This window comes from Amborella trichopoda, chromosome 10 (assembly GCF_054954075.1).
Source record: "Amborella trichopoda isolate Santa Cruz 75 chromosome 10, AtrichopodaSantaCruz75HAP2 v2.0, whole genome shotgun sequence".
NCBI lineage: Eukaryota > Viridiplantae > Streptophyta > Magnoliopsida > Amborellales > Amborellaceae > Amborella > Amborella trichopoda.
This window is the reverse complement of record NC_142345.1, coordinates 9,605,288-9,727,630: the sequence shown is the minus strand read 5'-3', so window position 1 is coordinate 9,727,630 and position 122,343 is coordinate 9,605,288. Positions and strand designations below refer to the sequence as shown.

The 122,343-nt window shown below is 38.0% G+C and overlaps 1 protein-coding gene and 1 pseudogene across 1 annotated transcript; both read right to left on the bottom strand.

The window, feature by feature from the left end:
- Window positions 1-32,520: 32,520 nt before the first annotated feature.
- Window positions 32,521-58,543, bottom strand: LOC105421586 (cytochrome P450 CYP749A22-like; annotated as a pseudogene).
- A 28,868-nt stretch (window positions 58,544-87,411) lies between these two features.
- On the bottom strand, window positions 87,412-100,459 carry LOC148780048 (uncharacterized). The gene is made up of 3 exons (XM_088849712.1): window positions 100,276-100,459; window positions 87,976-88,149; window positions 87,412-87,845 (listed from the first exon to the last, which is right to left on the bottom strand). The coding sequence occupies exons 1-3, from the start codon at window positions 100,457-100,459 to the stop codon at window positions 87,412-87,414; spliced, it is 792 nt and encodes a 263-aa protein (XP_088705838.1).
- Between the last annotated feature and the right edge of the window lie 21,884 nt (window positions 100,460-122,343).

The window sequence follows — 122,343 nt, the reverse complement described above, 5'->3', positions numbered from 1 at the left end:
ATAGACAAAAGAAAACATGGTAATAGGTGAGTCGGCTGACTTATCAATACCCTATCCTTAAATATATTTTATGTTTTAAAATTATTATAATTGTTGTTATTATTATTTTTTTTCTTTATGACAATCTAGTCGCAATTGATTTTGATTGAGTTAGACACCTCGACTATTAGGTGGTCCATTCGATGATAATAACATTGGAACTACCTCCTCAACTAAGCCAATAACCTCAAACAATGAAAAAGAAAGGAGACAAACAAATAACTAATGCAAATCTTCATGCCCCTATATAAAAATTAATATCATTGAATAGAAACTCTCCATTTTTTGATGTCGCTAGATTTAAGTATTTAGGGACTCAAATTCTGTTTTCTTTGTAAGTCTAACGTGTATCCTAGAATTTCATATCAAAAAATTGTTCTTATGTTCTATGCCCATTGGAGTAATTTCATAGTATGCTCCAACAAATGCAGTCCAATAATTAAACCCTCTTTTATTTTAATTTTTTAATAATTATTAATCATTAATATCATTAGAGGATTTTCCAACTAAGTAGGGTCGGCTTTATGAATCTTGGTTCGCAATTCTATTTTATTAAAGGCTATACCGTCAGTGAGGCTATAAGTTCATATATCTTTTCTCACTACGTCTAACCATGTTTTAACTTTTGCCCTTTTGTAGCCTTCCACTTGAACTAACATGCAATTTCTAACATGTGTTGTATACATGGCCAGTCCATCTAAATGTATTTTCTCTCATCTTATCACTTATTGGTGCATACCTAAATTCTCTCGAATGCATTCATTTCGAGTTCTCTCCCTTCCTATCTTGTTATCCATCTCAACATCACCATCTCATCGACACTTATTCTATGGGTATGTTGTCTCTTAACCGCCAAACATTCCGCCTTATAAAACATAGCTGGTCTCACAGATGTCATGTAGAACTTTCTCTTCAGTTTCGTTGGTATGTGGTGATCATATAAAACTCCAGATGGACGTCTCCACTTCGTGCACTTCATATGAGGCAGCATCCTTAGACAATTAAAATAAGACACACATTCTAACATTAATGGATCTAGTTTTGGTGTTGAAAATCCTTATGATTACCTAAAAATCTATTTCAATCGCTAGTTATTAAATTTAAATGTCCAAAAATAATTCAGGTCAAGCAAATCTATAAAAAACTTGAAATCTTGAAAATTGATGGTCCAAATAATTTGTTACAAGATGCATTATTTTTAAAACATAAAATCATGTTTTAGTTCTTTCTTAAGAAAAAAGTTTATATATGGTTGCAAACTTAAAATTTAGAATTAAAGATGCACCTAAAAAATCCGTGATAGAATATTGTTTGGATATTGAAAACCCTCCAATTGATCTTCTCGACATCAAGATGTATGAATCTGAAAAAAAAAAAAGGTTTCGAATCCACAAAGTAGTGTTTATTGCACCACATTCTCTAGATTCATTTTCAAGATTTTCATGTGTTTATAGATCTACTTGATTTGATCCATTTTTTAAATTTAAAATTTTATAATTTTTAAATTTTTTAATTAGAGATGAAAATAGATTCTCCAGCCATCCTAAGAATTTTTTATATCAAAATTAGATTTACAATAAAATTTATAGGTAAGCCTTGGTTTGATTGTTTAAGGTTGTAACATTAAACCACACCATTTTCATAATATATAATAATCTTTTTTAATAGGTTTTTCTTTGGTGTGCCTTACTTTTAATAACTCTTTTTTGGTGTGCCTTACTTTTAATAACCTTTTTTGATGTGCCTTACTTTTATAGTAAAAGTTGATTTCTTAGTAAAAGTTGATTGGGATTTTCTTAGACCCTTTTCAGAATGACCGATTTCTTCTAGAGGCATTAAAGTTTTGAAGGGGTAAAGAGTAACTTATTTTTACTCTGAAGAGCTTTAATAATGTGGATCCAATCTTTAATAGAGCTATGTTTTAAAATTAGGGCTAGTTAGCTGGGGAACTGTTGAGCTGGCTTGTAAGAGGGTGCAAGGTTCTAGTTTAAAGAACTTTCTATTCTACTATTTTTCTTTTTCACAACAAAAAAAGAAAAAAAATTGAGAAAATGGTTAAAGTGTATTTTCTAGAAACCATATTAGTTTTTATGTTATTTTATTATAAGTGATGTAGTGAGGATGCACTTGTAAGTTTGTGTAGTAGGAAGTTCAAACTACTAGGCGGTTAGTAGTTGTTGTTGCAAGTAGGTAGTTTTTGTAGTAAATATGGTTGTAAAAAACCTTTATTTAAAGAGAGGTGTGTAGTGAGAAAATTAGATCACATGTATTAAGGTTAATCTTAAGATTGTAATGTGTACACCTAGGCTATATGATTTAAGGTTAATCTTGGATGTCAAGATTGTATTGCCTTAGTATACTACATTTTCATATTATCTGAATGAAAGAAAATTAGATCACATGTTTTAGAGCTAATTTTGGGTGTCAAGATTGTAATACCTTTGTGTACTCTATTTTTGTAATGTTCGAATGAAAGAAAACTGGGCCACATGTATCAAGGTTAATCTTGAGTGTCAAGAGTGTAATGTCTATGTATCTATTTTGATCTTTGAATGAATGTTTTTCTTCCACCTCATTTTTGTTGTTCTTCTTATTTATATTTAGTTGTGAGTCCTGGGCTAGTGTGACATTGTTACACTAATTGAGAAGCGAATTGTTCTGGTGTTGTGGCGTCTGTCTTTCTCTACATGGAATCAGAGCCACAAGGGCTGTGATGATATTGTCTTGACTCATTTGATGAAGAAGATCAATTGTCACTTTGAAGATGAATTTGGGTGGAAAGTTGAACAGCTTTATTGTCGAATGTGAAACTCAACTCCAGGAGATGCTTCTATTTCCCAATTCTTCTTAAAAATCAATAATATTTGTTTGGAGATCTCTCGTTGATCTGGAGGAATCTATTTCGACAGTACGAATGAAGCGATGTATCATTTGTGAGTTAAAGAGGGAGAATATTCTCAATGTTACCTCTATTCAAGGGTGAGAGCTATACAACTCTCCTTGGCAGAATTTGGGAGTCTCTTTAGTGGCCTACTAAATGGAGATGATCGTGTATGCATGGTCTCCTTTCAAGACAATATCTTTAAGATGGAGTATTAAAATTGTTAAAGTGTATGTTCTAGAAACCATATTAGTTTTTATGTTATTTTATTATGAGTGACGTACTAAGGTTGCACTTGTAAGTTTGGGTAGTAGGAAGTTAGGAAACTACTAAATGGTTAGTAGTTATTGTTGCAAGCATAGTTACCATGTCGGGGACTTTCAATAAATCGGCTCAAATTTTTTTATTTTAAAAAGTTGGATAAAAAAAATCATGTGAAAAATACGGATCGGCAAAAATACTTCATATAAAGATATCGCTAATATATCGGATTAGGCTAAAAAAATCAAAGTAAAAAAATCGGATAAATTTATAATATTAAAAATTTTGAAATTCAAAAAAATAAAAATTTTGTCAAAGCCATCAATAACTAATTCAACCATAAAAACTTTATGAGACTAATATAATTAAATCAATTAATTTAGATGCCTAGCGACTCTCGAACAATCTTCCAATATTAAATTCAAAATTAACTTCTATATACCAAAAAAATGTACCATATAAACCTACCCATTAAATATTTTAAGAAAGATCACACCTACTTATTGCATACCAAAAATAAATATACTATATAAATTTATTCATTAAATTCTTTAACTACGATATAGTGACAAATATACTATAAAAATTTCTTCATTAAATACTTAACCATCGTACTAAAAAACAAGACACGATTTTTGTTTTTAACTATAGTAAGGTGATTATGTTCACTCCATAACTATGATTAAAGTCTTATAAATTTCATTAATTGAAAAGAGGTTCATACAAATTTGGGTCTCACACCTGTGGTTACGATTTAGAGAGAGAATGAAGAGAAGAAAATTAGGTTGGGCTCATTGCCATAGGGTTTACGGTTTAGAGAGAGAAGAAGGAAGAGAAGAAAATATGGCTGGACTCATAGCTAGTAGGGTTTATAGAGAGAAGAAGGAAGAGAAGAAAATATGGCTGGACTCATAGCTATTAGGGTTTATAGAGAGAAGAAAGAAGAGGTTATCTGCTTCACACTTTTAGAGAGAAAAAAGGAAGATGGGATGCGGATTTGGGATAGTTTGAAAGAGGTTTTTCTCTCTTATTTGGGATGTTGTTTGAGAGAATGCCCTAACTATATTGATTTTTGAAGAGGCCCTAACTGATTTTTAGAGGAAGAAAAGGAAGAGGGTTTTTCATTTTCTTGGGAAAATAGCAAGCACAACTGAAGGTTTAAATTTGGGGAACTAATCCTATATTTAACCTCCTGCAAGTTTACTGTTTACACAATATTGTTTGTCTTTGTTATCACATAATCAAAAACAAAATATTGATTACTTGGTCCTGAAGTCACACTCTATGCTTCTCACTCATCAGTAAAAGACTATGTTTTGCGCTGTAACTTGTGCCATAAACAATATTTTCATATAAATAATTATCATAAATAAACACAGAAATATGCATGTATACGATTTTCTTTATTTAATGATTTACTTTACAAAATGATTTGCTATGAACAATATTTCATTTACACAATGATTTTCCATAATAACAACTAAAAGCAGCAACTATTTGTTTAAGTTTCATTAAAAAAAGGGAAAAAGAATTCATATCTTCAATATGCAACTGTGGCTTTGAAAAACATAGTGGGGATAAAAATTTCTATTTTAGGTTTCTTTTTAAAATAATTTTTTTCTTTTCAAAAGCATGAAAGTAGCAATGGCTACAATACACAAAACAGGAAAAAAAATAATAATAAAAAAAATGAAATAAAAATAAAAACTCTTTAAAAAACTATAGGTAAAAAAAGATACGTTTTTTTGGTATAATTTAAATCGTATTATGAAAAAAGCGTGTTTTAAACGTTTTTATGAAAACTATGTGATTTTTCCTGACCTTTTAAAAAGTCTCCATTTAAAACTGTTTCCATAAAAACACTGATTGTTTGAAAAGATCGTCGATTAAATGGCAATTTGCAAACTATGGTTGCAAGTGGGGTAGTTTTTGTAGTAAATATAGTTGTAAACAACCTCTATTTAAAGAGAGGTGTGTCGCGAGAAAATTAGATCACATGTATTAAGGTTAATCTTGGGTGCCAAGATTGTAATGCCTTTGTGTACGCCATTTTTATCTTTGAACAAAAGTTTTTCTTCCACCCCATTTTGATTGTTCTTATTCTTGGTTATGAGTGTTGGGCTAGTGTGACTTGTTACATAAATTGAGAAGTAGATTGTTCCAGTGTTGTGGCAGCCCTCTTTTTCTACAAAAATTCTGCAGTGAACCAGTGAGGTCCAATCTAATAGCGCTTTGGACATGTATCGTTTTACTTTAGTTTTTGTCTAATGACCAAATATCTCTATACCCTCCCATATTTATGTCACACTTTCCTTTATATTAATGTCATAATGTAAATAGAGTGAGATTCCATAAGGTTTTGCCTCCTTGTACAGTAGAATTAAGACGCACCTCTAAAATTTATTTATAGATGCCCTTTCTCATAAACCTCATGATAGCATGAAAATCTATTTTCATACTTGGTTATAACATTTAATTTTTTAAAAAGTACAGATTGAATAGATCAATAAACACTGGAAAACCTTGAAAATAGACGGTCTAGATTACTTGTTACAAGATTCACTATTTTTTTGACTTGGAATTCTTTTTGCCTTCATATTCATGCATCTAAAAGCCGAGATGATCAATTGGAGGATTTCAGTATTAGAACATTCTTTTTTGGAAAAATTTCATATAGAACCTTAATTCCTCATATTATTTCATAATAGACCCTCCTTCTGTTTTTCTTTCAAGCAGCATAAGAAAACCCCTAAAGAGCACCCCCTCATCTCTTATCTTCCTTTATTTTTTACCATAAAAATTAGCCCCAATAAATCTTTTTATACCATATTAACTCAAAAACGTTTTTAACCCTCTTTTCCCCTTTCCACCCAATTAAAAAAAGTTTTTGGATGGAAATGATATAAAAATATTTTTTGGGGTTAATTTTTATGATCAAAAGTCAATAAAAGATGGAGATAAGAGATAAAGGGGTATGGTAAAATATGCCGCTTGAAAGAAAAACGGAAGGAGTGTCTACCTTCAAATAATATGAGGAATTAGGGTTCTATACGAAATTTTCTCTCATTTTTTTATCAGAGTCCTCCTAGTTATAAAATTTAAATTTTTAAAACAAGTCAATATACACCTAAAAACCTTGAAGACAAATGTTCTAGATTATTTGTTATAAGATATACTATCTTGATTTAAAATTCTTTTTTCTTTTGTGTCCCTGCATCTCAAAATCTAGTAGGTCAAATTTTTTTTTTATAAATTTTTAAGGTGCACCTTACTTCAACATTATAAATTTTTAACCTTATACAAAACTTTTCTTTACATAAAGAACAACACTACAAAATGCATATAGGTGAAGTTCTATAGTACTTCACCTACGGCTTTATCACCGTTCAAAGTTTATCATACAGTCACAGATGTTTGATAGTGTTTGAATTTTAATATTTGTTTTACAAATAATAATGATCTGAAATATTGTAGGTGTGTGTGATTTATTGCGATGCACATGAATAAAATATAAAACAAATAATTTGAATGATTAAAATTATGTAAAATACCCTTATAAAGTCTCAGGGGTAATTTCATCTTTTTTTCTTTATTATTTTTTAATATTTTATTTTGGTGCGACTTGATCATATGTACACACGCCTCAAATTTTAGAGAAATATAATTAGTACAATAATTATAAAAATTCAAATACTACTAGATAACTATGACCATGTAGTAAACTTTAGACAGTGATACAAATAAAATATGGTATGGGCGTTTTGTCGAGGCTTCCTTACAACTGAGAGTAGTCGGTGTCCGGGGTTCCGAGAAGTAAGACAGTTGAGGTGCAGTAAAGAATAAATCCAAGGCAAATTTCAATTTTCAAGAACCTAACACTTTGTACACCGAGGATGAGGCCAAAAGAGTAAGACAATCTAGGTCCATTAAGAATGATACATGGGGGACTAACAAAGGAACCTATTATTGAGCCCATATAACTAAGCCATGTGCTAAATCGTTGACTTTTGTCTTTGTTGCAACTCACACTTCATTTAATTCTAATACTTTTTTGGCGTGGAATTTATTCTCAAATCTCTATATAATTGCATTATTATAAAAAAAATTTATTGATTTCTCTCTCTCTTAGTTATAAAAAAATTTATTGATTTCTCTCTCTCTTAGTTTCATATCTATGGTGTCCATTATCTCACATTAGTTTGAAGCTTGGGTTTCTGTAAGATTCTGTATATATTTGACTATTCTGATTTAAAATCTTTTGTTCTCGTTTATCTCGTTCATTTGCTTCACTTTAGCTAGGGTTCATTAAGGCTTTCTAAATGATTAAACTTGGGTATCTTTGAGGGATTTCTCGCTGATGGGGCAGAGGGAGAAAGAGCAAATTTCATAATGCTATTTTTGTAATAATTTTATCTATCTTTTATGCAATTTTTTAACTGATTTACCGTCCTTTGGAAATCATCACTGGAGAGCAAATATAAGTTGATTTGAAATTTAGAAATATAGCAGTCAGCATCCACCATGAAGGAGTCCTATCCATCATGAAGAGAGAACAGTATCTTACTATTAGAATTTGAGTTTTCTTCTAGATTGGACAGTGCTAAAAAAATCAAGACAAAAATACTCGGAAACATACCTTTATTTATTTAGCTCTAGTATGCAAGTGCGGGGGCCCCTAAACAAGATGTCGAGCCCCCAATTAATGCCCATTCCAAAGGTTTGCTTTTGTTAAATAAAATAGGAGAGATTTATTTTTAGCAAAAATTTCGTATAGAATTCTAGTTCTTCATATTATTTCATCGCGGACTCTCTTTCTATTTTTTTGTGAAGCGGCATAAAGAAATCTCTAAAGATTTCACCGTACCCCCTCATCTCCTATTTCTCTTTTTTATTGACTTTTGACCATAAAAATTAGTCCCAACAAATTATACTATTTCTCCCAAAATTTTTTTTAACCTTATTTTTCTCTTTCGCCCATTAAAAACATTTTTGGGTTGAAATGGTATAAAAAAGATTTGTTGGGGCTAACTTTTATGATCAAAAGTCAATAAAAGAGGGAGATAAGAAGTGAGGGGGTATTGTGAAATATTTAGGGATTTTTTATGCCACTTGGAAAAAAAACAAAAAGAAGGTCTACAATGAAATATTATCAAGAATTAGGGTTCTATACAAAAATTTCCCTTATTTTTAATAGAAAAACATAGATCAAGGCTTTGAATTGAAGATGTGTGGTTGCAGCGACATTTATAATAGCCAAAAAGCCTCCAAGACACTAAGTGAATAAGGTAACGAATAACAATATATATAGAATATCAGTATAGGGCACTTGGCCTCGCCCATAGGCTGAGGCAGAGTAACTTGGCCGAGTCTAGAAACGCTAAGATCGACTTTGAAATGTATGAAGCTGGTTGGACTGATGGCTAAAAAGGAATCAATCCAAAAGAAAGTAGACTTCCAGGAGCTTCAGCCTAAGAAAGAAATTGAAACCATCCCACTTAGGCGAAGTAAGACAATAAAGAGACCACCTACCTTTTTAACTTACCATGGGGAGGACTATGAGAGGATTAGTGAAGAACCCGATGATGAACCTTATTCTTACCTACATGTTTTGTCTTGTTCGGATAATAAGTTATGGTAGGAAGCCATGCAAGATGAGATAAATTCAATCATAAAGAACCATGTATGGGAGTTAGTCCGATTACCACCTAACCTTAGATCCATTAGATGTAAGTGGATATTGAAAAAGAAACTTAACTCCGAATGGCGTATTGAAAAATACAAGGCAAGACTTGTACCAAAAGGTTTGACTCAAAAGGAAGGGGTAGATTATTTTGACACTTACTCACCTGTTGCGAAAATGCCTTTCATTAGGATGATCATATCCATAACAGCCTACCTTGACCTGGAATTGCATCAAATGGATGTGAAAACTGCTTTCTTAAATGGTGACGTAGAAGAGAATACATACATGAACCAACCCGAGGGTATTGTTGTGAAAGGAAAGGAAACGTTCATGTACAAACTTAACAAATTATTTTATGGTCTCAAACAAGTTTCAAGAAGATGGTTCATCAAGTTCCACTAAACAACCCTGATTAGATATGGATTCAAACTAAATGAGGATGACCATTGTGTATACCATAAGATCAATGGGACTGACATTACTTTCATGACTTTATATGTGGATGACTTCTAATAGCTAGTGGCACCCTAGACCATATAAGGGATACAAAGGCAATGCTATCAAGTAATTTTGATATGAAAGATATGGGAGAGGCTTCATATGTGTTAGGGATTCATATTGTAAGAGATAGAGCGGCCCGTACTATTCAATTATCTCAATCTACATATTGCAAGAAAGTTCTTGAGAGATTTGGTACGAGTGAATCCAAGCCTATAGATACACCTGTGGAAAGGAGAGGAAAATTAAATGTCAATATGAAACCAAACAATGATATTGAGAGAAATGAGATGGAAATGATCCCGTATCAGAGTGTCGTAGGATTACTAATATATTTAACCATGGGAACTAGACTCGATCTAGCTTTTGCTCAAAGCTTGATTGGTCGATTTCAAAGTAATCCTGGATTAGAACATTGGAAAGCCGTGAAAAGAATCATGAGGTATTTGAAAGGAACAGTTGATTATGGATTAACCTACGGCAATGTGAGTGAGCTTAAAGTTTTGGGGTACACAGACTCCGACTATCAAGGAGACCCGGATGACTCGAGATCCATTTCAGGTTATCTATTTCTTTATGGGGTGGTGCTATTTCTTGGTGCACCAAGAAGCAAGACACTGTAGCCCTATCTACCATGAAAGCCAAGTATATGGCTTTAAGTTCCGCAACTTTAGAAGCCATTTGAATTAAGAAGTTCTTGAATCATCTTAACTTCAACCCTCTAAAACTTGGAACTATTAGAATCATGTGTGACAATCAAGCTGCAATAGCAGTGGTAGTTGAACCAATGTTCCACAGCAAGTCAAGACACGTTAAAGCTCAATATCATATAGTAAGAGAAGAGATAACAGCTGGGGAAGTAGAAGTTGGTTACATTCCATCTGAGGCTATGCATGCATGTCCATTAACCAAAGGTTTGGGGGCAAATGATTTTAGGAGGCATGTGCATGGGATGGGTTTAAGGAGCTTGACATAGTTGTTATTACTTTGTCTATTGCTTATGAATGATAAATCGATGGATAAGTTTGCATGCTTTGATTTATATGAACGATAATGAGAGAGAGATATATATATGAATTAAGGCCTCAAAGGTCAAGTGGGAGAATATTGGAAATATGGCCTATCAAGGCCTAAATTCTAGTAGTCTCTCATTCAGTGGGAGCGATTGAGAGATTGAAATCTTGACATCTAATAGTCTCTCATTCTAGTAGTCTCTCATTCAGTGGGAGTAAACTCTTGATAGATTGCAGATATTGATATACAATGAAGCCTATGATGCACGTCGGATAATTATCTTAACGCATGGTCGATAAGACACGAGCATGATTCTTGATGATACCTACTCAGATATACCCCATGATATGATTAGGATTGATCATATGAAGGCCTCAATAAGCCTTCGGATTCTTGACCCATTAGTTAGTCCTTAGATGTTCTAAGTTATGACCGATAAAGATATGAGTCCAATAGGTCTCCACCTAAGCATGTTCAAGGTTAAGCCATCTAGTTTTGAGACAAGGTCTAGGATGCATATATTCCTAAAGACTGATATGCCTGTCCATGTGATATATGGAGGAACTAGATACGGTTTAATTTTATGATATCAACTGCTAGTTACACATGAGTGTGACAACTCACGAGCATTGATAAGATATCAGAGGAACACTTCTATTAGAGATGGAACTTTTGAATGCATATAATTCATGGCACATGGATGCCTTACAACTGGATATTGGAGGAGTTTTAGGTGAGATGTTATATGACTCTTTTTATCTCGTCAGTTAAGAATATGGGATTTTGACATAAAGAGCATAAGGAAAACCTTGCCATATATTGATGTATTGAGGTAAATCCCTAAAGATATATATGTTAAGGCCTTCTATGCCTTAAAGTCCAGGAATGATATAATTTGGGAAATATTTGGACTTGGCTTAACCCATGTCAATATTAACTACCAATTAAGATATGTCTGTACTGACGCCTTAGAACTTCATATTTTGGAATTGAGCCTAGATTCTCAAGGCATTATATCCCACACCCTGAACTTTTATATCAATTAGAGGTGGCTTTGTTAGAAATATGGTCTATCAAGGACTAAATTCTAGTAGTCTCTCATTCAGAGGGAGCAATTGAGATATTGAAATCTTGGCGTCCAGCGAAATAGAGCCCAGATTCTTTTACCCCGAGTAGCATGGGGCATCGAGAGTTCACGTATTAAGAAAGAAATTTCTCAAGGAGGTGTGAGGGTCACCCCCTAGTCAGGATTTTATAGGTTAGCCTCATATTTAGTTGCAATCGGCCAGGGCTTGGAGAATCCAAATGAGAAAAATATAACTCGAGTACTTATTGAGTATTCGCCTTGTATGGAATGGTCAAGACTTATAGGACATAAGTTCGTATTCTGACACAAGACCATTGCATGGTATGTGCATTTTCATTTCATACGGGAAACCACTCTTACAAATGCATTATCCGAGTTTGGAAGAGCTAGTGCACACATGCTTTGAGAGGACCTCTGTAATTGAGTTAGATCATGTCCTGCAGGGGTCCACCTGTAATCCATTAAGAGTCAAATGATCGATAGTTCTGGCTCAATGGTTTTGATATGACCAATTATGTGCCTCTGCTTTAGACTGTGGAACATAGGTCTATTTGGTCAATCTGAGACTCGACGGAACATCAATCGGGACTAGCCCAATGGAGTACTCCTATACCCATAGTTATTAGCCTGAAATCTCACTATACCTTTTGTCCGATTTTATAATGATGAGAAAAACCTAATAATTTCTCAAAAATACTTTAAATATTTATTGTACGCATGAGGCATCGAGACTTCATGTGTTGAGAAAGAAATTTCTCAAGGAGGTGTGAGGGTCACTTCCTAGTCAGGATTTTATAGGTTAGGCTCATTTAGCTGCAATCGGCCAGGGCTTGGAGAATCCAAATGAGAAAAATAGAATCCGAGTACTTATTGAGTATTCGCCCAGTATGGAATGATCAAGACTTATGGGACATAAGTCCGTATCCTGACACGAGACCATTGCATGGTACGTGCATTTTCATTTCGTACGGGAAGCCACTCTTCCAAATGCATTATTCGAGTTTGGAAGAGTCAGTGCACATATGCTTTGAGAGGACCCCTGTAATTGAGTTGGATCATGTCCCACAAGGGTACACTTGTAATCCATTGAGAGCCGAATGATCGAAAGATCTAGCTCAACGGCTTTGATATGACTAATTATGTGTCCCTTCTTTAGGTTGTGGAACATAAGTCTATTGAGCCGATCTGCGACTCGACGGAACATCATTCAAGACTAGCCCAATGGAGTACTCTAATACCTATAGTTATTAACCTACGATCTCACTATACCTTTTGTCCGCTTTTATAATAATGAGAAAAACCTAATAACTGCTAAAAAATATTTTAAATATTTATTATGAATTTTATAAAATTTTTTGAAATTTTATTTGATAAAAAAAATGAGGGTTTCCATATTGTTTATTTCAAATTCCACTTTAGTCTTGACCTGGTAGTGCCATGTGGCATCCTAGTGGCCATAACGCTGCCACATGGCACCCCACACCTCACTCTTGGATCACTGCCCAGCTGGGCACTGATCCTTAAGTGGGGGATTAGATTGGCATTTGGTTGCTTGTTTTGTAAGGGCTAATGTTATAGTGTCTTGTTATATATTGTTATATAATGTTATAAATTAAGGCCCCCTTTTTATCACATGTCTTAATTAACTCACACATGAGTCATGCATGGCATGTGCGAAGTTTAATTTATCTATTTATTTGATATTAAGGAGAAAATTCATCTTCAAATTTGAGTTGAAAAATATCTTCACACACATGTGTGAAGAGCACATTATCTTTAAATTGATTGGTTTGAAATTTTAGATCTATAAAGTGATTGGCTTTTATATAGTAGAATATCTACACATGTGTGAGCTTTACCAAGTACTTCTTTGCCCTTTAGCCTTTGTGGTTATCTACTCAAATACATTATTAAAAAAAACTAAAGGTACTTTTGTAAGGCCATATTGGATACAATTGGAACAAAAACATGGGCCAAGGACAAAATGGTAAAGTGTCATAACTTAGGGTTAGGTTGAGTGATAATGGTGTGAAATCCCATTCCTTTATCCTAGTGGTTGGATGGGGATGGGTGGCTAGGTACATTAATCTCTCATGTCCCTTTGGACTAGTGCATCAAGCGTGTTGATTGAACACCCATGTTATAAAAGCACATCATGCGATCTCAAACCCTAACTATCTTAACTCTTGAACCATTTTGGAAAATTGTTGCTCCTCTCCTTCTTCCAAGGTTTTGTGTGAGTAAATTGAAGAGAGAGAGCTTTTAGAGTTCCATTAATGGTGATCTTGATGGTGGTACTCATTTTTTATGCTTAAGTCCATTGTGTGCATTTATCAAGGTAAACTCCATTGAATTTTTTTTTCTCATAAGATCATATCCTTGGCATCTATAGTTGCTGTAGTTTTCAATTTAAAAAAATTTCATTGATCTTAGAATCTCCATTCGATCATCCTTTTCATCATGCTTATTCATAGTGTGGTTCTTCATGAGTTATAGTACATATGCATGGGAATCCATGATCATGCATAGTATCCATTAATTACTTTGTTTCAAACCCATCAAATAATTTAGTCTCAGAGTGTCACTCTATTTTCAGAACTTTTTCATCATGTTTTTACCTATGGGGGTTCATAATCTTTCCCTAAATACTGTTTTGGTGGTCTGAGGGACCACCGTGTGTAGTTTGATCCTAACGCTCTTGTTCTTTATCCGATTCGATTCAAACATTTGCCATTCTATTTTGGATGGTAATGCCAGTGTGTTGAGATCTTAAGAAGTGATTTTAAGGTGTGTAACTTCTTCCCATTTGGATTAGACACTCTTGTGAGATTGAACTACTTTTGTACAATTCGAAGGGACAAAATTATGTCCTTATAGGGCCCGATTGCGTGGCCCCGGTACAAGTGGTTCGAAACATGGCTTCCCTATTTTAATTTGGCATTCTAATTATTTTTTTAGTTGATTTTATTCTTTATAATTTTTTTTAGATTATTTGCATGATGTATTTAAGCTTTCAGACATAGTTTATGTAATTTGTGCTATGAAAGTGTAATTCATAAGTAAGTCTTGCTTTATATGTAATTGCCCCAAAAGGGATTGGTATTTGAGTTTATTTACAATGGTTATACAAGGTTAGAAATGATTGTAATTGTTATGTAAAAGGATTGTAACTTATTCACTTAGCTTAGTTTTTAGCAAGTGGCTTGTTGAAGGTGTCTATTTTGCCTTGTCTTTCGGCTTGGAAATTTTCTCTAGTCTTTGTATCCACTTTCAATTGGTATCAGAGCTAGGCTCATTTACAGCCTCTTTTAGGGTCTTTAGAGGGATTATAGATTGCCAACTAGGAACCCATCACAATCGTTCAATACTCACCGAATTGCTTAACGAGGAGAGGTTCAATGAAACCAACTTCTCCGAATGGAGAAGGAAAATTGGTTGTGTTTCATGAAGATGGTTGATTGCCATTATTGACTTCTAAACCACATAATCTTCCTACAATCAATGCTCCTCAAGTTGCTAAGGATGCATATGAAACATGGCATAACAAAAACTAAAGTGCTATGAATATTATTTTTGCAACCATGAGTGATTCTGTTGTTGAGGAGTATGAGAATTCTATATGTGTTAAAGATATTATGGAGAGCATGAAAAAGAAATACGACACACCGAATGAAGCTCAAATGATCATTAAACTGAGGAATCGCATGCGTTTCAAAATGGATGATCACACAAAAATGGGTGATAATCTAAGAGAGTTCAAGAGTTGTATAGGAGAGAGTGAAAGAGGTTGTCACTCATATGATGAGGTGACACAAAAGACGATGTTTGTGCTTTCAATCTCTCCCTCACGGGAGACCTTTGTGGCCAATTTGATGGCCAAAGATGCGCCTACAACACTGGAAGATATTGCATTTTTCATGGAAAGGGAAGAGCAAAGAAGGATGGCAATGGATGGACCATCTTCCATGGTCCATATGGTAAAATCTCACCAACTCTCATCTTCTTCTACTGCCTTACTCCTTACTCCTATCTCTTCTTCTCTTCCTAACTCTTCTATGGTGAATATATGTAATGTGGGAGTAAGTGGGAGTGATAATGCTAAGAACACGAAAAGAAAGGGAAAAGGTAAATGGAAAGGCCAGGGGAAGCAAACGGGAAAATCTTACTCGCCTTATCCATTTAGCGCTGACCCTCTTAAAACTCATGCCTACCCACCAAATCATGCTAGCCCCATGCCTTTTAGACCTAAACCACTACCCACACCCATGATGGTTGGTGGGAGGTTGGTTTGACCTTCAAGCTTAGATTATTCGAAGGTGTTTTGCTTTAGATGCAAGAAATATGGCATACCCAAAAGTTTTGTAGGTATCATCCTCATCTACAAAACCCTCATTTTGCTCCTAAGCCCAATACCGGTAAGCCTCAAACTAATATCGGTGGAGGACCAAGGAGAAAGAGGGTTTGCGTGGTCCATGAGACTTTGATTGCCAATGAAGAGGCGGATGTGTGGGTTCTTGACTCGAGAGCCACTATCTATGAGACAAATTCTATGAAGGACTTTAGAAGGTTTTATAATGTCAAACCCGGTACCCATAATCTTTATATGGGTGGAAATCAAATGGAAAGGAAAAAATGGACTATGTATTAGAGCTCACTAATGGTGAGACTTTCATGCTCAATGACACCCTCTATGCACCCGGGATGAGGAAGAATCTCATCACGGTTTCCATGATGTGTAAAGCCGAGTTTGTGCTCTTGTTCTAGAAGGAAAAGGTCTATGTGCATGATGGCTCTATTAATGGAGTCCTTGTTTTTGTATCCCACTTAGTCCAAGGGCTTTATGAAATAAAAATGAAAAACGAGTTTGTTTACATAGTTGATGATTTACAAAATTTTACTTTATGACATTTAAGGTTAGATCACATTAATCCATCTAGAATGCATATTATGATGAAAGAATGATTGCTTGATAAAATGAATATTGATTCTCATAATAGATGTGAGGCTTTCCTTAAAGGAAACATGCTAAAGAAGTCGCACCAAAAGGTTGAAAGGGTCTCTAGTATTTTAGAACTAATCCACTAGGATGTGTGTGGACCTATGAGTGTGCCTACGAGTGTGCCTACCTTGGGGCACATGAGGTACTTGATAACATTCCTTGATGACCATTCCCGTTTTGGTCACACCTATCTCATGAGAAACAAAAGTGAGGCTATAACCAAATTCCAACAATATAAAGTGGAAGTTGAAAACCAATTAGGTCGAACCATCAAAAACCTTAAATCAGATAGGGGTGGGGAATATACCTCCCAAGCCTTCCAAGATCTTTGTGTCCAATATGGGATTGTCCACCAGACCACCATGCCTGACTAACCCGAACAAAATAGGGTTGCCGAGAGATGGAATAGGACCTTAGTTGAGATGGTGCGAAATATGATGAGTACTGCTAATCTTAAAGTAGAGTTTTGGGGGGAGGCGATTCTAACTGCCCCATATGTCCTTAATCGGACACCCACCAAAGCAATTCAATCAACTCCTTACAAACTCTTTATGGGCTGACCTCCCTCATTAAAGTACCTCAAGGTTTGGAAATGTTCCGCCGATGTTCTCATACCATCCCAAAATAAGTCCAAACTTGATCCTAAAACTTTAAAATGTGTTTTCATGGGATACCCAAGTCATGTTAAGGGTTTTAGTTTTTATAACATCTTGAATGGTAATGTGATTGAAAGCCTTGATGCCCATTTCCTTGAAGATGAATTCCTTGAAAGATAATCAACTCAAAGGAGAGTAGACTTCCAGGAGCTTTAGCCTAACAAAGAAATTGAAACCATCCCACTTAGGCGAAGTAAGAGAATACTACCTTCTTCACTTACCTTGGGGAGGACTATGAGAGGATTAGTGAAGAACCCGATGATGAACCTTATTCTTACCTACATGTTGTCCAGATATTAAGTTATGGTAGGAAGCCATGCAAGATGAGATAAATTCAATCATAAAGAACTATTTATGGGAGTTAGTCCGAGTACCACCTAACCTTAGATCCATTGGATGTAAGTGGATATTCAACAAGAAAGTTAACTCCGAAGGGCGTATTGAAAAATACAAGGCAAGAATTGTACCAAAAGGTTTTACTCAAAAGGAAGGGGTAGATTATTTTGACACCTACTCATTTGTTGCCAAAATGCCTTCCATTAGGATGATCATTCTATAGCAGCCTACCTTGACCTGGAATTGCCTCAAATGGATGTGAAAACTGCCTTCTTAAATGGTGATCTAGAAGAGGATATATACATGAACCAACCCAAGGGTTTTGTTGTGAAAGGGAAAGAAAAGTTCATGTACAAAATTAATAAATCACTTTATGATCTCAAACAAGCTTCAAGAAGGTGGTTCCTCAAGTTCCACCAAACCTTGATTAGATATGGATTCAAACCAAATGAGGATGACCATTGTGTATACCATAAGATCAATGGGACGGACATTACCTTCATGACTTTATATGGGGATGAGATTCTAATAGCTAGTAGCACCTTAGACCCTGTAAGGGACACAAAGACAATGCTATCAAGTAATTTTGATGTGAAAGATATGAGAGAGGCTTCATATGTGTTAGTTATTCATATTATAAGAGATAGAGCAACCTACACAATTCAATTATCTCAATCTACTATTCAAATTTGTGTAGAGAAGAAGATAAGTACAAAGATCAGCTCGTGGATTCAAATACGAATTCATATAAGAAATCAATACAGAAGTCAAGATGAGGATTGACATTTTGAAGGAGATCAACGATGCAGATTGAAAGGACCAATGCCTTATTGTTTTCAATTGAAGATTAAAGCTTATCACTTCGTGAAGGTTATATCAACCTTGTTGATAATTAAAGGAGGGGTTCACACCTTTTTATTTGGTTTCCATTCCTTTTGGAACATATATCTTGTTAGCACACTCTTAAGTGTTTTACCATTATTAGTGTGAGTGAGATACAAGAGAATAATGATTGTAATACATAAAAGAGAGAGAGAGATCTGTTCGGTGCTCCAAGTACTCACTTGAGGCCCGTTCTCTAAAGAAGAAGCAGACACATGAGTAACATCCATGCCTTAGATCAGGTATACGGTTGTTGTCCCTTTGATGTTATTTCCCTTTATTTTAATATGTCTATATGGCTTTCTTCTTAAAACTGGATGTATAGGTCTCAAGGCTAGAATCAAGGGTAGTTGACCTTATTCCCTTTTATTTGGTCAACAGAGGATTAAACCTCTGGAACTATTCCATTCTCAGTAATATATTTAAAAAACCCTATATTTTTATTATATGGAAATGAGTGGACGAATTTGCCCGTATCAAAAGATGAATCCGATTATTGAAATAACTTGAGAAAACTAACATATATAGATAGAAAATTCAGCCTTAAGAGGGGGTGGACAGAGAGCCAACGTAGGTGCCACTGTCGTTGGTGATGGTGGCAACCTCGTCATGCATAAGCCCTAGTGAATAGATTCCAGGGGTCTAGGAATAACGAAGTCGACATTGTCATTACCACCAGTCACACTAGTGTCAATTTTGGCTCTTCCAAACCCAGAACAAGGACCAGAAAAGGCTCTGATCGGCGGCCGATATGTTTGGGTTCTTAGAGGGACAACAACGTTGACATTCGTGCCAATGCAATTGTCAAACTCATTTTTCACAGGGACCCTGATACTTAGAAAATCAATGAAAAAAAGAGACGAGCAAGGGGGGTGGAACCAAGAAGCTCCACAGATATCTGTGTTTACACATTTTGCTGTACCGTCAGCCTATTCCAGGCCACGAAAACCACAAAAAGATGGGTGGAATCAAGCAAATGTTACTAGAACATGTGTTAACGTATTTTCTTGTATCGTTTGCCTGTTTCATGCCCTTAGACTAGTGAAAAGGGGCCCGAAATGAGCCGGAACGGACTTCGGGTGAATGGTGGCTCTTTAGGACGTAGTTTATAGGGTCATTTCAATAATTCAAATATATTAGAAGCTTGACGAGCCCCCATGTTGGGGCCAGAATGTTTATATTAAAAACGTTATGTAGGGAACGCGGTCCCGACCTCGTTTTCGAGCAATAAATTGTCAAAGGAGTTGGTAGAGAAAATGTCCTGTCAAAATACTATTTAGGTAAGAGTTAAGCCACAAGAACATCTTCCGCGCGAATGGCCGATAAAGCTGGCTTCCAATATGTTTGAATTTGAAGTCCAAAAGTGGTTTTTGAATTCAGGTTTAAGGAAGGAAAGGTCTCTAAAGAGTTTCCTGAAATAAGGAAAGTCTAGAAAAGAGAAAATAAAGAAAAGAGACAAAACAAAAATATACATTAGGCCATCGGCACCTGGAGTCGTTGTCGGTTCAAAGCCGATAGTCTGATGATTACTCTCAGTCCTTCATGGTTTTGCTAAGCAAGATGAAAATAAGTGAAAGGGAGTCTGAAGAGTCAGATTATTCAAAGTTTCTTTGCTTGGGGAAAGCAAATTCTAGGTCCTAAGACCTGGGATTTGGCCACCAAACAGCATGCCACGTACTCTGCCTCCATGGTGGACAAATTCTACCACATTCTGTTTCTTTGATTTCCATGAAATTGTACCCTCTCCAAGCATGAACACATATCCAAATGTAGACTTCCCATCATCTAGATCTGTGAGATAGCTTACATCTTTATATCTTAATATCCAAGCAGCTAAAAGAAACATGAGACTGTAGCAACTCCCACTCAATTATTGCACATATAACATAAGCATTCTCAACAATATTATGTAATAAGTAATTGAATACCCGTTGGTTTCACAAAATGCAAAACCTTCATGAACCACAAAGGTTCAACCATACTAGTCATCCTGGTAGTATATCCATACAAATCAAGTTTTCTAATCTGTACAACATGTGCCAAGGATGCTTAGCACGATGGCCTTCCTACAACATTCCCTATGGTTCAAGGTTTTAGTTAATCGAGGATTCTAAATAATTAAAAACATTAGTCAAGCCATATTGGTATTTAAAAATCAATGCAAGATAGTTTTTGTCCCATCTTTATAAATACCTTCAAGACACAATGCTTTTCTCTTTAATAAAAAAAAAAAAAACTATTGACTTGGTATATATATATATATGCAATAGTTAGATAATAGTATTACGGTTTAAAATGATTTTCATAAAGACTTAGTGGACCTTGCCAGGCTCTATGGTTTTCTCAAAACTAAATTCATTGACTTAGGTTTTCTCCAAATCATCCAACTTAATTTTAAAATACATGCTTAGCCTTCATAAATCATTTTACGGCATTCACCTTTAATTTCCTACCAAGTCAAATTCATGGCCAAAAAAACAAATCATATATACCATCTTATAATTTTATCCAAACTAAAGCATTACTAAAGAATTGTTATTAAAGCTTTGACGAAAGACTTCTTTTTTGACAAATACGGAGAATTTATCAAGAGATCATTATCACATGCAACATATCATATTATAGACATTATTAGGAGCATGGTCACTAAGATCGAGTTCCATCAGAATACTCTTTTGTACTTACATATTTGAATGAGCTACACCCATCTCTCGTGTTTCATCTTTAGGGCCTAAAGCCTTTGATCAAATCACTTCTCCATGTGTATTACTATCTTAGGTAGTTCATACTCTAGTACAATGAGGCACTAAAACACAGGGTATTCATAAATCGGGTCTGTCAAATTTGTTAGCACCCATCACTTAATGTTCATACACTCTATACATATTTATAAAACAATTAGCTAAAATATAATCAAAGCATATTAAACATAATATAAAAATTTATTGAATCGTGTTTCATTATATAACCTTACCATGTAATGTGTGATAGATTTCATACCTCAAAACCATATAGTGTGGTACCTGGGCCTTCGTGATTCATCGCTTTTACTTGTTTGACAAGCTTTTCTGATATTGGAAGAGCATACAACTGATGAAAAATATATTGGTCATCGGTTTCACATGTCATGAAGTGTCCATCTCTTTTTTTGTAAAAAATATAAAATAGTGCTCAGTTCCATACCATTTAGTGAGTCTTTCTTTTAGTAACATTTACATCATAATACAATTTTCTCAGCAGAAAATAAGTTGAGTATCTCTCAATAAAAAATTCGTTTCTCTCAATCCTCAAAGAATTTCTTCTTGAAATATTTTGTGTTGAAAACTAGACTTAAAACCAAATCATAACATTATAGTGTGAATCCCAAATAATACTTTTCTTCAGAAACTAAATAAGTGACATTGAAGACACAAAATAAATCATACTGCAGAATTCTACACTATTTAGTAAAATTGTCTTTTCTCTCTACCATCATGGAGTTTCCCTATCAAACTTATTTTGTTTGAAAGTAAACACATAATAGCAACATATTTGTCTCCACAAGCACTATATCACTCTGTTAAGTAGGCTTGATAAATATAGTAATTCATGTTTCAATGAAGAACATATCAAATTGTAAAAAATTCAAGATAACCACTCTTTAATCCAAAATTTTTATTTCTATCTTTCTATTGATATTTCTCTCTCAAATAAATTTTATTAGAAAATAGGCTTAGAATGGAAGTCAAAAACCATAGTGTGGACCATAAAACATTATGTTATGGAAATAAAATCATGACTTCCAAGTTATTGAAATAATTTTCGTTGCAGAAAACAATACTTGCTCACCCTTCAATAAATAGACCATATATTTCAAACCACAAGGAATTTTTGATAAAACTAGTTTTGTTTTTTTAAAATAGACTCAATTTGATGAATTTTGGCAAACTTTGCGCTACAAATAAGGTCATATGATTGGTGGAAAAAATCACGGGACTCAATTAACAATTCCTAAATTTTGCATAGTCCGAACTGACACCCTTCATTTATAAGTCTATTACTCTTAATTCACCTCCTACTGAAATTTTGTTGGTAGACTCTACTTTCAATAAAAAAATATATCATTATTTTATTTATGTCACTACTCCAAAATAGCCCAGAATACCCATTCTGTAGAGTGCATTTTCCGGTGTTGAAATATTCCAATAATTCTTAACCGTGGGTGTATTATGTGACCACAAAGTTCATTAACTTTCTTATATCTCATTTTCAAGCTAAACCTAGTCTCAATAAAGATAAAAAACAACTAATGACATCAAGTATCAATAACACTGATACCAATGAAAGAAAGACTAATGCGATCTTGCCGAGGGACATATATTTTTTATTTTTCTTCTTTTCACCACATTTCTTCTTTTTTTATTTTCTTTTGGCAAAGATCACTTACAAGTAGTCTTATTACAATCATTCTTCTTCAAAGAAAATAAAACTAACAAATCCAAGATCTTAAAAACCTTAATGCCATTACGTCAATTTTCTTTAAACAAAGAAAATATCAAATATTATTATACTTGATAATATAAAGACAATATAATTAAATATGATAAGAAACAAAAAGAGAGTGTCGGAGATTACATCAACCGAGCTTGTTATACCCCACACCGAGTCACCACCATATGATGGTGTGGGATCAACGATCAACCTTCAATCTCAACTAGAAAAACAAGTTTAGGCCAAGACCATTAATAGAACTATGAACTCATTTATCACAAATCTCAAACTCTTAGGTGAATTCCCTTAAAACCTAGTATGAGAGAAATACTTCTCTTTTCTACCATAACCCTATAGTCTAAAACCCTAATGAGAGATGAGAGATCATGAGAGGGTTGAGAGAACCACCATGAGAGAGATATCAAATATGAGAGAGTAGGGTGTGCCCCTTTGGGTGTCTTGAGGGAGAGAGAGAGAAGCTTTCTTAAGAGAGAGAGAGAGATATATTCTTAGTGGGGTGTGCCCGCTTTGTGAAATATGAGAGATATATGAGAATTAGGTGTAAGAGATAAGGTGTATAGATTGTGGATAATGACAATACTTTTTTATAGGCTTTGAGTAAGATTAGAGGTTTTTAGGGTTTTTCTTGGCTTGCCTCTTCTTGTGAAATTGAATATGAACCATTGATCCATTGATCTTGGATGACTTGTGGGGTGAGAGATTTGAACCATCCATTCCATAGATGAGCCATCAACATTATGGAAGGTGTTAAAACCTTTATCGCCTATTCCTAAACCATTTTTCCTATCAATAGAAATTAAGTAAAATAATTTCATTCATAATATAGTGCTTACCAAAATTATGCACAAGCTTTTTCATGCTGTCCATAAATCCTTTGAAAGCTTTCCTCAAGGAAAAATCTTTCCAAAACACTTCAAAGCATTCTCTTCAAGCCAAAGCTTAAACTAACACAAGGAAAGTTTCATTAGGCTGGGTTTGCCAACCTAGATGGTACTTCATGACCCCCACCCACATGCAATGGTGGGACCATTAACTTATTGGGCCTCCCATGCAAAATTAAAATTAATTATATGATTTTTAAAAATTCATAAAATCAAATTTGAATATTTAAATCAATCTAAATTTGATAAATAAAATATCCAAAGATTTAGAAAAATTCAAATAATAATTCTAAAATTAATATATCATTAAAACCAACATAATTAAATTCATTAGATGGGAAAATGATCCATATGATTTAGGAATTAAATAAATAAAAGTTGGGGCACTCCTCCTTCAATTATGGACTACGGTCCAAACTTGCTTTATCAAATCGATGTAGTGTTCCCCATGACCCACGGTCCATGCATGGGCTCATTAGTGGGTCACCAAAGTCTGGTCCATGAGCCAAGGTATCATATTCTTAGTTTGTAGACTTCAGGTTCTTCCATAGAGACGTACCAAGGTCACCTAGACCTGATGCGACCAGAGCTCTATGGCGCAAAAGGGTATCTCTCGCGCATGCATAAGCTCCACCCTATAAGGTGGTTTGTTTTCCTAAAACGGCTATCATTATGCATGCCATGTGATGGTTCGCAGATGTGGCTTTGGCTCCTATCTCTGAAAGCCACCATTACGCACAAGGGTCACATAATCCCTCGACTCACTCATTCGGGCATGCTTTGACCTCATCAAGGGATAACCGATTAGAAACCTTATCAGATAGTTTTCTATACACAGGTACTTTTCGTCTCTTTGCTAAAATCTCTAGAAATTATTCTCTTCTCAAGTTAGAATAGCGTTAGAAAGCAAAATAAATTGAAGGCATTAGTCCATGTAATCTTGAAAATCTGAACTTCAAAAGATTGGTAGTACAAGATCAGAAATGGAAGTCCAAGGATATTATGGGCATTTTGTGGCAACATCCCATATTATCGAAGATACTGGTTTGTTTGGAAGACAAGAAATATTCTCCCCTGAATTGTGGCATAAGAGGCAAGATTGGAAGATGACGAAGTACTTTGTGATTCATTGTCCTAAAAGGCCCAAATAGAGACTCGGCAAGCTCATGTTGAAAAACAAATTGAGAAAAATGAAAGGAAAAATAAATAAAAAAGAAGAAAAGAAAAAAATAAAAAAGAAGAGAGAGCTCCATGGTAAACTACTTAACAAACTTGTTTTTTAAAATTTCTCATCCATCTTCAAAATTTCTCCTATATGTTTCTTGACTTTTCAAACGCCTTAATTTCTTTTGTTTAAGTGTAGCGCTATGCTCTGTTTCTGTTTTAAAATTCAATCGATCTTCAAAACCTTCTAAAATGCTTTCAAAAAATGTCTTGGAGGCTTGGATATGATGTGTCTGCCGCCACCAAATCTTAATTTGCCATGCTTGTAAACCCATAGAAAAATTGAGACCAACCCATAGGTTCCCATACCAAAAAGCCTAAACTTGTGGACCCTAAGAATTAGAATCGAAGGCGAACAAGAAATTCAATTAGAAAAAAATTCATCTCATCATTTCTTCAAAATTTCAAAATCAAAATCCCATTTGATTGGAGAAACAGACCCCACGAAAAAGTTCTAAAGTCGAAGATGACTACCCTGACTACTTCCCAAGTAGCATTGCAGTGACGACAACAAAGTGTGTCATTGGCTCAAAGATAGCACGGTTCCTGTCGACTGTCACTTTATATCCTGATTATTGGAAAATTTTCAACCGCACCGATTCAAATATAGCATTGTTAGTTTGATGTCTTACGGATCAAAAAAATGCATCAGTGTACCGCCTACCCAAACGGTACTAGTCATTCAAAATAATGATCCTTTCAAAAAAAAAAATTTCCTTCCCACCATGTCTCAGGTGTCTACTTTTCTTCCATTCACCTAGTGCCCCAAGTGAATGCTTAAGAGGGGCAACTATAGATACCCTCTTGGAATTCGAGCTAGGGGAAATCCTAAAAACCTTGATTTTGAACCTAAAGGACCAACAAAACACCTAGACCTAATATAATTGCCCCAAAATTACCCAAAACATATCCCATGTTGAAGTCGAGCCTGAGAGCTTTCTAACAGTCTAAGAATCACCTGAATCAGACCTAAGGATAAAATATCCAACAAATGATAATTTAGTCTTTGTGAGACCCAAATATCGGGCCGAGGGCAGGGCCGTGAAGCGGTACGACAGGCCCAGGCATGGCCTAATAATGCAGTAAAGGCATATGATGATGCAATAAAGACATTTTATGATGCAATAAAAATGTTTTCGTTAATCAAATAAGGCAAAAACTTCAAGATAAATCCAAAAAATTCCAAAAAAATTCCAAAAAAAATCAAGAAAAAAGAATCAACTGAGTTGTATAAATACCCCATCCAAAACCCAAAAACGGACCAAGAAAAGAGATCAAGAAAACCTTAGAAATTCTTGAAATTAGAAAAATAGCCCAAAAATAGAAAAAACCCATAGAAAATTTCTAAATAATTAGAAAAAATCCCCAATTATTCTAAAAAATCACAGAAGATATCAGAATTCATATTCAACCTTTAAAAATCCCAAAACCCTAAGAAAACTAAGAAATGTCTTTTTCAATCCCAAGAAATCTTAAGAAAAGCTTTGGTAGATCCTACCTAAAAATCGTAATTTTTCCCAATGCCTTAGAAACCCTAGATCAAGGTCAAATAATCTTATATCTACCAATTCCAGGAAGCAAAGATATTAAAAAAAAAAAAAAAAAAAAGAGTTGGTGGCACAAATCGGAAAAGGCTGTTGTAGAATATTATTTTTTAGGTGAAGCTATCATGGCAGCAACATACATATTAGGTTGAGTCCCCTTTGAATCGATTAATGTAACACCTTTTGTGTTATGGTTTGGAAGAAAAACTACTTTAGATTATATTCGAGTATGGGGCTCTTGAGCACATGTTCATATTCCTCATGAAAATAGAGAGAAATTGGGACCTAAAAGTGTCAAGTGTATATATTTTAGGTACTTTGTTGATTCAAAGGGAGATAGATTTTAAATGATGAAATTAAAGATATCATAGAGAATAGAGAAGCCCATTTCTTTGAAGACTTTCAAATACCGATATATAAGCAAGCTAAATTTTTAGAAGAAAGTAACCAAGAGGAATCACTAGATCCTAGGACAACTGATGTAAGAAGCTCTTCTAGAGTTGATCCGACCCCTAAGTTGTACGATAGTAAAAGGAGTAGTAGGAAAATTAAAAAAGCCTAGATATTTAGATGATTACATTTATTATAATGAATTGAATGAAGTACCCTATAATTTTAAAGATGCAATTAGCTCCGATGAAGATAATAGTTCGCTAGAAGCTATGAAGGATGAATATGAGTCCCTAATGAGCAATAAAACATGGGCCATAGTAGATTTGCCTTCAAATAGCAAGGCAATTGGTTGTAAATTGGTGTACTCAAAGAAATTTAATTCTGATGATAATATTGAAAGATATAAAGCTAAATTAGTGGCTAAGGGGTTTAGCTAAAAGGAATGAATTGATTTTCAAGAGACTTTTTCACTTGTAGCAAGAAAAGTTTCAATAAGAATAATATTTGCAATAGCGAATCATTATGATTTTGAGGTTCATCAAATAGATGTAAAGTCTGCATTTTTAAATGCTGAACTAGATGATGACATCTACATGAGTCAATCAAAAGGTTTTGAATCTCAAGGTCAAGAAGATAAAGTATGTAAATTAATTAAATTACTTTATGGTCTAAAGCAGACATCAAGGCAGTGGTATTTAATGTTCACTCAAGCTCTTAGAGAATTTGGGTCAATAATACTACTGCTGATTACTTTGTATATACCTGATATAGTAGGGGTATGCATTTGATTTTGGTCTTTTATATGGATGATATAATTTTACCTAGGAGTGATGTAAAACACATTCATGATTCTAAAGAGCGGTTATCCTCTAAATTTGAGAAGAAAAATGGGACAAGTTGATAATATCTTACGAATCAAAGTGACGAGATATAGAAATAAAATATTGTTATTTCTTAATTAAGATCAATATACTCTTAAGATATTAAAGATATTTAATATGGTGGACTCCAAACCTATGGCCACCTCAATTGACAAAAATTGAAAGGTATGTAAGGAAATGTGTCCTAAAAGGGACAAAGAGAAGGCCATTATGAAGAAATACCCTTATGCACAAGTTGTTGGTTCTCTTAACTATTTGATGAATTGTGTTAGACCAAATATAACTTATGCAATAGGGGTTGCTAGCCGATATATGACTAATCCTGGAATTGAATATTGGATATTGGTAAAGAGGATGTTTAGATATCTCAAGGAGATACATAATTATGGTCTATATTATGGGACTAAGTATCTGATCTTAGAAGGCTATTATGATGCAAATCTAGAAGGAGACATTGATGATTATAAATCTACATCAAGACGGGTGCTTACATTTGGTGAGGCATGGATATCTTGGGGTAGTAAAAAACAAAACTGTATATCACATTCCACTACAGAAGCATAATATATTGCTTTATATTATGCTTCAAAAGAAACGATATTCTTAAGGCACTTTCTTAGTGAGATGCCACTAGTCAAGTTTGATCATGCACCCATAATAATTTATTATGATAATCAAGCAGCGATAGCAATTTCTAAACATCCAATGTATCATAGCAAGTCAAACATATTAAAAAAAATACCACTCTGTAAGGGAATATGTGAAAAATAAGGAGGTAAAAATTAGTTATCTTCCTACTCACTTTATCATTGCCGATCCATTCACAAAGGGTACTCATGCGAACCCTTTTGTAAGAAGTGTACTTACCATGAGACTCAGACGCATAGATGAGTCACAGTAATATTAAACTTTATGGTATATTGATGTTTGATAAAATATTGAAACCTTAGTGGTTGTTCTATAGTGTCATGGATAGCCTTTGTAGCTCCATGAACGACTATAACGATCATGTGATTTCCTACCTTTGTGGAATTTTGAGTTTTATCTTGATGATGCCTACATGTCATGATCTTCTTAGTGATGCAATGGTATCTTAGTGATACAATGGCTTCTTTGCGATGCACTATTAATGATATGGTGGTTTTTTTGTGATCCACTAGCCTATGTGGCTGATGCTCTTAGCATTTATGGGTGATTGAACCTTCATGGTTTGCCGTTGTGATTTGCAAGTAGGTATCTTTCGGTAGTTGAGGATCACTTAGTGACATGAATCTCACTGCAACAACAAGACTATTAAAATTGGGCACATGTATGGCATCAATAGTGCTGGTGTCCGACACATTATGTTGTTAGGTGCGTAATGAGAGATGATACAGAAGCCTATTCCTGAAGTTTATAGGATGGTTTATTGCCACACAATATGTCACCACGTGTAATAAGCGTGGGAAAGTGAGTGGTTGATGCCATCGAGTGAATGGAAAGTATATGTGGATGGACTATTGATTACTTGAGGAAGCACAACTCAAGTGATCATAATCGAACACATCATTTCAATGGGTGGATGATGTCATTAAAAAATATCGAAACAGTGGGAGAATGTTAGCGTGAAGTTTTTATTTTTTTTATTTCTTAAAACACTTTATTTTCTTTTGACCAAAATGGCCTTGGCCATATTATAATATATTTTGCCTGTGTACCTTTTGCCGAGTGTTAAGCAGGAAAAAAAACCTCATTCCCCAAAAATCCACCTGTTGGAATGTTGACGGTTTAAGAGAGATGGGTTATGAGAGAAATCCATGGTGTTCTTGTCTCTCATTTACTACCCAAAGTTCCTCTTTCTCTCTCTATAAATTTCTGAAGTGCGTTGGTCATAAGGGAGCATCCAAAGCCTTGCAAGGTCACCCTGAGAGAAGCCACTATTGAGCTTAATCTCATGAATCATTGTCTTTAAATTTCTCTTTCTACATTGGTACTAACCTCTTGATGTTCAAGAATTTCGGACAACATATTGGGGTATTTTTTTTGTACTTTTGAGTTATAGATTTGGTTATTCTTTACATGTCCTAGCTGAAGCATTTTGTGAGTTCGTTCTATACCTCATATTTGCTCATTTGTTATGATTAATAGCATGAATAAACTATGATTAGATGATAACTATTTGCGGATTTATTTTGAGGAGATCCTAATTACCGGTTATTGCTTATGTTTCTTATGTGCTTGAAATATATGCACATGAAGTGTTTGTTATTAAGTGAATTTTAAAGAGAGGCATTGATTTGATTTTTCTTTAATACATAGTAATAGCCATTCCAAATCGATCCTAGCAGCTAACCTACCCCCAACCATGTAAACCTAGCCCAATGAACCTAGCTTACCATCAACCATGCCTGCCTAGACCAAAGAACCTGGACTACCACCAACTAAATCCTCCTAGCCGAACAAACCTATCCTACCTCCAACCAAACCCTCATAGCCCAACAAACCTAACCTACCACAACAAAATCCACATAGCCCAAAAAGCCTAGCCTACACTAACCAAATCCATTTAACCCACACAAACTCACCTATCTCAACCGAGCTCAACGAGTCTACCCCACGCCTTAACCAAACCACACAAACCGAGTCCATACCCAACCAAGCCAGTATTCAAACCTTTTTCCAAACCAAATGACAAGCCAAGGAGTCTGTAGGGCCCGAACAATTACGTGAGCACGATTCAAACGAGGGAACCGAGCCGATTAAAGAGCAAGGGGGTTCAATCCAAACCATGTTGATCAACGATTGGGGGGCTTTCTGTGGGCATGTCCGAGCGCCGGGAACTAAGAAAGTGATTCACCTAGCTGCATCCAACCCCTTCACCCCAAGGCAAGACTTACCTCACTTTTATTTATATTAGTTGGTTTTGTACCGCACCAACCACCCTTATCCTCACGGGCACACACCGGGGTCACCCACGTGCACACGGAAGACACACAAGTGCGGGAAAAAAGGGCCGACCAATGAAAATTTAAAGTAGTTTAGGTGAGGGGCAGACTAGAAACAGTCGCTGGTTGATACAAAGAGTTCTAAACAAAAAGAAAGTATACTTGAGTATGAAAAGCAAGAAAGTGGGTGACGGAACATAAAAGAAACTGAGCCCAAATTCTCTAGAGTAGGACTCAAGAAACAATTAGGGTGCCATACTAGATTAGCTGGAGATCTGAGCCTGGGAGACTGCAGCGATGTGCCATGCATCAGTGAGCTTTTCTGTCTTAGGGATAAATGTATAAAGTTCCCTGGGAGCTTTTGTTCTGGCTGTGTATTGAATCCTTGGTTTTCAGGTGTCTAGAAACAATCCCGAGGCAATAACCCCAATATTATATTTGGACTGATTTTATACAAGAAAAGTTTGACCGGCCCCACATAAAGTGCCAAACTATTTACACGTGAAATCTAGACCAAACATACTACTTGTAGTCAATTCCATCCGAGTCTATGCACAATCTCGTTAATTTAGATTTGTTTTAGCGATGGGTCTCATCAAATTCCAATCTGTGAGAAATTGATCTAGGAGATATTTCTTTCTCACGAACCATTGGCCAGTAGCAACCCGAAATTTTGTAAAACGAAAAGGAAATTTTAGCAAATAGTAGGGAAAACATGAGAGCAAGTATTGAAAGAGATTGTAATATACAAAAAATAAATAAGAATGAACATAAAGAAAAAAAGTACTTGGAAGCCCGACATCCCAGAGTTACAAACTAGATTAGATGGGAAGGGTAAGTCTTTGTGGTCCGTGGAAGCTTTAAAACCCTTTTGTTGTGCTCTGATACCACTTGTTATATGCGCGGAAACAATAAACCCGATTGGTTGAGTTTTGGAAAATAACGTACAATAAATAAAATATGAAATATACACCATAAGAACACAAAGATTTAAGTAGTTCACCCAAGAGGGCTACATTCACAAGCATGGCAAACTGAAATCCACTATACCAATGAAAGTTCTATCAATGATTTTGGAACAAACCTCGACAAACTCATAATCAAGCAAACCCTTTAAACCACTCTCCCTTCCTTCTTTTTACTTATGACAACCATTATCAACAACCCAGATAGAGATGCAAGAGCAACGAGAAATTTACTTTCTCTTTAACTAAGAGGGGAACAACTCAAAATCTCTATGGGAACCGCTTCTCTACAAGAAACAAACAAGCTTCTTAATCTTCAGAAGTCCAAAAGAGGCTAAAAGAGGCATCATCATAATGTTTCTGTCCGAATGAAGCTTTCTTCTCTCTTAGAGGAAATTACATCTTATGCATAAGAGGCTCTAGCTCCCTCTCTCTCCAAAGGTACCACCATTCCCATATGGTGTCCCAAATAGGGTACACGAATGCTCTGCACTTTCATCCCATACATATAAGATTAGGAATCCATTCTAAATAGGAAACTTCCTATAAATATCACATATATCTCAAAAGATTAAGAGATATATCCGAGAGTCCTAATCCTTTTTGGATTTCTATTTCCTTTAGAAAAGTTATCAATATCAATCTCAATCCCACATAATATGGGAATATCTCAATCCTACAAAATATGGGATTTCGGTGATTTTGGATAGCACCAAATCCAACAGTCTTTGCTACTTTTTGTTCTACAAGATTTGTTGAACTGGAAGTTGATGTCAAACTTTGGGGAGAGAATTTCCTAGGAATGTTCGTCTAGGCTTACAGTTTGAGGGGATGTTCTTCTCTTGGGTTTAATTGATTTTGGTTATGGGCTGCAAAGGATTTTGAGTTTTGATGATCGTAGGGTTTTGCCTGAGATTACTGGACTGAATTGGGGTTTTTGTTCCCCCATAACTGAACCAAAGGAGTCTTTTATGGCTAAAGACTCAGTTATGGTAGCATCATAGTATGCATTGCTGAGAGGTCTAAAGCTCTGTTAATGCAAATTTGGTGGGGCTCGTTATTTTGAAAAGTTTTTCAATTTTTTACGAGATCCTGTTAGCAAAGTGTTAGATATTACCCAATTTATGGGTGATATTTTTATGAAATTATAAATTAGGATATTTTGGGAATATTTGGTGGTTGGATTATAGTCTGTGCGCGGATTACAGTTTAATGGTCTTTTGGTTTATGAGGTCGTGTGGTCCCTAGGATGTTAGAACCCAAATGTAATTCCAAATTGGGAGAAGAACGCATTCCATAGAGGCTTTTGCAGTCTTTCAATTTGCCCCTTCTCCTTCACTTGGTGAGCGCTAACCACCCAAAGAAAACAATAGCTAACATCAACTGTGCAAATTGTTCCCCCAGAAATAAGGATGTTTTCAATGAAGTAGATGACTAAGATTCGAAATCGTATCTTCCCATACACAAACTTTTACAGGGAATGGATGATTATTTGAGCTCCTTGTTGAGGAACCAATGTGATCCTACTCACAGGAGCATGCTGGTAAGATAGAGAGAGTGTGAAAGTATAGCGCCTGAGGATCATAGAGAGAGCCAATTTTGCCTCTAGTGTGGCAAAGTTCAAGCCTGCACATATGCGAGGCCCATGGCCAAACGGTATAAATGACACTTGGGTTGATGCAGCACTCGTCACCCCATGTGCAAAACGGTCAGGTTTGAAAAGGCTCACATCTTCTCTCCATTGTGATGGATCATGGTGTACTGCTAATATTGGCACCACTAGCTCCATTCCTGAGGGGATGGTAAATTTCCCCACTCTTAACTTCCTTGTAGATATCCTGTTTAGTAGTTGACCTGGTGGGTATAGTCTCAAAGACTCGTTGATTATCATATTCATCTACATGAATAAAAACATTAAAATATTAAATGGTGGTCGTAGTCTAAGAGTTTACTTTTCCATGTAAAACAAAAATACATTTATATAAAAAAATTTGGGGGCTTTAAAACCATATTACCGATAAAAAAAAACGTTTAATTTCTTGAAGATTGGATTAAGGAAGAAAAAAAAGATTCAAAATGTGATTGGAAAAAAATATAATTGATTTTCAAAATTTTAAAAGGAATTATATACTATGAGACCATTAACTAATGGTAAAAAGAAATCACAACTGCTTATATCCATACAATGAGAAATTTGATAGCATACGTATGTCATAAAGTTCAAGAAAAAGTTTTGGAAGTCTTGAGCTTGGTCAATGCAATAAATATAGCAACCCAATTTCGCATCCAATTGTGAAGATTAATTGTGACCACCTTGTACCAAAGATAAATCATATCATTACAAACTTTTTCATTTTAAGATGCTCGCCTATATTTTATATTTTACATTTATCTCCCATTTTTTATAATGAATATTATATTATAATTTTATTTCTTTCCTTATACATCGGATTAAGCTCAAATTTTAGTAGTATATACTTCTTATTGTCTCACTTTTAAAAAATTTACCAAAACATATTTTAAAATTAAATCATATAACCAAAATACTCTTATACAGGTAATTTGGTTATTTTTATTTAAATTAGTTATAATTATTTTTATTTTTTACAAGCATGATGAGAAATGGATGCTCAAATTTTGAACTTATCGTATACATAGAAAAAAAATAAAAATAAAATACCTGTTCAATATAAAAAACTGGGACTTAGATGGAAAATATAAATATATGATGATATTCTTCAACTTTGAAAACAACAATGGATTTTTCCTTTAATCTATGAAATTATTTTTTAAAATGGCGAATTCGTCCCACCATGGGATGATTTTGAAGCCCTAGCTTTATATGACTTTGAAAAATAAATGAAAAACTCTAATAAAGTCACATAAGAAACCTACCTTATCACGATGGATTTTTCAAGGGCAAATATTTTTTAAAATGGGAAATTGGTCCCACATTGGTTTGAAGCCCTATCATTATAAAATTTTGAAAAATAAATGAAGAATTCAAATAACGTTACGTAAGAAACCTATCTTACATGAATGGCCTCAAGCCTAGGGTGTTAGAATGGCGGGATGCCACAATGTGACGTTTCAGTTCTATTTTTACCATAGGTAAGTAAACCGTTCCCCATTGATTTGCCACCAAAAAAAAATAAAAAAAATAAAAGGAAACAAAAAGAAGGACAAGAAAGTAACAAAAGAAGCCTATCTTACTATTTTAAGTTGGGCAAGGCCATCAAAAGAAGGTGTATCCGAGCCAAGAACTTGTATAACTTCTTTCCTTGCCCTCTCTTGCCACTCTGGGTGCATGGCCAAGAGAACAACGGTCCACGTGAGCAGTGCACTGGAGGACACATGACCAGCAAAATAGAAGGTCTTGCATTCATCCACTATGTCTTGCAATGATATATTGGAATTCACTGGTGATTGTAGCAACATTCCAAAAAAGTCAACACCGTAACCATTTGCATCTCCATTTCTCACTCTTTCCTCTCTTGCTTCAATCATTTTCCTAATTGACCTCGTGATTTGTTGGTCTAGCATTTTGGCTTCAATTTCATCCTTGGATTGAAAAAGTCTTCATCCAAAATGAAAAATTCCCATATTTTGTTAGTATACTCAAAACTGCCCCGTGACATGCTTACTCATTTAAACACATTGTGAGATGCATTCTTTCGGGTCAATTTTGATACATTGCAAGAATGTACATATTTAGTTTAGACCAAACTATCTCTATACAAATATACAATAACAACATAGGACAAATAAAATACATACAAAAAGTTATACATTTTATTTATTACCTATACTACACATTATTACCTTCCTCCTGATTTGGACATGAGTAAAGCATTAGTTTGTCTATAGAAAAATCATGGTGCTTTTGAGTAACCGATTTGGTAAAAATATGAGCTTTTTTACAGTTAGCATAACGGCAATCCACATTAATATGCTTTATTCGCTCATGGACGACTCAATTAGATGCAATTTTAATTGCGCTTTTGATTATCAGCATATAAAGGTGTGGGATTTGAAATAAAGATACCGAAGTTATTGAGAAGAGCACAAACCAAAACAATCTCACTAGTGACAGAGGCCATAGCATGATATTCAGCTTTAATTCCTGACTTAGATATAATGTCTTGTTTCTTGCTCTTCCATGATATTAAAGATGACCCAAAAAATACACAAAATCTTGTAGTTGAAGAACAATTGTCTGAATCACCGACACAATCTGCATCTGCATATGCACTGAAATCTAAAGAGGACGTGGAGGCAAAGAATTATCACCGATTGGAAATACGTCAAACATAGCGCAAAATTTGATGAATTGCTGATAGATGTGGTCGTTAAGGATTTGAAACAAACTGGTTCACAACATGGACATCATATGCAATATCTCAGCGTATCATAGTGATATAGATGTGTGAGCCTACGAGTTTGCGACACATTGTAGGCTTAGGAAGCAGATGTCCAACATATGCAAAATGTTTAGCATTGAGCTCCATAGGCGTATCATGTTGATGGATACAATACCATGTTTAAAACGAGTGATCTCAAGGTCAAGGAAGCATGATACTTCCCTGAGCTCCTTCATTTGAATTCTTCTTGCAATCGTAGCTTCACATCTTTGATGAAAGTGAAATCATCTCCAGATATGATAATATCATCAACATATAATAAAATTATGCAAATGTACGAATAAACATGGAATGATGTTGTTTACTTTGAATGAAATCAGATGCAAGAATGATAGCCTAACAACTCTCACACCATACACAAAGAGCTTGTTTAAGACCATAAATTGCCTTAAGAAGTTGACAGACCAGTAATGTATCTTGAGCTACAAACCCAAGTGGCTGGCACATATAAACTTCCTCTTGATTCTCTCCATTAAGGAAAATATTTTTGACATTCATCTACCATATAAGCTAGTCACGAATTGAAGCTAGTGTAAGAGGAGTACAAAGTGTAGTCATCTTAGCAAACATGAACAAATGTTTATTCATAATCAATGCCATATTCTTGGGCATAACCTTGTGCAATTAATTATGCTTTGTGCCAGTCAAGGGTGCCATCAGGTCGTAATGTAACCTCGTAAAGCCATTTACTCCCAAATGCATGCTTGTCAAGGGGAACATGATCTAAATCCCAAATGTGGCACACCTCTGAAGCTGCGTTTTCCTCATTTAGAGCCATGCACCACTATTGGAGTTAAGATGCCGAAGAATAAGAGGATGACCCATGAAAGAAAGGGTTAGTAGTTGTTGTTGAAAAATGTGTATGGGATTAGCTGACCGCTAATAAGTTAAGACAATTAGGAGCCATAGACTTACGAAGAAATCATTGAAGTGCTAAGGGACAATAGAAAAATCAACAACTAGAGGTGGTATATGATCATCACTAGGAAGAGTTGGCTCATTAAAGTTACAACCTTGAGAAGTAGTAATGTTGAATCTAGAGAGTATTGAAAAATTGGGTGAATGTATGGGTGTAGGGTGCAAACAGTTTTGATGAAAAGGCATATTTTTAAAAAAAGGTGTGACGAGATACTCACATGATTAATAGTTGGATCAAAGCAGCAACACACCTTTAGATTGCTTGCATAACCCACAAATATGCACTTGACATACTTAGTGAGAGTTTATCTTGTGCAAGAGATGGAATGAACCAAACAAGTGTACCGAAACACACATAAGTGTGAGTAAGGGGATTTTTTAAAAAGCTAATGAAAAGGTAAAACGTCTTACAGAACAAAAGTAGGAAGAAGATTAACAAGATGCATAACAGTGGAAATTGCTTCAGCCCACACATTCTTTAGAGAATAAGAGCTTATAAGAAAAGAGCGAGCAATTTCAAGGATACGCTAATGTTTTCTTTCGATAACTCCATTCTATTTAGGGGTATGAGGGTATGAACATTGATGAATAATGCCATTTGGATAAATATATGCCTGAAATTCATCGGATATGTCTTGCCCCTTAAGTCTAACCTAAAGACTTTAATATTTGTCCCAAATTGATTGTTAATCATACTGTGGAAGTCTTTAAAGACACTAAACACACTTGATTCTTGTTTGAGAAAATAAACCCCAATGTACATAAAAAAATCATCAATAACTATCACATAATAAAAAAAAAAAATTAAGCAAAGGAACAGGAGCAGCCCCTATACATTAGAATGCACTAAACAAATAGGGTTGATACTTTTATTATTACTATGGCGAAAAGATAGATCCAAAAGTTTGCTAACTTACAATTCTCACACAAAATGTCTTTATCAACTTTTTTATAGGAAAAGACATGAGGTAAAAGTCCAGAGTACAAAAAGGATAACATATTTTTAGAGTGTTAATGACTTAACCAACAATGCCAAACATACTAGAAAGAATTTGATTGGTTTATTTTATGAGAAGAAGGTGGCACATAAATATGTTAGGGAATCTTCTTAAAATATTATTACTACATATCAAATAAATAAACATGAGGACTAACATAATCTGGGCCAAATTCACCCGTAAATTTTATACAATGAAAACAGAAAGCCTTTCCCATATACACAAGGGGCGTAAGGAGTTCCAGGAACTTACAAATCCTATTATAGTTTACATCAACCCACCACGCAAGGTTGAGCACCATTAATTTGGGCCTTGAAGCTAATATATTCACAGATCTAAAAGGAAAACATACATACAAGTGGAGAGCATCAATAACAAGGGTATGATGCCCGTAAAGCTGATTATGCGCAGGGGTATTAGCCATGGGTCTGCTCTTTCTCAAATGAGGCTTCAAGTGAATCGAGAATCAACAACTTTTCCCTCTTTCTTAATGAGTTCGACACCATAGGATAGAAGATGGCACTATCAGGGACCTATATGTTGACTACTAGTGAAATGAGCATAGACGCTCTCTTGTCTCTCTTGATATCAGGCACACATGGGAGATATGTGTGTATCAATTCGTCCCCTGGCTACTTGTCATTGAGAACTGGGTTCAAATAAACCTTCTGAAGTGATACAGATAAGAATTGATGAAGTATATTCAAATGAAAAGATAAGCTCATATCCTTGTTTGAATTTCAAAGCACCTACAGATGGCTTTAATGATAACTACGTCCTCGTTTGATCTTGATCTTGTCCTGATGTTTGAATTCGAGCCCACAACCGCCAAGATTCATATTGATATTCCATCAAAAACTCAAGGAAAGTGATATTTCTTATTCATTGTCGGCCATTCTACATAATAGTTTTGACATGTCTGAGTATTTCCACTACCGCGCTTTGATAACAAATCCATTCACCATGTTATTTTGAGAAATGATAGATGACTCAAAGTCGAACACAATGGTTCAAAGCTCACCTCAAATGTGATCACAGATGAAAGAGATGTAACTGGTTGATGTGAACGCATTTCTATTCCAGATTATGACAATAGATCGAAGGATTGAAGATGCAACTGTTTCCACCACAGAGAGTTATAGACCCTAGGAGAATGATAATTTGGTGAAGGGAACTATGACACACATCTTTACAAAATTTGCACTCAAGACTCTCCATATCTTTGGAGAAATCATCCATCGATGGTTAAACTCTTACTCATCTTTCATGATTACTATTGCAAAGCTTTCCATTTTCTCATAAGAGAATGATATGACGCCGCACTTATATGGTTGTTAGGACATCAAGTCAAAAACTCAACGCCAGGTCCAATGAGAAAACTCCTTATAGATTGAGAGCTTCAAATTTATTGATCGGAGGTCATCCTCGCTATCTGCCTGGCAGACGATGCTTTAGGATTTAACTACCGACGAATATGGGTGATGGGTTATGCCATCTCCAAATGAACTGAAACTTTAGGATGGAGGATATGATGCCTCAAATGTGATTTCCCAAAAGTTTCAGACCAATCCCATAATTTCATGTTTTTGGTAGACAACGAATTCAACGATGTATCGTACCACATCAAACAATTCCAATATTGTGTGGAGATACATATTGTGGCCTTGGGAGTATATGTCCCAAAGCTTGCCTAATTTGAGATGGTTTGATAGTCTTTTATGATTGGTCGCTAACCAAGATGTACATATTGACCGAGAACGGGTTCCAAGTTGTCTTGTACTATATCCAAATTCTTCTGAAATTGTGTGGAGAGGCCTATTGTGGGGATATATATATCCTCAAGATCCACATATTTGATCGGTCACAGGTTCAAAGCTCATACTATATCCAAACTTCACCATTTTATGATCGAGCATTTGCCAAGATATACATATTTGAACGACGACATATTTGAAAGTGTATTGTACCATATCCAAATGTCTTCTGATATTATGTGGATTGGCATATTATGTCCTTGAGGATACATTTCCCAGAGTATGCCTCGAATTAAGATGGCTTGATACCTTTCCAATCTTTGGTTGCTAGTTAGGGTTATGATTTAGCCAACGATTAGGAAGCTTAAAGCATATAAGGGCTTTTACATGACGTGGAGTGAGACTAAATCTATTTGTTGACCTTCACAAAGAATATCATGATTTGTAAGGTGCAACTGATGAATTAGTTAATAAGTTGCACAAGCAATGGCTCTAATACCATGATAGATTTTAAGGAAGTATAGATAGTTGAGGGAGAAATAGTGAGGAATGGAGTCTGTCGTAAATTTGCTTTGCAAGAAGAAACACTAAAAGGGCTTATATGCAATACATATTTAGTTTAGACTAAACTATCCCTACATATATATACAAAGATAATAAAGGACAAATGAAATACATGCAAGAAATTATGCATTTTCTTTATTACATACACATTATTAAGTGTCAGACACACATTGATTTGGTTGCAGTCTTGGATTTTAGCTCCAAAAGAGAAGTAAAATGAATTCAACAATTTTAATATGTTTCTAAAGTTTTCGAACCCTGATTGATTTTAAAATATGCGTATATGCTTGTTTTGTTCAAAACTTGATAAAATATACTTCATGTATTAAAAGAAAAGACAAGAGCACCTACTTACATGGACGTTTTTCATTTTTAAAAATGTTTAAAACCGTAAAGACGTTCCTTAATCAATCCAAGAGTTTAAACACTTTCTTCTCGTGGCAATGATAAATAGCTCTCCAATTGAATTTGATAGCATTGGTTGCTCTTATATAACTCATCCTTTAGGTTATACATACGTGTGAGAATTTACTAAATGTACTCAACATTTTTAGACACTAATTACCATTGTTTTGTAGTACAAAAGTTTTTGAGCAAGGGTATTTCTCATCATTAGGAAGGATAGGACAAATATTTCTCTAAGAATTTACTAGCAATTAATACTCTATATGGATGATGTCATACCCTATGTGGATGATGTCATTCTCCACTATAATTAATAATGCTCTTCTTTCTATCATCAATTTCTACTTTGCCCTTAAATAATGATGTAAAATACCTCTTGATAAAAAGAAACAACATTATAAGTTAAGGGTATTAAATGTCCAAAAAGGTTGAGTACATTTAGTAAATGCTCTTATAAATGTGTACCTTATATATCTTTGTGTGTACGTGTGCAGAAATCATTCTATCACCTCCAGGTGAAAATGAATAGTGATTTGCCTCCACGATGGCTCTAGTAGAGTGACTAGAGTCGTTGTGGTGAAAGAAAAAAATTGACTGCCACAAACCTGTTATGTCAGTGGCAATAGTGTTTTCACATCCCCACCATTCAAGGAAAAACATAATGATATCACTATATAATTTTTCCTATAGGTATTGGAAAGTACTTTCCTATATATATATATATATATATATATATATATATATATATATATATATATATATATATATATATATATATATATATATATATATATATATATAAAGTATTAAAAACACCATAGGGCGAAAATAAATAGTATTTCGCCAAGCAAAAGAGTTTCCGGTGTTTTACGCATGAAAAATTTATCGCACCAGACATGCTATATCTTGTTACGGGACTGCAATAGATGTAGGATATCCAGTACTGTTCATTTATCCATGAGATCCGAAGAAAATCGGATGGTGCTGAGCCTATGGGTGAAAACGATATTAAATTTCGCCCATAGACGTTGTTTATTAGCTTCCATATATATATATATATATATATATATATATATATATATATATATATATATATATATATATATATATATATATATATATATATCTATATATATATGTATAGGAAAACCTAAAGAACACATATAGGTAAAGTGTTATAGTGTTTTGCCACCACCACGGATTTGCTATGTCCGTGGCAGTTCATTGAACGTACCATCAAGGCAACGTACCGTCTGCGCCATCCGTTGTGGTTCCACATGAATTTTTGGGAGTCACGGACGTAACATGTGTGTGATGGTACCACCATGGACATGTGAGGTCCGTGGCACTCGAAAAAGGTATACCGTCCGATTTTTTCGATTCGTGGTGAGCCTTCAGGTGAAAATACTATTCATTTTTCCCATAGGCGCTGCATAGTCTCTCTCTCTCTTGCTCACTCTATATGAACATATGAGCCAATCGGTTTAGATTGAATTTGGGCCGATTTGACGATCACAAATGTCTAGTAGTGTTTGAATTTTATTTTATTTTTTATAAATCCAAATCACTTGAAATTGTAGGCGTGTGTTTATAAAAAATATGTGAATCTTCAAAAAATATCAAAGAAGTATTTTATATGAAATAAATTGACCAAAATACCCCAAAAAGATTCATGGATATTTTTGTCATTTTGTTTTTTGGGAATAAGTTTTATATATTTTTATGTTGTGCTCCTTGATGAGAAAAACACATACCTAAAATTTCAAGTGATTTGTATTTTTAGAAAAAAAATTCAAGTACTATCAGACATCCGTGATCGTCAGATTGGTCCAGATTGAATCTGGGACGTTGGGTTCATATCTTCATATGAGCCAGTGGGCTAATCTCAGCTTTTTCCAGATATAGATTTTTCTATGTTTGTTTGGAACAAAATTGTTTGATCTTTAGATCTGTCTATTGGGATAATAGTGCCGTGATGAATCTTGTGGCCTAAAAACCGAATATTGGTTTTGAAAAGTGTGATCTTTTTGGCAGAAACAACTAAGTCTGCTTGGCTTACAGCATGGATAAATGTATTTATATGTTTAATGTGTTGGTCTATGAATTCAGAGAATTATAAAGAGTAAGGTCAAAACCCTTGAATGCCTTTCTCTTCCACATCCTACTGCTTTTAAAATTATTGAATGTGATGCCTGTGATAAAAGACTTGGTGGCATATTAAAACAACAAATTGATTCCAAAGAACAATTATTACGTTACACATCAAAGGCTTGGAATTCAACCCAATTGAATTACTCAATGGTCAAAAAAGAATTATTAGCCATTGTTCATTGTGTCACAAAGTTTCAAAGTGATATTTTAAACCAACATTTTCTTATACAAACAGATTGCAAAGCAGCCAAAGATATTCTGCAAAAAGATGTTAAAAATTTGATTTCTAAACAAATATTTGCCCGCTGGCAGGCTATTCTTTCTGCCTTCGACTTCTCTATTGAACATCTTCCCGGGTCTTCTAATTCTTTACCCGATTTTCTGACCCGTGAATTTTTGCAGGGGGCGCAACACTGACGCCAACGACGAATCACCACTTTCACTTGCACTTCAATTATTCCAAGATAACCTATCTGATAAGGATCTTTCATCCTTAAATATGGGCTCCCGAGGCAATACTCGCCGGGGAAAACAACCCATGCATTCTTTAGTCCCATATGAAGGGGAACCTTCACCCCTGAATATTCGTTCACCATCTCAATCCCCAGTTCATCAAATTACATACCCAGAAGCACGAACTTCAACTCCTACATTTTCACCAGCCCAGTCCAAATCCACTCTTCCTACCAACACTCCAAGATCATAATACATTGAAAGAGCCTTTTTAATGGACATTACCATTGATGAACATCAGGTTCACATGGATCCAAGAAAGCTTGCACCATTATACCTACTAAATCATCTTAATCCTATCAATGGGGTTAAGACCCGAGAGTATTACGAAGCCATTCTAATGGAAACAGAGTCCATCTCTGTTGTCCACTACTTTCAACAGAATACCCGAATCATAGCCTATTCCAAAGTACAGATAAAGAAACTTCTTCCTTATACTGAGTGGGGTTCTAATCCCGCACAAGGAAAGAAATTACAAAATTCTGAATTTTCTTATAAGTATTTCAAATATGCTGAGTACATAGAGGCTTGGCACAAATTTTTCTATTATCAAAATCCTAACAATACTCATAGCTGGTATTTACAGTTCCGGCTACCAATTTTTGAAACGTTCCCCACTTGGTTTCAAAACTGGTATTTCGTGTGGGGATCAACTGCTATGATTTTACCTCCTGCTTTTAAGGAGTTGCAGGAGCAATTTATACAATACAATAATATCAATAATTCAGTTGACACTCACCTTTACTTCATGGCCCTGTATCAAATCCCTTGGATTATGAAATGGGACTATACCATATCACCCAATACTTCCAATGATTATACATACATCCCACGCTTGGGAAAAACCATCTCTGTGAAATGGTGGGATATCTTTCAAATGGATCTCACCAAAGCCACTCCAAAAAGAATACCACCTAAAACACCTATATACCAGGAAAACCCAAATACTCCAAACACTTCTTTTGACTTTCCAACCTACCTTCGAAATATGCTGCAAACCAACCCACATGCCTCCAAAGAAGAACTGGAGAAACAAATGAAAGAAATCTTTGCTGAAGCAGGAAGAAAACCCACATCTTCCGAAGAAACAGTTCAGTCTTCCCCATTACACACCAATAGGTACCTCCAACTCAGTCAAGAGGATCCAAAAGAAACAGATCCAGAAGAAACGGATCCGGAAGAGGATGATCCAGAAGAATTCAGTCAGAGACCATGAATCCATCATCCATGACATCACCATCCAGAAGCAATAAGCGACAATAACAAGACATCATATGGGACAAACAAAGGTCCCACCACCGACAGCAAACACTGTACTCTGAAGAATTTGTAAAACTGTTCTTTTCACTCCATAGGTTAAGATAAAGATACATTCTACCATAAGAAACCAAGTGAGATTGACCACCAAGAAAGTTGGTCCGAGAGTTAAGACAAGAGACAAGTGAAAGCCGATGCGAAAAGTACCGCCAAGGCCAGGAGAGCCGCTTAGGGAAAAAAGCTAAGGCCACTGAATGTCCAGATTGTCATTATCCGCAACCTACGGATGGCAAATCTCATAAAGAATCTTACTGGTAAAACTGTACCTTCATCTTCAAAACTTAGAGTTAAGAATAAAGAACAAATTATTATAAATGATATTGAGGAAAATATTCAAAATTGGAATATTCCTAAGGTACCAATTCATGATGTTTATAATAAAGGATCATTTAAACTTAAGATGGGTTATGCCATCAAGACTGTAGAAGAAAGTCTATCAGTAACACAACATCAAGAAGACTTTCACCTACTCTCGAAAAAAGTAATAGAAAAACATAAAGAAAATAATTACAAATATTTACACATTGGCCTCTTTCAAATAGCCGTAAAACCTTTGACCCGACTAGGGTTGAACACTTCTGTGCTTGTATGCCTAAGAGATACAAGACACAATATATTCACCGACTCTCTACTAGGCATGGTTGAATCCAGCCTCTGTAGCGGTCCAATTTATTTTAACTGTTTTCCTAATTTTTCTGTTTCTTTAACCGACCCAAATATCCTAGATATATTAACAATAAACCTTAAAACACATGGATTCAATATGGTCCATGGTTCACAAAATCTTGCTATAGTTTATAGAATATATTATAAGGTCATGAATACACTAAGTCCCAATACCTTAAAACTTGATCAAAAAGATCAAACAATTTTGTTCCAAACAAACATAGAAAAATCTAATATGATAGTTCCAAAAACCATAAAATGGTCAGATATAATTCTACCCCAATCATGGGCATTACAAAATGCCAATCAACCACAAGAAATTCCTCAACATCATATTCCCAATCATATAATAGAACATACCGATGGTAATGTAGAAATACAATTTCACAATACAAACTTACAAGTACAAGATGATATTGACATCAATAGAAAGAGAAATAGTAAACAGAACATACCAAGTAGAAAATCAATTTCTCACAACCCAAATGTTATTATATTACCTCCTCCTAGTCATCCTTCTTCATCCAATTCAAACATACAATTTCAAGGAACACATAGGACCAGAGATAATATTGTAATTCCAACATATACATCAAAACCTCATCCTACAACTTCTAATACTGAACCCAGTATAGAAGAATTACAAGACTTCCAAGTTTGTACATTACAACTTGAGGAACATAATGATACTCAATATTCAGAAGAATATATAGCAGCCTATCTAGCAGCCAAGCTTGAAAGGAAACAAAGAAAAATAAATAAAGCATTTATTAAAAGAGATTATTTATCAGAAGAAAATAAAAATATCCGAGAATGGTATTTAAAAAGATTTCAGCCTCCAAGACTACTGAAATTACTACATAAAAAATATAATAAATTTCTTCACAAAGAAAGATTAAATATAGGATTCTTTCAATGGCTAAAAAATGTGTTTAGAAAAGAATATTACTATTCCCTCATTTGATAAAATTCAAACAATAGAAGAAAAAACATATATAAGTACTGATGGTACTACAACAGCTAGTACACATCCACCTGAGAAAAGTATTATACTTAAAGCAGGCATTCCAAAAAAGAATGAACATATACACTCCTCATCCTTCTATGATATAGTGGCTACACCATACAAAGCCATACCTAAAGAAATAAATAAAAAACAAGAATACATACCTCATATTGTAGAACAGAATAATTATACAAACCTATATTTACAATCTCTTGGAAAGCAAACTGAAAGGATAGAGAGAATAGTATCCAAAGAAACACCTACTATATCTCTCATTCCTAAATCAGTATTATTTAAACCACCTCCTGAGTTAAATAAGAATAAATTCCACATTGGAGAAAATAATAAATCCCTTATGGATCAATTAATATCAAAACTATCCCAACTAGATTTGAAATGAGTACCTTCATCACAAATCAATATTCCTGCACCAACCATCACTTCTCAAATACCTGAGTCGTCTGACAAAGGAAAAGCTGTCATACCTGAGCATGAAACAATGATGCTCACAGAGGAAGAACCTATAATAGAGGATACAATCCAAAATCAGGAAAAAGCATTTATGGATACTACACCTCTAATGGACACCATCAATAAAATAGCTTATGGAAAATATTGGAAACCCATAACAGCCTTACCCTATCATAAGAGACCTACTCCTGTTGACATTCAAATGGAAGAAGATTCAATACAACAGGCAGTATCTTATTCCGGAAGATCTATAGTCAATTGGCAAATCGATGGTCTATCAGAACTAAAAATATTAGATGTCATGAGACATATGACCATGTATGCCTCTGCAAATAAAATGGCAGGCAACCATGATCAAGAAGTTGCCAAAGCAATAGTAAATGGATTTACAGGATGGTTACGGGGATGGTGGGATTTTTATGTGGATGATGATACCAAACAAAGAATTTTAAACAATACTAGATAGTGGACAGGAAGAAATGAACAAAATCAAGAAGTTATTTATACAGAAAGTGACGCTGTCAATACCTTGATATACACAATCACATTACATTTTGTAGGCAGTACCTCATTACTAGCAGCAAGATCAGAAGATCTGCTCTCGAACTTACGCTGTCCTACTTTGTCTCATTATAAATGGTATAAGGATGTATTTTTCTCAAGACTTCTAATACGAGAGGATTGTCAGCTAGATCATTGGAAGGAAAAATTTATAGCTGGTCTTCCATATCTATTTGCAGAAAAAGTCAAAGAAAGACTTCGCAAAAAACATAATGGAATAATAGTATATTCATCATATACACTCGAAGAACTCTCCGCAGAAATATGTGCAGAAGGTTTAGCCTTATGCACGGATATGAAATTAAAAAGACAAATAGATAAACAAAAGCTCACCAAGAAAAAGAACTTGGAGATTTCTGTGAGCAATTTGGATATTACTTAGATAGAAAAAATATGCCAGATTACGTCAAAAAGAAGAAGAAAAAATACAAAAAAGAAAAGTATAAAGCCAAGAGAAAAAAGGATAAAGATCAGGAATATTATAAAAATAAAAAATCCAAAAGGAAATTAATTAATAAATTTTCCCCAAATACAAAGAAAAAGAAAAAACTCTCAGTATGTTATAAGTGTGGTAAAATAGGACATTATAAACACCAATGTAAATTAAAAAAGAAAATAGAATCATTAAATTTAGATGATACAACCAAATCAAAATTAAAAAATATAATTTCTTATGATTCTTCCTCCTCTACTTCTAGTGAATCTTATATAGAAAACATAGATAGTGATGACCTTGATTTCATAGAAACAGATAGTTCTTCCACTGAAACCAATACAGAATCTTCAGAGGATTGTAAGTGTCCATTACCCCAACATAATGTTCATACACTTACTCAGGAAGACAATTTTATTCTAGATATTATAGATAAAATAACTGATCCTGATGAGAAAAGAGCTATCATTATCCAATTTATCAATATTACAAAAAATAAATCAAAATCATTATCTATCATTAAAAATCCCGATGAATATAATTTCTCTGCCATTATCAAAAGAGTAAGTGATCAACATAGTTCACAAAAAGAACCTACAATCTCTGATCTCAAAAAAGAGATTAAAGAAATAAAAAATGAAATAGTACAATTGAAAGGAAGAATTCAAATACTAGAATTACAACAAATGTCTCAACAAGATTCTGAGACAGACGAAATAGAATTCAATGACTTAATCACTGATAATCCAATAGAGACTATTGATCCAATAGAAACTATTGAATCTTCAAAAGAACCAACAATATTAATTCCTTCAGTCAATTTGATAAATAAAATAGTTGTACAAAAATGGTTTGTCCAAGTCAAAATCATTGTTGCCAAAAATTATAGTTTTGAAACATCAGCCCTTATAGATTCAGGAGCTGACCTCAATTGTATAAACGAAGGACTTGTACCTTCAAAATACTTTGATAAAACTACTCAAATACTAAATACAGCAGATGGTAGTAGATTATTTATCAAATATAAATTATCTAATGCCTCTGTATGTAATAATCACCAATGTATTGATACACCATTTATCATGGTTAAAGGGTTAAGTCAATCAGTAATCTTAGGAGTTCCATTCCTAACATTGCTGTATCCTATAACCATAGATGAAACAGGAATTTCATCAACAATTCAAAATATTCCAATACAATTCAATTTCATACATAAACCTAAATTAAAAGAATTGAATAATGTCAAAAACCAGTTGAAAGACAAAGAAAAATTTCTTTGTACACTTAAACAGGAAGTTAAATATAAAGTAATTGAAGACCAAATACAAACGCCTTCAATACAACAAAAAATTCACTCACTACAAAAACAAATAGAAATATCAATATGTAGTGACCATCCTAATGCTTTTTGGGATAGGAAAAAACACAGTATAAGCTTACCATATGAATCAAACTTCACTGAAAACCAAATCCCTACCAAAGCTAGGCCAATACAAATGAATACTGTTTTATTAGAAATGTGTCGAAAAGAAATAGCAGAACTCCTATCTAGAAAGCTCATACGACCAAGTTCTTCACCTTGGAGTTGTGCAGCTTTTTATGTTAATAAAAATGCTGAAAAAGAAAGAGGAGTTCCTAGACTAGTTATAAATTATAAACCATTAAATAAAGTGTTAAAATGGATAAGATACTCAATTCCAAATAAAAAAGATTTATTAGATAGAGTTGCTCAAGCATGTATATTTTCAAAATTTGATATGAAATCAGGATACTGGCAAATCCAGATCCAAGAACAAGATAAATATAAAACTGCATTTAATGTTCCATTTGGTCAATACGAATGGAATGTAATGCCTTTCGGTTTAAAGAATGCACCATCAGAATTTCAAAAAATAATGAACGATGTATTCAACTCTTACTACCATTTCATGATAGTCTATATTGATGATGTCTTAATATTCTCTGAATCCATAGACCAACACATTAAACATATAAATACATTTATCCATGCTGTAAGCCAAGCAGGCTTAGTTGTTTCTGCCAAAAAGATCACACTTTTCAAAACCAATATTCGGTTTTTAGGCCACATGATTCATCACGGCACTATTATCCCAATAGACAGATCTATAGCTTTTGCTGATAAATTTCCTGATAAAATTCTTGATAAAACTGAATTACAGAGGTTTTTAGGATGCCCCAATTATGTTAGTGATTTTTACCCTATTCTTGCATTGGATTCTAAACCATTATATGATAGACTCAAGAAGAATCCTCTTCCTTGGTCTGATATTCATACAAGAGCAATACAGGTTATAAAGAGTAAGGTCAAAACCCTTGAATGCCTTTCTCTTCCACATCCTACTGCTTTTAAAATTATTGAATGTGATGCCTCTGATAAAGGACTTGATAGCATATTAAAACAAAAAATTGATTCCAAAGAACAATTATTACGTTACACATCAAAGGCTTGAAATTCAACCCAATTGAATTACTCAATGGTCAAAAAAGAATTATTAGCCATTGTTCATTGTGTCACAAAGTTTCAAAGTGATATTTTAAACCCACATTTTCTTATACGAACAGATTGCAAAGCAGCCAAAGATATTCTGCAAAAAGATGTTAAAAATTTGATTTCTAAACCAATATTTGCCCGCTGGCAGGCTATTCTTTCTGCCTTCGACTTCTCTATTGAACATCTTCCCGGGTCTTCTAATTCTTTACCCGAATTTCTGACCCGTGAATTTTTGCAGGGGGGGCAACACTGACGCCAACGACGAATCACCACTTTCACTTGCACTTCAATTATTCCAAGATAACCTATCTGATAAGGATCTTTCATCCTTAAATATGGGCTCCCGAGGCAATACTCGCCGGGGAAAACTACCCATGCATTCTTTAGTCCCATATGAAGGGGAACCTTCACCCCTGAATATTCGTTCACCATCTCAATCCCCAGGTCATCAAATTACATACCTAGAAGCACGAACTTCAACTCCTACATTTTCACCAGCCCAGTCCAAATCCACTCTTCCTACCAACACTCCAAGATCAGAATACATTGAAAGAGCCTTTTTAATGGACATTACCATTGATGAACATCAGGTTCACATGGATCCAAGCAAGCTTGCACCATTATACCTATTAAATCATCTTAATCCTATCAATGGGGTTAAGACCCGAGAGTATTACGAAGCCATTCTAATGGAAACAGAGTCCATCTCTGTTGTCCACTACTTTCAACAGAATACCCGAATCATAGCCTATTCCAAAGTACAGATAAAGAAACTTCTTCCTTATACTGAGTGGGGTTCTAATCAAGCACAAGGAAAGAAATTACAAAATTCTGAATTTTCTTATAAGTATTTCAAATATGCTGAGTACATAGAGGCTTGGCACAAATTTTTCTATTATCAAAACCCTAACAATACTCATAGCTGGTATTTACAGTTCCGGCTACCAATTTTTGAAAGGTTCCCCACTTGGTTTCAAAACTGGTATTTCGTGTGGGGATCAACTGCTATGATTTTACCTCCTGTTTTTAAGGAGTTGCAGGAGCAATTTATACAATACAATAATATCAATAATTCAGTTGACACTCACCTTTACTTCATGGCCCTGTATCAAATCCCTTGGATTATGAAATGGGACTATACCATATCACCCAATACTTCCAATGATTATACATACATCTCACGCTTGGGAAAAACCATCTCTGTGAAATGGTGGGATATCTTTCAAATGGATCTCACCAAAGCCACTCCAAAAATAATACCACCTAAAACACCTATATACCAGGAAAACCCAAATACTCCAAACACTTCTTTTGACTTTCCAACCTACCTTCGAAATATGCTGCAAACCAACCCACATGCCTCCAAAGAAGAACTGGAGAAACAAATGAAAGAAATCTTTGCTGAAACAGGAAGAAAACCCACATCTTCCGAAGAAACAGTTCAGTCTTCCCCATTACACACCAATAGGTACCTCCAACTCAGTCAAAAGGATCCAGAAGAAACAGATCCAGAAGAAACGGATCCGGAAGAGGATGATCCAGAAGAATTCAGTCAGAGACCATGAATCCATCATCCAAGACATCACCATCCATAAGCAATAAGCGACAATAACAAGACATCATATGGGACAAACAAAGGTCCCACCACCGACAGCAAACACTGTACTCCACGTGTAATAAGGCCAAAAGAGCCACTGTGCATAGATGCTTTTACTTTTTTATTTTTGTCTTTTTGTACAAAGGGCATCCTCTTATGCTCATACTTTTGTCCACTAGCATCTCTCTCTCTCTCTCTTTTGTCGAATCTTGCCGACACTCTGTCCTCTCTCCTTTGTCGCATTCTGCCGACACCCTCTCTCTTTTGTCTTCTCTTACCGACTATGCTTTGCCAGCTGGTCCATCTGAGCCTAAAAGATTCCCTTCAAGCCTTATAAAAGGGAAGCCCCTTCTCGTCTTGAAGGCAGGGCCTAACCTCTTCTCCTATCTTCAAGCCTAAGAAACCCCTGAGCCTTCGACAACCTCTGAGCCTCCTGGAACCTCTTCCTCAACCTTTAAGCCTCAGCAACCTTTACTAAATTTTTGCAACTAAGCCTCAGCAACCTAACCCTGTTACTGAACCTTCGCAGACCTCTGAACCTTCGCAGACCTCTGAACCTCTGAACCAGACCTCTGAACCTTCGCAGACCTCTGAACCTCTGAATCAGACCTCTGAACCTTGAACCTCAACAAACCTGTTATCACAATCGAATCTCTGCAACAGCTCATACCGTCCCTATCTGAAGTTATCTTTGCCCTCATAGCTCAACCAGGTTCTCTCTTACCTTACTCTATACTTATGTGTGATTGTAATATCAAAGATTTACCTTCGTACTGCCCTCATCACTGGAAATTATTTTCCAGTTACTGTTTATGTGCTCAGTAAGTCTTTTATTCTAACTTTCTCTCTGTCTTATTCCGCTCCTTTTATCCGTCTCTGTTTTTATTTCTTGTTTTCATGTAATATCCTTCTCTGTATTATCTCCCTGTTTTTCATCTTGTAAGCAGATGTGAATATTAATAAAGTTTGCTAGTGTGATTTTCTATTTACCTGTTAAGATAAATTTATATTTGCCTGTGATGCAATTTAAAATCTTATTTAATATTAAGATAGGCAACACTAGTTATGCTCAATGGATAGTACTTGATGTATCAATAATTCCGTTCATAGGAATCATATTATTCTGTCTAAATTATTATAAAATTTTACAATCATTAATACAGTACAACAGCTTGCTGTTTACTTACCTGTTATAATTTCCGATTATAATCTCTGATCATAATATCTCAAATAAGCTTGAAAACCTGAAACATAAAATCCAATAAATAACAAGTCGTCAAATCGACACAAATGACAGTGCTGTAGATCCCGGCCCAAAGTGGTATCATATATATATATATATATATATATATATATATATATATATATATATATATATATATATATATATATATCTGTGTGGGTATTTGTGTATTTGTATGTGTATTATATGGGAAATGTTGGTAATGGCCCACTAGCCTATAACTACATATGAGCCCAACAGCTCCGATTGAATCTAGGCTAATCCAATTATCGCAATTTTTTTTTGTATTTGAATTTTAATTTTTTACTATAAATTAAAATAACTTAAAATTTTAGATGTGCATTCAATAAAAATAGGCGAATCCAATAAAAATATCAAAAACATATTTCGTGAAAAATAAATTGATCAAAATATCTCCAAAATATTTCAAGGTATTGTTGTCATTTTATTTTATTTTTTAATGTTTTTATTAGGTGCACCTTATTGAGAAGAATAGACGACTAAATTTTTGTGAGATTTGGATTTGTAGAAAAAAACTTAAAATTCAAATATGAAATGAGGTCGTGTATGTCAGATCGACCCAAGTTGAATCTGACCTATTGGGCTCATATAATGTTGTAAGCTAGTGGGCCTATGCCAATATGCTTTGTACATAAAGATAACAATCATTCCCACTCATTAGATATCAAATTCGATGGCCTGAGGTGAATCACAAAGTCCGAGAATTTTTATTTTGGAACTTTGTATCTATTCAATGAAATTCTTACAACCACCCATTTTGAAATTTAAAGAACATGAATGATTGTGACATCCATATACAAAAGATAAATGGTCTCTTTATAGACAATACAATATATATAGAAGAAGGTTTATATAAGGTTGTAACCTTAAAATGTAGAATGACATATGCACCTCAAAAATCTATCGAAGAATGTTGTTTTAATGTTAAAAAACCCTATAGTTAATCATATCGACATCAAGATGTATGAATATGATTGAAGAAAAAAGATTATAAGTCCTAAAAATAGTGCATCTTGTAACACATTATCTAGACTATCCATTTTCAAGATTTTCATATGTTTATAGATCTACTTGATTTTAACCATTTTTTGAGTTTAAAATTTTATAATTAGATATGAAAATAGATTTTTAGATAATCTTAAGAATGTTTTACACTAAAATTGCATGTTATGATAGAATTTGGAGGTGCACCTTAATTAGATTGTTTAAGGTTGAAACCCTATAGAAACCACACCCATAATATATATATATATATATATATATATATATATATATATATATATATATATATATATATATATATATATATATATATATATATATATATATATATATATATATATATATATATCTGTGTGTGTGTGTGGGGAAGCATCTATGCAACGCCTATAAGCGAGATGCTACAATAATCTTGACCATAGCGCCATAGCCTTTTGTTTTTTTCGGGTAGCGAGGATTTTTCGACTGCCTCGGACATAGCATGTCCATGTCAGTACTCTCACTGGCATGCTATATCCGTGGCGGTTGAAAAATCTACGAAAACCGCCACGGATCATGCGCCATCTGTTGCGACTCCGTTCAATAAACCACCAATGACATAGCAAGTCTGTGATGATAGCGAACACTATTAAGTTTTGCCTACAGGTGTTTTTTAACTACCATTGACATAGCAAGTCTGTGACGGTGGCGAACACTATTAAGTTTTGCCTATGGGCGTTTTTTTAGCATATTTATATATATATATATATATATATATATATATATATATATATGACCTTCAAATAGTACCATGTTGGTAAAATCTTTTACCTTTTTTTCGTTCTCTTTTTTAACTTCGAGCTTTTAACGGAACGCGTCATCTAAGTTGTCTCTTCTTGACATTTGACTGTTGGCACGATGATAAAATGACTGCATAGTAAAAGTTCCCTAAAATTTAAATTGTAATTTTTAAAAGGAATAAACAATATTCTTAAAATTTACAATTTAAATACACATGGTTTTTATGCATCCTAGTATAATCTCTAAAATTAATGTTGAAGAAAACTTATGGACCTCTGATTTTTAGATTTTTTTGATCGACAAACAATTTACATCCATGATGTTTGATGCGTCCGAAGGACGCCCATGCAGGATTGTGTCCCCGACGCATAAAACACTTTTCCCATTTCCCAAAGGAAATAGATTTGGTGAGGGCTCCCTGTACAAAAGTTGTGGCACCCCATAAACATAATTAGAGGGACATTTTTTATTTGAATTTTTTTTTTTGCAGTATACTTATTCACTCCTAAGATCACTTAGAAAGAAGTAGATGATTTGTTGCTCAAAATCTTCCTAATCAAATCTCCTACAACTATTGATTTTGGAACATTATTTTGAGAGACTGTGAGTTTTAAGGGCTAAAAATCAGTTTTTGCTATGTAAAGTTATCAAAAATCACAAGGTGAGTAAAAAACAACTTAAAAATTTGTCACTTATGAGAAATCAGTGTAACCAAGGGTAGGGGCCCTCTCCCCAACTCACCCAGAAAAAAAAATCAGTGTAACCACATGTTTTGACTGCGAGACCACGCGTGTTGTGCTAGGTTGGTCTCTCCCTCACAGACCAAAATACATACCCATGTGATTTGGGTGCAAGACCATGTTCTAGGATGGTTGCGTGAGACCACTCTAGCAGCAGTCCTTTTTAATAATCCACATTAATATGGAGAGAATATTACCCACTACCGGCAAAGTTGATTTTCCGTATATTCGAAACGGCTATCTTTCCCAGCTTTGCCAACAAATGGAACATATCTTTTCCTTGTAAATAATGGTCCCAAAGGCTGTCCTCGAAATAACGTCCAACGTCAAAACCCGAAATTCACTGAAAATTTCAGTATCTCGCCCTTCGTAATCTCTCCATCTGCTTAACATTTCTTCAATGCTTTTTACCATTTTCAAAAGCATAACTTGCAAGCCACAAAAGTCATGTATTTAGAATGGTTCATCATCATTTAAGTTTTATTTCAATTATTTGGAGTTGGCTACATGAGTCATGTTTTTCTATTCTGCGCTATCAAGAGTTATGCACTCGATAAGACTAAAACCGGTTTAGGATTTATGATAAGATGTGGTAAACTTTTAGTTTAAAAGAAAGTTTGCGTCCTTCACCCTTATTAGACCAAGTTCGCCAATTTCTTGGCCCAAGCTTTAACAATTGCAATGTATGGGACTATGATTAGCCACGGCACAACGTTTTATTTGTTTTTAATGAACGAGAATGCACAAGAGACCTTTTTTTTTTTTTTTTTGGTGAGTTAGCGGGGAGAAGGCCCCTACCCTAAGTAGGAAAGCAAATCGTCAAGCGTTAACCAATTCAGCCCGAGCTTACATGGGGCATATGTCAAACATAAATGACTACGTGAAGTTTATTTGGGGCATCTAACATGTGAGAAGTGTGCATGTCCCACTTTCACCACAAAACAATGAATAAATTAAAAATAAGGAATAAAATAGTGTGAGCCATCAGATAAAGATGAGTTACTTAGAATTCATTTGTGACATTAAGCCTGATGTTATACCAATCTTCCATTTAAATTGGATAGCTGAAAATACGGATGACATGTAAGGCTGGCAAAAGGCTAAGCCTGGGCGGGGCCTGCTGTGCTAGACCCAAGCCAAAAAGGACTTGGCCCGGTGAAGTCAGACCAAAAAAGAAAAAACGAGGCTAGCCGTATCGTGGTCATCGTCTTAGTCCAGCCCTGCCCTTGGGCTACATTTTTGTGGTCCAAGCCCTACATGTTGATGGCTAGGCTGACTATGCCTAGCCCCACCACCTAACCCATTGCCAGTACTACTCGCATACATTTCATATGTCAATGGTGGCACAGGTAAAGATCCCCGCCCGCCCCACCCCCCCCTGAAAGAAGAAGGAGAGGGAAAGCATAATGACCATATGATCTTAGGAATCTGAGATCAAAGTTTCAATCCCATGCTATCCAATAGATGTACTTATTGGAGAGAAAATGGGACCTACCACACTGGTCATGTGACTCTTGTGCGTGCCACTCTCGTTCCATCATCGTTTATCTATTAATTGGACACTGATGACACTCGGAACCATGTCTGGCCCATCGTAGGAGTTACAATACTTTTCTTTGGTGTAAAGAAGGTGGCAAAATAAAGAAGGGAAAAGTCTATATAGAGCCGAGGCTCTAAACAATCAAATTTGAGCTTATATTAAAAGTTTCACTAGAAGAGGTTGTTTTGATGCCCAAATATCCTCAAATTGATCATCTCGACATCAAGATGCTTGAACATGAGAAAAAAATGGATTTCAAGTTTTGGAAATAGTGTATTTTGTAACGCATTTTTAGACCATCAATTTTCAAGATTTTAAAGTTTTCATAGATCAGTCGATCTACAATATTTTTAAAGCTTTAAACTTTATACTTAAAGATAAATATATATATTAAGGCTATCACAAATATTTTCGAAATTAAAACCACATTTCTTGATACTATTTGAAGGTAGGCTTTAATTTGATTGTTTAGAGCTTAGGCTCTATACAAACGGCACCCAATAAAGAACCATGTCTTTTTTTTTTTTTTTTTTTTTACCCATATTTTGAGGCAGATTAGGACTGATAAGGAGTTAGGTTTCTGAGAGTATTAGTGGGAGTTAGTTTTTGAGAGTATTAGTAGGATGGTGTTAGTGGTAGGAATTGAAACTATAAGGTAGTATTTAGGGTGTGGGGTGCTACCCTCGCGACTCCAGCCCCTCTATAGAGAGAGAGAGAGAAAAAAAAGAGGAGTTACTCTGAAGGATTCTCCATTGAAGGCCTTGTTAGCGAGCTTACGATGGCGAACCCACTTCTCCCCATCAGCTAATACAAGCCCATCTCCTAATAACCTTTTCACAATTGGATTCTTCTTTGGTTTTTGGAAGTCACCCTTTTTATTGTTGATAATCTCTCGTATGAGCTCTGGTTCAGTGACTACAAGCTGTGGTCTTGTGCCCAACCAGCAAAGAAATACACTCCCTGAGATTATGGAAAGAAACATAAAAAATCACAAACAAAAAACTAACAATTTCCTGTAACTCCCACTTGGGTTCTCTGTCTTTCTCTTTCTCTTACCATGGATTTTGATCCAAGAGTAGAAGTGAGGATGAACTCAAGGAAAAATATCATAAGAGAAATCGATGGGTTTTGCAGTTGACTCCATTATCATCAGCCTAACTTCTTTGTTGTTTCCATGGAGGAATTTGTATGGGGGACCTGTAATCCCCTGTTTCTCCATAAACTTTGTTACTGTAAGAGGAATCCACCATACTTTCACCACAAATTCAACCAATTTGAAGAACAAAAACATCATGAATAATGAGCATAATGCTCGTAAGATGGTAGAAAAGATATCAGATACCATAAAATCTTCACTCTTCTTCTTCTCTCACTTTCTCAAGTCTTCAATGGTTTGTAGAAATTTCCCTTTGTTTAGACCAGCCCTGGGTTCTGAAGAGACTATTTATATTTGCATCCTCTCTTGTTGTTTTTTTGGACGGGAAGTGTTTTTAAGACTGTACGTGTAGGGGAAATATGACACAAATTTGTGTAAATTATTATTCCAAATATTTTTTGATTTTGTATGAGCATCTCCACCCATCACTCCCTTGGATAAAAACCACGAATATCTTTTAGGACCGTGGAATATTGGGTATGTAAGTTCCATAGCAACTCTAGATCGGGCTACCTGTAGTGATGTTCCATAGTCCGGACCAGATTGGACTACCTGTAGAGTTTGCAATAAACGAAATAGAGAGGATATGAGAGAAAATAGATCAACACATAATATATGGGTCTACATCCATGGAGGGTAAACCAGTATTTCATGCATAGGAATTACTTTGGTTTACCAGAGATTTATAAAATTACAATTATTGTGTTTAGAAAACAAATCTTACTACAACTATAATCCCACAAAATCGGACTCAATATAGAAAACTTAATATCTTATAATATACATAATAGGAAACTCAATATCTGGTTTCTATAACTATCAATACTTCCCCTCAAGTTGGCGCGTAGATATCAATGGAGCCCAACTTAGACAACATTTGATGGAACTTCGTCTTTGCAATAACTTTGGTCAACATGTCTGCAAGTTAGTCTTCACTTCGAATATAATAATTATTAATAATTTTTATTGAATATTTTCTCTCACAAAGTGACAATCAGTTTCTATGTGCTTGATTATTTCATGAAAAACAGGATTGGAGGCTATATGCATAGCAGTTTGATTACCACGTAACATTCCACTGTTTTGTTACACTTAATTGTCATGTAATGGAAAGAAATTAGGTGAGATTAAGCCAAAAATCAGGAAATCCATTACGCACGGTGATAAGTGAAAAATCTATTACGAGAGCAACGGGTAATTTTGGGAAATTTCTGCGTGTATTTTTGCCTACCCTATTCTTGATTAAAAAAATCTTCTAACCCCTCATCTTCCTAATAACTAGGTGATCCCTTCCTTTTTAAGCTCGTCCCTTATCAGAAGGCATCAACTATCATATATGTGAACAAAGCCTTTTCTGTGCATTTACTGAATCTTGGTATTATACACTAAACATCGTCTATTACAACACCTCAACAGCATGGAGTTGCTGAAAGAAAAAATAGATATGTTTTGGAAGCAACAAGGATTTTTATGTTTCAGATGCATGTTCCAAAAATTTATTGGCTTGAAGTTGTTTTAACTGCTTGCCATCTGATTAACAGACTTCCAAGTAAAATTCTTAAAGATAAATCTTCCCTTGAAATTTTAAAAAATAAAAAAATTGATTTGTCTCATTTATGAGTATTTGGATGTGTGTCTTATGTTCATGTGCCTAGGTAGACGTGATAAACATTTTAGTAGATGTATCTTTCTTGGATACTCCTCAACTCAAAAGGGATACAAATGTTATGATCCCCTTACCAGAAAAATGTATACTTCTAGTTAATTAGATAATGGTTAGGAAAATAGAACTTAGGAAGAGTGTTCAAGAGGTTGTTTTCCCCTGCCTAATATTAGTACAAGTGATGTGTTCATCACACCTGAAACAAGTCATGAAGATCAAAGCAACGTGGAAGAACATCATGATGATCAAGTCGAAGTTGAAGAAACCTTTGAAACTCACCAAGCTGGTTTAGAAGAAGAACACTTCACCCCAACTGATGCCCCATTGCATAGGTCTTTTCGTAGCTCTCAACCTTCCTCTAGACTTCAAGATTTTTATACTTACCATGCAATTTCTTATTCTAATCAAAATTATATTTCCCATGAAAATATCTCTCCTAGCTATTTTTTCGTTTTTGAGTTCCATCTCTAATAGTTCTAAGCCAACTAATTTTCAAGATGTATTTCTCAAACTGTGTGAAGGAAGACCCTAAGGGGCCGTTCGGATACCCAGAAATATATTGTCTGTGAAATATATTACTGGCGTAATACATTACCTGTATATGGATTGTTATTGTTTGAGTAGTATTTAGATGCAACCTGGGAAATACATTGTTAATGTTTGGCTATCTCTGAAAGAAATATAGAAAATGCATTACCAACATTTTACCAGCACGTGCCTATAAACTCTCATTTTTTTTTTTTTTGTCACAAAATTCCACTAAAATGCAGAATTATCATTTCCTTCTTTTTTGTCACAAAATTCTACTAAAATATTGAATTAAAATCATCATCACACCATTCCAAAAATATTTTTAATAATAACATTATCACCATTCCAAAATTTTTTTTTAATAATAACTTGTACCATTTTACATTCATGACACTATTTCCTACTTATTTTAAGTGCCTTTGGCACTTATATGCAATCACATGTTTTTTAACATGAAATTGGTTTCCACATGATAAGTCATTAGAAAAATATAATTGGAATAACATGATTTTATTATGATATGCCTTATTTTTATTTAGTTTTTATAGAAGTCTTTCAAATGTCTCTCTATATAATTTCAAATAAACAATAAATTTATGATACTAAATGTAAAATCTGTAGGGTACGAGTTAAAAAATGGGAAGAAGTTCGATTAGTAAACTAGAAGGTTTGGTAATTGCAATATAAAATTTTGAAGTATTGGAGGAGACTAAAGAGGTATGTTATTTCAATTGAGATTTTAGTAATCTCTTATGAGGATTATGTTGTGTGAAATTTTTTATTATAATTATGTTATGTAATTTATCATTGATTGCTGATTTTTATTTTTATGATTTTTGTTTTTATATGACATTGATGCCTTCAGATGAGGAGATAAGCTTAAAAAGGAAGGGATCACATTATGTTGTGTAAAATTTTTTATTATCATTGTGTTGCGTAGTTTATCATTGATTACTGAATTTTATTTTTATTATTTTTGTTTTTATATGATAGTTGATGGGACGAGCTTAAAAAGGAAGGGATCACCTAGTTATTAGGAAGATAGAGGGGTTAGAAGATTTTTTTAATCAAGAATAGGGTAGGCAAAAATACACGTAAAAATTTCCCAAAATTACCCGTTGTTCTCGTAATAGATTTTTCACTTATCACCGTGCGTAATGGATTTCTTGATTTTTGGCGCAATCTCACCTAATTTCTTTCCATTTCATTACAATTAAGTGTAACCAAACAGTGGAATGTTACGTGGTAATCAATTGTAATTTACATTTAGTATCATAAATTTATTGTTTATTTGAAATTATATAGAGAGACATTTGAAAGACTTCTATAAAAACTAAATAAAAATAAGGCATATCATAATAAAATCATGTTATTCCAATTATATTTTTCTAATGACTTATCATGTGAAAACCAATGTCATGTTAGAAAACATGTGATTGCATATAAGTGCCAAAGGCACTTAAAATAAGTAGGAAATAGTGTCATGAATGTAAAATGGTACAAGTTATTATTAAATTTTTTTTTTGGAATGGTGATATGTTATTATTAAAAATATTTTTGGAATGGTGTGATGATGATTTTAATTCAATATTTTAGTAGAATTTTGTGACAAAAAAGAAGGAAATGATAATTCTGCATTTTAGTGGAATTTTGTGAAAAAAAGAAAAGAAATGAGAGTTTATAGGCACGTGCTGGTAAAATGTTGGTAATGCATTTTCTATATTTCTTCCAGACATAGCCAAACATTAACAATGTATTTCCCAGGTTGCATCTAAATACTACTCAAACAATAACAATCCATATACAGGTAATGTATTAAGCCAGTAATATATTTCACAGACAATATATTTCCGGGTATCCGAACGGCCCCATAGGGTCTTCCTTCACACAGTTTGAGAAATACATCTTGAAAATTAGTTGGCTCAGAACTATTAGAGATGGAACTCAAAAACGAAAAAATAGCTAGGAGAGATATTTTCATGGGAAATATAATTTTGATTAGAATAAGAAATTGCACGGTAAGTATAAAAATCTTGAAGTCTAGAGGAAGGTTGAGAGCTACGAGAAGACCTATGCAATGGGGCATCAGTTGGGGTGAAGTGTTCTTCTTCTAAACCAGCTTGGTGAGTTTCAAAGGTTTCTTCAACTTCGACTTGATCATCATGATGTTCTTCCACTTCGCTTTGATCTTCATGACTTGTTTCAGGTGTGATGAACACATCACTGGTACTAATATTAGGCCGGGGCAAACAACCTCTTGAACACTCTTCCTAAGTTCTATTTTCCAAACTATTATCTAATTAACTAGAAGTATACATTTTTATGGTAGTGGGATCATAACATTTGTATCCCTTTGGAGTAGAGGAGTATCCAAGAAAGATACATCTACTAAAATGTTTATCACGTCTACCTAGGCACATGAACATAAGACACACATCCAAATACTCATAAATGAGACAAATCAATTTTTTCATTTTTTAAAATTTCAAGGGAAGATTTATCTTTAAGAATTTTACTTGGAAGTCTGTTAATCAGATGGCAAGCAGTTAAAACAACTTCAAGCCAATAAATTTTTGGAACATGCATCTGAAACATAAAAATCCTTGTTGCTTCCAAAACATATCTATTTTTTCTTTCAGCAACTCCATGCTGTTGAGGTGTTGTAATAGACGATGTTTGGTGTATAATACCAAGATTCAGTAAATGCACAGAAAAGGCTTTGTTCACATACTCTGTGCTATTATCAGTCAGCAGAACTCTAATCGTGCAATTATATTGAGTGAAAATCTTGGAAAATTCTTTGAATACAGGGAAAGTTTTTGTTTTTTATTTCAATAAATATACCCAACTAACACGAGACTAAGCATCAATAAAAGTAACAAAATATTTAAAGCCAACATAAGAATCAACTGGGGCTGGTCCCCACACATCAGAATGTATCAAATAAAAGGGTTCCATCGAAACATGCATGAAGACTGAAATGGAAATCTTGTCTGTTTTGAGAATTTACGAACCAATGAAAGTTTAAAGATAAAGATGACATTAAAATTTTTAAAACTTTATCTGAGAGGTGTTTGAATCTCCAAAGTCACAATTTATTGATATTAGAATTATCTTAGCTAACAACTAAAGCCATATTCTCTTGATTAAATAAATATAGCCCATGAGACTGTCTTCTATGACCAATTTTCCTCCCTATGGATCGGTCTTAGAAAGTCACCTAATTGGGAGTAAAAATAATATTACAATTCATGCCCTGAGTAATTCTACTAACAGACATCAAGTTAGATGAAAATGATGACATAAATAGACCTTAAGAGTTTTGAGACTTGGAGAAGAAATTGGTCTTACCAAAACCGTGGACAAGAATCAAGGAACTTTACACAATAGATACGACATCCACATTTTTATTGTTTTTGAGGTTGGATAGATACTGTAAATTACCAATCATATGATCTATAGTCCATGAGTCTATTATCCAATGAAAAGTGTTACAGGAAGACATAAAAGCATAAGGGTTACTTATATCCGATAATGAAGAAGAATGATCATATGTGGAGGAAGAACCAATGTTGTTACTTGATTGCCGATAATACTTACAGTTATAGTGATAAGTTTGAATGGTTGCGGTCTGAGTGATAAATATGTCGGTTGTCCTATTATTAATGGGCCGCAAATGTGGATATAATACTCAACACCTAGACTTCACATGTCTTATATTGTTATAATGATCACATCTAGGAAGCCCTCTATTATTACGAACCCATCTATCATCATGATAATTATCAGGGCCTCTACATCTACCACTATTTTAAGGCCTTTTTATTTCATATTTCTCGTTTTTAACAACCAGGGAATATTTCTCAACACTTTCTTTAGAGGTTTTAAAGTCAAAATTCATGATTTTCTTCATAGTTATGTATCTAAGTTTATATTTTTGAAAGAAAGAACGTGAAACAATTTTCGATCAAGCACGATAATTAAGTCCATTCAAATGAACAATTAGAAGTTTGCAACGAAAAGAAGATATTGGAGAGAGGTATTAAATGGTTTGCAATAGTTTGCCGTCCTTGGAAATTTTTTTTGGTAAAGTGAGCAATGAACAAGAGAGAGGGAGCAAAAAAACAAAATATCTTCAAAGGTGTCAACTAGGAACGAGCAAAAAAAGGCAGCTTCAAAGAAATAGCTCCGGCCAATAATGGAAATATCATGTGGAATTCGTAATAAAGGAAACAGACAGGAGAAGAGAGAAAATAGATTAACACAACATATAAGTGGTTCAGCAATGGTGCCTACATCTATGGAGGGTAAACCAATATTTCATTTATGGGAATTACTCTGGCTTATCAGAGATCTATAGAGTTATAATTCTTGTCTTTTAAGAAAGAAATCTCACTATAAATGTAGTCCCACAAAATAGAAAACTCAATATAAGAAACTTAATATCTTGTAATACAAGATAGAAAACTCAATGTGTGGTTTCTATAACTATCAACACAACTTAATCTGACTTATTGACCTTCCAAATAATATTTTCCATCCAAAGAAAAATCTTGTTATGTTGGAAAACAATCAAATTTAATTTTCGACCGGTTTGACCAGCTAATTTGGATGAGTCACACTGGCTCAATAAAGTTGGGTAATTTTTTGTAAGAAAAATATATATGGTGAATCAGCCAAATCACCTATTCTTGTATATTATTACTCAAAAAATATATCTGAAAGATGTATTTTTTATCCAAAACTTTAGGGTTTGATAATCTCCAATTTTGAATTTTTTTTCGAAAAATATAAACATTAGTTTTTGAATTCCTTTTTCTAACCACAAGTGTAACTTTGTGTATGTAACATTTGATTGATGTCTAATCTAAAGATGGATGATGGATAGACAATGGACCACATTGGAATAAGTGACTTGTTTGGCTCATCAAAACTATATTAATTTTTGTAATATATTTTATAGTTTAAAATTATTATCTATATTTTTATTTCTTTTTCCTTTTTGAAAATGCAGTTGAATCAGTTCAGTAAGTAGTCCAATTGAATTTGATGCTAGACCCCGCAACTACTCGGTGGTCCATCTGATTCTAATAACATTCGGTGCATCTCCTCAACTAATACACGAACCTCAAACCAAAAAAAAAAAAAAAGTAAAAAGAGTCTAATTGATTTTGATTGACTTGATCCCTCAATTATTCGGTGGTCCATACGATTCTAATAACATTAAATGTATCTCCTAAACTAAGCCACCAACCTCAAACAATAAAAAAGAAAGGACAAAAACAGAAAACAACTAATGGCAATGTTTATATCCCGCTAGAAAAAATAATATCTTCAGATTGAATAGAAACTCTTTGAATTTTGGATGTCGCTAGATTTAAGTATTTAGGAACTCAAATTCTATTTTATTTTTCAAATTATTCATTGGGTAAGTCTAACGTGTATCCTAGAATTTCATGTCGAAAAATTGTTCCTATGTCCTTTGCCTATGGAAGTAATTTCGTAGTATGTTCTAACATAAGTATGTAGTTAAATAATTAGACTTTTTTTATCATTGTTAATCATCATCATTATCACCAGATTCTTTTTCCAACTAATTGCAATCGGCTACATAAATTCTAGTCTGTCATTCTACTCTATTAAGGGGTCATACCCCATGTAAGGCCATAAATCCTGTTGAATTTGCAATAAAAGAAATAAAGACGAATGAGTGAGAGAGAAGAAGAATCAATGGTTCGACAATGGTGCCGATATCTACGGATGGTAATCTCATTCATGGGGATTATTCTGATTTACCATAAATTTATAGAGTTACAATTCTTGACTTTTAAAAAACAAATCTCACTATAATAGTAACCCCATAAAATATGAAACTCATTATAAGAAACTTAATATCTTATAGTATAGAAGAAAGGAAACTCAATATATACTTTCTATAATTGTATCATTTTGAGCCTACTTCTTTCCCTTTTTTAGCTTTCCAGATAAACTAACTCGTACCTCCACATAGATATTGAATTCGATTTGCGCCACACATGGCAAGCCCACGTAAGTCTACTTTTTCTCATCTTATCGCGCTATTGGTACCACACCTAAAGTCTCCTGAATGTATTCATTTTGAATTCTATCCCTTCTTGTCTTGCCACTCATCCATCTCGACATCCTCATCTCAGTTACACTCAAACTATGGGTATGTTGTTTCTTGACCGCCCAACATTCAGCCCCATAAAAAATATATGGTCTCACAACTGTGTTGTAGAATATGCTCTTCTGCTGCATTAGTATGCAATGATCATATTAAACTCTAGTAGCTTATCTCAACTTCGCCATTTTATATGAGGCGGCATCCTTAAATAGTTAAAGTAAGACACACGTTCAAACTTTGTTGGATCTAGTTTTGGAGTTGAAAATCCTTAAACAAACTTTTTCCTTACTTTATTGATATAGTTGGGATTTTCTTAGCCCTTTCTCACAAGGACCGACTACTTTTACTTTAAAAGAAACTATTGACAACGTTCTACCTTGCCCATCTAGCAGCATAAAAGTTTGGGCGGGGTAAACAGTCAATTATTTTTACTTTGAAGAGCTTTATTAATATTTATGCAATCTTTAATGGAACTCTATTTTAAAATTAGGGCTAGTCCCTGTCTGAGCCGGCCTCCTCATAGGTGATGTATTCGACTTTCGCCACATATAGCAAGCCCACCTAAGTCTACTTTTTCTCATCTTATCGGGCTATTAGTACCACACCTAATGTCTCATGAATGTATTCATTTTGAATTCGATCCCTTCTTGTCTTGCCACTATCATCTCAACATCCTCGTCTAAGTTTACATTCAAACTATGGTTATGTTGTTTTTTGACTGCCCAACACTCGGCCCCATAAAACATATATGGTCTCTCACAACTGTGTTGTAGAATATGCTTTTTTGCTTCATTGGTATGCGGTGATCATATTAAACTCTAGTAGCACATCTTCACTTCGCCCACTTTATATGAGACGGCATCCTTAAATAGTTAAATAGTTATATGAGACGGCATCCTTAAATAGTTATATGAGACGGCATCCTTAAATAGTTAGATCTAGTTTTGGAGGTGAAAATCCTTATATAAATGGTTTCCTTACTTTATTGATTTGGTTGGGATTTTCTTAGCCCCTTCGCATAAGGACCGACTACTTTACTTTAAAAGAAAATATTGACAACGTTGTACCTTACCCGTCTAGAAGCATAAAAGTCTGGGCGGGTTACAGAGTAAATTGTTTTTACTTTGAAGAGCTTTATTAACATGGATGCAATCCTTAATAGAGCTCTATTTTAAAATCGGGGCTAGTCCTTGTTTGAGCCGGCTCGTAACAGGGTCCAAGGTCTAAGTTTAAAGAACCTGATTTTCTTTGATTCCTATATCTTTTATTTTATTCTTTTATTATCCAATTCCAAAAATTGGAAAACAAAAGATTCTCTAGAGAAGCAGTGAACGGATTCTAAATCAGCCAAGTTGGCTCGGATTACATGTTGACTAGTTCAATCCACCGGTTCGAAAAATTTATAAATAGTGGCTGTACCGTTGCATGACAGCGAATGTGCCAATATAAGTTCATTCTAATTGCGTTTTGGACAAGTATTGTTTTCCATATATTTTAGTTTAAAACATGCTATATCTCTACGCCCTCCCATACGTAGGTCACATTCTCCCTTATATAAATATGATAATGTAAATAGGGTATGGTTTTGCCTTATTGTATAATAGATGTAAGGCACACATTTAAAATTTACTTAGAGATGTCATTCTAGTATGAGAATTCTTATGGTAGCTTGATAATCTATTTTCATCCCTAATTATAATTTAATGTTCAAAAAATAATGCAAATCGAGCATATGAATAAACACCTGAAAGCCTTAAAAACATATGGTCTAGATTACTTACTACAAGATGCATTATTTTTTTGACTTGCAATTTATTTTTCCTTCATGTCCGTGCATCTCGAAGTCAAGATGATCAATTGGATGGTTGGAGTGTTAGAACATTCTTTTCCATAAGAGTGTTCCTAGTAATAAAATTTAGAATTTCAAAAATCATACAGATTGAGCAGATCAATAAACACCTGACAACCTTGAAAACAAATGTTCTAGAATACTTGTTACAAGATCCATTTTTTGTAGTACTTGAAATTCTATTTTCCTTCCTATCCACGTTTCTTGAAGTCGAGATGATCAATTGGAGGGTTCTAGCGTTAGAGCACTATTTTCTATAGGACACGGTTTCTGTGCGGCCAGCCCTCATATTGTAGAAATGCAAGCTTGGCAATAAATATATTTTTAAAATATAATTTGGTCCTAATTTTTAGACAATATATAATCTTTAACATGAAGATCATGAATATGAGAAAAAAAAAAAAGAATTTGAAAACTAGAAATAATAATTATATTAAAAAAACATTAAGACCGTTAGTTATACTTATTTTTAGATGGAACACCTACTTGCATCCAGTTTTAAAATGGATACTTTATACCTCTGGACCGTATGAAACAGTATTCCTTTTGTATAAACTTTTCTTTATATAAATCTCCTCAAGAGTAGTAGGTGACCGGGATTCCAGGCAAGTGAAAAAGACAATTGAGCTGCACTAATAATTAAATCCAAGACAATTTTCTTTATATTTATGTCAATTTTAAAGAATCTAACACTTTGTATTTTGAGAACGAGGGTAAAAGAATAAGACAATAGGTCCATGAAGAATGATATGTGCGCTCACAAAGGTATCTACGAAGCCCAACACTTGTACTCGAGGATGAGAGCAGAAAAATATGACAATAGGTGATACATGGAGACTTACAAAGGTATCTATTAAGCCCATATGCTAAATCGTTGTCGTTTGTCTTTAAAGCATCTCACACTTCATTTAACTCTAATATTTTTTTTTGGGAGAAATTTATGCACACATCCCTATATATTTACGTCATTATCAAAACTTTTCTTGACTTGTCTCTCTCTCTGTCTCGTATCTACGGTGTCCATTATCTTAAATCGGTTTGAAGCTTGGGTTTCTGCTCGACTCTCTTTATATTTTAACCCCTTTATCTATTTCGATTTGAAATTTTTTGTTATTGTTTAACTCCTTTATTGGCTTCTCTATAGCTAGGGTTCACTAAGGCTTTCTAATTTATTAAAAATTGGGTTTGAGAAAGATTTATCTCTGATGGGGCAGACGGAGAGAGAAAATTTTAAAATGCTATTTCTGTAATAACCTTATCTATTATTTATTCAATTTTTTAACCCATTTACCTTCTTTTGCAAATCATCAACTAGACCTGAAATTCTATGGAGTTGGGATGGGACTGGAGCGAAAATATAAAAGCTCATTTTGAGTTTAGAACACTGTCAAGAAAATTGACTCCGCCAAGGTACTCAGCCTTTTGCAAGTGGACGTTTCGAAACGTGGATGCTTAAATGTTGAATGTTTAGACAAACATTATACTCCAAATAGAAAACCAGTGGATATAACAGTCGGGGCCAAATTTACCCATGCATTTCATATCAGAAACACAGGCTTTATATTTATACTGAGCACTGAACAATTCCGAAGGTTTAATACTCTCTTACATTTTACATCGGCAGAAGTAAATAACCCGAAAACCTTTGATTCTTGCCTTGAAACCTATATATTTGTTTTTAAATGAAGAAAATATACAGACATATCAAAAAGAAAAAGATAACATTGAGGGTATATTGGCCCATATACTTATGGATGTACGCAGGGGTGTTATCCTACTAGTCCGGTCTTTCTAGGAGAAAGGGTCTCAAGTGAATCGTAGGGAATGATTATATCTCTCTTCGTGTCTTGTATATCTTACTCTCTTTTCCAGTCTTAAATCTTATTGAGGTTGAACCTCGTAAGAACACTTATGTCTACTGAATTGTGTCTATCAAAATGTGCGACCTCTCTTCAATTAAGAAGTCCCTTTTTTATACTGCTCAATTATGGTATTTCAAGAGATAACCATGCATTTCCTATCTTTGAATCTTCACCCTCCATCTTCATCGTGGGCTTATCCATTCATTTGAATCACAGAGTTTGTAGGGCGTAGTCCTTATCATCATGATGTTGTTTACCTCTTGTATTTATCTTTTCACGATGTTGATCTCACTGTTGGGTTGTTCATGCTGATAAAATCGTTTGGCGCTTGTCTTTGAATTTCAAACATTCGAATCTCATGATCTCATGGGAGCAAAATCAAAGATTTTTTAGTATCATCATTGTTGTTAATGGGTTGCAACCACTTCTGTTGTTCAACTCAATCCATGTTATACCTTTTAAGGGTGATAAAACAAGGAGCCAAGAGTTCAACAATGCTGATCTAATAACAAAATTCCTTGCACTGAGGAAGCAAATTCCCCATCAGTAACTCAATGTTGCATGAAACATAAAATTTTTAAGGCTTTAACTGTCGGACGATGATGATGATGATGAGTTGAGCCATCTTCGAGCAGCTTGAGACTACCGATTAACATGCTGATGGTTTAAGCCATCCCTGGGCAGCTTGAGACTACCGTAGCTATTGAGATGGGTTAAGCCATACCTAGGCAGCTTTAGATTGTCGTTGAGACTGAGATGGGTTAAGCCGTCTTTGGGCAGCTTTAAACTGCCATTGAGACTGAAAAGGGTTAAGTCATTTCTGAGCAGCTTTATAATACCGTTGAGACTGAGATGGGTTAAGTCATCGCTAGGTAGCTTTAGACTGCCGTTGAGACTGAGAAAGGCTAAGCCATCTCTGAGCAGCTTTAGACTACCATAGATATTGAGATGGGTTAAGCCATCCTTGGGCAGCTTTAGATTGCTGTTGAAACTGAAATGGATCAAGCCATCTTTGAGCAGCTTTAGACTGCCGTTGATACTGAGATGAGTTTACCCATCTCATAGCAACTTTAGACTATTGTTGAAAATGAGATGGATTAAGCCATCTCTGGGCAGCTTTTGACTACCGTTGAGACTGAGATGGGTTACGCCATCTCTAGGCAGTTTTAGACTGCTGTTGAAATTAAGATGTGTTAAGCCATCTCTAGGCAGCTAATGACTGCCATTGAGACTGAGATAGATTAAGCCATCTTTGGACAACTTTAAATTGCTGTCAAGACAGAGATGGGTTAAGCCATCTTTGGGAAGTTAGTTGTAAATCTTCCATCAAGCATTCGTACTTATGGGACTAAGTAATATACTTTTAAAACAAAGTATATTAATAACTGTTTCAGCAGTCATTCACACCTTGATCTTTGTTAAGTGTTCATTAGAATGTATCTAGTTTTGTTTAAGACAATAGTACAACGAACAAAACCACCCCGGATGGCTCACTCATGAGATAACCTCGAAAGGTGCGTGGTGTTCGACCAATCTCTGGTGGACTCATTGACGACATACGTCTTACACCCTCTCCATGAAGGTGGTGCATGGGCACCTTACTCCCGCCGTCATAATGAAATGTGGAAATCGATAACTATCTCATCTGCATTTCATTAAACGTCTGTCATCATTTTTCGAGGAAAAGACCCTTCGCTTTCTTCACAGGATTCTATATATCAATCTACTACCCTGGTTTCATCAATTCATCTTCCTAGTAGTTTCTGACGCTTCACTTTTTAATCATGTCATCTCCTGTTCTTCCTAGGCGTCTCTCCTTTTCTCCCAACCCTAAACTTATTGCTACCATTTGTGGTAGTGAGGGTGAGTGAGAGCGCACCACAAATACTCCTTCGACCACTAGTCTGGCCGAGGGAGAAAGGGAGTACCCTACAACGTTTACTATTGTGGGTCTGGTTTCTTGTACTTGACACACTGTTGCTGGCAATATTGCCATGGTCCCCAAAGAGAGATTGAAAGGCAGGATGAAGTCTAGGGAGATTGCGAGCCTTAGGGAAATGGTGGTTCGCCTTCGCTGAGAGGCAGAGCACCACCAAAACATGTCCGACTTGTATCAAGGATAATTCAAACGGGTAAAGGATCTCCTATCCTCTGTACGGTGGAAGTTGGCTAGGGTCAGCAAAATGATTTGCTTTGGGGAGTAATACCCCAAGGCATGTTCAGGCGGAGTAATAGCCCAAGGCATGTAAGGGTTGAGTCCCCACCTTTCTTTATCAATGAAGCTCCTTTTTTTGTTTGAATTTGTACATGAATTTGTGTATATGCTACATAATTTCACATCCAACATCATTTCTACACTTACCGGAAATGCATATCATTTCGTACGTTGACGGTTTGCATCCCTATCTCTTCCTTATTTGATGCAAGATAAGCTTAATTTCAAAAATCGATATTTTTACTTTTACATGTCAAATAATGCTAAGGGAAATTGGGTAATATGATAATAAAACAAAAAGACTTTTCACACTCCTTGTGGGGTATTTTGGTAAAATGGTTATTAGTCATCATTATCCTACCATCAGGAATTTCAATTTTAGAGATGTGAAGGCCAATCATCATATCCCTCTTTAAAACACCCATCTCTTCACATATTTCATCATCAACTGCTGCCTTTGGAAATCTTCTACCTTATGCAACCATTTCCAGTATCCTTCTATTTTACTTCCACCTGATCTTCTTCATCTCTTTCAGAAGAACCTTTTGCATATTTTTCAATTAGAGCCTTATTCATCTTCTTCAAGGAGAGCCTTCTGCATCTTCTTCAAGGAGAGCCTCACATACTCATTCATTTATAGAAGCTTTAAACTTGTCTTTTTGGCCTTCTTTTAGTTTTCTGAAGAGTTCTCAGTTTCTAGTTCAAACAACTCGTCGATCTTCCTTTTAATGATTTTTCTATGCTTTTAAGCCCTGTTTCTTTGTTTGTTTCCTTTAGTCATTTTTACTGCAATCCTTTTCTTAAGCATATGCTTATGCCGGGAAGAAGGTTTAGTAACTTCATGATTAATCCTCTTTTTTATTGGGGTTGATGCTTCAAAAGCATGTCTCTAGCTTTGGCGTTTGATCATCTGGTCATAGGGGCTATTAATTTGATTCTCAATACTTCATAGAGGGATTCCACTAGACTATGATCAAGTATGATCAACTCCATTCGGTGTTTCTTCAGAGTCTGGCTGAACTTTCCCTAAGGTTTTGGTTTGGGAGTTAGAGATTTCCATCGAGTCCCTTTGATCCTCAATGGTGGATCTCGGCTGAGATCGAATTCTTAATGCATTTGGTTGTCAGGCCTTGGATATGTGCTCAGAATGCTTTCGTGTACCTTTGCGCGTTGGGCTGAAAGGAGCATCTGCCATCTTTTGAGTTCAAGTATCCAAAACCTGTCCTGAGCCATGAAGGCATCGTGCGTAGGTTTGAAATCTTGAACCCTATGGAATATAGGTGGGACCAAGGGTCAAATCCCGTCTTGAGCGGCCAAGGCATCAGGCGTAGGTTAGGAAATCTTGAACCCTGTGGAAGATAGGTGAGACCAAGGGGCAAACCTCGTTCTGAGCCAAAAAGGCATCGAGTGTAGGTTCGAAACCTTGAGCCACATCTATGAGCCTTTTAGTCATATGACCTCATTCTTCTTTCAGGCATCATATGTTTTATACCTTTCCCAAAGGAAAATGAAAGTTGGAAGAGAAAATGCACTAGTATTTAGTGACATAGAATTCCCCAGTGTGCCGGCTTGATGGCCAATACCTAAGACACCTTTCATGGCCTTCAAATATCAATTTTCTAGTGGACCAAGTTGAATGTGGGGAATTCACCCCTCATTCTTTCCATGGCCTCCCTTGATAGAACCTCCTGCTTCATTTTGCTCATACAAACATTGTCATACCCAAGGTTCTTCTGACTTTGCAGCACGAAATCCATGATTACAATGCTGCTTGGGAGGATTCAGGCTTCTGATGTGAAGGCGAGAGCAGGTATATTTCAGGTTACTATTCTTGGACCCGAGATGTATGCGCATGCTTCCCTATTCATCTTGAATGAGGGTTTCTCGATGCCTGTGAAGGCTCAGCCTTCCCGTATGACTGTTGTTCGAATTTCATGCGAGCTTTCATGAAAACTTGTTGTGCTGAGATGAATACAAATTTCTTTGGCTATGGCGGAAGCGGAATGTCTCTTTGGAATTGCACTTCATTGGTGTCTTCTCTCTTTAAGGAGAGTGCTATGAGGAGTTTAGCCCTGAGAACAACGTTATTTTTAAAGGTGATTCCTACCATGGGCTCTGAAGGAGCAATTGTTTAAAAGACCTATTCAAAGAATACGTAAAACTTGCCGTTGTGGGTGAGAGAAAAGACATCTCATCCCAAATATGGACTAATCACTTCTTTGATATGGAGAAAGCTAAAGGGGAGCCGAATACCTCTTCAATGGTCTTGAAACGGCTCTTCCTCTTACTGTGGTGATGCCTTATCGCACTGATATTTGGGATCGGTCGATCTATTTGGCATCTTATATTGCTTTATTCTTGTGTCATTTTGTGCTTTCGGACTCTAGAGGCCATGTAGTCATATTGGAATGCGTTTATGCTACCTATAATATGCCCGAAGGCCATAGGTATGCCTTAGCCCATCCAGTGTTGTATAACATCTGACGCTTGACATCTACAACAAAATTTGAAAAAGTCCTGAGGTGTTCCAGGACTCCTTTTCCCATCCACTACGTCTATGAGTGGATTGGTGCCTTTTTTTAGGCACTTACAAATATTCTTTAGATGCCAAAGTTGAGACCTTCCCCTTATTGCTTTGTCTAACGAGGTGCAGGGCAGTCTTCCACTCATTTGTTCAAGCACGACTATTGTTCTGGGAAGACAACTTCCTTTCATTCAAGCCCTTTCCTATTGGGGGCACCTGGGAAGCCCTTTTCAGGGATGAATGTGCACTCAGAATTGAAAGGACCCCAAGCACTAATTGAGAAATCATATCCCTTCTTAACATCCGAGGGTCTTTACTTCCTTTGAGAGTGAGTAATCATAGGTTCGTTGAGCCTTACAACCCTCATCATTTGGCACGGCAATAACGGATGGACCAAGATTGCCCCATCTTCTACAACTTCACCAAGAATGGGTCTTGGTCAAACCTTCATGTGAAGTCAGCATGAGATTCCTGCACACTGCTAGGCTAGTCTTGTAGGTTCATCATCCCTAGTAATTGTCAGGATGTTTCCTCTACCCGCAACTATTGCTCCTGATATCATGAATACCAACAGGGCTTCTTCAAGGGACCTCTCAAGGCTATGCTAGATTTTTGGGAAGACAGAACCTCACGTACTCGCTTCAAACGATGTTTGATAGAGTTTTGGTGAGCTAGGCAAAGGGGTTACGTTTCATTGAAGGATGGAACGTGATAAGCGCCAACCATCCAAACGGTGAGATTGTCCCAGAAGGGGTGATTGGGGATACTCAAATTTCATTATATCATCACCATGATGATTTGTTAGTCCCCAAGTGGAAGACTCTAGGAGGCTCTCATGAGCATCATTCACAGGACTATTAGAAGATAAAAGGATCTGGTGGCTATCGCCAAGCCCCTGCTTTAGTGGTCGAGCCTAAGAGCGACAAGCCGCACTAGGGCCAGACTTTCTCATCACGTGAGCCTTCATCTAGGCAAAAGAAGTAGAGGAAGGAAGAGGGGCTGAGCCCTTCTTCTACTAGAGGAAGCTTGGTGGTAAGGAAGTCAGGGAAGGGACATTGTCCCTCTCATATTTGTTCAAAAGAGCCCAGCGGGCCTCGTGACACAAGCCCAAAGACAGAAGATCACGGGCCGAAAGTGGTTCATGATGTTATTCATTGGTCCAAAAGGCTTTTGTACTTGCGGCAACACTACAAGAGGCATTGTGGGCAGTTAATATAGATTCCTAAGAAAAGAGGAAGCCGACTGATTCATGTCTCTTGTTGTCGCCTTTGAATAGATGTTCCAAGAAGGCCAAGAGCTCTGATTTTCATGAAGAAGCTGCCGGAGTATCTGCGACTCTTTTGCCACCAACTTCTTTGGCCTTGGTCGTTCCCAATAGAATTACAAGGAGTTCTCTGGCCAGAGCAACGTCTTCTAAGCGGAGGCTTCATCAAAAGATGACGGACAGGAAGTCGACAAAGCCGGATATCATTGAGATAGATTCTCTTTCCACCCCAAACTCGTCGATAGTGGTCACTGCCCTGGCGGATGCGTTGTCAGCCGAGTCATTCCTCACCCAAGCAAATGTGAATGCAGGGCTGACCATTGTGTTTGCAAGCTAGCTAGAGGTGAATTTTCTTACACTGATCCGCTTGAGTCTGGGCTTCCAACCCCATCAATTGCGGCTGACAGAACAAATTTTCAGGTATTCGAAGTCATTTCTTCTTTCTGCTAAAGGCGATTTCTTGATTCTACCTTCCATTTCTTATTCTTTTCATGATTGCGGGACCAATGTTTTCTCAAACCACTAATGGGGCTCTCATTAATGTTCACACTACTCAAGCTACTCCTGATGATGAAGTGCAGCAAGAAACTCAAAAAGATGATGTTGTAGAGCCTTATTAAGTACTGGGGCTTCTATTGTTGCGTCTGGTCTCAATGATATTAGATCTAGAGAGGCTTAGGCCAAAATTCTCGAGGCGTCAAGTGTTGCTGAAATTCTCGAGATGCCAGAAGCCAGTCCTTTGGGGGATCTAGTTACAATTGCTGAGGACCCCGAGGGTCTCATAGAATCCGTGCTGAAAAAACCCTCCTTGATAAGTGCACTTTAGAGGCAAATGAGCACTCCTATGGTGAGGATGATCTTCAGGGAAATTGGAAAAAGTTCTCTACCCAGTCTTCAGGATACCTTGTTGACATCTCTACAATGATCTCTTGGGCTGGAGCGATGGGGGCAGATGAAGAGAAGCTCCAGAGATTGGTCGATCGAGTCTTTCATGATGCCAAAGACATAACATCTGACCAAGGACTTGCCCATATATTTCCCCTTATGATAACAAAAAGGAGAGAAGCCTATCATCAGGTTTGGGAAGGCAGCTGCAAAAACCGAGCGAGACTTGGGAGTTGTTCATGACTCAGAGGAGGAACTTCATGATCATTGTGATCGAGCGGAGGTTCGGAAGGTCGTGATTCTGAACTTTATTGAAAAGACTGAAGCTATTCTGGCTGCACAAAAGAGGGAGTTCAAGAAAATACCGACCCATTCGTTCCATCTTTGCGAGAAAGTGGACATCGCCTTCTCTGAGCTTGAGATCCAACTACGCCAGGTGCACACTTTGGCGTCGAGAGCCCTTGTTGCTCATGAGGGTCTCGCAAAGATGAAGGCTAAGATTGAGGAGACTGGAAAGTGGGTAGAAGAGAAGACCCAAAGGCTAGAGGAGCTTCTGCGTCACTTCAAGGCTCTATAATTTATTTCTTGTCCTCTTTTTCCTTCCTAAAAAACATTATTTCCCTCTTTTCCTAATCTTTACAGTCATTTTGAGGTGATGTAAACATAAGTATTCCCTTTTATGAGACGTATTCTCTTTCCTCTTAATTTCTAATCCTCGTAATCATATATGATATTTCAAGATTTCAATGAAATTTTTGCAGTATCATGTTAATTAGCATGCATCCTTACATACTTTGAACATTAGCTCTAAGAAGCCGTGCCCGAGCTTCTCTTATCCTTTTATAATGGGGTATGGGTGGCTTGGTACTTCGTAGCCTTCAGAATTTAAAAGGAACACCGTAGTTTAGAGTCTTCCAAAAGGACATTTGTGAAAAGCCTTCATAACCCTTTCTAAAAGAGTATAGGAGGCTGACACTTAGAGTCCTACGACTCCAAGGAGGTATTGTAGTTTAAAGTCATACAAGAAGGACTATCTGGATGTTTTAGGTCTTACGCTATGGACCTATTGATGGGACTTTTAGGGTCATGCATCCTCGATTGATAAATAGTTTAAAGTCATATTCATGGACCACAGGTAGATTCACATGCCAAGACTATATAAATGGTAGTTTACGGTCATACTAATAGACCGTATCGTTAATCAGTTTATAGGCATGATATGTGAACTATCATGCAGCGGATATCCTTCAATATGAATGCCTAGTCATGATAATTCATAAGAGACTCATTGTGTGCTAGATAGTTTAAAGTCTTGTAGCTCGGACTATGTGATTGGCAATTTAAAGTCGTACATTTGCGGACTATCACGATTTTTAAGAATAATATTTCTTCAAATATATCTCGCTGATTGGCAGCATGGCATCCTCTCCCGTCTCAGTGCAAAAGAGACATGCCTCGGCAGAGTATGCCTTTTTAATGACATATGGGCCATCCCATTTGGGTTAAAATTTAGATTGAGGTGCACCAAGAACGTGTCCTATGGCCAAAACAAAATCACTTGGTTTGAATGACCACAACCTTACTTTCTTGTCAAAAGCTTGGCTCATCCATACTTGGTACACTTCTAGCTTTTTTTGAGGGACAAACCACTTTTCCTCAAGGGCGTTCAACTTGTTGTGTTGGAGTTTGACTCGTTCATCACTTGTTAGCCCATAGTGGTCTGCTACTCTTAAAAATGGTATTTCAACCTCCAAAGGTAACACTACTTCCGCCAATGAATATGGGGTTGTTGAGGTGGTGTTCTTCCTTGTCGTTCGGTACGCCCAAAGAGCCTCAGGGAGTCTCTTGTGCCAATTGCGTTGACTCTTCTTCACGGTCTTTTTCAATACCTTGCAAGGGCTTTTCTTGAAGGCATCGGCTTGTCCATTTTCCCTTGGGTTGTACATGGACGAATACCTCCACTCGATACGAAATTGGCTAGCCAGTAAACGAATGTGATCATTCTTAAATGGGGACCCGTTGTCTGATATAATGCTACCTGGTACCCCGAATCAATACACAATGTGGTGGCGAACAAAGTCGGCCACTGTCTTGCCAGCTACTCTCTAAAGCGGTATGGCTTCAAGCCACTTAAAGAAATAATCAGTAACTGCCAATATATATAGATGGTCATTTTCTGAGGCTGGGGTAATGGGTCCCACAATATCCATTCCCCACTGAAAGGAGGGCCAGGTCATGAGAGTCGGATGCAATGGCTCTAGCGATTGGTGAATATAGTCAGCATGTACTCAGCACGTGTGGCATATTTTGGTATATTTAAATGCATCACTTACCATAATGGGCCAGAAATACGCCATCCGGTGTAGTTGGTGATATAATTTGAGCCTAGACTAGTGCATGCTACATAGCCCATCATGCTGCTCCTTTAACATTGTTTGTCCCTCTTCATGTGAGAGGCATCTTAACAACATTCCATCATATGACCTCCTATATAGTTGGTCATTGAGAAGAGTGAATCTTGTGGCTAGCCTTTAAAGGGCTAGCCTATCCTTCCTAATTTCAAGGAGTTGGTCATGGGCTAAGTATTCCAAGAAGAGCTCGTGCCATTCTGGTTGGGGTGCTCCTACCACTGCGACGATCTCATCGGGGTAGGTTCTTCTATTAATTTTTCCATAGCTCCCTAAGGGTATGGAGGAAATTTTGTCTATAGATTTTCTTCCTCATTGGGATCCACTCTTTCCATCATAAGGATGGATCACCATTCTTGTATAGGGACCTAGAGCGGAACCCCAGACTTGATGGTCATGGCAGCTACAACCATAGCTAGTGCATCGGCTCGGACATTTGATCCTTGGGGAATATGGGTCAAAGTGGCCTCATACATCTTCCCAAGGAGATATCTCGCAGTATCGTAATATGGCTTGAATACTCCTTTTTATTATAACCTTGATAATGTGAGTATCTTTTGAGCATCTCTTGATCATGTCTAGTGTATCTTGCATTTTCGTTTGTTATTTTAAGCTTTTTTAGTGCATGTTGCATCTATCTTGAGCATCACAGATATGTCTTTAAGCATCACGATTCCCTCGGTCATGCTTATCATGAATCAATACCATGACCAACTCTTGAAAATCACAAACACATGTTTTTTTTTGTTGAGCACCATGACCATCACAACATGAACCATGAGCATTTGGAAGCTTCATGATTATTTCTTTGAACCCCATGAGCATATTTGAGCTTACGAATGTTCTTAAACATCACCAACATGCTCAAGTATCATGAACATACTCGGTCGTCACGAATATCACCTTGCACTTTGGGATGAACTGCTGGTACGTCACAAGCATATTTTTGAACGTCAAGCTTATCATGAGCATTTTTGGACACTACACGTACTGTTTTGGATCATCATGGACATTTTTGGAGTGTCACGAAAATTGCTTTGAGGACCATATGAGTGTGTTTTAAGCTGCACGATGTCTTCTTTAAGCACTTCGAACATGTTTAGATGCCACAACTGTTTTGTGAACACCATCTGATCACACTCTTGAGTGTCATAGATATCTTCTTGAATCGTCGTCAATATCCCTGAGCACCCTGAGTACATTTCACCGAGCACTGTAGAACATTTATTGAGCGCCCCGAATATTTCTTAAATGCCCTCAAATGTTTTTTTAACGTCCCAAATATTTCTTGCACACCCCCGCATGTGTTATTTTAAGCACCTTGAATGTCACCGGTATTCATGACCATTTTGAAGCATAGTTTGATGCAACTTTCTTACATTCTCATATGCTTTTATGCATGCCTTAGTATCCCAGCCATCCTCGTCGCATCTTCACGCGCTCCCAACATTTCAAATGCATTTTTACATCTCAATTTAAAATTTTCAGCATTCCACTGCATAGTTATGCATCTTAAAATTCCTTTGAGCATGTCTAGGATGTCATACATTTTCATGCATCTTCTAATATAGTTAGGCATAATTTAGCATGAGTTTGCACAATAATGTATCTTTTGAGCACTTTATGCATAGTTATGAATTTTTGAGCATAGTCATGCATTTCTAAACATTTTCATGCATAGTTATGTATTTTTTGGTACTTGGAGATCTTCAGGGTCACTTTTCGCAATGGGCTTTTGACTCGCAGACTTGTGATTTCTTAAAATCTCTAGGGTTCTTCGGACTAGCCAAAACACCTTCTTTGTCAAACCTGTGCTTATAGGGGAGATGCTGTCTAAATTTTACAAAATTCTTAATGCTTTCCTTTTCTTCTTTAACTTGAAAACCTTTATTCTGAACTATCATCTCGCTTAACTGCTCACTTCTTCTTTTGTGCTTCTTTTGCAGTCAAAATTCTTGAGGTGAACCATTTATCGCGCCTTGGAGAATTGGGCAGTGATGAATAAACATACACTTCTTTTACAAGATCTATGATCGTTGGTGTTCTTGAACCACTCAACAGCTGGAATGGCCTTTAAGCTCCACCTACATAGGTGAAGACGTCAGGTTTTATCTTTATGAAGATGCAAATGGTGAGCCTGTAATTCAAGGAGATGGTGTGCTCATGTACCATTCTCTTCATAAGAATTTTTATTCTAATGAGAATCTCCCCAATCTAGGGAAGAGAATGCTGGAGACGAGGGGTTTTCATTGGGCATCTGATGGGCTTCGATTTGAAGGAGAGCATCAATGCATGAGGCGGTATAGCACATGGACATTTGACGTCCTTCAATCGCATGCCAAGGACTTAGAAGCATGTGCCTTAGCTACAACATGCCAGTGCTCAGCTGGTTACTATGAAAGGTGCTCAAACACCATCTGAGCTTTACAGGAAAGCTGGTGTCACAAGAGTAGCAGCTGGCACCTCAATCATGGTGAAGGGGGAATTACGCTCCTCGATATGTACTTCATTGGTGGAATGCCCATGTTGGTGGCCATGTATGAAGAATTCAAACCCAAAAATGAAGTACTTTCTTAGAATCAACCCATCAATGGTGAACCACCACCTCCAAGTCTTCATGAGTTGTTTGAAATTTATCTACTCCTACATTCAGAGACCATGACCAAATCCAAGACAATGCATTTAAATGCATGGAGGATTTCTTTCATAGGAACCGTTAGGACAAAAAGGAACCCAATTCCAATACTGTCTAGGATGATGATGAACAAGAAGTAGAAGAACAAGAAGAGACCAAGGACCCTATGACCGCTCCCAGAAGATCTAAAAAAAAACATGTATACTTAGTTGCATACTTGATTCTTTTCTTGTGAAAATTGCACTCCCAGGGTTAAGGGGTAATGTTATCCACCATGGTTGCTTCTTTGTGGCTTGTAGGCTCACTCAGGGGTGTCAGTATGCCTTGGCGCAACCAGCCCTCTGTAGCATATACCACGGTCTAGGGGCAATTACCTATGGTAAAGTAGCTTCCAGAGATAGCAAGAGCGAGTCTTTTTCTGGAGAGGTCCTTCCTAAGCATTTCACGACGGGTTTCCCTATCCACTATATCTTCGGCTGGCTTTCAACATACTTTCCTAAGAAGGAGTCTAATCCCTATACCCCTAGAGCATATGAGATCAATGATGACCTTTTGGGGTATACTTGCCCTCAATGCTAAGGATTGCATGGATGAAAGCCAAATTAAGTGGTATGGGTGAGGCACGTCAATTTCTAGCAGAAAGCTCTTTCATCCCGCTGACTGTGTCTACTTATGCTTTTGACGATGTTTTTTATGGACATAACACTAAGGCCCAAGAAGCCATGAATCTCCTAAGTGTTAGGGAATGCAGCTTGCTGTATAGGGGTGTTGGAGATAAAAAGCTTGAAGGTTACTTTCACTAAGCTTTACACGTCAACATGGCTTAGATCAAGGTGCTCATTCTCAATACTTTTTGATAAGAAATATGGGAAGAAAGGGTCTCAGCAAGACCATGATGCTCTAGGCGCAAATCATGAATCCTTGATAGATAACAATATGAGAATGGCTTGAGAATCCTTTCTTTCTCTTAGTGGCTTGAGCAAGTTCATTATTCCTCATTATGGTCATGTAGGTCTTGCCACTGAGGGTTAGTGGCGGTGGTGGAACACCACCTACCGTTCTTACTGGCAAGCAACCCATGCATGGAAGGCCATCAATAGTACCAAGCATGATTCAAGGCATGAGAAGCATTTGGTACCCCCAATCTTCTTCAATATTTGCATACTCGATTACCCCTCGAACAGTTCTACTGTAGAACTTGAGGTTCCTAGAAAGAGCACCCACCTGAGCAAGAGGGCTTTGTCAAGTCTACATTCATATCCTGTAATTCCATTTGCTTCAAGTGAAGAAATCGATTTACATCCTAGAGCAAAGAAACACGTAAAGACGAAGGCTTCACTTAGCCCAACACTATTATCAGAAGTATCAACTCCTAGTCAAGAGAAATTTCTGAAGTATTCACAACTCAACCAAGTTCATTGGGTCAGACTTCCTTCAACTTGAGCCATCGTGTGCTCCTCCTCCCATAATAGAAATAGAGGCACCCCTTGCTGATAAACCAATTGAGCCTGAAATGGTGTAGTCTTTGATTCTTTCATTCTTGAATCAGGGAGACTTTATTTGCACTATCATTGAAGAAGGGAAATTTCTTGAAGATGATATTGAAGCCATTGGTGTAGCTCCAAATGTCGAGGTAACAGCTTTAGAAATGCATGCTCCAACTACTTCAAAAAACAGAGCCTCAATCTCAACCAGATGCTTCTTCAAGTAAAACTCTGGAACTTGTGATTGTCCATACTGTTGAAGTGCCAATTTCAGTAGTTTCCAATATAGAGCCTCTATCAGAGCCAGAAGTTCCTTCTAGCAAGTCCTTGGCTTTTGTTCCTTAGGGACTAGCTATTGTTGCTGAAGTTCCAACCCCTTCTATGATTGGTTCTTCATTGTTACCTTCTTCTGTGTCAAGCACCATGTCAAATAGAAAGACTTTATTGGTAGAGAACTTATTAAGTCTTTCAGGGATAAAGAAATGCTCCCTATTTGATCTTGCAGTCGAGGTAGATGTAGTCAGGGACTGTGCGATTGCCTTGAGAAGTGTCAGCTATGAGAAGGAGACCTTTGATCGACTCGAGGGTCTTTTGAATGAGACCTTGGATGATGGGTAGCCGAGTCCTCGCGGTGTGAATCTGAAGTGCAAGCACTATGTGGGACTTGTTTGGCTTCCCTAGAAAACACCTTAGCTCAGCATCAGAGCCGCATAATGAGCTATAATGAGAATAAGGACTCTCTCCTTTCTTATCAAGCTAGTTTCAAGAATGAAGACTTAGCCTATTTTGTAGAGATAAAGCTGCAGAGGAAGAAAGGGCAAGGCTGGACATTTATATCCACATGTTAATGGCCGAGCAGGATCGAAGGAGAGTAGAGGCTAGAAGCAAGTCTGAAGAATTAGAGACATTGAACTCCGAGGTGGCCTTAAGCAACACAATGTCAAGTTAGGTTACTCAGGCGATCTCCCATCTCAAAGAGAAATGAAGACAACCTCAGAGGGCTCAGAAGCGTTGAAGACCCAGATTCGTGAAGCCCTTGAAAATTTCTAGGGCCTCGTGAATTCTTTACTCTTCTTGCTTGTTCTATCTTCTTTTCATTCCTCTTGTGGTTTTTTTGATAACTTTCACCACAATTTTGTAATCTTCTCATATGCAATGAATGCTCTTTCCTTTTATCATTGACTTGTCTGCTTCTCATTGCTTCATTGTTTTCTTTTCTTTACTTCATGGTTTGCACCTTTCTTGATCTCATGTGACCAACCCTTGTCTCTTCTAGAAGGGGGTAAGAGATGAATCTGGAGGTCTACTTTTCACGGAAGTGAACTTGAACTCTATCATGTGTGACTTGAACGCCCTTTCTGATTTTCATCCAAGTCCTTGCGGTATGTGCCATTTCTGGTTTTCACAAGGACCCCATATGTATTTTTTTGTGGCACTTTTGCCCATGGTTATTATACCATGTCTACCATTTTCCATTTTTACTCACGATGCCCTCGTGGGTTTTCATCGTGGCCATTTTTTTCTTTTGTTTTATTTTAACAAATTTTGCAATCAATAGTTGATGATAGCATTACGCCCTTCATTTTTTTATTTTTTCTTTTCTTTGACTCTTTTTACCCATGACGGCCTTGCAGATTCTCATCATGTCTGTCTTTTTGAGGAAGCAATTTTAATGTCAAGCCACTGTGACCATGGGGAGGCACATCTAAGGTCATGCCACCACGACCGTCGATTTGGTGAGTTTTAAGGTCATCCACCAAGATCTAATAGAGGCAACTTCAGGGTCGTGCCTTCGAGATCATAAAGTTGGTGTGTTTTAAGGCCATCCATCAATTCCCCAAGAAGGAAAATTTAAGGTAATTTCTTCGAGACCGTGTGTGATGCAGTTCAATGTCATGTCATCAGGACGTGTGCTATGCAGTTTAAGGTGGTGCAACTTGGACCGTTGCCACGTAGTTTAAGGTCGTTTGGCTTGGACCATGGTCTATGAATAATACTTTTTCAAATATCTCAGATTAATTGGGGGCATAGCTTCTTGACCTTCCGAATTAACCAATACACATGCTCCATTAGGAAAAGCTTTCTTCACCACGAATGGCCCATCTCATTTTGGTTCGAACTTCCCATTTGTTGACCATGAGTATTGATTGGTCTCATTACTACCAAGACTAGTTCTCATTTAACAAATGATTGTATTCGAATCGATTTATCAAAGGACCGTTGCATACGGTTTCTATGAATCTCAAGCATTGTTGTGCTTGCAGCCTTTTTTCATTGAGTGCATCTAGTTCTTGACAACGGATAATGGCTTGCTCCTTTTTTTTCATCCCATAATGAAGGGCTATTCTGAGTGATGACAATTGAATTTCTAAAGGTAACACAACCTCATCCCCATACACCAAAGAATAGGGTGTCGACTGGGTTTGCTCCCGAGCTGTAATATGAAAGGGCCATAAGGATTCAAGAAGTCTTTCAAGACAATCCCTCTTTGTGTCAGATGCAAACTTTCTTAGTGCCTCACAAAGGGTTTTGTTTAAAGCTTCAGCTTGACCATTAGCTCTTGGATGGTACATGGTCGAATACTTCTATTTAAATGCAAACTAGTTGACCAGACGGTCTATGTGATGGATTCGAAACTAAGGACCATTATATGAGATGATCTAGTTAGGCACATCGAATCTATATATCATATGTTCATGCACAAAGTTGGCCACTATAAGTCCTGAGACTTTCTTGAGAGGAATGGCTTCAGCCCACTTAGAGAAGTAATATGTGGCAGCAAGTATAAAAGCATGACCCAAAGAAGATGGCGGATCAATAGGACCTATAATATCCATACACCATTGAGTGAAAGGCCATGATGCTACTGTTGGGTGAAGAGGTTCAGAAGCTTGATGAATGAAGCTCGAATGAATCAGACATATCTGACAATTTCTTGTAAACATAAGGGAATCAACATTCATACTAGGTCAGTAATAGCCTATCTTGATTATCCTGTTGTATAGCTGAGGGCCAGACTGATGCATCCCACAAACTCTCGCATGCACTTCCTCGATTACATGGTTTACAACTTTTAGATCAATGCACTTACGTAGCATATCATTGTAAAAGATTTGGAACAAGATACTGTCATGACACATATATCTTGTGGCTGACCTTCTGATCTTGTTACGTTCAATAGGGTTGTCAGGAAGCTGGTTATGCTACAAATAGTCCTTTATAGGGGTGCGTCAGTTTGTTACTGGCTCCACTTTTTCACATAAGGGATCCTAAAATTTTGACTCTTCTTCTTCCTTCTCTTTGAAGCTTGCTTGGCCTTTCTCTCTACAATTAGTGCCTTGATTGGATAAGAAGAGAATTTCTCAACAACTACAATACATCATCATTGTCAAGCATTTTAACAAAATCAACACATCTCCACTCAGCTACCCATATTGGCGTCGACTCTTTTAGTGGAATCTGAATTGTTTTCCCCAACTTGGGGAGCGCGTCTGCTTATGCATTAAGTCTTTGCGGTACATGCTTAAGAGCAACTCTGAAATCACTTGACAGTATTGAAATAAGGCTTGAGGTTATCCTTCTTTACATCATGCACCCCTTTGAGTTGCATGATGACCAACTCTGAATCTCCATAAATGGTTATATATTTCAAGTTCATATGGGAAGAAATCTCCATGCCTATGATGAGTGCCTGATATTCTACTTCATTATGCGATTCTATCTCCAGGAGAGAGAATGACAGTGGGACAAGGCCATCGCAAGGGGTGGAGAACACAACTCCGACACCACCTCTTTCAGATTGAAAGGCCCCATCAATTTGCATTTTCCAATCATATGAAGCTTCGACATGAAATACTTCTTCATCTGGTAAATCGTTTGATAAGGGAGAATTAGCTGGGAAAAGGTGTGCAGCCAAGAAATCTGTAAGGGCTTGACCTTTAATAGCTTTTTCTGGCACATATGTGATGTCAAACTCTATGAGGAGTAGTGACCATTTCACAAGTCAACCTAATAGACAAGGGCATGACAAGAGATACTTAATAGGGTCTGCTCTAGTGATTAGCTGAACTGGGTGTACAAGCAAATAGTGTACAAGTTTTTGTACTGCAAAGATCAAAGATTAGCACATTTTTTTCAATGGGAGAGTGGTTCTCTTCAGCTCCTTCCATTCTTCGGCTCAAATAGTGCAGATCCGTCTCCTTTCCTTCATAATTATTTTGAGCTAGTAAGGCATCAAGTGATTCATCTAATGAAGTCACAGATAAAATGAGAGGCTTTTCTGGAATTGGCGCAAATAGAACATGAGGTTTCAATAAAAATTTCTTGATGTCTTCAACAGCTATTTGACATGCTTCGTCCCAGTTGAAAGCACAACTTTATTTAATCAGCAAGAGAAGGCTTACACCGTCCTAAAAGTTTGGAGATGAATCTCTAGATATAGACAATCTTTCCTTGAAGAGATCTGAGCTCTTACATATTTCCTGGGAGATGGCATCACTTGAATAGCTTTGATGTTGACAGGTTTGATCTCTAAACCTTGATACCTGACAAAAAACCCCAAGAACTTCCCAGATTGTACACAAAAAGGACACTTCAAGGGATTCATCTTGAGTTGATGAAGACGAAGTCTTTCAAAGACTTTCTCAAGATTTTTTATATGACTGTTCCTTTCGTTGTACTTTACCATGAGATCATCTATGTAGAATTCCACTTCTTCATGCAACATATCTTCGAAGACAGTGGTCATAGCCCTTTGATAGGTTGCCCCGGCATTTTTGAGATCGAAGGGCATCATCGTGTAGCATTAAACCCCTTATGGAGTTAGGAAAACAATGGATTCTTCACCTTCAAGTGCCATCCTTATCTGGTTATAACCTAGATAACCATCCATAAAGGAGAAGGCCTGGCAATTGACTGTCGAGTCTATTAGTACTTCAGTGTAGGGAAGTGGAAAGTCATCTTTAGGACATGCCGCATTCAAGTCACGGAAGTCAATACAAACCCTGATTTGACCATTCTTCTTATTGACTGATACAACATTGGCCAGCCACTTTGGGTATATGATTTATCTTATGAAATTTGTTGTCTTAAGCTTGTTAACCTCTGCTTCAATTTGGATTTCCAAGTCGGCTCATAACATCCTTGATTTTTGCTTGAAAGGCATAAAGGATGGATAAATCCCCAAACTGTGAACTGCAACTTGAGGGTCAAGAACGGGCATCTCCTGATAATGCCAAGCAAAGACATCTCAATTTGCTTTCCTCTTTCTCTTCAGGAGACATAATGGCTGAGATGAAAGTAGGGCTAGGGTCAGCTTCATCACCCAAGTTCACTTCTTCCAAATCATCGGTTGTGGCTTGTCCACCATCTTCTAAGGCCTCTGATGATTATTCTATTTCCTCCTCATCGAGGGGTAGAGACTCAGAAGTCTGTTCATCCACCTCAAGTAATACAACATATTCCTCTACGGGCAATAATCCTTCTTTTATCTCATTGAAGTCCTGAACCATCAGGTTCTTGAAAAATTTGGGCCATTTCCACTTCTTCCTGAGATTCCTAGGGAGTGACTTCTTTAAGGATGGGTTCAAGGGGAGATAGTGACGGTTCTTGAGATTTCATCACATGAAAGATTAGGTCAGTGAAGAATGGCCTTGGAGGCAAACCAGCATGTCCCAGGTAACTAAGGCCCTACTTTTGAGTATGCTGAGACATTGTAGTCTCGATAACAGCAAAGGGTGTTAGCATCTCTTTACCGTATTTTAATCCCAAATTCATTGATGGTCCATAGTCCATTTTCTTCATGATCTAGTGAGCATTACGACTATAAAGATCCCATTTTTTCATTATTGCAGCATCTATAGAGGAATGACTTTGAGGATTCTCTTGAGTACTAGTCGCTCGGGTTTCTGGGGTGAAACCGGGTAAAGGGACAGAAATAGGTTTTTGAGGTGCTACTTTCTTCACCTTATCTTTTCCCTTTCTTATAACTTCAAACTGATTGAGCAAATGCTGAACTTGCTCTTTCAATTAAGTAATAGTAGCTTGTCTTCGAACTTCATATTGTTGAGTCATTGGAAGGGGGAGAAGAATTATATGTTATGTTTTGAAGAATAACCTGTGTTTCCATGAAAGGGGTTGGGAAGCCCAAGTCCTTTAGGGAGTCATGCATGTATCTGGTTTGGTTTATGAGGTAAGCACTATCCTCCTCCGTTTCCGGGACTGGGATATACAAGACCTCCGAATTTGAAAGACTTTATGGCGATCTTGCTGGTATGGAGCTGAAGACGTGAGGCAAGCATTATCCTCCTCCCTTTATGGGACTGGGATATGCAAAACCTAGAAGATTTGCAAGACCTCAACATGGCTATGGTGAAGAGGGGTTTGGGGTATGAGGTAAGCATCATCCTTCTCAATGCGCAAGACCTCTGGTATTTGCAATACCTTTGGCTGGATTGATACGTAGCTGACTTGGGGGGTAAAGTAAGCATCATTTCCCTCACTTAGAGAGACTAGAATATGCACGATCTTTTGGTCAGCTGTTTGGTCGATCTTAGCTGGACATGCGACCTCATCTTCTAAGAAGGGAATGAAAATATGTAACACATTTATGTCACCATAAGCATAAGTGACTGTAGGTCTTAGAGGGATCAAATCATTGGTTTCCTTCTTCTTGACTTGCTCGATTTGAGCTTTCACGGGGACATGTTCTTCTGAAGATGTGGTAGAGGATGAAGCTTCCTCTTTATGATCTTGGGTCATCACTTCTATTATGGAAGTGGGTAAATTTCCATCAATAGAGGTCAAAGGAATCACTTTTCCATATCCTTGTCCTCTTGAAACAAGTGATTAAGCGATCCTGCCATAACTTCCACATCTTCATGAGAGGTTTGAGCAGTCTCTCTCAAGTTATGCTTGTAATGGATTTCATAGGTAATAGTAGTTTTTGAGATCGCATTGGATCTATGAAATAGTACTTCTCATCATCATAATGTGACTCAGCAATGGGAAGTGGTCTCTTATCAGAATAGACCATGTGTTTCCTTCCTCTTGGCTATACTTGAAGCATTGATGGAGTGTGGATGGATCCACCCCATGCTCATGTAGCCAGGGACGACCCAGAAGGATGTTATAGGAAGTGTCTATCTCAATCACGTGAAAGTGAATGAAAACATTCAAATCCCCAATTTTGAGCTTGAGACAGATAACCCTAGCTGATTTCTCTCCCAACTGATTGAATCCTTAAACTGTTAATCCTGTCAGCTCAAGCTGCTCAACATCTATCCCAATTCTAGTGAGTATTCCCTTTGACATAAGGTTCACTGCGGATCCCCCATTCAACATGATCCAATTGATTAGGCAAGAATGTAGTTCACCAGCTACGAAGAGAGGTTTGTTATGAAATCTATCACCCAACTGAAGGCCATGAAACAGGGAGAGAGCTTGCACCAAGGCCATACAAAATAAATTTGATAACATGAGAGCATCATAGAAACTCAAGAGAGATGGAAGCCTCCTCAAGTGCTCAATTACATCATATTTGACTTGGTCGGCCTCGAGAGAGATAGCTCCTTAGTTCACCATTAGTTTTGGACGGACAGGTGGTAATAGAGTGGATTTTGAAGTGGAAGGGTTTGTTACAACCGCTAAGGAGGGGTGGTTGTAGTTATGGGAGGAGGAAGATATGACTGGTTAGGTTTCGAAGCTAGAGTAGGTGTTGGAAAGACAGGGCAAGATGAGGGATGTGATGGTTCAGGATTTTTATGGAAGGAAGGTGATGCATTTGGGTAAGGGACTGGTGATGGTCCTGAGTATTTTAGAAGAGGAGGTGGCTCTTGAATGGGAATATGTGATCCGAGGTATCTCAGGAGTTTAGGTGAAACTGGTCTTTGGATTGGTTTAAGTCTCTTTCCCAACCTTAGCCTCATTTGATCAACTGTAGCCGCCTTGCTTCCCTCACGAAACACCAACATGTTGCATGTTTCAATATTTGATGAACTTTCCCCATTCTGGTTCTTTCATAGTTCCCTCAAGTCAGGCTCTGCAAGCCATTGAGACTTCTCCTTTGGCTTTGGGTTTAGAAGTCGATTGAATACCTCTTCAAGAGTGGGACAAGGCATGTCCTTTTGGCAGCATAGGCAATAGCATCTCCAACATTCAAGAATCTGAACTTTTGCACAGTTTTGAGGGGGAAGAAGGGTTTGAAGAATCAAGGATAGAAGAAGGGACAAAGCTTCTAGGGTCATCACTGAAATTGGACCGAACCAGTCAGCATTTGTGGTCATCACCTGAATTGGTCTCAAAGAGACTTTTAACGTCTTCACTCGCATTGGATGTAATCGAGGACCTTTAAACATCCCTTGTTGGACAATTGCAGGGGATCTTTAGCAGCATTACACTGTCTAGACTGTTGAGGGGAGCTTTTAGAGTCTTTACCTTTGTTAAACAGTTTTGGGATGCTTTTAATGTCCTCACCCATATTGGACGGGTTTTGAGATGTTTATATGGTTATGTATTGACCACCCTCAGCAAAGAGAACTTGCCTTGGGATGATGTCATATAACGTGGGAAGAGGGGCAATAGGGGGAAGGAACGCCACTTCAACAAACATTTGGGGCAGCTTTGCTTTTTGGCATTGAGCATTCGAAGGTTGTTTATTCTTCTTCTTTTTCTTAATAGGTATGGTCATATGATTATGTGGCATAGGTACCACGTTTGCTTCTCGAATGGCCTCCCTTATGAGGCTTTTCATCTTACCACGACCATGGTGCTCCTGCCATGACTCGAGTACTTTGATAGGAGCTGGGGAACGTGAGTCTCTAGAGTTTCATGACTAAGATCCTGAACTTGCACGGCTATCTTATGCAACAAGGTTTCAAACTCTTGAGCAACCTTTTTCGATGGAGGTGGTGTGTTATCTATGAAGACTTAGCCATTTCCTATAAGTTTTTAAAATGGCTCGGAATCCCCAACAATGGAACAAGTCATGTTCCTTCACCTGATGATACTGACACCATAAATCCCTATTCCCCTCCTTCTGGTATTTTTATTTTTTAGGAACGCAAGGTGAATCATCTCCTATTGTACAAGCATATCTAATATGATAGGAAACATGTCATGGGACAGTTCATCCATAGGGACACTGCGAGGCTGTTACTCCTTAACTGTGATCATGTGCGACGCTTCCATTGTTTCACCGACCTTATAGGATTTATCTGACTAAACTTTATGTTCTTCCTTCTCAGTGTGAGAGGTAGAAGGTGCCTAGGTGGCATTTTTAGGGGTTACTAAATTAGGTGATTCACGAGTTCAGATTGGTACATTCACAATGATTCATCTTTCAGCTATATACTATTATATAAATATCCTGAAACTCGATCACTGAGATAACACATGGCGCAATATTTGGTGGAATGGACACCAGATATTCTCAGTTCCTTAAAACAACTGCCTGGGTTGTCTTGATGAGAGTGGAGTAACCAACCCTTGTAACTCCAACATCGCGAAAACGTCTGGAAGAAGGTCAGATCGTACTTCTTTAGGTCTTGCGGTCTGCACTTGTTCTTTTTCAAGAGTGACCACATGCAAAGCTTATATAGTTTCAAAGCTTTTCTGAGACTTTCCTAATGAATTTTTCCTTTTCGAATCAGGGATTCGATGTGGTCTTTATGATGGAAGCAGACGTGTATAGAATAACTCAACATCTGATGATTGACACATAATTCTTATGATTGATGAGTCCCACTTGGTCAGGTCTCCTTTGCTCAAGAAGAACTATCATACCTTGTTCCAACAACATTTTCAACAAAGCTGGTACCCAAGCTTTGCTAAAGCTATACTGCTTGTTCAACCTTTGCTCAAATTGATTAGGCTGGTATAGGATTGTTGGCGGAGGCACCCTATTATAGGCTTGAGGTTGGAACTATTGTTTTTGGGGTTCCCCTTGACCCTTGAATGATACTATTCCTCTTGAAGTAACCAATGTCTTGAAATGTGCATTGTCAGAAGGAGGTTTAGTAAGAATAGGTGTGGCAGTAACTGCTGCACTTATGGTGCTTCTTTGCTGACTAGCGTGAGGGTTAGGCCTGTTATTAGTGAAGTTTTGATTTTGACCTCCCCCTGAGGTCTGACTTTGAGTTCCACCATGGTGCTTAAGTAAGCTTTCAATGTTTACTGCCTTTGAAATCATGTCTGAGAAAGTGGTGGGATTAGAAGCTTTGACAAGAAGGGAGATTTCCTTCTTCATGTTCCTAATGCATGTTTGCACAACATTAGTCTCAAGCATGGAATTATTATGGTACGCTGAGAGATCCCTCCATCTCTGAATGTATTCGTTTACTGCTTCTTTCACTCCTTGAGTGAGAATGGGAAGTTCTATAGCTTGAACTTCTCGTTCAACTCCATCTCTTCCCAAGAGTGAACATACTGTTTTCACAACATTAGTCTTCCTTTTTGATAACTCGGGGGAAAAGGGACTTGATCAATGAAGGGCAAGTATGGCTTCTTATAATGAGCATTTTCATGAGGCTTATAAACCATGAATTCTTCAATTGAGCATCTTTTGAATGTCTTTCTAGGTAACCGCTGGGGAAATAGTGTGGAACGCTACATTGGGTTGATCATCAAGAAAGACTAGGGGAATGGGAGGTATTGAGGTTTGAGCCACATGAGGAGGTGGAGGTCTTCGCTCTTCATCTTCAAACCAAGGATTAAGAGGAGAATTCGCCTCCTGATGCGAAGATACTCTGATTCGTTGAGAATTTTCTAGCCCTTTAAGCCTGTCCAAGATATGGTTTAGGTTTCATTAAAACGTGCCATCCGGTCTTCAGAACCATCACCATCTTGACTGACTACAATCACATCGGCTCATTCCTTAGGACTAAGTGGTTCTTACATGGATGTAGTCCAGGGTTGTTTCAGTTTGAATGTATTTTTCAACATGTTTATCTTCGTTGCAAATAAGGAGAAATAATTTCGTGAGCTAGGTCCGTAGGTGCCAAAATGCCTGTGGACTGTGGAAGTCAAAGGTCCATAAGCCCTGATTCAGAAGTGGAATTTTTAAAAGACTCAGAATGGCCCAAGAAGGTTCAAAATCGTGTCTAGACGTCTCTTAAGAACATGTGCCAAGTTTTGTCACAATAGGAAGAGTTTAAGGCAGTGTAGATGAATAAACAAATTTAGAAAAATGACCTGTACCACCCTTGAAATGAACCTTAAAACTACTGCCCTATCACCAAAGCATAAAATAACCGTGAGACCACCTCCATTGGATTTGGAATGACCAAAAACCCTTAAGGACCAAGTTTTGGCTTGATTGGATGTTTCAAGACCAAATTATGGCAAAATTATCCAAAACAAGTAGGTCGCACGCTATTACCATGCATCCTCAGTGAACCAGTGTCCATTAATGAAAACTGTGTTTTTAGGTTTCGGGTTGAACTTTGGAAGGCCATATCTCTCTCTTCCCAAGTCTGATCAGGCTCAAATTATAGAAGCATGTTCATCTCGTCGACCCGAGCATTTTGATATGTGGCACAACCCATGTTGTTGCCCGAGCCGGGAGATAAACAAGAAAGAAGATTGCCATCCAAGGCAAGGTTGTAGATTTTCCAACAGGAGCGTGCCTTGATTGAGCAGCCACATCACGACGCTCGCAAATCTGATCGGCCTGAAACTAGACCCATTATGAGCACGAGGCTTCATCTGAGACAAAGCACACACGTGATGAATGGTCATATTCAACATATGATGAGTACGAAGTAGCTATAATTTTCGGCCACCAAAAGCCAATTTTTGGTCAAAATAACAAATTTCAGACATCAAATCGAGCCACATTCATCACTAAATGCTCATATGACGACATGCTCATCAAAATACAATAAAGAAATCATGAAGAAACACTGAGAAACGGGCGTTATCTTGAATCAAAGATCACATGTTTCTCGTAATTTTTACATCTTGTGATCATGGCCAAAAAGTCCAATTCATGGCTCGAAATGGGTATCAAAATGACCATCTTCCCGAGCTGATCAACAAAAGAATATTCTTTTGATCGAATGAAGACTAGAAGGAGCCCGAACTGACCCCAAAAGATCGCAAAGGTTGCATGACCATGACTTAGACTGATTTAAATTTCAGCGTTTGTCGGTGAGGGGCAAAATTATCATTTTTTACTCTAATTTCTTAATTTTCTTTAATTGGGAATCAACCTTTGTTTGGATTAATTTTCTATAAAAGCACGTGATATGCTCATGTAAAGTAGGCTGCTTCGATTAATAAATTTTGGGGTTTTCTTTAAGGTTTGGGTCACGGTTTATGGAGAGAGAGAGGAGAGAGAAGATCTAAGTGGGTACCCCTGGGCACTAAAGGTAACTTTCTCTCTCCTCTCCTCTTTCTCTCTCTTTTTCTTCTCTTTTTTCTCTCTCTTCTCTCTCCCTTCATCTTGTCTTCTTTCTCTTTTCTCTTCTTCTCTTCTTTCCTTCTCTTCTTTCCTTCTCTTCTTTCCTCTTTTTTCTCTCTCTTCTTTCTCTCTCTTCTTCCTCCCTTCTATTTTCTTCTTTCCTCTGCTTCTTTCCTTTCTCTCTCTTCTCCTTTCCCCTTCTCTCTCTTCTTTCTCTATACTCCTTTCCTTTCTCACTCTTCTTCTTTCCTTTCTCTCTCTGCTTTTTTTCCTTTCTCTTTCTTCTTCTTTACTTTCTCTCTGCTTCTTTCCTTTCCCTTTTTTCTTCTCTCTTCTCTCTTCTTCTTCCCTACTCTTTCCTTCTCTCTTCTCCTATCCTCTTTTTATTTCTTCTTTTTCTCACTTCTTTCTCTCTCTTCTCTCTCCCCCTTCTTTCCTCACTTTCTCTCTCTTCTCTGTTTCTGTCTTGCACGATGGGCGTATTTCTCTCTTCTCTCTCTCTATTTGGTATGGCGGAGTACATCACCATGTGCGAAATCTCTCTATTCTCTCTCTTTGTTTGGCAAGGTACACTGTTGTGTGCACTCTCTCTCTTCTCTCTCTATCTGGCACAGCGGTGTGCATTGTTGTGCATGAAATCTCTCCCTCTTCTTTCCCTATCTAGCACGACAGAGTACATCGCCGTGCGTGACATCTTTCGCTCTTCTCTCTTTGTCTAGCATGGGGGAGTACACCATCATGCGTGACATCTTTCTCTCTTCACTCTCTGTATGGCACGGTGGAGTAAGTGACCGCGTGTGACATCTCTCCCTTCTCTCTCTCTGTCTGGCACGGCGGACTACGCCGCCTTGCAGGACATTCCTCTCTGTCTAAAACGATGGAGTACACCATGGTGCATGACATTTTTCTCTCTCCTATCTTATTTCTTTCTTTCGCTTGCTTGGCCAGAGGGCAGGGTCAGCCCTATGCCACCGTGCCAGTTCTACTGCAGAGCAGTCTAGCTGTCATGCCAGTCTAGTCACGGTGCCCGTCTAGTTGCTGAGCCAGACAAGCAGCCGGGTCAGTCTTGCCGCCGTGCCAATCTAGCCGCCATGTCAAACTTCTTCTCTCTCTTTCTCTTCTCTTCTCTCTTCTCTTATCTTCTTTTCTCTTCGTTTCTCATTATTTTCTTCTCTTCTCCTTTTGGATGGTTTAACGAGAGCCAAGCTAACCTTCACCCTCTCTCACTCCATTTCTTCTTCTCCTTTCTGAAAGATCCCGGTGAAAAACAAACCAGCCTTCATCCCTCTTTTCCCTCTTTTTCTAAAAATACATTTCATCTATGAAGGATCTAGGTGAAAAACAAACCAGCCTTGGCTCATCTTTTTTCTTTTCCTGAAGTGCTATGTGAAAGCCAAACCATCATTTGTTCCTCTTTTCTTTCTTTTCTTCCCAAAATACATTTTATCTCTGAATGATCTGGGTGAAAAACAAACCATCTTTCCTCTCTCTTTTCTCTTTCTCCAAAGTGCTGGGTGAAAGTCAAACCAGCCTTCGTTCCTTTGTTCTCCCTTTCCAAAAATATATTTTACCTTTAAAGAGCTTGGTGAGATCCAAACCAGCCTTCGTCTCTCTATTTTTTCTTCCTTATCTAAAGAGCTAGGTGAAAGCTAAACTAGCTTTTGTCTCTTTTTCTCTCTCTCCCCTTATCTTTCTTTTCTTTTCTAAAAAATTCTCCTCTCTCTACTGTCTTTTCTCCATCAAACCCATTTTCCCTTTCTCTTTACTATAAAATATGCATTAAGAGTTCCTCGTTAAGGAGGTGCCGTGAGGCTGTCGAATTGACACGGACTCCATTATGTTTTTTGTTTTTTCATGTGCGCTCACCCTTTGACAAGGTGGGGTCTTCTGACCCACTATTATGTATTCTAATGTGTGTGTGTGGGCTCAAGAAAGAAGAAATAGGTCGAGGGAGGCGATTCCGAACCGACTATAGGCCAAGGGCACATTTCGCGTGATTTAAGAGGGCACCCACGTGAGCAGCCCAAGTGTGTCACGGACCCACATGAGGTGAGTCCTGCCTCACGATCCAAATTCCTCTCTCATCGGTTGGTATTCCTTCCTTTGTCTCCTTTATGTAATTTCGAGAGAGCGATATCAGGTCTCGGGGCCATCTCGAACCTGGAGCCACACCACCAGGTCATTTGGACCCGAAGGGTGAGAACCAGCTTGCCGACTCCACAGGGGACACGCTACCCCATCGTCGAATCATTCTCGCTTGGCTTTCCTTTCTTTTCGTTCCTACTTTATTACTTACACACACACGACTTTGGGGTTGGTCAACTCCTTCATCCGAGTCAGGGATTTCCTGATCACCACACTCGGGAGTCCGCCTCGGGAATAGGTTCCACAATCCTCGTTCCCGACCTTTCTTTTGGGTGTTGACCTCGTGTCACGCTCCTAGGTCCTATCCTAGATTGGTGTGAGGAGGGACCTAACAGTCCCTCACTCCCCATCTCCTAGCCTTGGTGGACCCACCACAAATGCACCTTGCATGGGTGGCATACTAGCCGCCACACACCGCATACACCCTGCTATCGGCAAATCACTTGCCAGTCCCACTGCTCGGGGCAGCCGTAAGGCCGCCCCTTCCTTTCCTGCACATAGCAGTCCAACTGTCAGTGCTCTTGCGGGTCGCTGTAAGGCCACCCCTACTCTCTATCATATCGGGTCCCTGTAGCCAGAGGCTCAACACGTCAAGGAGGAGGACCTAAGGCTGCCACCTCACACATATGCACCAGAGCTCATGGTCCATCTGCTCGAGCCACACCTCGGGGCAATCCTTAGGCTGCCTCGAACCACTATCTGAGTTCGGGTCTTCTTCGACATGGCCTTGTATACCTTTTGCATATGCATGGCATTGCTCGGTGCAGCCCTGTTGCAGCGTTTACTTGAGCACACGAGAGACTGGCCCCTCGTAGACCCTCCCAGCATATGCCTGCGCACTCTGTGAGGGGTGGTCACAAGGCCATTTCCTCACAAACGCATGCTTGCGGTATTCGGCCTCCTAAGACCAGACCTATTACTCGAGCTTGGGTTCCCAAGTAACTCGGAACTCCTCTACAAGTGGCACACATGCACCACCCCATGGACGACTCCAAGCTCCTGACAGAAAGCCCTGTTGCAATTGTCTCCTCCCACGTTCGTCACTTCTCCCCCAGTCGAACCACTCAAGACTACTCAAAGGCCTTCCCTAAGAGTACCCTCTTGTCGCCCTCTTCAGACCGGCCCTACCTTTGGAGCTCACAAAAGAGCTCGGGGCAAGGTTCCCTTGGGTGATGAAGTCTTCCATCCCCCGTCTCTCTCCAAGCCAAGAAAAAGCTGACTCCTGTTTCTAGCCCGCATCCCATGCCTCACCTCATGAAGACTTCCTAGTCATGTTTGAAGAAAGCGGACCATTCACAATCGCAAACCCAGTCTCGGTTCTGGAGGGAAGTACGCCAGAGCTTGAGAGCCAAACATGACCGAGGCATGCGAATAGTGCCGAGAGAAGAGCCCAAGGCATTCGAAGCAAACAAGCTTGCTGATCCTCTAGCTGAGAACCCCTTTTACCCACTACAGGTTGCAGCAGGGCCTGAGGTGTAAGAGCCAGAATCCTGCATGGTTGTAAATGTCGTAAGAGATGACCCAACCTCGCAGCTCCTGCTGTCCCAAAGCCGTCACAAACCGGTCCTGACCCCATCAGCATACAAAGCTCGAGCTCAGTCGCAGCTGACCGACTTGTTGCACCCAGTCCAAGTTGCCACACCCAGTCTGACGGGTATGCAAAACCCCGACTGCACAAGTGACCAACCTCCCCGAAGAAATAGCTAGTGTGATGGTCATTGAGGAGCCCAACGATGATCAAGAAGACCATATGAATCGGTTTGAGGACATGATGTGCAGGTTGAGGTAGAAGATCAGGCTGATGGAAGGTACCCGACTCCTTGAGAACTCATCTCACCAGGAAGCCAATTCCCCTCATCCAACCGATCTGATCCTGAGGCAGCCACCGCCTTCTCATGACCATCCCTCCTCTCAGCAAGTCCCACAAGCCGACATCGATTCCATGGTCACCCACAGTTTGCGGGGCAGACAGATCCTTGACATTCATGATACAGCCCTGTATCGGAAGCCCTATCCCGCTTACATTGATCAGCTCTTGTTTCCCCATAATTACCAGAAAGGGAGACTCTTGCTCTTCAATGGCACGAGTTCGTGCCCATTTCTATTCAACATGTTAAGAGACAGCACCAGATGGAAGTCTTCTTCTCCATCAAATTGTTGAAACTCTTGACACCCCAGCATTTAAGTGGTATGCCTGACTCCCCCCAAAATCAGTGCAGACCTAGGATGAAATGGAGCACTTGTTCTACAAGCGCTTCTATGAAGTTGAAAGAGAAGTCAAGACTGGTGAGCTTCTTACATTAACCCAAGGCTCAAATGAGCTGGTTGATCAATTCATCGCAAGATAGAGAGATCTGGTTGTGCACCAAACTACGGCTTGAAATTCATGTGGTTCAAACATGTGTTCTCAACATGCGGCCGGAAATCTCCCTGCATGTCGAGGCTTCAAAGCAAACCTCTATGTCAGATCTGATCTCTAAAGCAGACCAGATAGAGAGCCTCCTTAAGCATCATGACAAATTTCAAACCCCATCATCGAATGGGGAAAAGAACCGAAGCTTTGGTAATGTTCATCCCAGTTCATGGGACAATCAACGAAAATGAATGATTAGCGCTGCTACCATTGTATCAAACCCTAATAAGGCCTCACCTCAAACTCTGGATTTCTTCAAGGGGTGAACCCTGAAAATGCTCAGGGGACACCTCAAGAACACCAACAAAAACCCCAGTCCTATAATAAGGTGCCTCCACCTCAGAACCTCTAAGGAAAGGACTACTGAGCGGAGCAGAAAAGGAAAGTCTATAGCTTTGATAAGGAGTGGGTCCCGACCTTACTTCGAATGTTGATAGAGCAACAAATGATCATCTTTCCTGAGATGAAAAAGCCAAAAGATGTTGATTTCGTCACCCACAAGAATTATTGTGCCTATCATAGAATGTTGGGGCACTTTGTTCAGGATTGCTTTACTCTCAAGGATCACATCGAGGCATTAATCCAGAAGGAACAGATACAGCTCGATAGTCTCAAGAAGGAATTTGGGGCAACTTAAGCGTCTCACGTGGTGACAGTTTAAGAAGAAGACTATCAAGAGTAACATCTTGATGAACTATCAACAGACCTTCTTCAGACGCTATTTTTTATGATGCTTCAAGTAGGGATCATCGCACCAAAGTTGTCAAGACAGCCCAGGCACCTCGCTCAAGGGACTGAGAACCTCTGGTGACCATATCACCAGATAGGAGGTCATGATTTAGAGGGGTGCTTCAGCTTTCAAGCCATAGTCAAAGAGAAAGTCCAAGGAGGACACGTCATTAGAACTATCCTAAGGGATGACATTCGAACCATCGGGCTGCTAGCACAAGAAGACACTCAGACACAAACATCCTATGAGAATGCGCCACCCGGGCCTTCTGATCTCGATGAACTTCCCAATCATGACAAGTCTATGGAGGACAAAACATAATGAATTCTATGAAGAGGGAGGTTTTTCACTAAGCAAGGCCAACCCTTAAGCTTCGTGAACCTGGTCATCCTGTGCTCGTTCACAAAAATTGTAAAAGGAGATGAGTACCAAGGGCTGCCCACCAAAAGAGGGAACTCCCTCAACCTCAGACTGAGGTTGACTTCCTCAAATCCATACCGGTCTTGATCCCCAGTCGCAGTACATCGGCTTGGCATTGATCTATCCTTCAAACCTGTAAAGCAGAAATCGAGAAGGTTCCGACTTGATCTTGAAATGCAGATAAATGCTGAAGTAACTAAACTCAGAGAAGCAGGTTTTACTCGGGAGGACAAAAACCCGAAATGGCTCGCCAATTTTGTTCGAGTTAAAAAGAAGACTAGGAAAATATGGGTCTGCATTAATTTCTGTGACTTGAATGTTGCCTGTCCAAAGGATGACTTCCCATTGTCGTTCACAGAAATTCTTATCGATTCCATAGCCCATTGCCAAATATTATCCTTCATGGATGGATATTCAGGGTATAATCTGATAACGATGGCACCAGAGGATGAAGAGGCCACCGCCTTCCTGACCCTCTAAGGGGTCTTTTGTTAACTACCTCGACTGCAGGATGCAAGGAGTTGAAAAGAACTACCCGCCAATCGAGAAGATCTGCTTGGCACTTATCTTCGGGGTCCAAAATCTTCGCCATTATCAGCTCGGTCGTGAGGTGCAACTTATCTCAAAAGCTAACCCCATCAAGTTCCTCATGACACGCCCTTGTCTGTCAGAGCGCTTGGCTAAATGGTCGCTATTACTAATGGATTTCAACATCATGTATGTGCCGTAAAACACCATCAAGGGCCAAGCCCTCGTTGATTTCCTGATAGCACACCCCTTACCGCTAGAATCTCCCCTTGTCAAGCAACCTCCCCGATGAGGAAGTGTTTTGCGATGAGCCAGCTTATGATTGGAAGATGTAATTTGATAGGGCCTTTCAGTGTGAACGAGGTGGTGTTGGCGTATGACCTCTCAAGATGGTGTCATTCCCTTGTCCTTCTCCCTTGCAAAGGCCGACTCACACAATGAGGCTGAGTATCAAGCCCTCATAATAGGGCTTGAAGTCACCTCAGACAGCCAACTGAAATGGTTAGCCATTTTTTATGATTTGGAACTAATAATACGGTAGCTCAAAGGGATACATGATATGAGAATAAAGAGCCTCAAGCCTTACTATGACACTATTAAGACCTTGATGGCTAACCTCAATGACTTTTCCTTAAGGCACATCCCTAGAAGGTTGAATTCATAGGCTGATGCCCTTGTCATGCTCGGCCCCACTACTCAAATCTCCATAAAAGAACCCACGCTTATATGGGTAGCAGAGTATAGGCACATCAAGCTGGTTAAAGAGTTAAATGGGGACGATGAAAGGATTCTTTTCCCAAAATTCCCTCCTTACCCATTCAGAGCACTCCTCGCTGCCAAGGATGCTCTCAAAGCTGAAAGGAAGGTGAAGCAGGTCCAAGGAAATAAGCCCGAGAAACAAGAAAGGGAGATCTTTGATCCAATATGCGTCGAGATCGAGCAGGTTGAGGATTGGAGGGAACCCATAATCAACTTTATTAAACATGGTTTCCTACCGGAAGATCGCATTGAGCGCAACAGTACACGAAGAATGGCCACCAAATGCACTCTTCTTGATGGAGATGCTCTCTTTTGACGATCCTTCGACAACATCCTCCTCCGATATGTCGACATAAACGGGGCGAAGCTAGTACTGGAAGAAGTGCATGCCGAGATTTGTGGCCTTCATAAACTTTATGAACGGATACGAAGGTTGGGATATTACTGGCCATCATTGGTCACAAATTCATTGACCTATGCCAAAAGGTACCAAGTGTGTCAACTAAGTTCAAACCTCATTCACCAACCACCAGAGCCTCTTCATCCTATGGTGATGTCATGGCCCTTCTCACACTGAGGTATGGACATTGTCGGACCCATCAATCCTCCCTCGGCATTGGGCCATACCTTCGTCTTAGTTGCTACCGATTATTTCTCAAAATGGGCTGAAGCGATTCCTCTCAGACATGTCCCCGGGGAATCAGTGGCCAACTTCGTGTGACATCAAATCCTTTACCGATTCGGTGTGCCAGACCGGATCACATCAGATAACGGTCCCCAGTTAAGAAGTCAGCACATCGATCGCTTGGTTAACCAATTTGGTTTCGAGTGGAAGTACTCTACTATGTACCACCCTCGGGCAAATTGTTTGGTCGAAGCCTTCAACAAGACCCTTTGCAATGTTCTAAGGAAATCGGTGTCTAAGACAAGGAAAAATTGGTATGAGAAGCTTCTAGATGCCCTATGGGCTTAGCGTACACCACCTGGAGTGCCACCAACTCTACTCCTTATTCTTTAGCTTATGGGAGTGAAGCGGTACTACCCCTTGAAATTCAACTTCCTTCGCTTCACATCACCGTGCATCATGATATGAGATAAGATGAACAGGTAAAGTTGCGCTACAAAGACTTAGATGCACTTGATGAGAAGAGATTTGAAGCCCCGCAGAACCTTGAACTCTACTGGGGGATGATGAAAAGATCTTTTGACAAGTCAATCAAAATTCGCTCATTCTCTCGTGGTGATGTGGTCCTAGCAGTAAAACTGCTAATCGTTATGCATGGGTTAAGCAAGGGGAAGTTTGAGCCTAAGTGGGAAGGCCCTTTTGTATTTAAGAAGGCTTCCCCAAAAGGGGGTTACATATTAACCCATCCTGATGGAGAGGAGGCAATGCCTCCTATCAACGGATGTTACCTGAAAAGGTACTACTCATGACTTACGGTCTCGGAGGCGTGACCTCGAGCGCACCCCTCTCCACATGTTGCCGCCAAGCACGTTTTCACCGTCAAGTGCAACCCCTGTATTGCTGAGCATAACCCTTCTGCCTTTACGCCCATGCCTTTTGCATGCACCTCCACGCATGCCTTCCCTAGCCGACACGTTCGTTTGCGCATCGACAAGGTTTGACCCTCATCACCTTTCCATCCCCAATGGAGTAATACTCGCACCCTCGATCACATGAGTTGACCCATTTTAATCACTAGGGAGTCACATCCACTCCTTAATCCCGAGTAAATCTGCTTCCACTCACCATCCCTCAGTGGGACACACCTTCATCTGAACCCATTGTTCATAAATGATCTCGACCATTACATCTCAATGAGTCAGACCGCCATCCACAGACTCATTCCCCATGGAGCCTCATCTACTTCATATCCCCCAGTGAGTCCACTCCTTACTAAACTACCCACATATATGGAAAATTGTATAGCGGTCTAGTTGCATGACCTTAAACTATAACACCCGTTCTGGCCGCATGACGTTAAACTGCTTCGAACCACGGTCTAGTTGCATGACCTTAAATTGTAGCACTTGTCCTGGTCGCACGACATTAAACGGCTTCGCACCATGATCCAATTGCACGACCTTAAACTGTAGCACCCATCCTGGTCACATGACGTTAAACACCTTCGCACCACGGTCCAATTGTATGACCTTAAACTATAACACCCGTCGTGGTCACATGACATTAAACTTCTTCGCACCATGGTCCTGTTGCATGACCATAAAACTGTAGCACATGTCCTGACCACATGACGTTAAAATGCTTCGCACAACAGTCCAGCTGCATGACCCTAAACTGAAGCATTTGTCGTGGTCGCATGACATTAAACTACTCTGCACAATGGTCAAAGCTATGTGACCCTAAACCGTAGCCCAGATCCCAGTGGCATGACCTTAAGCACGCCTCCATACAAGTGTGCACCCTCTGCTGCGCGCACGCCCTCTGCATGCCCTTCCATGCATGCCTCCCCTAACCGGCCCATCCACATGTGCATACCACTTTTACTGCCTCCTCAGTGAGTCTATTTCCATTGCATTCACAAACTCACAACATACCCCAGTGAGTGGTACCCACACTCACGAAACCATGGTGACCCATCTCGTCATCCATACTCACCGTCAGCTAGTGGGTCACCCCTTATCCATCTTTCACACAAAACACCACCCATCATACATAGACAGTCTCTTGCCATCTCCCCCAAGTGCGTCAAAACACCACCATACTCACCCTATGGCCTCCACAGACCATCACCATACTCACCCTATGGCCTCCACAGACCATCATCTATCGACATCATGGCCCAAGTTATATGACCACAAACTGTAGTGCACGTCTTGACTACATGATGTAAATTGCTTCGTACATTGGTCAAGGCTATATGATCTTAAATCATAGCCCAGTTCTCGGAGGCATGACCTTAAACATGCCCCCACAAAAAACTAGGCATGGTGTAAACCTAAAAGGGGAATGCCATGATGGATGGGCATAGTCACGAAACCATGAGTAAAGTGTTCCGTATAATAAAAATCAAGCACGGTGAAAATTCGAAAGGGCAACGTGAGAAAAAATATAGAAAAAAGGCAGACATGGTCGTCAGGTCATGGGCAAAAGAGCCTAATAAAAAGAAAGCTGGTGAAAACCATCTTTACGGCACCACCTCCCCTTGTCAAAGTGAAAACCCGAAGGGCACATGGACCAATAAGTAGGTTGATGCAGTGTTTGCTTCCATAGGTGGCTTCAAACGGCACTTCAAGGAAAATCCTTAGAACCAGAATACCTTGTTGTCGAGACCCAAAAACAAGATTGTTCACAGCGAAGAAGCTGTCAAACCAGGTCAGGCAAACCTGGTGTAGCAGCAAACAACACCACCAATATGTCAAACAATGTGTAGACATTAAAATCATCCCGTCATAAGTCCAACAGGGTGTACACGTTAAAATCATCCCTCAAGATCCCTCACTGACAAGAAACTGTCAAATCAGTTCAATACATGCCCACAGCAACAAGGGTAGATCCCTTTCAAGGCCGTCTCACCATAATCCGTCCCTAGCCGGACCAGACATTCGGGATAGGCCAACAAAAAGCCCTCGACTAGACTCAGCATGATGGGGCCCACAGAGGTACCTAGCTTGTCAAAGCAGACCGAGTGTAGCAGCAAACAACGACACAAATATGTCTAACAAAGGTGAGGACTTTAAAAGAATATTGTTCGTCCAATAAGGGTGAGGACTTTAACACATCCCCCCAAAAGTCTCCACGTCTAGGTCTACATGCCCTTAAACAAGGCTCCCAACCGTCAGAGCACCTTGGTTACCCCTCCGAGATGCAGCTTTGCACGAGTATCCCTTTGGCGTTCCTAAAATCTGGTGGTCAAGAAGAAAACTAAAGTGGAATGACCAAGTTTGATTCTGAATGTTGTCCTTCTCGCTTCTCTTGAAGTACAACATTCGTTGGGGCAAGCTATTTGAAGCTATTTTTCAACACTTGTATCCCCGATGTGAATAAGGAGAAAGCATTTCATGGCCTCGATCCGCAGGGGCCAAAATGCCCGTGGACTACAGAAGCCATAGGTATAAGCCCTAATCCAGAAGTGAAATTTTGAAAAGTCTTAGAATGCTACAAGAAGGTTCAAAATCATGCCTATAAGTTTCTTAATAACACCTGCCAAGTTTCGTCGCAATCTGACGAGTTTAAGGCACTGCGGATGAAGAAACCATTTTGAAAAAACGACCTCTTTCGCCCTGGAAATGAACCTTAAAACTACAACCCCATCATGGAGCATCCAATGAACATAGGACCAATGTCATTGGATCCAAAAGGTCTGAAAACCCCTAGGGACCAAGTTTCGGATTGTTTGGATCTTTCAGGACCAAGTTATGACCAAATTACCCAAAATGAGTAGGTCGCACGCTATTACCGTGCACCCTCAGTAAACCAGTTTCCATTAATAGAAACTATGTTTTTAGGTTTTGAGTTGAACTTTAGAAGGCCATATCTCTCTCTTCCCATGTCAGATCAAGCTCAAATTCTAGAGGCATGTTCGTTTCGTCGACTCGAATATTTTGATATGCGGCACGACCCATGTCATGGCCCAAGACAGGAGAAAAACAACAGAAAAGATTGCAATCCAATTCAAGGTTATAGATTTTCCAGCAAGAGTGCGCCTCAATCGAGCGGTCACATCACGACCCTCGCACATCGGATCGGCCTAAAACTAGACCCATTATGAGCACGAGGTTAGAGGCTTCTTTTGAACCGAACCTCGTATGTGATGGACGGTCATATTCGATGTACAATGATTTCGAAGTTGGCGCAATTTTTTGCTACTGGAACCCAAATTCTGGCCAAACTACCAAATTTGGAAAACGGTCGTTCAGACACCAAATCGAGCCACGTTCATCACCAAATTCTCATGATGGCATCCTTGCCAAAATATAGTGATGAAATCATGAAAAAACACTGAGAAATTGGCATGATCTTGAATTAAAAATCGCACGTTCCTCATAATTTTTACATGTCCATCTTGGCCCAAAAGTCTGATCCATGGCTCGAAATGAGTATCAAAACAACTGTCTTCCCATGTCAATCAAGTAAAGAATAGTCATTTGGCCGAATGAAAACTGGAAGGACCTCGAACTGACCTTGGAAGATCGCAAATGTTGCATGGCCATGACAGGAACTTAATTGGAATTTCAAGATTTGTTGGTGAGAAGCAAAATCGTCATTTTGCCTCTAATTTCTTAATTTTATTTAATTCATTTAATTTCTAATTTTTCAGAATTAGGTTAATAATTGGACATCCACCCATATTTGGATTAATTATCTATATAAGCACGTGATGTGCTCATGTAAAATAGGCTGCTTCGATTAATAAAATTTGGGCTTTTGTTTAAGTTTTGGGTGACGATTTAGAGAGAGCGAGAGGAGAGAGATGATCTAGGTGAGTATTTTTTGGTGTTAAAGGTAACTTTCTCTATCCTCTCCTCTCCTCTTTCTCTCTCCTTCCTCTCTTCTTTCTGTCTATTCTTTCTCTCTTCTTTCTCTCTCTTCTTTCACTCTCTTCATAGTCTCCACCTTCTCTCCCTTCATCTTCTCCACTTTCTCTCTCTTCTTCTTCCTTCTTTCTCTCTCTGCTTCCCTCTTCTTTCTCTCTCTTCTTCCTCCCTTTCCTCTTCTTTCCTCTTCTTCTTTCCTTTCTCTTTCCTTTGTTTCTTTTCTTTCTCTTTTCTCCTTTCCTCTTTCTCTCTTTTCTTCCTCCCTTATCTCTTCTTCTTTCCTTTCTCTTTCATTTGCTTCTCTCTTTTCTCTCTCTGCTCCTTTCCTTTCTCTCTCTTCTTTTTTATTTTCTCTCTCTTCTTCTTTCCTTTCTCTCTCATCTTCTTTCCTTTCTCTCTACTTTTTTCCTTTCTTTTTCTTCTTCTTTCCTTTCTCTCTTTGTATCTTTCTTTTTTCTCTCTTCTTCTTTCCTCTCTCTCCTCTTCTTCCTATTTTTCCTTTCTCTCTCTTATCCTTTTCTCTTTGTCTCTTCTTTCTCTCTCTTATTTCCTTTCTTTCTTTCTCTTCTCTCTTTCTGTCCCGCATAGTAGGGTACACCGACGTACGTGACATCTTTCTCTCTTCTGTCTCTCTCTGTCTAGGGTGGAGTACGACGTCGTGCGCAACATCTATCTCTTCTTTCTCTATCTGACACGATGCGGTACACCACCTTGTGTACTCTTTCTCTCTCTTTTCTCTCTGTCTGGCATTCCAGGGTGGAGCCGTTTTAAGGCTGCCTCACAAAACTCCCTCCCTGGTCGGACCAGACATTTAGGATATGCCAATAAAAAGCCCCTGACTAAACTTGACAGGATGGGGCCCACAGAGGTACCCTGCTTGTCAAAGAAAATCTAGTGTAGCAGCAAACAACACCGCAAATATGTCTGACAAAGGTGAGGACTTTAAAAGCATCATGTACATCCAACAAGGGTGAGGACTTTAAAAATGTCCCCCCAAAAGTCTCCACGTGTAGGTCTAGATGCCCTTAAACAAGGTCCTCAGCCATTTGAGCACCATGATCACCCCTTTGGGGAGCAGCTTAACACGAGTATCTCTTTGGCATTCATGTGATCCGGTGGCTAGGAAGAAAACTACAGTCGAAGGACAAATTTTGATTCCGAATGTTGTTCTTTTCTCATCTCTCGAAGCATAACATTTTGCGGGGCAAGTTGTTTGAAGGTATTTTTCAACACTTGTATCCCCAATGAGAATAAAGAGAAATCATTTCGTGACCTTAGTGCACAAGTGCCAAAATGCCTCTAGACTATGGAAGCCGTAGGTCAATAAGCCCTGATCTAGACGTGAAATTTCCAAAAGACTCAGAATGGTCCAAGAAGGTTCAAGATTGTGCTTAAAGGTCTATAAGAACACCTGCCATGTTTCATCACAATCCGATGAGTTTAAGGCAGTGTAAACGACAAAACAGTTTTGAGAAATTCCGCCTCTATCATGCTGAAAATGGACCCTAAACTTTAACACCATAATCAAAGTGTCCAATGATCTCTAGACGTTTTCCATTCGATCTAAAATGTCCGAAAACCCCCAGACACCAATTTTTCATGCATTCAGGCACTTTTGGAACACGTTATGGCAAAATTACATAAAAAGGTAGGTCGTACACTATTACAGTGCACCCTCGATGAACCAATTTCGATTAATGGAAACTGTGCTTCACAATTTTGGTGACAAATTTTCCATGGTCATATCTTCCTTATCCCAGGTCAGATAGAGCTCAAATTTTGAGAGCATGTTGATCTCGTCGACGCGGTCGATTCGATATGTGGCACGTGTAATGACACAGTCTGATTTGAAAGAAATTGAAGAGAGAAGATTGCTGAAAAATTTTAAAAGTAGCGGGAAATTTCAAGCAGCACGTCCCCTCAATTCGCATCACAACACTCGCATGTCGGATCGACCCGAAACCAGACTCATTACAAGCATGAGTCAGAGGCTTCATCTAAGCCGAACCTCACAAATGCTGCATGGTCAGATTCTCCGCACAACGGAGTTGAAGTTTTTACAATTTTAGGCCACCGGAAACCAAATTCTGGCCAAGATACCAAATTTGCAAAACAGTCGTTCGGATACCAACGCGAACCACGTTCATTGCCAAACGCTCATGACGGCATGTGCGTTAAAATACAACAAAGAATTCATGGAAAAAAAAATTGAGAAACAGGCATAATCTTGAATCAAAGATCGCAGCTTTCTCATGATTTTTACATCTCGTGATCATGGCCCAAAAGTTCGATCCATTACTTGAAATGGATATCAAAATGACCGCCTTCTCGAGCCGATCAAGATAAGAATAATCTTTTGACCGGATGAAGACCGAAAGGACCTCGGAAGATCGCAAAGGTTGCATGTCCATGACATGAACTTAATTGGAATTACAGGCTTTGTGGCTGAGACGCAAAATCGTCATTTTGCCCTCAATTTATTAATTTTCTTTAATTCATTTAATTCCTATTTTTCCACAATTAGATTAAGAATTGAGCATCCACCCATGTTTGGACTAAAATTCTTTATAAGTACGTAATGTTCACATGTAAAGGACCCCCCTCTTGATCAATTGAAAATTGGTTTTTTAATTGAGTTTTTTGGTCACGGTTTAAAGAGAGAGGGAGGAGAGAGAAGATCTAGGTGGGAATTAAAGGTAACTTTTTCTCTCCTCTCTTCTTTTCTTTCTCTCTTCTTTCCCTCTCTTCTTTCCCTCTCTTCTTTTTCTATATGCCTTTCTCGCTCCTCTCTTTTATCTCTCTTTTCTTCTTTTCTTTCTCTTTATTCTTTTTGTCTCTTCTATCTCTCTCTTCTTTTCTTCTTTCCTTTCTCTCTCTTCTTTTCTTCTTTCCTTTCTCTCTCTTCTTTCTCTTTCTTTATTCCTTTCTCACTTCTTCCTTTTTTTCTCCCTTTTTTTCTTTCCTTCCTCTTTCTTCTTCTTTCTTTTCTCTCTCTTCTTCTTTCCTTTCTTTCCATGTTTCTTTCCTTCTCTTTCTTCTTCTTTCCTTTCTCCCCCTTCTTTCCTTTCTCTCTCCGCTTCTTTCCTTTCTTTCTGCTCTTCTTTCCTTTCTCTCTCTTTTTCTTTCCATTTTCTCTCTGTTTCTTTCCTTTCTCTTTTGCTTCTTTCCTTTCTCTCTCTTCTTCCTTCCTCTCTTCTCTTCTTCTTTTCCATTTCCCTCTTTTTCTCTCTCTTCTCTCTCTCTGCCTGGTATGGCGAGGTGTACAGCCGTGCGCATTATATATCTCTCTTCTCTCCCTATCTAGCATGACGGGGTATACCGTTGGGCATGTTATTTCTCTCTTCTCTCTCTGTTTAGCATGGTGGGGTATACCATCGTGCACATTATTTCTTTCTCTTCTCTTTCTGTCTGGCACGACAGGGTATACTGCCGTGCTTGTTATTTCTCTCTCTCTGTCTGGCACGATGGGGTATACCGTCGTGCATGTTATTTCTCTGTTCTCTCTCTCTCAGTCTTACACGGAGGCGTATACCGTCATGTGTGTTATTTCTCTCTCTTCTCTCTCTTTGTCTAACATGTCGGGGAGCACTATCATGCTGTATTTTCTCTCTCTTCTTTGTCTCTGTCTCTCTCTGTGTGGCACGACAGAGTACATCACCATGTGCATTGTTTCTCGCTCTTCTCTCTTTGTCTGGCATGACGGGGTATACTGCAGTGTGTGCGACATCTTTCTCTCTTCTCTCCTCTTTCTCTCTTCTACTTGCTTGACCGGAGGGCTGGCTGAGCCTTGTGCCACCGTGCCAGTCTTACCGTCAAGCAGTCTAGCCGCCGTGTCAGTCTAGTAACTGTGCTCGTCTAGCTCCCGTGCCAGACTAGCTACCATACAAGTCTTGTCGACATGTCAGTCTTGCTGTTGTGCCTATCTTGCTGTCGTACCAGTCTTACTGCATTGCTAGTCTTTCCACCAAGCAGTCTAGCCACCGTGTCAGTCTAGTCATCGTGCTTCTCAAGCTACTGCGCTAGACCAGCTGCCATGTTAGTCTTGTAACCATCCCAGTCTTACCACCTTTCCAAACTTCTTCTCTCTCTTTCTTCTCTCTTCTCTCTTCTCTCTTCTTTCTTCTCTTCTCTTCTTTTCTCTTCTTCTCTCATTCTTTTTTTCCCTTCTCTCTTTTGGAAGGTTTAGCGAGACCCAAGATAACCGTCACCCTCTCCCATCTATTTTCATCTTCTTCTTTGTGAAGGATCTAGGTGAAAAACAAACCAGCCTTCGTCCCTCTTTCATCTCTTTTCTAAAATACAGTTCATCTCTGAAGGATCTGTGTGAAAAGCAAACCAAAATTCGTTTCTCTTTTCTCTTTCTTTGAAGGATCTGGGTGAAAAACAAACCAGCCTTCGTTTCTCTTTTCTCTTTCCCTGAAGGATCTGGGTGAAAAACAAACCAGCCTTCATTTACTCTTTCTCTAAAGTGCTGGGTGAAAGTCAAACCAGGCTTTGTTCCTTTGTTCTCTCTTTTCTAAAAACATATTTTATCTCTGAAGAACTGGGTGAAAGCCAAACCAGCCTTCGTCTCTCTTTTCTTTCTTTACTTTTTCTTCTTTCTCTGAAGAGCTGGGTGCAAGCCAAACTAGCTTTCGTCTCTTTTTCTCTCTTTATCCTTTCTGTTTCTTTTTCTTCTTTATAATATTCTCCTCTCTCCAATGTCTTTTCTCCATTTAACCCCTTTTCCCTTTCTCTTTACTGTAAAATATGCACTAAGAGTCCCCCGTCAAAGAGACCCTATATGGCTGTCAAATTGACACAAACTCCATTATGTTAATTTTTTTTTCATTTTTCTTCGAGTATACACGCCCGTGTGCACTCACCCTATGACAAGGTGGGGTCTTCTAACCCACTTGTCAGTATTCTAATGTATGTGTGTCATCGGAGGAAAGAAGAAACAGGTCAATGGAGGCGATTCTGAACCGACCACAGGCTAAGGAGCCATTCCACTTGATCTAAGAGGGTGCCCATGTGAGCAGCCCGGGTGTGTCACGAACCCACGTGAGGTGAGTTCCGCTTTACGACCCAAATTCCTCTCTCACCGGTTGGTATTCCTGCCCTTGTCTCCTTTACATTGTTCCGGAGAGAGCGATCTCAGGTCCCGGATCCATCTCAAACCCGAAGCCATGCCACCAAGTCATCCCGACCTAGAGGACGAGATTGAGGCACCTAACCAGTTTCGTGTCGTGATCTGGCAATCCAGGCAGCAAGGGTTTGGACTACCTTGACTTGATCTGAGATTGCCTTGAAGACTGGCTCTTGATGGCCTTGGGGTTGTAGTTCAGGCATATATGTTGCGAGATGGCCTTGGGGCCATGACTTTATTCGAATAGGCTTGTGACGACCTTAAGACCATGTTTCCTTTTTTTGTGGCTCAATATGGCCTTGAGGACGTGATTTGGATGAACTAAGTCCATCTTCTTACACTTCAACATCCGAGCATTGAACAATGCTACTCATTTCTGGTTCCATTGTAGTTCACAATGGGTAAAATAAGTTCTTCATTAGTAAGTCTTCTGAAGTTGAAGACTTTGACTTTTTTTTATAAGTGGCACTTTCATGCCTTTCTGCTCTTTGATTTGCAAGCTCCAGTAAATCCACTCACAGAACTGGAGTTGGGTGTGTCATCTTGCTTAAATGTCTTGTCTCAAGGAGACTAGAGCGAAGTCAACCAATTGAAGTAAAGTAGGGTGCCTCGAGAATAGGGAGCTCGGGGTCGACCTTGGAAGCTTAGTATTGTTTGAAGCAGGGAGGGACTGCTCCATTGGCTTCGGTGGCATAATCTTGCCTCGAGTCCAACTTCAAGGGCCTATTCGTACATATGAAGAAGAAGGAGTGGACAAGAGTGTACTGGAAGGGAACTTCTTCGAATACCACATTGTCATGGGTTTTGAGGTAGAAGAGGGCCAGTGTTGTTGGCCTTTACCCTTGAAGCCAACGACAACATTGAACCTACAGGTGTGTGCATGATCCATATAAGTGTTGAGGTTGGTTTGGGAGTCAGCCCTTAGTGAAGTGAGAGGTATGGCATTTGCATTGCCGACCTTTGTTGTTGTAGCGGTCTTAGGACCACTTTGGTTTGCATGCATGTACATATTTGTTCGCGATCTTTGACTAAGTCACAAGTTGTGTGCTCTCTGGGTTACATGACTTGAGTTGCCCTGAGCTGAGTGAGGATGATGCAATGCATGAGTGGCTTGAGAACTACTTTGTAGTGGGTCTGGGCCTTAAGAGATCTGAATCAAGTGAGGTGGTCAGGGGTAGTTGTTGCTTGCCCCAATTCATCACAGCGATGGCTAAGCCATTTGTTGTGACCTGTGTAAGTGTGTGTCGAATGACTTTGGAGCCATTCGAATTAGATGGTCTGGTGAGGGATTCGGCGGCATCTTGTGTTTGGGCCATCACACCAGTATGAGTAGTTCTTATGTGGAATAGAGATGGGGTGAACCTAGGGTTACTGACGGAAGCAATGGTCTTAGAAGAACGAGTTAAAAGAGAAGAGGGAGTTGTCTTAGAATCACTCTTTAGCTTATTATTATAGGGTATTTTTTGACACTTGTATCCCCGATGTGAATAATGAGGAAGCTAGTTGCGATCTAAGCCTACAGGTACCATAATACCTATGGACCACGGAAGCACAGGTAGAATAAATCCTAATCTTGAGTGAATTTTCAAAGGTGTATGATTGGTCCCAAAAAGCATGTGGAGGTGGCATTAGACTCCCTAAGAACACTCGTCAAGTTTCGTTATGATCTAATGAAGTTAAAGTAGATTAGATGGAAAATTCATTTTCAAATTTAGCATCAAGCATGCTAAAAACGTACCTCATAACTACAACCCTATTATAAGGGACTCCGATGAGTACTAGACTGCTTTCATTGGATTCAGAAGGTCTGAAAAACCTCAGATATCAAATTTCTGCTTATTCAGATACTTTTGGACCATTCTAGGGCCAACTTATCCAAAATGGGTAGGTTATACGCTATTCTGGTAAACCCTCGCTGAACCAGTTTACATTTCTGGAAACTGTGCCTTATGAACTCGAGATGATCTTCCAAAGGTCATAACTTCTTCCTTTTAAGCCCAATCAAGTCCAAGATTCAGGGGGTTCTTCATCTTGTCAACACATATGTTTTGATGTATGGCACGGCCCATGTCATTGCTCGAGACAGAATATATCCTAGAGATAACGTTGCATTAAAAAAAAAACAAAAATAATAATCATGTGTTGTACATTTTTGCATGATGGAAACTCCTTAGATAAAGTGGTCGTATCATGAAGCCTCGACCTTATGACTTCTCTTTCGGACTAAGGGCTAAGCCCCCAATCCCCGTCTCTATCTCTCTTCTTCTCTCTTTCCCTTTTCGCTATCTTTTACTTCTCTCTATCTTTCTCTCTCCTCTCTCTCTCTCTCTCTCTGGACTTTGAGTGGGTCCAAGCACCCCTCTCTTTCTTTCCTTCTCTTTCTCTTCCCTAACTCTCCCTGGCTTCCTCATTCTTCTTTCCTCTCGTTTCACTCACTCCCCCTCTCTTTCTCTCTTTTCTTTCTCTCCTTTTCCCTCTCTTTTCTTCTCTCTTTATTTCTCTCTCCTCTCTCTCACTCTCTCTCCTGCTCAGACTCAGGGTGGGTCCGAGCATTGCTCCCCTTCTTTCGTTCTCTCTCTCTTTCTCATCTTTCTCTCTTTTTCCTTCTCTTTATCTCTCTTCTCTTTCTTTCTTCTTCTCTTTCTCTTCTCTCCCCCCATTTCCCATCTCTCTTCTCTCTCCCTCTCTTTCTCTCTCTTTTTCCCTCTTTATCTCTCTTCTCTCTCCCTCATTCTCTCTTTCTCTCTACCTGTCTTGATATCATTTATGTCTCTCCCATTCACGCTCTCTTTCTCTCTCCCTCATTTTCTCTCTCTTTATCTATTTCATGCTCTCTTTCTCTCTCTCCCTCGTTATCTCTCTATCTATCTCTCTTTCATGCTCTCTTCTTTTCTCTCCCTCTCCTTCGTTCTCTCCTTATCTCCCTCTCTTTCACCCTCTCTTCTCCTCCCTTTTCCTCTCAGTTTTCCTCTCTCGATTTTGCCCCTTTCTCTCTCTCATCCTCTTTTTTTTCTTGTCTCTCTTTATCTTCCTTGTATACTCTCTATCTCTTCCTCTCTCCATCACTTTCACACTTTATCCCCCTCATTTTATCTGTTCGTCTCTCGTCTTCTATTGTCCTCCACTCCCAAAAGTGGCACAAGAAATCCCCATCATCAAGAGTCACACTAGGGCATATGAACCCTTCAACTCATACTTCCAAGTTTACACTATAAATGGTTCATACATGTGTGGCAACGAATCAAACTTGTAAGAGCAATATGAACTCGAGCATAAGCTCAACCAAGGTTTTGAAGCTATGGATTCCCAAGCCCTTGACTGCAAGAAAAACCTTAATGATGAGACAATAAGTCATGAGGGGGTAAATGAGCAAGTGCTAAAAGGAAGCCCTTAACCTCAAAACCTTGATGACCCACATAAGAGAGATCAATATGATGAGGATGACGTGCTAGAAATTGATATGATCCAGATCGACGAGAATGGATCATCTTCTAAACAAGGGGCCAACAACTCAAATATCAAAAGAAGTTGAACCTTTAGAAATTCTAAGGGGCCTACCTGGGCCACCTTCATCAGACTTCTTGGTCAATCCACTTACATGGGATGAGGAGGCATGCTTAGAAGATTTAACCAAGTCACATCTCATGGTGAATCCAGTTATAGATGATGGAGAAGCACAGAACTCAAATTTGGCTATTCCCAAAGATTTGACATCTTTACTAAAGTTGATAGACTCGAACCTTTGGAAATTATAAGCGGCCCACCCGGTCCACCTTCATAAGAGTTCTTGAATGATCCACTAATATGGGATCAAGAATTGGATATTGAAAATCCGACCATGTTACCTCCTCAAGAGGCAAGCTCTCTAAAAGGCACTAACGACATGAGCACAACTCTAATAACATGAGCACCACCATATTAAGAGAATTCATCCTGTAAAGAACAAGTTTCCAACAGAGCAGAAAGCCCTGCAGAGGCAACCCCATCAAAATATTCAATAAGGGCCAACTCCACTCATGAAGAGGATACAGTTGGGGAAACTAATGAGATTGAACCCTTGTTTATTAATTCTCAATATGTCATAAGGTTGTTTAATACAACATGGGCAACTAATGAGATTGAACCCTTCTTTATTGACTTCCAACATACCGTGAGGACATCAAATACCTACTCAACCACTCTTCTTATGCAAGAGTCTCACTTAAATTTGAGCACTGAGAAAGAGCCTACTATGGAGTTAACCTCTGCAAGGCAACACAAAATTTACAATAAAAAAAATAATCGAAAAGGAGTTGGGTAATCACTTGTCTATTATCAAATAACCAAATGAGGCATTCATGCCTCACACTTCAAGTACTCCATTAATGTAAAAACCCTGATGAGCCTAACCTTCCATACAGAAGACTGAATGATTAGGAAACTGACAATGATTTTTAGTCCCAAAATCAAGGTTTAAGTGGAGCAACTGAAAGAAAACGTTCAGCCGAGATTCAGTAACCATTGTCAAAGAGATTTTGGATGTCAACCTGGGTTGTGGGAAATCAAAGGAAAATCGATAGTAGAACCTCCCGGCCACTTGGAGGAGGAAAATTTGATCGAATTCTTACATGATCTTCAGAAGAATTGCTATAAAAAGAAAAAGACAGGCACTGTTTGAAGACATTTTTCAGCACCTTGGGTTCCTGATGTGGAATAAAAAGAGAAGCCAATCAATAAAGCCTGAATAACAATGGAATTCTTGATAGTCTCAGAATTTCCTTTGAACAAGTGGAAATGTTCCTAAGAACTTCAAAAGGCCACCTGCCCAGTTTCGTCACAATCTGACATGGGCAATGCAGACAAAGAAATAATTTCGAAAAAATCTGCCTCTAGCACCCTGAAACGGGCTTCGTAACTAGAACTATATTTTAGGTGCGTCAAATAGCTGTGGGACCACCGTCATTGAATCCGGCACGGTCAAAAACCCTTATGGGTCAAGTTTCGGCTTAATCAGGCGCTTCAGGGCAAAGTTATGGGTAAAAGACTGAAAAGGAGTAGGCCGCCACCTAGTCCCGTGCGCCTTCCCTGCACCAAATCACCATTAATAGTGATTGTTTTTACAATCTCGGGAAGTAACTTTTGGGAGCCATATATCACTCGTTCTGAGTCAGATCGTGCTCAAATTTTGTGAGCGTGTTTGTCTCATCAAGATGAGCGTTTTGATATGTGTTACACCTTGTGACGACACCCAAGCAAGGAGAAAAGCTAGAGAGAAGTTACCGATTTGTGAAGAAAGTTGCAGGAAAATCAACAATAACACACCTCGCTCGAGTGGCCAAATCATGTCGCTCGCGGATCAGATCGACACGAGACCAATTCCATAGTGTGCGTAAGGTTCAGGGCTACCATTGGTCTGAACCCCCATATGTGGTGAACGGTCGGATTCTACACACGAACACATCGAAGTTGCTGTAAATTCTGGCCGTCAGAATTCAGATTCAGGCAAAAAGAATTGCAAAATCTTCGTCCAGGCTCGAAATCGATTTACGTTTGTTGCCACACAATTGTGACAGAATGCTTAGTTTGATCCAACAAAGAAATTATGGAAAAACATCAAGAAACAAGCATATTATCCATCGAAATTTTTTAAGATTCGCATGAAATTCAAGTTGCATGATCGTGGCTTAAAAACACGATCCGTGGCTCGAAGTTGGTATCAAATCGATCGCCATGTCGAACCCTACAAGAAAACAATCATCTTTCAGAAAAATGGGCGTCAAAGCAACCCCGGATCGTCCATGGAAGATCACGCACGTTTTAGGGCAGCACCACGGACTGTTTTGGAATTCCATGAGTTGTTAGGTAGGGCCAAAACAGTCATTTTGCACCAATTTTTAGAATTTATTTTAATTCAAAATAATTATAATTGTCATCAATTGAGATAGTTTTTAGGCATCCACCCATGTTTGGGCTCAATTCTATAAATGCAAGCTAAACTTAATTGTGAAAGGTCCTTCCTTGGATCCCCGCTCATACTTTCAAATGATCAATAAAGTTCATGGTTTTTACTTTGAGTTGGTGGGTACATCTTGGAGAAAAAGAGAGGAGAGAGAGGAAAAGGGTTGGTACCCTTCGATAAGTTAATTTTCTCTCTCCTCCTCTCATCTCTATATCTTTCGCTCTCCTCCTCTCGTCTCTATCTCATTCTCTCTCCTCTTCTCCTCTCTATCTCTTTCTCTCTCCTCCTCTTTTCTCTCTCATCTATCTCCTCCCTTCTTCTCATCTATCTCTTTTCCCTTCTCTTCATTCTTTTGTCTCTCTCATCTCCCTCTAAAACATGCACAGCAGTGACCATGGTCGTGCATGCCCTCTCTTTTTCTCTCTCTTCTTCTTCCTTCCTCTTTTCTCCTTGATCTTCTCCTTTTTCTCTCTCTTATATTTCTTTCTCCTCTCATTTCTTTTCCCTTCTCTCTCTACTCTAATTTTCTGTCTCTCTCTGTTTGAACATGCACGACGGTGACAACACCGTGCACTAATCTCTCTGTCTGCGTTTTTCTCTCTTTGACATGCATGGCGATGGCAACGCCGTGCAAGAATCTCTCTCTCTATTTTCTTCTCTCTAACACACACGGTGGTGGTAGCGCTGTGCGTGTTTCTTATTCTCTTATTTCCTTATTCTTCTTCTCTCTTTCCTAATCTATTTCTCCCTCTTTCCTTCTTTTCCCTTTGATTTTCTCTCAATCTCTCTCCTCACTTTCCTTTGCTCTCTCTTCTTTCCTTTCTTCTCTGTACTTTCTTTTCTTCTTTCTCATCCCTAAGCTCTCTTTCTTCTTCTTTGCCTTTCTCTCACTCTGTTATCTCTCCTCTCCAATCATGCACGGCGATGCTCATCGTCGAGCATGACCTTCTCAATCTTCCCTTATCCTTTGGAGAAATGCACAGTGAGCTGAGCCTTAACTCGAGTGGCGTGTCGGGCCTCTATCCAAGTTTCCTCGTTCCCACGTTGTGCACGGTGATGCTAATCGCCACGCATGCCATTCATTTCTCATTCATCTCTCTCTTTGACATGAGCGGGGGAAGTCCATCGTTGTCCATGTTCTTTCTCTCCCCTCTCTTCCTCTGTCATGGACGGCGGAAGCCCATCGCCGTCCATGCTTTCTTTCTCTTTCCCTTTCTTCTCTCTCTTCCCTCCTCATCTCTTCTTTCTCTCTCTTCTTCTCTCCTTTTTTCCTCTCTCTTCTCTCTCTCTTCTCTCTCTTTTCTCTCTCTTCTCTTTCTTTTCTCTCTCTTCTTTCTCTCTCTTTTCTCTCATCTCTCTCTTATTTTCTCTCTCTTCTTACTCTCTTCTTTCTCTCGCTTCTTTTCTCTCTCTTTTCTCTCTTCCCCTTCTCTTCTTCTATCTCTTTTTTCCTCTCTCTCTTTTTCTCTACATCCCTCTCATCTCTCTTCTTTCTCTCTTTCTTCTTTCTCCTTTCTCTCATTTGACCAAGGGACAAGTCTAGCATTGTCACAGTAGTCTCGTTGTCGAGCAGTACTGCTACTGTGCCCATATAAGTTGTCGTGCTCTGTAAGGAACCGGACTATCCCAACTGATTGAGTGCATGGCGGGATCAGTAGAGTGTAGGCCGCGAAGCGATAGAAGGAGAGAAGAGTCGCGTGGCGATGGGGCACGCGACATTGTGAGTCGCGTGGCGATGGTATTCATGGTAGGTAGGCACAGGTGAGTCGCGTGATGATAGGCACACGGTGATGGGAGTGCGCAGTAGAGCAGTTGAGCACACATAGTTAGGAGCACTGAAGGTGCACGGTGGTGGATCGAAAGGAGAGAAGGCATGTGGCAATGGAGGGGGGTAACGCCGCATGCGCGCGTGAGCTAAAGGATGGGCAACGCCACATGAGTGCGTGAGCTAAAGGATGGGCAACGCCGTGTGGGTATCGCCGGCTGAAGAAGGGACAAGGCGCAACGCATGGCTCTACCGTGCATGAAGAGTGTTTGCCACTGGTCGTACTTTAGGCGCCACTTGCCCAATCACTAGCCCCACTTGGCCACTGCCCCATCTCTTGAGTACTTAAGCTACCCTCTCACCCACGCCACCCATTCTCCCTTCATTTTTCTCTCTCTCTATAAGGTAAGGTTGGGGAATGTTTGGTGAGCAGCCATTGTTGGAAGAGTGTGAGCTGTGCAAGAAGTGTTTGTAAGAAGGCACCATTTCAGTATAGGTAACTGGATCCATCACCATTGCATGGTAGTTATAAGGATGGCTGGGAATTTATGCATGTGAAATAAGCAATGAAAGTATATGTGATGTAGAAAATCCTTAGGCCTTTTTTTCACTAAAAATTGGGGTTTTGTTCTACGATAATGGTGGATGTTGAGAATGAATGTATGATTCTTAGATTATGTAGGAAAGGCAAGTTATGTGTATTCAATGTGAGAGAGTGGTTGTTATCATGTTCTTCACCCCGGAATGTAGG

Coding starts and splice junctions, on each gene's coding strand:
- LOC148780048 (XM_088849712.1), bottom strand. CDS start 100,459: ATGGGGAAACAAGAGCTGATCAATGTAAGCGGGATAGGGCTTCCGATA. Junction 88,150..100,275: donor GCTGCCTCAGGATCAGATCG/GTTGGATGAGGG, acceptor CGCCAATTCCAG/AAAAGCCTCTCATTTTATCT. Junction 87,846..87,975: donor GCTAATCTTTGATCTTTGCA/GTACAAAAACTT, acceptor TACTCCTCATAG/AGTTTGACATCACATATGTG.